Below are 120198 nucleotides of genomic sequence, written 5' to 3' on the forward strand. Positions count from 1 at the left end.
GTCTCAAAGAAGATGCCAAAAAAAATGTATTCTGAAGAGGTTGAGGAGGAGACAGAAGAGGAGATTGTGGATGAGACAGAGGAAAAGATCAAGGAGGTCATGGAGGAGGAGACAGAAGAGGAGATTGTGGATGAGACAGAGCAGAAGATCCAGGAAGTAATTGAAGAGGAGCTCTACAGCTCCAATTTTGAGGAGGTAAGTGTGTATGTAGGTTCACACCCTATACACAAAATATCTGTAATAATAATTATATCTTGTGTAATGTCTAATATTTTAACTATTATAGACTCCCTTTCAGTAATTGAGTGCATTTTTTATAAATCATGAATTATTATAAATGAATAATTAATTTGATTTGGCTACATAAGCATATGAGTATAAAACAACATTTCAATAGGCAGATAAATGAATGAACAACAAACCAATAATTGTTCTATGTTTCACAGTATGAAGAATCAAGTTCTTATGATGGTCAGCACAGAGACCTCCAAAAGGACAAAGCTGCCAAAGCTGCTCTTGAAGAGAAGTTGAGAATAACAAGAGCGGAAACTAAAAGGAAAGAAGCCCTGAGGAGAAAGCGAAAAGAAGATCATGCCCTTTCAAAAGCTTCGAAGAAGGAGCAAGTTGAAAAAGATCAAACAGCTCATCTTATGCGATCAGCGAAAGACCAGGAGCACAAATATGCAGAGCCTCAAAAGCAAAAAAACAAAATGACGGCTGATCTCAAAGAGAAAGATGAGCTGGTCGAGAAATTCAAAGATGAGTTGAAGGGGAATTTGGAGGTTATCGTTCAAGGACAGAAAACAATTAAGGAACTCAAACAGGCATATGAGGATCTTTCTATGATGAAGCGGAAATTTCTTGAACAAGACAATGAAATCAAATCCCTTCACATCAGTATCATAACTCTTCAAAACAGTTCGGAAGCCAAGAGCGATACTATTTCCATGCTTCAAGAGAGAGTTGACCGGGGGGCCTCTGGACTCAAAGAGGAGAAGGCAAAACACTGCAAACTCCAGAGGGTTTATGAGGCTGCCCTCTCCCAGCAGAAGAGGGACAAAGAAGAGCTGATCCATCTGACTTGTAAGAATCAGCAACTGGCTTTGGAGCAAAAGAGGCCACAAGGTGAACCTAAGGATGACCACAAGAGACAGCTTGCTCGAGATAACCAGTTGACTGCGAAACTCAAACAGGAGCAAGGCAAAAACAATAGACTCCAAAAGGATTTGGAAGTTGCCCTCTCCAAGCAGCACAAAGACAAAGAAGAGCTGCTGCTTCTGACGTCTAAAAATCAGAAACTGGCTTTGGAGCTAAAGAGGCTCCAAGGTAAACTTAAGGATGACCACAAGAGACAGCCTGCTCAAGATGACCAGTGGACCTTGAAACTCAAACAGGAGCAAGGCAAAAACAAAAAACTGCAGAAGGATTTGGAAGTTGCCCTCTCACAGCAGCACAAGGACAAAAAAGAGTTGACGCTTCTGACTGGTAAAGATCAGAAACTGGCTTTGGAGCTAAAGAGGCTCAGAGTTGAACTTGAGGATGGCCCCAAGAGAGAGCTTGCTCAAGATAACCATTGGGCCTTGAAACTCAAACAGGAGCAAGGCAGATACAATAAACTCCAGAAGGATTTGGAATTCGCTCTCTCCCAGCAGCAGAAGGACAAAGAAGAGCTGATGCGTCTGACTTGTAAAGATCAGAAACTGGCTTTGGAGCTAAAGAGGCTCAGAGTTGAACTTGAGGATGGCCCCAAGAGAGAGCTTGCTCAAGATAACCATTGGGCCTTGAAACTCAAACAGGAGCAAGGCAGATACAATAAACTCCAGAAGGATTTGGAAGTCGCTCTCACCCAGCAGCAGAAGGACAAAGAAAAGATGATGCTCATGACTTTTACAAGTCAGAAAATGCCGATATTGACGCAAAAGAGGCGCCAAGCTGAACTTGAGAATGCCACCAAGAGAGAGCTTGCTCAAGATAAGCAGTGGGCCTTGAAACTCAAACAGGAGCAAGGCAAATACAATAAACTCCAGACGGATTATGAGGCTGCCCTCTCCCAGCAGCAGAAGGACAAAGAGGAGCTGATGCTTCTGACGTGTAAAAATCACCAACTGGCTGTGGATAAAAATAGGCTGCAAGGTGAACTGGAAGATGTCAAACTCAAGAGAGAGCTTTCTCTAATCCAGCTCAAGAAGGACCGAGACACAACATACTTGAAGAGAAACTGCGGAAGTACAAAACCCGCTTATTAAGAGAAACAAATCAAAACGAGAAGCAAAATAAAGCCTCAACAGCCACAGAGATCAAGATGAACGAGGACATCATGGTTCAATTTGAGGCAGATCTTGGGAGGAAGCATAAAGAAAGTAATTCTAATTTCCATGAGCTGCGTATACCCCCACCAACCTCCAAAACAACCAAGAGCCTTTCAGCTCTGCAAAAGGGAAGCCCCGCCCACCATTCAGTCGGTCTCAGCCGAACCCAGAAAGGACATCACTCAGTTTAACCCTCCCCAAACCTGATCCCTTTGCTAAACCTAAACCCTGCCCTAAAAGCCCAACCCGACTCCAACCCGTCAACATATCATATCACATCATGAGGCATGGCTGGCGTTCCTCAATAACAATACCTGGCAAACTGAGCTGAAGAAGCTGCTGTGCAGAGTTTGAATGCAGTTTCAAAGTATGAAGGAGATTGAGCACTTTCCCCATTCATTTGAACGAGTGAAAATACAAACATCCACTTCCCAACCTCAGAAAATACTTCAAGAATAACAAATGGATGAAACAAGTCCTGAACAAGCTGTTTGTTTGGAAACGGGACTGATTTGTTTTCAATCCATCTCGTGGGGGACGCTGATATCTGCGACACCTTTTTTGGGACATTTCAATATGAACCAAAACCTAATTATGGAACCAGAAGAGACAGTGAAGCCTGGATTTAACCAGTGCCAACCTGCGAGTGAGAAAACAATTACAGGAAATTCATTATTTTCAGTAACCACGGTACTGAATTTACGTAGGTGCACCCGGATATTTCGGTAAATTATAAGTCGACAGGACAAACCTTGCTTAGCTCCACCTTGAGGTTGTACGGATCGCTTCCATAGTGGAACAGAGACTTTTTAAATCTTTCGATGACTCGACGTCTGATGTTGTGGTGCGGAGCTGGTGGAAGCTGGGGATGATATAACCAAATTCAATACCAGAACAAGAGCCCGTTTGCAGGCAGATCACAATGAGATAATCATTTGAATCTCAAGGATTTCTTGGATTTCCTGTGACCAAAAACTGTGGGTTACAATACTTGAGAGATGTAGACAATTTTGTGCAGCTGCCCGAGGAGCCTCTGGCTGGGATCCACAATCTGTCGAAGCTTCTTCTGGGAAACGCAGATCCCTGCTGACACTGTGTTAGGACCCAAGAACAGACACAGAACAGACATTGGTTTATAACTGTCAAACTTTAAAACGTTTGCGTGAACTTCTGTTGTTTAATTTGTGAAGTCTCCTCAAATAGTCAAGACATTGAAAGAGAGGGCCAGGTTTTGGCCTTCGGCTGAAAACGTACCTGGTCTCGCTCTTGTTCTTGCTGCAGCATAATCCTTACTGAGGAGAAAAGGCAGAAAAGTGAGGAAGGAGATGTAAATAAACAATGTGAGAAAAGAAATGTTGGTTTGTCTCTTGATAATTGTGCATCAACAACTGGCCATTATTTAGAAGACACATTTTTACATGCATGGATAAAGTAAACACAATTTTCAGCTTGATCTGACCACAAGATCAAGCAGAAAGAGATAACGTGAGCTTTTTCACTTACCTATGTAGAACTGGGTCGGGTGTAGCACAGGAACTGGGCGTCATTGCTTTCAGTCAAAACCAAAGAAAAAGATAAAATCAGCGGGAATAGAGTTGAGTATCATTTATCAAGTATCAAGGGTTGAACTTATATCTGTTTGGACATTTTTCAGAAACATGAAATAATAACGGATATAACTGTCAGATCTTCATTCAGAAACAAAAAAACACTCAAGTAAGTGTAGGATCAAAAACGTCCTAATCGTGAAATAATACCATGTTTTCCAGTGAACATTAGCTGAATAATAAATTACTCTGATTACTCCAGAGAACTCACCGTAGTGTTTTCCCTCTGGGGAAGTGGTGGAGTTTTTCATGTCAGATGGTTCAGCGTCATCATCTGAGGCCTCTTCTAAACACACATACACATACTTATTAATAACATGGTGTGATGATGAATTTAAAATGCTCCCAGTTGGTTTTTAAAACATCGGCAGAATGAAGCAGGAAACAGATTCACCTGGACAGATTATTTGCGCGCTGTGGTTTGAGCTGCAGCTGGCAGATGAGCAGGGAATCGGATATTCACTTTGCATTGAGGGTGTTTCCTGAAATCAGTGCAGCACAGCTTTAATTAACCTTCAGCAAAAACATCTAATAACATCATAAAAGGATATGAAACGTTCAGGTCCCATCCAAGTTTTCCTCAGCGACATCCTTTCCTTACCTGCGACCGACTCGAGAGGCTACAGCTCCTCCTGCTTTTGTGTCGCTCCAGAAAATACTTGTGTGCTCGTTTCCTGTCTCGCTCCGCTCTTCTCTCCAGAACGTTCTGGGAAGTGTAGAGTCCGTCCATCAGCTTCATGATGAGGTCACAGATCCTGGAGCTGACGGCCACAACGTCTGGCCGCTTGTCTGCATCTGGACTCAGACACCTGATAGATCCATAACAAAACAGATATCCAATTGCTCTTAATTTAGAACAGTGAAAATATAAGTGGGATCAAATTTATGACAACTATGATTTATTAGGATGAATTTATCAGTTTAAGTAGAATCACTCTTTGGGTTTAAATGCCACTCAGTATAGAGCATACCTCCGCCAAGGCCAAACAATCACAGATTCAGCATTTTCTTCCCCCAGATCTACGATTACTATCTGGATCTTATCCAGAATGGTCAATCTCAACAGCATAAATATTTCTGGCCCTTTACAACAGGATCCATTACTGAGAAATTGAAGCAAATGCTGAAAAACGACCCATCTTTTAATGATTCAAAATAAATAATTTAATAAGACATTTTAGGGATTCATGCACAGTTGCTCATTTTTGAAAGCGTTACCTCCTTGGCAGAGGAAATAAGCTTGTAAATCACCAGCGGATCAACATGAGTGTCAGTGAAATATAACATTTAAATTGAATTAGTCATGAAATTTTTTTATAACTAAGACTGAAGTCCTTCTTTTATGAATTCTATAAAACTTGCGGGTTTGTGTAAAACACCCTAGGGCAGGTGCAGTCACAAGTCAGTATTATTAATTTCAAAATAAAAGTCCCACCATCTGATCATGTCTGTCACTCTCTCAGAAAAAGAGCCTTCTTCAACCGGCTCGTAGTCACCTTCCACAATCTGCAAGGAGGGAATAAGAGGAAAAGATCAATAACTGACGATAGATATATTGTCAAGCGTTTGTGTGTGTGTGTATGTGTGTCTTGCCTTGTTGGCCAGCGACAGCATGTTACTGCTGTAGAACGGAGGACGTAAAGTGGCCGTCTGGTAGAGGATACAGCCCAACGCCCAGATATCAGCTTTCTCTCCGTAAGGCTCATTCTTCACCACCTCTGGACTGACACACAAAACATAAACATCTGTGAATTTACACAAAACCATTCCTTATGCAAAGTCCGTTTGTAATTCTACTGACTGAACCACAGGTGGATTAGTTTTAGCTTTTGGCGAGAAAGAAAAACATATGGAATATAAATACTTTAAGAGTGAAACCATGAAAACATCCTTATTTTCCCCCAAAATCTCCTCAGTCTCAACATGAACAATTCAAACTTCATTCAATGAAATATTTACTATAATCTTTAAAGGAGACAAGTTATGCTCATATTCAAGTGGATCATGTTAATTTGTGTTTTTACTTGAAAATCTTTAGAAATCACGTGACTTTCCTCAACCTGTCCTTTGCTGCAGCTCTTCTTTTCAACCTCTGTCTGAAACACATGGTCTTAGGGCCTGTCTCTTTAAGGCCCCCACCCGACGAAATCCAGTGGGCTCTGATTGGTCAAGTGGTTAATTCTGATGTGACTGGTCAAATGCTTACAGGGCGTTTAGAGCAGGGGTTCTCAAACTTTTGCAAGCTGGGCCCCCCCCCCCCCCCCCCCCCCCCCACACAAAGCTGGTTAGGGGTAGTTGGGGCCCCCCCGCCCCAACTAGTGCTGGGGATTTATTTGTTGCAACACGGTGGATGATTGAAGATGTAAAGGTAGGTGTTAAGGAGAAAAGGGCTAGCTGCAGTTGGAAGAAGTTAGCTAGCTAGAAGGCTAGCTCTTGGGGCTATGAGCTTTCTAAAAAAAACTGTGGAGCAAATTACTCCTTAGATTAGGCTCCGAATAGGCCTGCTGCAAGTGCAGGAATGTATTACTAATGAAGGAGTGAGTCTTTAAAAAGACTGTTTATAAAGCAATGAATATCTGAATTATAGAGGAAAGAAGCTCAATCGCACAAACTCTGCCGAGCAGACACGTGCACAGATAGACCCCTTGTGGTGCTCAAGCACTGGCCCTTTTGCCCTGGATTAGAAAAGTGCCCCTTCTGCTGGAGCCCAATTTTTTTCTTCATTCATCAATATTTAAGAATAAAAATTACTCTCTGTCATCAATTCCCCCCAAATGTGTTTTGATATCTGACGGGCATTTATTTTAGTTCTTGTGAGAATTGCGCCCCGACATGCTCCGCGGCACTCACAAGCCCCCACCACGCCCCTCCTCCCTCCTCCCTCCTCCCTCCTCCACTTGGTGCTCATGCTGCTCAGCGCCAAACGGCTGCAGCCACTTCTCCTCTGACCCTCAGCATCAGACAAACAGGTAATGACGGTGATTGTGCAATCCTCCGACGTTGTTTGGTGATAAATTAACCACAACATTAGCGCCGCTGAAAACAGAGAGGGGGAGAGAGAGGCAGACAGGCAGGCAGAAAATTTAAAGGCAGTTTTACTGCTCTACAAATTAGACAAGTTCACTAGTTTTGTTTAATTTAAAATCGTAATTATTGAAATGAAATGTAGGTCTTAAGTTGAGCTACATGCCTGGTGAGGTAAGTTGTGGTACATTATTAGTGTAATGCTGCTTATGCTTCAACTCTGTCAGATGGCCTTGTTTTGTCTGTTTTTGCCTGTTATTCATACATTTTTTTGATATATTTGATAATTTGAGTTTGTTTGTTCATAAACAAATACATAAACAAATGCATAAGTAGAAAATATCCTGCTGTGTTTTTTATTTATTTATTATTATTGTTTTTAATTTCATAAATAATGTTGGTGATGGGTGCCCTTTTTTTTGGTTTGAGCACTTGCCCCCCCAAAATGTCTGTGCACGTGCCTGCTGCAGGGTGTCGTCTCAGTGAGGGTGTGCAGTTACTTTTATATTTGGAAGCATACGTGCAACTCGCATTCAAATGTTAACACTCCTCTTTTAATCGGTGGATCAGGAACGCAACAGTATTTGATTTGTTTGTGTCAGTCCAGGCCCTAGCATTTCACCACTGAGGGAGCTTTCACTAACTAGTGACAGGTCGCCAGGTCTTTTTTTTTTTTTTGGTCTGTGACATTGCGCCCCCCCTTGGAGAGTGGTTCTGTGGGACACTTCTCCCACTTTGAGAACCACTGGTCTAGAGAATGTTGCTTTGCTTGGCTTTTTTTTGTGACTTTTATAAATAATAACCTCTATAGCACACGAGAGCAAAGAAGAACAGATATTGAATTTTCTGACAAGTTTTGAAAACAATAAACCTCTTTGCCATCCTCTTAATTTGAAAGCAGCTGGATGTTCAGAATGCGTTTCCTCACCAGGAATAGAGGATGGTGCCGACCACCGACGTCAGCTTGCTGTTGTCCTGCTTCTGTTTCGCGAGGCCGAAATCGGCTTCAGACACGGGGAAATCACACGGGTGTCATAACGAGACGAGACAGGAAGTGGCGTACATGCAGATGTGTTACATTGGAAACACACACTCACTGATGGTGACTCTGTCCTTCTCCCCCAGCATGATGTTGTTGGGCGTGAGGTCGCGGTGGACTATCCTCTTCTCCTTGTGCAGGTACCTCAGTGCCAGGCACATCTGCCCGTTACCAGTTAGTAATAAATGAGTGAGGAAGAGGAGTCTGTGGTGAGAAGTCTCCACTAGGGCCAATTATTTACATTTATATTTTGGGCTTTTGTTAGATAAAAAAGGATGATTGATTATCATTAAAAGTATGTTTTCTGAATGTCTTATATCTTGACCTCTGACTGATCAGCTCCCAAAGTCGATCATCTAAAAACACCCTCCAGAGATTTATTTCCTAAAGGTCGACTTCGGCATCTCTTACCTGAATGAATATATTCCAAATTCTGTCTTCGGTGAACTGCTGCTGCTTCTCCTTCAGAGAGGTGAAATGTTCGGCCAGCGGCACGCCCTCTATCAGCTCCATCACGATGTACAGCCGCTCACCTGAAATAACGTGACAGCATCATTTCAAGCATTTCCCCGCCAGCGACTGCTTAATGTTATTGTTGTGCATTTGACAAATAAAATCTTGAATCTTGAATCTTGAATCTTGTATATCTTTTATTTTGTTGTGCTCCTTCTCAAAATTTATTAAAAGTAAAAATGATTCTCACCTTCCAAAAATGTCTTGTAATATTTAACAATGTTAGGATGTGTCATCTAGGGAGGAATAACAAAACAACACATAATCATAAGTCAATATGATCTTATTTGTTCGTATAGCTTGTTGCTGAATTGTGTGTCAGTGATTCCAGTTGAAAAACGTGTGCCTGCTCTTTGACGATCGTTAGCTCAGAGATGATTTTCTCCACGTTGCTGTCTCTGGACTTCTTGTCTTTGCCGAACACCGGGTTGTGCAGATTCACCTCTTTCAGCGCCAGGAGGTTCTGGCCACTCTGCTTTCGAACCTGTCAGCGAGAACATTGGCTGAAATCACGCAAGCCGCTGAAAGCACGACTGCTTGAGGTCATAAACGATATATAATGATCACGAGAAAGCTGCTGAGTCAGAGTCTGTCAGTTTAGAGGAGGTTCATCGTACCTTGAACACGCTTCCGAACGCCCCGGTGCCCAGGTGGTCCAGCACAGAGTAACCGTTGATGACCCTGAGGGGGGGGCGATTCTGGTCCACAGCCTCGATGCTCTCTCTCAGATTGTCCAATTCATCATCCTGAAGTAGAAAAACACAAAGCAATCAATCCTCCCAGATGGTTTGAAAAGTTTTATTTATACCCAAAAAAACGCAGTAATATTTATTTTTATTTTACAGCCCCAAAACCAGCTGGACAAACAGAGGATTGAATTCCGGAGCTGTTTTCTTACAGTGTAGATTGAGACCTTGGTTTGCAGCCCTTCATAGGCAGCGAGGTCCCGCACACAGTGGCCAACATCAATAAACATCTCGAAGAGGTCTGTGGGAAAGAGTCTGAAAGAGAAAAGATTACGTAACAGCGAAGGAGAACATTTGATGGAGCTTCTTTCCAAAGCAGATATCCATCAGAATCTCATGTGCTTGCATGTGACATGATATAAAGAATATAATTGTTTTCCTCAGAAATAATCATTTGTTATGAACTTCATCACCTCTTGAACAGATGCCTGTTTCTTTCCACGCGGAAAAGAAATCGGAGGGTCCTGAATGCATAGCACTGCCAACAAGCCAACAGGTTTGCAAGTATGTTATTTAAAATGATAAAATATCTTGATTTAAATCATAATGTAATTTAATACACAAATTGTGTGAAGCCATTTACCTGCAATGATGTGATCTTTGCTCCAGACTTTTGTGGTGATATCAACTTTGCTATAATGTAGATGCCATTTTCCTGAGAAAAGAAAATGAAAAATGCTATGTTTTATATATGGTATATGAAGGTGTACTGTGCACGTCTCAGGGACTTTCCTTTACCTGCATAATGTGGTGAGCAGATGTGTCATCCAGACTGAGCTCGGTCAGAGCTGTACAGCAGGCTGCATTAGACAGGATATGACTACATTTATGAATATATACGTGCAAGTGTCAGACACAGCTGCAACAATAACAACTCTCCCTAAGCTGTTAACTGTAGGAAGAGCTGTACTAAATATGACAAAGTAATAGTAGTTTTATACACAGGTGTTTTATTTTTGTATCTTTTGAAATCCAGAAAAAGAGAATATACAACCACTTACTCCGAAATTCATAAACAAGTCATGTATCAGAGGTCTGGATCGTTCAGGAAAAGCATGTTAATGTTCTCTGCTGCTGATAAGAGTCTTCTGGGGGAAGTGGTTTTCTTCACTGTGCAATGGCTCTGTGCTTCTTCTCCATTTGATGTCATTAAAATAACTATTTTTTTTCACTGGATGAATCATAACTCTAAAGAAACCTATAAATAACTCAACATGTTCTCTTCCAGTTTCTAGCTTAAACTTCTGACCTGACTGCAGAGCCTCGGTATGGTCCACTTCCTGCTGTGGGCTGAGCTCCTCTCTGATGAGCTCTCTCTGGACGCCAGCGGCTGCTACGGGGCCGGAGGGCGTCTCAGTTGAGGAGCGATCAGAGACACATTGTCTGTCACTGTGAGAGTTATTTCACATGTCACCGGGTTGAGAAAATGTAAACCTTTTAGAAAGAGGCAGATGTGAGGCACGAGAAAATTCATGTTGTTGTGTCTGAGAAAAGACTTTAAATTGGGTCATGCTCTAAAATCTCTGGACTACATTACCCTTCAGGCAACCAGCTGCATATTTGCCTTAGACACTCCCTGCTTGATAACATCCATGTTTATCAAGTTCCACACCCCAGTCTGTAATCCAGGTTTTCTAGTATACAGTTTTTCAGAGGCCCAGGCTGATGTCGCTGTGATGACATTAGCAGCTAATGATAGAGAACTGCATTGTGCGAGATGTAGGACACATTGCTTTCATGATTGATCCATTTTACGGAAGAAAAGTGTTGGTTTGATTAGGATTATCTTTTAACCAGTTTCCTGTGAGTCCTCAACTTTGTGGAACTATAGAACCACATCGAGACCTTCAAAGGTCACATATCACTTCAAAATAGACGGGATGGTTAAAATTCCTAAATGTGAACGGTTTCCTTGAGTGGCTGTAAACGAAAGATGTAACATAAAACTCGGTTGAACACTGCTTCAGTTGAGTCTCAAAAACCTGTTCAGCAGCCAGAGCAGCTGCTGCACCCCACCCCAGCTCCGGATCTCCATCCGGGTGGTTTGGTCCTCACAGAGCTGGACCAGGACCCAGGCGAGGCTCCACAGCAGCTTAAGGTTCTGCCCGTGCAGGAGGCTCAGCAGCACGGGCAGAACCTCCAGCTCCCTCACCTGGTCCCTCACCTGCCGCACAGGGGACAGGAGCCTCAGCAGCTCGGCACCCGTCCTGGAGGAAATATCAGTATTAACCAAGTGTTTTGTATGATAAATTGCCATTTGCTGCGATAACATTTTATTTTGAAGACAATACTATGAACAAATAATTGATTTCTAACCTCTTTGAGAGCAGGTCATATTCCTGCAGGATTACAAGTAGATTCTCTACAATCGGTGGCTCCCCAATCTCCTCTTTGCATTCTGGGCTGCAGAAAACAAAATATTTGTCAATACATTAAATCACAGGTGTATTTAATGCAGTAGATGAAATGTGTGTGTTTACCTCTCAGCCAAAGCGGTGAGTGCCAGCAGAGCTCCCAGCAGAACACTACTGTCTGTTGTGGAGAGGAGCTTCACCAGGGTCTGAAAACAGTTAACGCAATAAGAGTTACACAAAGAGAAAATGTCGAGGAATCTGTGATGATACAAACTCAAAGTGCAGAGGCCTTCGCTGACTCTCGTGTTACAGGAATAGATTGATTTATAGTGTCATCCATCTCACAAGATTATTAGATGACTCCATTTTGCCAATATCTGCACACAGGAAGCAATAATGTTCCCTATCGAATATAGAAGTATAGAAGTCAACTATCACATGGAAGTAATTACAGATAATTTCTCTAGTTTATTATATGACCTAGATGTGGTGGATGAACAGGCTGCCAGTAAAATACACTGTGTCCTGTAGTTTATCCCACATATTGAAATGCATTGAAAACAAACAGCACATTCAGACAAATAAACCTTGTCACAACTTGTCATTTACCTTGTGAGCGCCGCTCTTGATGACCCAGGCCCTTTGATCTGCAATGGCGGACAGCTTCTTAAAGATGTCTGTGGAGCAGAGCGTTGATGAGGACGTACACAAGACTCAACTTATGTGTTGTCGTGTGATATTCTTCAGATTACTCACAGGTCAGTGTGACCAGTGTCTGCGTGGAAAATGACTGTTCACCACAGGATATGTAGATGGAAGTGACAGACTCCATGTGCTTAAAAAGAGAAGAGGATAAGGAGGAGGACATGTGACACAGTCTATGTGGATAAATCACAAAATACACCCTGTTAAGGCACGTGGGAAGAAACCCAGGAGAAACTTTACCCTGGCGAGTAAACTGATGCCCTGGAGCTGGTGGAGGATTTTCTAAAGGGGGAAGCATTTAAAAGAGACAGTTACTGGTTTGACTCTTTTGTTGCACGAGTATAAAATATGTGGAAGTGTTTGCACAATACATAATAATGAATATAAAAAACAGCAGCGGTTATACCTGGTGGTGAGGATCTCTGGTTAACAATCTGAGGCAGATGAGGACCCTGAGGACTGATTCAGGTGCTGCATGGTCAATCCATTCACTGCAGAATCAGAAGCTATTGTTAGTACCCTAAGCTCTGTGTGTTTCACTGGCAGACTTGTTATATACGAGGGGATTTTACCTGCAGAGTCGGTTCTCAACCAAAGACACCAGGATGTTGGAAAAGAGTTTCCGCAGTGGGTGGCTACTGAAGCTTCTCTGGTCTCTGTATGTTTTACTGGAAAGTGAATACATCAATGATCAGGAACAAATGGACCTGAATCTAAATACTTTCTAGGATATTTCCAATCTGCTGTTGAGGTTTTGTGTTTGTGTTCTTTGACTTTCAGCTGATATACATGTGGCTCTTAAGATCTGAAGATTATAAATATACTCGTGATTCTCAACCTGAATTTCTCCAGTTCAGAGGCTTCACTGTTGATGTCGCTCTCACTCCGTTGTCTGGTGGCGTCTTTCTGAGGACGCAGGCCTCGTGATCTGCCGGCTCCACCGCCGCATGCTTTACCGTGACTCAACGCTGCCACCTGAAACATGGGGAGTCTCATACTACAGTATATAAACAAACCTGAAGAAATATGAGTATGTCTAGACACACACACTGCCTCAGAATGGCGTCACTTGTTGTTGTTCACCTCTTGTCTGGGGCCGGTTTTGGCAAGCAGGAACTGAAGCCTTCTGAGATCATGAGATGCCCTGGAAACAAGGCTTATCAGGTGATGTGCTTTTGGTCATAAGAGGGAACCTAACTTTAAAATTTTGTTGTGTTACAGACTAGTAACTGGCTTGGAGGGGGAAATGAAGCCTCTTACTTGCTGTGGATTCCTGTGGATTTCAGGTCCAACTTTTCTCCTTTTCTCACTTTTTTAACTGAGTTGGACATTTTCTGCATCCCCCTCTGTTTCCATTAGAAACCTGTGGTTCAAGTTGGGCAGCAGTGGAAGATGCACACAGATACTTTCAATTCTGAAAACAATGTAAAAATAATCGGCTTCAGGATAAAGACCTCCACTCAAAACTGAGCAAATAACACAATGGAACATAGCATTGTAATATATTAGTACCAAAGGTTGCAAAAGGATGTGTATGATCACCTCCACAAAGGAGGTTAAAGCTCTGTATTTTGTTTGATTCATTGTTTATTTGTTTGTATCTCCACCATAGAGGTTATGTTTTCATCCCTGTCCCTTTGTTTGTATGTTTGTTGGTTTGCAAGTGCAGCAATTTGGTGCAGCGCCAAATAAGAATCTGGATTCTGTGAATTTAGATGTGGTTTCAAAGTTATATAAAAGTTGTTACTCTGTTGAGCGCCATCCTACTTTCTTGGATTATAAATAACGATTCAGTAAAAAATGTCAATATAATGTTGCAGCTACTTAAGAAACAAGTAACATAGATGTGGCTATATAAAGTATTGTCTCAATGTATAATAGAAATTAATCATATATATATATATTTATATATATATATATATAAATAAATAAGAAATCAGATAAATGTAATGGGGTAAAAAGCACTGGGTCAAGTGAATTCAAAACATTATACAGTGCATTTAATAACTTGTAATCCGGTGCATTGGACAGTTAGCTTGAATTAGACATGTATTAACCTTTTATAAAGAAGCCAGGCATCTTATTTACCCGTTTAAAAAACAGTTAAACTGAATTTCCTCACATAACAAGACACACATCGCCTCCTACCCTTCCTCCAGCCTCACACACCAGCGGCAGGTTGTTGTTATGGATCCTGAAACATGAATATTTCTTCATTAATTCTCCTTATTCGATGAGACGCTCGACACAACCTTGTTGGCTGACAGACCGACGTCAGCGAATCAGAAAACGTTTTGCTGTGTTTTTAACCAATGAGGGCACGTGGTGTTAAGAGTTCCTGGTTGTCGTGGCTACAACGGACGCTGCTCTCATTCCGTCACACGTAAACACAAAGTGAAAACACAATTTCATAAAAAAAAGACCTAGGACATATTTTAATAATATTATTTAATAAAAGCTCTTTATTATTTACAGTAAAATCTTCATGTTTAAAAAAAAAAAATATATATATAAAAACGTGTGGTTATCGCGAGAATACGCCGGAACGCTGAACAGAACTTGAGGCGGCCTCGCGAGATTTGCCGCATGCGATTCCCGTACGCTTCTACGCCAATTTTCCGTCGTAGCCTCGTTGGGCGCCGCTGACCTTGCGCTCTGCACGTTGCGTAAAGCTTAACCCAGAACCAGCGACGACGAGGAGTAGAAAGAGAAAGGAGGGGGGAATGTCGGCTTGTGGGTGATCGGTACTCGAGGCGGCAGGGAGCGTCAGCGTCATGGGTGAGAGCCGACACACTGTTTCCCGGACCCCGGGCCCGGTTTACCGGGGCCCCGGTGCCCGGTGTCGACGGTAGACCCGCTTCTTCCCGGGCTAAGTGGCTCCGCCGCGGCTGGAGCTTGTGCAGTTGTCCGAGCAACCAACGCCCAGTCGTGCGCCTCCACTCCCGATGCCTGCTAGCTAGCTCGCTAGCCGCTAGCTGCGGTGGTGTCATTTCCTGCCTTCGGCTCGCTCGTTCGTTCGATTCTCTTCTTTTGAGTTTTAACGTGTGTTAAGTGATCGAGCTCCGCGTGAACACCGCTCAGAGCCACATTCCACGACGGGTGTAGCCAACCGGGCGTCGTACGATGGGTTCGAAACCCGCCCGTCGATGCTAACTTGTTTGATTCTAAAAGGGGGAGAGGAATGAGATGTGAGCTTTTTATTACGTGTGTCCTGATAACATCTCACAGTCCAACGTTATACAGAATCTTTAGATCCAAATCCTCTTTAAAGTCAATGTTTCAACGACTCCATCGTGTGTGTGTCTGTTTGTGTGTGTCATACAGCTGCCCCAGTGTGGGATCGATAATTTGATTGAACTGTATTTATTGGGACATGTAGGTCAAACCAGGAAGCTGTCACGGTTCCACCTCAGGAGGAGGAGGCTGCCATTTAATCTGGATTACACTCGATCTAGAACCTCCAAGAGTTTAGACTTTTTAACGTGATTAGCTTCAGGCCTGATGATGATGATGATGAGGATGATTTTTAAATAACACATCTGCAGCCCTGTCCTGCACCTTCCACCACTTCCGTTCGCAGACACGGCCTGACAGGAAACTGACAGCCGCTGTCCAAAAATAAATCTACTCTCTTACTCAAAAAGAGAAAAAGAATGTGATAGTTCACTTGATTTTTTTGGTGCAGTTTCACAGATATTGATTCCCTGGGCTGCAGCTGAGGGTTGAACTCTTCCTCATCCTGTGGGCCAGGCAGCTCACAGTGTCACACTGAAGACATGTGGGCTGCTGCTGGTTGGCAGGAGATGCTGCATCCGGGGAGGCAGAAATCCTCCCCTGCAGCGGTGAAGGGGGGGGGGGGGGGGCTTACCTTACCTTACCTTACCTTACCTTACCTTACCTTACCTTACCTTACCTGACGTTGCCACTGACTCTAAAAGAGCTGCTTTAACGTCTATCTGTGTTTGTTACTGTAGAGAAGATCGTGAATCATTTGCCTGGGGGGGGCTTTTGGAAGCATATTCTGGAGATTGATTCTATTTCTTTTGTTGTTTCTCTGCTCTCTCTCTCTCTCTCTCCTGTGTGACCCTGGATCGTTCGCTCTCTTCCTGCATCTTGGAACTGCCTCCCAAAGATCTACAGAAAATAGCTGTGAGTATTTAACTGAATTGTATACTTTGAGTTTTGTTTACACTCTTGTTCAGTGTCCAGCGCTGCATAATCCAATTAAATTCAACATTCTCCATTTTACTAATTGTGTTATGCCTCATTCAAGCTGGAAATATGTCACGGTGTATTAATTTATTTAATATAATTGGGGCATCTTCAGTTGGGCTAGGTCATTAAATTTGAATCTTCATTGAAACGGTATATTTCAGTTCTAATACTGTGGGAAAAGGGCGATGAAGACTTCTCTTTTGAGTTTTGCAGCCAAACTTGGCGACACAGTCGATTTCCTTATTGGTTTGGATGTTTATTTATTGTCTGTCTTTCAGCAGCAGAAGAATCTGGAGGGATATGTGGGCTTTGCGAGCCTCCCCAACCAAGTGTACAGGAAGTCTGTCAAGAGGGGCTTCGAGTTCACCCTGATGGTCGTGGGTAAGAACACACGCTGCTCCGCTCTCTGGCTGCCTTTTTGTTTTAATTGAATCATTTCATTGTGTTCCTTGCGGTGCTGTGGCGTTTTTTAAGTCGGCCGTTGTGGTTTCTTGTTGTGAGAGAGGGAGAGAGGTTGTCGGTGTGAAGCCACATTCATACACAAAGAACTTGCCCCCAGCTTTATAGTATTTATTACTTAGTCAGACACAAGTTTACCAGTTCTCTTATTTGAATTCATCCTGATGTTATGTGCTCGACATTGCCTCACAGAACAAAAACATTTTGGTTGGATTTATCTAGAGCAGCACTCGGCGAATCAAAAATGCAGACATTCTTTTAAAGTGCTTGGATGTGGTGGTTGACACGCGGCCAAGATCCTCCCCGGCTGATTGGTCTCTGTTTGGAGGGAAATGTTTCTGTGGGTCAAAACCATTTCCTGTCGGGCGCATCTCCAGTTGCGTTCACACCAGCCAGTTCTCTTGCTTATAGAACTACGTTTCTTTTTACTCATTTGAACTGGCTCTTAACAAAGAACTTGGATCTTGCTTGTTCTTGTCCTCTGAAGTGTTCTTGATAAAACCTCCTGGGCGGTGACCAAGTGCTTCTCTGCAGCCGGTGAATGCTCCAAAGTGTCTTGCTTGCAGAAAACATAAAAGATCACTGAGCATCTAGCGTGAGGAAAATTAGAGGACGTCCTGTGGGCTTTTTAGTAGATAAATGGTTGCCTTTGTTTTTATGGTGTCACCCTCCTGCATAGACACACACAGACACACAAACACACACAATATTCAGTTTTTCTTGGCTCTGATTAGCTGTGTGGCCACATGTCCCCGCCGTGCAGCGCAGTGCGTCACCAGTGGTGTGAGAAGAGGAAAAGAGGATGAAAGATGGAGGAAGTGAAGGGGAGCGACGGGACTAGTAATACCACCAGTGACGGGCACGTCTGTCCCTGCCTCATGATGCACACGACCCAACAACATGTTGACTGCACACAATGCAGAGCCGATCTTTTCACTGTCCTGTCCTCACCTTTTATTGCCGTATGCCCATTACAGATGGTTAAATGCCATGTTTAAAATGTTCGCCAAATGCTGCAGTGCAAGCTCCACACTTTACCCTTTGACTGTAGCTGGGGTGTAAATGTTGGCTCGTTAAATATTGACCTGGATCCATCAGCCCCCAGGAAGGCAGTGCCAGTGGTCATTTCCACTAATGATCCTTTTCTTTGGGAACTTTGGAAACAGGGCACACAAAGGCCAATTGTCCGCGTTGTTTCTTTAGCCTTTTAACTGCTACCATAATGGATTAATGTCCTGGTCAAATGTCAGTCTCATCCCCGGCTCTGCACATGCCCTTTGATTCTCTTAAAAATGTCAGCTTTGATTTATGTATAGCTGTAATGCAAGGGGTCGGTTTTTTGTTAAATACCGCCAGATTTTCATTGTTATTCCAGTAATGCAATGATTTATTTTCCTGATTTGTCCTCTCGTGTTCCTCTGTTTCAGGTGAATCTGGTCTTGGGAAATCCACGTTGATCAACTCTCTGTTCTTAACAGACCTGTATTCAGCAGAGTATCCTGGACCCTCACATCGAATTAAAAAGACTGTACAGGTACATTTTATCTTATAAGCAAATAATTGTCTTTAAACAGAGATATTCATGCTGTGCTAAAAAACAATTAAACACACCTGCATTGTTCTCATTGAGCCGGAACAAAAACAAACATACAAGGTTCTGTCTATAGATACAGAAAGTATGTAGACCAAATGTCAGATATGAAACATGGCAGACTTAAAGAGGTTTGGCTGAGATCCAATTTTGACATGTAGATTTTGAAAATGAGGCCACAGAAATAACGATTACACATTCTACACTGTGTCATAGTACATGTGATGCATATGACGTACATACCAAAGTAGTGATCTGTTTGTTTTTTTAAGTATGTTGCTCCCAGTAGATTAAACGACCTTCGAGTCGACTAAGATGGATGCAGTGACATTGCATTCTTGGCTTGATTAACAGCTACAACAGCATTAAGAAGCATAATGTATGATGATGAATGCAGTGACTCCTCAGTTTACCCCCATGGCTTCAATTCGTCAGACTTATTGTCGGCTCCTGTTACAAATGTATTTAATCTTCATCCTTTTTGAGCAGGCAGGGTTGTTTTGAATCTGGACTGCCTCAGGTCCTGTACTTTATCTGTCTGGCTCCTGACTAACAGCATTGCTATCTCCAGATGCTTGTGTGCTTTTCTGGTTTCCCAGCATAGTTCGCTAATGGCACAGTGTGGGACGGCGTGTTGCTACATGCTGCTAGCTTCAAGTGTTTTCTATGTGGAATATACGATACCGTCAGCTGACAGCACTATGATCTATACCCCACCTTTCCTAACTGGGTTTTTATTTTTCATTAAATGGTTTTCTCTCAAAGACAGAAGTAAACATAACATACTCTTCTTCTTCATCCAGGTGGAGCAGTCCAAAGTTTTAATAAAGGAAGGTGGTGTCCAGCTGCTGCTCACAATAGTTGACACCCCAGGGTTCGGAGATGCTGTCGACAACAGCAACTGGTAAGAATCTCACCAGCCTGCAGCCTGGATCATATTCCTTCATTTGTAATCACCAAAATGTCCTTCTGGGTCTTTGTGGAGATTTGTTTCTTACTGGAAGCTGTCATTTGTACTATGTAGCTGGCAGCCAATCATTGATCACATAGACAGCAAGTTCGAAGACTACCTGAACTCAGAATCACGGGTGAATAGAAGACAGATGCCTGACAGCCGAATCCACTGCTGCCTGTATTTTATCGCCCCCTCGGGACACGGGTGAGTCTGGACAACTTCACAAGACAATAATTTTAGCGGATGTTTTAATCCAAGGTACAATATCTTGTATGTAAGCACAATTCTAGTGTTAGTCAATCTCTTAAATGTCACTGGCTTGATCAATGCAGAGGAAGTCGATGGTAAGAATGTCTAGAGAGGACTGAAGAAAGGAAAGGTTGGAAGGGAAAGGTTGAACAGTGGGAGGAAATGAGTAAAAATAGTAGGGTGACCCAGAAGGGAAAAAAGAGGTCAGCCGTGCCCCAGAGGTCAGAGACTGACGTCCAGCTAAGTTTGCTGGTTCAGATTCCTGCGCTGTCTGAAAAGTCCAGGAAAGGTTAGTCACTAAAGCACTTCCTTCCCTTTTTGATTTGATATTATTAGGATCCCCATTCCCCCACTCCTCCTGGGATCCACACACGAAACATGACATGCTTCCTTCCTTAAACTCTCCAGCGAGGTGCTCAAACCTCAGCTGCTTCTGGAACAGCTCAGTGGTCAACAGCATGAGGTAGATGTGGACAGTATGAACGGTATAGAAACGTACACAGGAGTCAATTTGTCATTTGATGTGGATTTTGACTGCACCATGCTGACCAGTGGAGCCCTCGGGGATCAATGATGTAGCTACACCAGTAGGAGGCAGACAAAGTTACTGGTAAAATGCCTAAGAGATCATGATGATTGCCAAATGACTGTGTGGAATTTGAATGTGGATGTTTATTATTCCAAAAGGCATCGGATATACAGCAGCGATAAACAATTCAGTCAAAGAGCAGAAAGAGTGGGAGCAGTGACATAGAAAACTGAGGCTTGAAGTAGTTACTTCCTGCCATGAATGAAGCTTTAACTCCTTATTCAGTGTGTGAAATGGTGTTAATGTGGAAATCTGCTACGAGTCACAACTCGTGACCTTAAAAGGTCTAAAAACCCGGCTGTTTTCAGCTGCAGGGCAGGAACATGTTGTTTATGTCTCTGTCGTGTCAGGCTGCCCCATTTGTGTATACGCAGAAATGCAGCATGTGCTCACAGGCCCTGAAAACTGTTGACCGTGAACTGAAATGAAGAAGCCTCTTGTTTTTTCTTCATCTTATGTCTTTCCGTCTTCTGTGAGACGTTGTGTATGTACAAGCTTGTCCTCTGTACGCACACAAGCAGAGCAGCAGCCTTGAGGATTTGCAGCGTATGTTCCCACAAAGACACAGAGCATCCCCTCATAACACCAGCTGACTCTCTCACTGCAGCACAATGACCTCCGCTGCTCAGAGACACTCTGAATATTTAACTCTTGACTGTTTTTTATCGCCCACGCTCGTCCCTGTTAGGTCATAAATGTGACCTCCCACAATTTGCCTTTTTACACTTTAACTAGAACGGAGGCAGTTACAGAGAGAGGAATTAAAGTAATATCAATTTAAAATGAATCAATCGCTTTATCATTTTGAGCCAGGAGCGTTAAACATTACCTCCCACCAGTCTAACATTTACGAGGATTTCCTTATCTCTCTGACGTGATGTGTGGATTTCACAGTCCAAATAACTTTAGTCTTGTTCATCTGTCGCTTTCCTGTGATAGATTTCAGTGGTTCAAAGGTTAAGCTCACGGTGACCTTGTTATTATTGTAAAGCGATATGTCGGGAACACCTGAAGGAACTGAACCTGCACCGGTTGATGGGGGAAGTAATTCTAGTGTCTGTTTTCTCTGTGATGAGATTTCACATTCCTCATGGTTTAAAATCTATTTTCATTTTGGCCCAATCATCTGTTTCCTCTGTTGTTGCCATGTTTGTTCGGGACAGTCTGGTTTGATAATTTCCGAATAAGAGATGGATCAGGGACATGTTCAGCTGTGACTGATGGTTGATGAATCGCACAGAGGTTAACGTTGTGGTTCCTCTTTCTGGCGACGTTAACAGCACATTCTTCTGGTGAGTTAGTGTCTGGTCAGGCCTAGTTTAGAGTAATTTATACGAAATGTATTAGTTTTGTAGTTGACTTAGATTTTGAGGCACAATTCAACCAGCAAGAGCTGCAACAGTGATGAAGTTTAAACCCAAAAGATCAAAATACTTCCCTTTGTTTCTATGTCTTGTACATTTACAATATATGCACCAAGAATTTAATATACAATAACTCTGTGACTGATATCTCTCTGCAGACTGAAGCCCCTTGACATTGAGTTCATGAAGCGGTTGCATGAGAAAGTCAATGTTATCCCACTGATCGCTAAAGCAGACACCCTCACCCCGGAGGAATGCCAACAGTTCAAAAAGCAGGTCAGTGGTTTCCACAGCTGCACATTGCTGCAGAAAACCAGAACCGCCACAGAGGATTTAACTTTTCTACATGGGTGTGATGACAGTTCTGTGCATCTTGAAGAAAAGTCCTCTGTGATGTGGGCTGCAACTTGATGACCTACATTCTTTGAACTGTGGAAAAAGATGTACTGAAAAGAATACAGACGTAAAATTCAAAAAGGCTGTAGAAAATCTTTAAACTAGATGTTAAGTGTTCATTTTTTATGTTGATGTGGTTAATGTTAAGAAGCAACAAACCCAATAATGCATCTTTTAAAAGCGTGAGAAAAATCAATTGTGGACAAGATGTGGCCACAGATAATTTGATATATTAAAATGATGCTCAGCTCAAACATCTTCTAGATCATGCGGGAAATCCAAGAGCACAAAATTAAGATCTACGAATTCCCCGAGACAGACGACGAAGAGGAGAACAGACTGGTGAAGAAGATCAAGGTTCGTCTCCTCCAGTATCCACACATCAAATTATCTAAATGTACCAGTTTGTTACAAACCCCAGACTCACACACTTTGTGTTATACTTCTAGGACAAGTTGCCGCTGGCTGTTGTAGGAAGCAACACCATCATCGAGGTGAACAGCAAGAGGGTCCGAGGGAGACAGTACCCCTGGGGGGTTGCAGAAGGTACAAGTGTTTTCTTAGTGTAATAATATTGCATTCAAAATACTTGATTAAATGCATTCTTGGTGTCTGAGGTACAAACAGGTTCCTTGTTTTTAACTGATAATTGACTGACTGGTTTTATTTCGCCCTCTAGTTGAAAACGGTGACCACTGCGACTTCACCATCCTCAGGGATATGCTCATCAGGTACTGAGAGATACACAGAGAGGCAGCCAGAATCATTCACACTTAACACTGTCATCCACCAGGTGGTGATGGACGAAGCTGAGTTTTCAGTTTTAATGTTTCTCACAGGAAGTATTTTACATATTTCGAATTCTTTCTCTGCGGTTGCCAGGACACACATGCAGGACCTGAAGGACGTGACAAACAACGTCCACTATGAAAACTACCGCAGCAGGAAGCTGGCAGCCGTCACCTACAACGGAGTGGACAACAACAGGGCTAAAGGACAACTGTGCACCAAGTAAGTCCCGCACAGAACCCATTAGAGACAACGAGGCAGGAGAGAGATGCTCACAAGTAAAGAAGTTAATGACCGCCTTATGTAGGAGACTTAATTCAGATGTAGAAGTTGCTGGATCTGTTGAGAAAATCAACTTGTGTAGTTCCATTTTATGACGCAATGTTGGTGTCGCAAATTCTACGGGTTTGAAGTCGACCGTGTTTTCGGTCAGTTGCATCCGTTGCACTGAGGTAAATATAATTGTGAAAGCAACATGACCGTCATTTCATTCTTCAACCAATTGTCCTTCGTTTGTGATGTTTGACAAACTGTCTGTGGTTTTAGTTCACTCATCACTTAACTGCTCTACTTTGCCTAAAACCATGCCACTGCTGTAGTGAGGCCTCACGCTGCTGATGCTAACTCACAGCTGAACAATAAAAACAAACTCTGCTAATATATTTTTTCACACAAAGCCCACATTGTTATTTTCCCCCACTTTCAGTTTACTTCCTCAGTTTTTTTCACTTGCAGTGAAAACGCAGTTTGAGTCACAGACACACGACTAATAGACGGCAGTTTTATTTAAGTGCATGACCTCATCATTGCATGCCGTGTGTGTGTGTGTGTTTGTGTGTGTTTTTGTATGTGTGTGTGTTTGGTTGTATGTGTTTTTGTTTTTTTTAGAGTTGACACAGTTGACGGAATGTAAGTGGTCATTTTTTCACTTTTTTTGCCCGCCCCTTGTTGATGATCTTCATTTCTCTGTCGTCTTCTTCTTCTCTCCTCCCTCGTGCACTGCATCAAGGTGTTTTCTCTCTTCCCTGTTGACTCGGTTCAGCAGCTTCGCCCCTCCTCTTCCCTCTGTCACTAGATGTTTCCAGGAAAATTGAGGGGGGGGGTGGACTTTGAACTGCCACATATATAAATCGTATAAATCTAGTTTGACGATTATTGAGGGGATGCTTTCATAATTCATTCCACTGTTGTACGTCTTGCTGCTTCCACTTGCTGCTGTTTGGACTAATAACAGAGACCTGGACATGAGGCGTTTAGGGCGGTTACCTGTGTTTGTGACATGCAGGACAACAATGTTGTAAATACGTAAAACCTGCAGTGTTTCCACATAAGACAAAGTTTGCATGCTGCTGCTACTTCAGATCACGATCAGATGAATGATAGTTTTAAAACTTTGCTCTTGTTGTCACTGCTCTTAATAATCACAGGTAACCGCTACACACTTTTCATGACGGGTCTCTGGAAACTCGCACTGCAACAAATTGTCCTGTTAAGCTTCACTTACATTTAACCCACACTAACAACCAGTGTTCCCAGGTCCCCTCCATTAGCCCTCTGGTTCCTCCACTGGTTTCCAGATATGGTTTGGTTTCCTGCTCCTTTCACAGCCTTGTCAGATCCCCAAAACCTTCTCCTCTCTTTTCCCTCCTGTGCTCCACAGTTTGTTTTCCTTTGGGGATTTGGGGGGTAAAGTTATTATCTGAGAACTGTTAGTTATTTTTAAAAAGCTTCTACTGCACAGATTTTAAAGGTAGTTCCTTGTTTTTGCTGGCCGCTGTGTAGAGAGGATAGAAAGGAAGTAAATCAGATTTTGAAATTTAATTCAAAAGCTTTAAAATGTCTAAATCTGATGAGACTGATTTACTTCCATAGGAAAAGGTTGTAGCAGTTTAGTCGACCAGTCCAAATGAGTTGGGACCCAGTTGGCACATTGTCAGGTGTATGAGCCCTGCTGCTTTGTTCCACTGTTAGAAGCCAGAGCAGCTTTTCTCCTGTTTGTTTATAAAACATAATATGGCAATGAATCCTAAGACATCGTTATCAAACCCTCGAGACAAAGAAATGTAGCTGAGGCTTTTATATTCCACAGTTTATTAATAAACGTGTGTTTGTACTCCCGTCTTCCCCGTGCAGGAGTCCTCTCGCCCAGATGGAGGAGGAGAGGCGAGAGCACGTTTCTAAGATGAAGAAGATGGAGATGGAGATGGAGCAAGTGTTCGAGATGAAAGTCAAAGAAAAAGTGCAGAAGCTCAAAGACTCCGAAGCAGAGGTGAAGTTCCTCCTCTATCTGAACATCTTCCTCCGTCATGTGCTCGCGGGTTTCAGTGGTTGATTGTGTAAATGGATGTTCTGCTTGTTAGTTCCTCCTCAAAGCAGATCTCAGATAAGGGCTGTTTGCATGTAGACGTACAAACAGACTTAAACATGTCTGTAGAAATATGTGTTATTCACATGGAGCAGTTCATTTTCAGCAGGAACATGAATATACACTTGTTGACACCACACAGGCTTTTACACAAACTGAAGATTATCTCTTTGTGCTGTCTACTACCGATATGAGAGATTCCTCTTTAAGGATCCATGAAGAGTTTGTGAAAGCAAATCTGATAATATTGTAGATGAATGAAAGATGCATAAATAATGTTGAAATGACTTGTTTTATGTGCATAGAAAAATATATTCGACATGGTAATGTGACACAGAGTTAAAAAAAAAAGCTTACGTCAACATCACACTCATTCTTGCCTGAATTTCACAGGAAGTTATTATGTTGTTTGAAGATTGCAGAAGTATTTTAATATTTCTTTTTCTGTCAAAACTGCTTATAATTTCTCTCCCAGGAGCAGTTAACTGACATTCACCACTTTAATCGGTTTATAATCTTTGAAATATTATTGTTACCTGTGCAAAAAAGCCTGTTTCTCTGTGTTCAGGATACATTTTGAGGGTACAAGTTGTGTACTTCACGTTTTGCAGTCTGCAAACTGTGTTTTCTTTTTTAACTGATTCCCCCCGACTGTGTGTCTCTGCAGCTTCAGAGACGCCATGAACAGATGAAGAGGAACCTGGAGGCGCAGCACAAAGAGCTGGAGGAGAAGAGACGTGTGTTCGAGGACGAGAGAGCGAACTGGGAGGCCCATCAGCGCCAGGAGCAGCAGAAACTCGAGGCCTCCAGGTACAAGTCACTGTCACACGTTCCATGGTCAGGTGTCTACATGCACTCCTGAATCATCAAATCAACACACTGTGGCTTTGCAGGGTTTGTTTAGATCAGATGCTCAAGGCACCACAATTAAAGAGGATTCCTTAAAGGAAATGCAGTGAATTATCCTTATTTACCAATTAACTTCATGCAAACTTCAGATAACAGGTTTCCCTTCAAGGTACTTGGCCTCAGTTCTTCTGTGGATTTAGTCTCTGTGTCTTCTGTCTCCTCATGTGATGCCAGATCCTCGTGGAGATCAGGGCTCTGCAGGGTTCTCACCATCTGTTGCTAGACTCCTTGTTCTCTTTGACTCCAGCTTGTGTTAGGGCTTGTGTTGTCCTGTCACAGGAGGAAATTGGGGCTGATCAGTTACCTCCCTGAAGTTATTATGGGCTGGATAAGAAATCTTAAGTTCCTAAAACAGGTCTGAGCATCAGGGCATTAGTGTTCAGGATTCTCTAAGAGTGGCAGGTCAAAAACAAACCAGGATTGATACACAAGATAAAATCAAAGGAGTCTCTGCTATAAATGACCTTTACTTAGATATACAGGATATAACTGCATCATTCAGAACTGTGTGGGTGTTTATCTATCATCCATATCAGACACGACTTATAAAGTGATGTATTTATTTGTTACCTATAGATCTAACACAGCTGAAATGTTAATTAACATCTTACTGGTTATATCTCTTTCTCTCTCAGAACCCTGGAGAAGAACAAAAAGAAAGGCAAGATCTTTTAAAGTCGGCAGGACCACCCCAACTCGAGTTGTTTTTGTTTGCCAACGTTGCCGGTCAGGTCACCAGTGTGTGGTGCTGACATTACCCTCCTCCTCATCCTCCTCATCCTCCTCTTCATCCTCTTCCTTTCTGCTCTGTCTGCCAGCACAGCTGTGCTCCTGCTCCCACCCACTAGAGGGGGTCACTGGGAGTATATGTAGGTATGTGGGGGGCGCTGGAGACGGGTCTACATGTACAGTCAGAATCGCCATCACAGAAGCCCCTCCCCCCTCGCTGCCTCGGGACTCATCATCATCGAAGAATGAGTTTACCTTAACAGCCAATTAAAATAACCCAACGTTAGAAAGGCCAAACCCACATTATTTTCATTATTATTATTATTATTATTGATGTTATTATTGTTGTTGTTATAACTGAATACTGTCCCCGCGCCCCCCCACCTGCTGCTCTTCTTATCCCCCAACCCCCCAAGGTTGCTTTGAAACGACTGACGTGTAGTTTTAATGGAGGTGAGATGGAGAAGAGACCTGAGTTACGTCTGACTGTTGTACAATCAAGTTCTGGTGAATTCTATTTGTTTACAGGAAAAAGTGACAGTAACATTCAGTGAATATTAACCTGATCGTCGACCGTGTATTAAACCAAGAGGACAAGGCATTAATTAATCCTTCTTTTTCTTTTTGAGTGTACCTGGTGAGCCGTCTCTCCTGTGAGGGCGACATAACCCAGCCAATCATGAAATAGTGTCAACTGAAATGCATGAATTTGAGAAAAACAAGGAAAAAATGAACCTTGGACCTTTTTTTTGATAGTTTTTTTTTTTTTAAATGGCTAAAGCTTATTCTCTTATTTTTATTTTTTTGACATGTAACGCTTCCTTTATCCTGTGTGTCTCCACTAGCCTTGGAACCACCATTTATAATGTCATAAGTGTTATACTTCACTTTAGTTTATTTTTATATATATACCGAGCCAGCTGAAGTCATAACTTCTTTTGTATGTTTAGAAAAAAAAGAATCTCAGAGACTTTTAACAGCAGCGTCCGGCGTTCTGGATGAAACAGTAACACACAAATTCATACACACTTTTACAAATAACATCCTGGACAATATTTCAGTCACTCTGTGGAAAATGAAAAGTGGGAATTGAAGAGTCGACACCGCGATTTGCTTTGGCTATGTACTCCATCTCTGTATTTTTAATTTTATTTTTCATTTGTATTGTACAAAGTCACTTAATAAACCTGTGATGATAACGAGGAGTGAGACGATGTTATTATAAAATGATTTATATATCATAATAATTATGCACCATCCAAATATCACTGTTGTTTAACTGTCAGTGTTTACCACAGTATCCTGCCACTAGATGTCGCTGGTGTCCCCCAGTGTCAAACTACCATTGAGACATTTTCATGAAACAACGACAAACTGAAAACACAAACTTCTTCTTGTTGATCTGAGATGAATCGAAGTAGAGACTCGGATGTTTGCTCCTCAGTAATCCTCGTTCCTCTGTGCACCTCCCATGAAGCCTGCAGGAGTGAGGTCAGCTGTTACCAGGCAGATTTCCTCTGACATGACACTTGTTTTGTTTTCCTTGTGGCAGTTGAATAAAATCATACCTTCATCCTCAAAGCTCCGTTTCCCCATCAGACCCACGAAGGTTTGAAATTTGTGTCCTGGGGATGAAAAACAAGCAACTTCTGTCAAAACTGCTAAAGTGCAACACTCACTGAAAAATCTAAAATAAAGCAAAAATGATTTATTAATTGGCGACTTACGTTTACCTGCTGGCTGCATTTTCCCTGTTTATATAATGAAAATAAATCAGTGATCTGTCTCGTTAGACCGGATAACAGTTAATTTATTTAAATGGAATTAAATATTCCTACCAGAGTATTTCTTCCCCATGATTCCCAGATACTGACGTGGTCCTGGTTTTCTGATCAGTCTCACGAACACATCTTCAATGACTTCAGAGTTCGGCCATTTGTTCTTCAATGAGACAAAGGGGGAAAAAAACAACAACTGAATAATACGGGTATTTCATATTCAAGTCAAAAAGCTAAATAAATGCAAGAGGCTTTGAACAGAAAAGACAATGGTTATAGTTTATTGTGTCTTCACCAAACATCCTGAAATCGGTTGTGAATTCTAATAAATGTGAAGATGTGGGAGTCTCACCTCTTCTCTGGCTCCTCTCCAGTTGTTCACATCTTGACAGAAAACATTTGTCAGCAGCAGAAGAACAATCACAACAAGTTTCACCATCTCCATCATCACAAACCGTGCGTAAAATGACTCTGCATGGAAATACCAAACGCCTTCTCGTTCCCTTAAGCCCGAGTAAGATACAATACATGTGCAGGTAGTTTCCACGTCTCTACTCGGTTCTTTCTTAAACGTCGAGAGAGAGAGAGAGAAGAAGAAGAAGAGGAAGAAGATGAAGAACAGCGCGTCTTCTCTGACGATGCCTCAGCTCGCCACAAGGACCCTTCAACGCTCAGGTTGCGCTTTTACGCACAACTGGAGTGGATGAAGTGGATCGATGCTCGTCTGGGGCGATTATCCAGTGACTCACAGGACTTCAATTATGTTATAATTAGTTTAAGTTCCATGCGTCCTGTTTCTGAAGTACCAGGGTGGACAACGTGACGTTCTACCAGCTTTCTGCCAAGTGTTAATATTGTTTTGTTTGTCAACCTGAGAACAAAACTAAAGCTCTGGCCCTTTAGACGAATAGGAAAAAATGTTCCCCAAAGAGGATAAACTTAAAACATCTGTATGGAATCCAGATGTGGAGGTGGAAGTATCCAGAATCAGATCCCTCAGTAAAAATACGTCATAACAAGTAAAGCCCATGCTTCAAATCACCAGCTTCAAACATTGCCCTTATGAAGCTATTCATTTTATTTTATTGATGCGATTTCTTAATTCTTTGAGTCACTTTATTTAGCAACACATTCTATTTTATTTAAATTCTTGTACTTCTCCGAATGTTTTTGTTTTTATTGAGTTGGTCAACCCTGGTTGTTTAAAATGTGTTACTTATATCAACTTCTATTATTATTATTATCATTATTATTATTATTATTAGTAGTAGTAGTATTAGTAGTGGTGGTAGTAGTAGTAGTAGTAGTCGTAGTAGTAGTAGTATTAGTAGTAGTAGTATTAGTAGTAGTAGTAGTCGTAGTAGTAGTAGTATTAGTAGTATACTATTATAGTAAGTTAACACCTACTTTAGTGGCCGCTAACAACATAATCTGCAACCGACGAAAAATCCCTTTCTTGCTTTAAACCGCTTTTGCTGTCTGTCCCACCGCAGCCGCCGTACTCAGCAGCAGGTCCTGCCCCCGCCTCAGATGAAGCAGAGGAGGATTCAGGAAGTTGTTTAAGAAGCTGCTGAAACATTTGAGATGAAGATGGTTTAAAGATAATCAAACTGTAAAACAAATGCAGGGAGTTCTGTGGTCGTGGTGAGTTCACGGCCCCGCGCTGTGCACGGGATCATGTCCGCGGTGTGTTCAGGCTCCGCTCTGCTGAGCCTCCTCCTTGTTGTGACAGCTCATGTGACCGGGGATCATGCGGGGACACCGAGGCAGAAGATCAGCCTGGCCGGGCCTGAGAACCAGCTCCCGGACCCCAGGGACAACACTATGTCGCTGGGGTGCAGAAACCCCTCCGGCCCGCAGGTCTCCGACGGGCCCGAGCCAGGGGACCTCGCCGCGGCGTTCAGGGTCCCGACTCTGGCCGGAGAGTTCTCCTACCAGCCCGGAGCGGCGCTGGGGAGCCTGGTGATCCACGCCTTCACCAACCGGTCCGGGTTCCTGGAGAGTCTGTGGAGCTCCGAATCCTCCCTGCTCAGCCTGGTGAGGGAGCTGCCGGCCCGGGCTCAGGTCCTGTTCCTGTCCCTGGACGAGTCCTCCGTGTCCGATGCTCTGTGGATGAGGGACCAGCTGCAGCGGGCCGCCGGCGACAGGTGACCCGGGGGAGGAGAGCCGAGCTGGGGGAGAAACAAGCTGCTGCTTCTCATCCTTGTAGACCTCATGGAGTATTTCATATACTATTATAAAGTATACTCCAACACTACAGTGTAAAAATACTGTAGGTTACAGCTGATTCCAAAATGATCAGATGTAACATTAGAAAAGTACAAAATCATGATCAGTATCTAACTCTATATATAATACATTTATATAATCTACACACATATTAACACACATGTGTATATATATATGTATTTATATGTGTATATACAGTATATGTGTGTATAGTTACAGGAGCATATGTTTTTTTTATGGGTGATCTCGTGAAACAAATCCAGATAATTTCATTTCAGTTGATATTTATTATTATCAGGATAAATGTATCAGTTATTTAATTCCTTCAGCTTTATTGACCAGTGGAAGAATTTAAAGATAATATTCTAAGGTATATTGTATTTGTAGGTTACAATTTGTAGGTTTGTAGGTTGGTACCCCAAAGGTTTTAAACTCATTGCTGTGTCGATATGAAACATGAACAGAATCATCTCCTCTCCTCATGTGTCTCCTGCTGGTGTCATCAGTCACAAGGAGGTTATGTCCAGACTTCACTTCTCTCCGGTGCCGGTCTTTGCTCTGGGGAACTGGATCCCTAAGGTGCTGTACTACTGGGGCTGCACGGGAGGCAACTGTGGCCTCTCCCAGGCCGTGTTCACCTCCGAGGGTAAGAACGCCGACTGTAGATTCCTGTTCTCTGACTTGTTGAGCAGAGACAAAGATGGTCGGGCAGATATCTGTACTTTGATCTCACAGGGTGGAACATGCCAATAATCATCAAGCGACTGAATGCCAGGTACGACTGGCTCTCGGCCCGCTGGGGTGAGGGGTCGTATCTGCTGTCGGAGGCAGGAGACGGATGTGATCCCTCCTCGTCTGTGGCCGGTGCTGTGGCCTGGGTGTCCGAGGGCAATTGCTCCTTCTCCACTAAGGTCTGTGACCTGTTTCTGCTTCTTGTACTTACAAGGCTCAGCAAAATAAATTCCAGCCACCACTGTTTACTTGAGTTAGTTTCTTGTGTGCTAATTTATAAAAAAAGATATTTCTATATAATTTTATATACGAATAGAGCAACAAATAATCATTTTTTAATAGTGATTAATCTACAATTGTCTAAATCAACTGTTTTTTCAATAAAATGTTGAAATATGATCTTAGCATTTAAGAAGCTGAAACCAACAAACATATCGACTCTTATGTTTTAAATCACTTTGACTGCACATGAATTCTTCACCATCAGACCTGTGTGGCTGTTTCTCTCTCCAGGTTCAGTCCATGGCCAAATCCAACGCCTCCGGAGTGCTGGTCTACGCCCTCCCAGGAAACCCGATCCAGGACATGAACTGTGTTGAGGATGAATGTAATTCGTCTCTGAACATCCCAGCTTCCATGGTGCACCTGGAGCCGTCGGTGGCTCAGGCGCTCCGGTAAGAGCGGCTCACTGTCGGGATTAAACCCTCCAGATGTTGATGCTCTATGTAGATTAACTGTTCCTTACTAAAAGGTTAAAGTAGAGGTTCTCTCAAGTCTGAGTGAAAACTAGTCTCTTGAGAAACTTTATCTGTTTTATTTTTTTTAAATGATTTTGTTTGTTTGGTAGTTATGAGTCTTAATTTGTCTTGTAGGTTTGGACAGAAGGTCAGTCTGTCCTTCCAGACGACCCCATCTCCAAACTTCTTTATCGGTATTGACCAACAGGGGGCGCTGGCGGAGATGGGCTGGTTTCTTTACCCCTCGTTCAGCTTCATCAACTGGCAGGCGCAGTGGTGAGGAACACAATTTATCAGTGTCTCACATACATTTAAATAAAACTTAACAGTAGACAAGTTAATGTTATTTCTTTATTCAGAAAATATATATTCTTTATTAAAAATAGAATAATGTATTTCAAAAATAAATATTTAGTTGTGCAGTGTTGTAGCTTGTATCATTTGGGTCACGGTGGGTTGTGAAGGACCAAATGAGGAAGACATGATATTCTGGGTTAACTGTGGTTTCCTCAAATTGAAATACTGCAGGAACTTCAGATGCTGGAGGGTTATTTCCTGAGGGGAAAGTCCAGGACCATCAAGATAGGGAACTAGGACGTGTTTACGAAGATCAACATAAAGTTAGAAACTAGACAAAGACTTGTTAGATATAATTTCTTGAAAAAGGTTTAGTTTCCAAATCTTAGAATGTATTTTTAGCAGTTTTTAATTTTAAACACTGACACAAACTGTAACAATAATCCTTAGAAGCTTTAACATTAATTGAACGATGCACAGAACCATCATACAAATTAGTTTTTAAATGTATGTGAAATGTATTTGTTCCCTCCACAGGTTTGACTTCTCTTCAGATCTTCAGGACAAACTGAAAACTCCTTCCGAAGTTGTTTCTGTCTTCAACAAAGTCCAGATGCAGGGAGACAAAGGAGCAGTGGCTTCAGTCGAGCTGCCGCCAGGTGATGTCAGCACGAGTGTGTGTGTGTGTGTCTGTGTGTGTGTGTGTGTGATATGGGTTTTGAGCGTTGTGTTTGGCTGCAGGCTCGTTGGACTTTGACAAACTGGAGCTGGACGCGTCCTTGTCGTGTCCCGGCAGCAGGGACTCGTCCTGCGCTCACTGGGATCACACGGTGCAGCTGTTCGTCTGCTGCGATCACCTCGGTCCGTACTGCAACATGGAGCTGAGCCGGTGGATCACCGCCTTCCGCAGGTTCGATGCCCACTTAGATGTTACACTGAGCTTTTCTGTTTTAAGTCTGTGTTGGGTCAAGCTTGACTCGACTCCGCCCTTATTCCACCCAGTATTAGAAATGACTGGATCCTGTTATTGAATCTGATGTGTATGATTGTGTTTGTGTTGTTTTGACAGAGGAATCGGTCGCTGGCTCACAGATGTGTCTCCGCTCATCCCACTGCTGGACAGCCACACATGCACCTTCACCATGAAGACGGTGCCGTGGGCGATGCCTTGGATCGTTTCCCTCAACCTGAGATTCAGCGTCAGCAATAACACAGGTTCGAATCCCGAGAGCTTTTCATGATGTTTCTGGGTGAACAGGTTGTTCAGTTCATTTATAACGAGTCGCTGAGGAAGCATCTCAGGTCCTTAGTCGTCAAAGCTGAAACTGTGCATCTCAGTTTTGCTTGTTACACACTGGACACCGGAAAGTGGATCTGATGGTTGTCCTGTCGACACTCAGAGGAAACTTCCCGCTGTGATCTGAACTCTTCCTCTGTGAGGCTGAAACAACGACACCTCAGAACATTTTCTGCCCATTTTTCCGTCCCTGGGGGATTTTTCTTTAAAAGCAGGAAGCAGGAACTTCTCTGCAGGAAGGAACAAAAAGTGAATAGTTACTGGAACTCGTCTGGAACAAGGACACTCGGAAACAGATACATAAAAAAAACAAAAAACTGTGAAGTTGATACTTAAACTAGATTTTTTTTTTGTATATATGATTTATTTGTAGAAATTTCAAAACAAGACTTTATGTTCAATAGTCCTCACAGATGAGAAATGAGAGGAACATATCAGACAGCCAAATGATGAGGATACACATTACAGCCCCCCCAACCCCTCTTCCCATTCCCAAAACAAATATACAACTAAAGCAATTTGATACACAAACAGAAAACACAAACAACTGGCTGTTAAATGCTTGCAGTGGCAGATAATATTGTAGAAACATATGCTTATGGTCATTCTTACTATCCCACCTTCTCTGACCTTCAACTCTCTCACTCATACCCACTCACACACATCCACTCACACACACACAAGCACATCCATTGCATTATTGAGCAATGTAAAGACCATAAACTAGATTATTAAAGTAATTATTTATGTTTGTGTGAAACTGTATTATTTCCGTATAGGGCTTTAACTAATGATTATTTTCATTATTGATTGAAAGGTTGATTATTCCCATGACAAATCAATCAATCTAATGGTTGTCAAATATCATATCTTGTCTCTTTGGTGACACAGGGAACCACACGGAGAAGCTCCGCCCCTTCCGAGTGATGTCACTGTACGGCGGCGGGACCTTTGACAAAGACTACAACCAGCGATTCCAGCCAATCAAATTCCCCGTCCCCCCCTCAGCCATGAAGGTAACAGACCCATCAGAGACTGTTGAGCGCCGCCTGTCCTCTGTGGAGCGTCTCAGCAGCCGTGTGTCCCTCTGCTCGCAGGTGGAGCTCTTCACCGTCATCACGGGACACGGCAGCGACGATAACGGCTGCGGGGAATTCTGTGTCACCTCCCACCACTTCCTAATAAACTCCGTATTCAACAACACGCGCATATTTGACTCTGCAGGCGAGTGACAGGTTCTGATCTCAGCTGCTGTTCCATCTCATCACGTGATCGGTTTCTCTAACTGTCATTTATCTCTTGTTTACTTTTTAAATTCATCTTTTAGTCTCTTGAAGCTGGAAAATAGAGATAATTTTCTATCAGAAGTTCTTAGAGCCTGAGTTGATGTCTTTAAATTCAGTGTTTTCCAGCCAATTCTCTAAAACCAAAGATTTTCCATTTACAAACCTGTAAAACAGACATTTTCAGGAAATATTAATCTTTGAGAAGCTGGATCCTGCAAACATTTGATTGATACTTAACCTTAAAGTTCAAATTGAGCTTTTATCATTTGACCTTTTCACTGAATTGCAGGTTAAATGTTCATTTCTCTACACCGACTGTCACTGTTTGACATATTTTGTTATTGTGGTGGAACCACCAGGCTCACCTCTGGGCTGTGCCATGCGGGTGACAGAGGGGGCGGTGCCAAACGAACACGGGACGTGGCTGTACGGCAGAGGAGGCTGGTGTGACGGGCTCCAGGTCAGCCCCTGGAGGGTGGACATCACCGAACAGGTCCGTCCCCACAGCACATGTTGGAAGTCAGACTGAAGTGAGAGTGAAGGAAGACCATTAGATTTAAGGAGCACTTCATCATTCTGACCAGAGAGACTCTTGATGTAATCAGGACGTGTTTCTCTTATGTGCAGCTTAGATCTGGAGACTATAGATAGTGAATCGATGTTTGTGTCTAGAAATATCTAGAAAAGTTGCTTCCGCCATTCTCCTGGAGTTTGTCTTTCATATATGAAGATGCAGCAGGAGATTGTCCAGGTTGGACATTTGCAGCTCCTCAGGAAAGTGTCCGGACTTCAGTGCATGTTTTTACGCCGCTTTAAATAACTATTGGGTGGTTTTCTTTACACTGCAGTAAATCCTGTGTGTGTCTGTCCTCTCTCAGTTGGACTTGAGCGGATCTGAATCCAACACAGTCGTCTACTTCGGGCTGTTCGAGGGGCGGGATCCTAATCCATCTCAGAATCCCGGATACATCATCATGTCGTCTTTTCTCGTCTTCTACAAATGACGCCCGCTTCTTTCTTGTTGTTCGGCCAAAACCAATGTGATACTGAATTCAAGTCCATGATTAAATTTCTATTTTTCTACTGCTTCAGTGAGCGTTTCGATTCCACATGCTCCTGCTTCATGAACGTGCACAGGAGGTAACGTCTGATGCAAAGTATCACCTGACACACTCGCCCTGCACCAGCGGCCATTTGCATTTTCCCTCAAGACGTGGCCCTGAGGGTCAAGGAGAAGATGTCTCCCACCTGAAAAGACCCTCTGAGCTGAAGATGCTGTTCTGAGATCAGCCTCTTCTCACTAATCACACGTCATCATGTCCAACTTGAAACTCAGAGGTGAAGGAGGCGTTTCTGTGACTCATATGCAGTGAGCTCCGCCTCTTTCAAGCCTTCAATTATCAGGAAGTTTAAACAAAACTATAAAAAAAACTTTATTTGCTTTATTTATTTGTCCTTTAATGACATTACACTTTATCAAAAAAATTAAGACATTAGGTAAAAAAAATTTAATCATACAAAATGGTTCCTCTTCCAAATAGAAATGTTAGTAGTTAAAAGAGTTTTGTTTTATTTAACACAACTAGTCAACACATTAACTTGTTCACACTATTAATACAAAAATCCATCTGAGCAACAGGAAAACAAAACAATTTAAAACTGTAAACGTGATCTTTGGCACATTTTGTTTAAAGGAGACATATTCAACTCATATTTAGGTTCATGATCTTCATCAGTGTTATCATTTGATCATGTTGAAATGCTCTAATGTTCAGAAAACATATTTTTCCTCAGACTCATTGCTGCAGCTCCTCTTTTCAGCCTCTGTCTGACGAGCTGTGTTTTCTGTCCCTTTAACATTTAAGACCTGGGCCTTTTTAACTTTACAGATGTTTTACATACACAAAAAAATCTTTACAACACACTAGTGGAACAAAACTGAAACTGTTCGATCTCTATCTTTGTCAAAGTAGCTGCAATAAAAGACACTGAGGCTCCGAAGCTGCAAGGAACTTGGTTCGATTCTCGTCTGAGCGTCAGTGGCTGTGTGGCGTCGTCGGGTTAGACCTTCACGCAGGCTTCTTTGCAGCTCCTCTCATTCTCAAACTGGTTCCTGTTTCCCAGACAACCTCCGAACCAGAACTGGGAACAGGAGTTGCCGTTGGGGTCGTAGTACCACCTGACCACGTAGTCTCGACACGGGCCCGGGTCCAGGACCTGGAGGCATCGCTCGGCTGGAGACGACAGGAAATGGAATGTCAAACTTAGAAATAAGAGTGAGTGAAATCAAGCATCTCCACGCCTCTGTCAGTATTTACCAGGTAAGCCTGTGTCGGAGGTCACCAGCGGGGGAGGCTGTGGTGACGGCGGTGGGGTCTTCTCCTCGGGCGGGGCCTTCACAGTGGGACCAGCTGGCCCGGCGGCTCCGTTCGTCTCCATGTGGGTGGAGGGTTTCTTCGCATCTGTCACCGGTCTGAAAGGCTCCCAGTCGAAGAAGGGAAACCTCTGGGTGTCTGTGGGGGTTCTGGCGTCCGGCTTTGGTCTCTGCGGAGAGACGGCTTCTCTGTCGAGCTGAGAGCCGGGAGCGCCGGGCTGGAACAGAGAAGGGAGGCTTTTAATCTCCTGAAGAGACGAGATGGGATCTATGTCACTTTACTACCCTAAAACAGCAGCTTCAATATTAGTGTGATGGTTGAACGAGTGTGAATATGCTAAAAGTTTCCTCCTTCATTCCCTCTCTTCGATCTCCTGTGAGAAGAACTGACTGAGAATCACAGATTCAGAATCAGCTGCAGCGAGTTGAGGAGTGAAGCTGAACTGTGGATCAGGTAAAAAGACTTTTAAAGTTATTAAAAACAGAGTTTATCTCCAATATTCAGCAGGAAACTTCAAAAATATGAAGAAAACAGAGAAGCCGGCGTTCATGAGTGTTATCCACCATCACCACATGTATCTGTAGAGGGCGCTGTTGTTCAGTTTAAGTTACATAGTGTTACTTTAAGGTATGAAAAGTTATATTAAGTTGTTTTAAAACAAGATTTCTCCTCACCACCATCTGAGCCCTCCTGGAGTCTCCTGTGAAGGTGGGCGTGTCCGTGTCTGTCCTGTACGGGGGCTCCTGGACGTTACCGGACGTCTCAGGGACTCCCGGGGGATTTCCGGAGCTCGGGATGGAGCTGAACAAACGTGTTTCTCCGTGTTCACAGATACGACTCAGCAGTTTCTTCTCAAGAGCTGAAGCACCAGGAGAACGTGATGGTGAACATACAGAAGAATGTGGGTGGTGGTTGAAGCTGATATGATAGTTGCTGTGTGGTTGTGTGTCACCTGAAGCCTCAAACTTAAAAGCTGATTTAGAAAATAAGTTTTCAAGGCCTCAATGTATAAATATGATTAAATTGATTCTCTTTTGAATGGTTAAATAGCTGTAATCATTGGAGTTGTCACCTGGCAGAGTTTTGAATTCTTCGATCAGGTACACGTGGTCGCTGTCGGGGTCGGAGGCCATGAGGTTCAGCTCCTTCCTGAACTCCTCGTACAGAGGGTCGCTCTGGTTCACCACCCCGACCACAAACGTCTCGATGTTGCTCCCCTGAGCTTCGGCCACGGCCGTCTCCAGCTGGACCGAGTCCCTCTTATCGGCCTGACCGTCCGTGATGACGATGGCCACTTTCCTCACGCCTGCCCGCGCCCCCCTGAACACCTGGTTGGCCTGCTGGATGGCGCTGCCGGTGAAGGTGCCCTCGCCCATGTAGGTCATAGAGCGCACGGCGGACTTGACCTGGTCGGGGGTGGCCACCTGCTCCAGGCCGACCACCACAGTGGTGATGTGGCTGTAGAGGACCACGCCGACCCGCGTGGTGTCCCGGCTGACCGAGGCCCGGTCGATCAGAGCGTTCACGAAGTCTTTAATCACGTTGAAGTTGTCAGGGCCGACGCTCTCTGAGCTGTCAATCACAAAGACCAGCTCCAGGGGGGTTTGACGGCAGGTCACTCCACAACCTGAGATCCAGACGCAGTTTATTATAACTTTTTAAAACCGAGAATTTAAGATTTAAATGTGAGAAAACATTTAAATTCAGTAGCAGCATTGATCCTCTTCTGATTGATGACTTACTGCAGATGGATCTCACTATTCTGACGACTTCTTCCCTCTGTGAAAGACAGCAAATGTAATATTTTCAGAGCTGGTTCATCACAGATTTTTATTTTAAGGCTGCAACTTTATTAATATTCTCCAAACTGATAAATAAATCCATAATCCAGGAAACTCAGGTGAGAGATTAATATCTGATTTTAAGTCTGAGTCCAAATTCAATATAAAAAAGTCTAAATAAGTAAATTCTAATATTTAAGAAGTATTTTTACATCAATCGATTGTTTCAACACTCTCTCAGCTTATTGAGGAATGCCTGACACTTACTGTAAGTCCAGCTTCTCCCTTCTGTCCCGCTCGGCCCTGTGATGTAACAGAATCAGTTATTTATGACATATTGACTTTGAAATTCAGAACACGAGTGTGTTAAAGAAGTGGTTTCCTCTCAGACGCCGGCTTAGACGACTGCGCTGTTCATACCTGGTGTTTCACATCCCATTTACAATATATTAAACAATGATAGAAATTTCTCAAAATCCCGTACCACAGGTCCGATGGTTCCTGGTTCTCCGGCTTTCCCTCTGTCTCCCCCTCTGCCCTTCTCTCCTCGGAGGCCTCGGTCCCCCTGAGGAGGGACGAGAACAGAAATCATGTCATCCAACATTTTAAAAGTCTTCCCAATCAGAATCCCTGTAGATCCACACAAACCCAAATAACCAGTTAAGTTTTGGTTCGAGTTGAAAATAATAATAATATTTATCACTTATTAATATTGTTGTTACCTTGCTCCCCTGCACACCGAGTCCAGTAGGACCTCTGGGGCCGGGGACCCCCTGAAATCCAGGCTCCCCCTGGAAACATCGAGCAGAGACCACGTTACAGAGAACTTATAAAACCAGATGAAACCAACAGAGGTCACAGGTCATCTCTTCTGTCTTGTAGAAGGGACAGCCGTACCTTTGGTCCTTGAATGCCCTCTCCAGTTAACCCCTGTGGACCTGTTTGTCCCATTTGACCGACTGAACCCTGCAGGAAAGAAAAAACTCTGAAGACACACAGATGAAGATTTCACAGAATTTGCACGTATGATTTTTTACCGTGTTACATGCATGTCGATGTTTTTTGAGGACACGTTACCTTAGGACCAATCGGACCGATTCCTGGAAGCCCTGCAGGTCCAGAGGGTCCCGGCAGTCCTCTGTCCCCCTGGACATAATGTTAAAACATGTTTGTTCATATCTCGAAAATGATAATATCACCTTGGACAGACGGAAAAATACACAAATACTGTATGTTTTTCTGACCTTTTGTCCTGGTAAACCAACCCCCTCCTGTCCGGCCTCTCCCATCAACCCAGGAGGCCCCGGAAGTCCCTGAGACCCAGTTTAAAAGATGACTTAGTTGTGATGATAAGATTTAAATGATGAAGGAGGCTGTGGGTTGATACTCACTGGAGGACCAGGGAAGCCTTCACTGTTGAATCCAGGGGAACCAGCAGGTCCTGGTGTTCCTCTGTCACCCTGCAGACCACAACACAACACTTACTTTTCACCGTCAGGGAATCTGGGGCCCTGTTCACACCTGAACAAGGCTGGACACTCACCTTAGGTCCAGTCAAACCGATCCCTGGTTCTCCCAAACCTCCGGCTGGGCCCTGTGGACCCGGTTCTCCCTGGCAGAGCAAATAAAGTAGATAAATTAACCAAAACTTGTTGCTGTTTGTCAGTTGAAGTTGTGTTGTCTCTGCTGCACCCACCTTGGCTCCAGCTATCCCTCTCCCTGGAGCTCCAGTTGAACCTGCTCGCCCAATTATTCCTGGTTCCCCCTGGAAAACAATCAAAAATCACCAGACAGGAAAATTATAAAATACAATTCAGTCCCAAACTTAAACATTTTCTTTGATGGATAGTGATAATCATTCTCTGAGTTTTGGACTGAATGATCAATTTGTTTTCTGTTCCTCCTAAAGTACATCACTTCGATCAGAGATGACAGTATTTGTTAATTTTCTCATAACTTCAGTTCCACAGATGCAGCAGCATCACTTCACGTCTTAGATACTGTGTGAAAGGCTTCAAACCTTTGGCCCCATTGGCCCCACCGGCCCGACTGCACCTGACGGACCTCTGCTCCCCCGATCCCCTCGGTCTCCCTGCAAAACAAAAACAAACTCCAGATCTGAAGCAACTACATTGAGTTCAACTTTCACATGATTATTATGTGGAAACTCAAAATAATTGTCTTTGAATATAAATTTTTCTGTCACCTTGTTTCCAGGAGCCCCTTTACCCGGAGCCCCGTCAGGTCCCCTGAGGCCCGGTAACCCGAGGTCCCCCTGCCATCAGTGGAAAATAAGTCAATGGAGGAGCAGACTGGTAAGAAATCTGTATGTACTTATATATTTTATTATTTAAGAGAGAGAAACTGGTTTAAAAGGGTGATGTTACCTTTTGTCCAGGGGTTCCATCCTCTCCTAGTTGACCTGGTATACCTGCCACCCCCTCTGCCCCCGGGTCGCCCTGAGATGATGAAGAATTAAATGAATCTCTGAATGAAACTTCTCAAATGGTCCCTGCAGGATCTCAGTGGAATGTTCTAGAGATTCAGGCTCATTCCAAAACATTTCAGAGACAAAATTAATTACCTTTAATTTTACAAAATAAAAGACGTACTGAGACTTTTTGAGGGTTGAGGGGAACTTTGAGTGTTTTGTGTATTTCCCATGATGCCAAACTATTAATATAAAGTGACGTCCTCTAGTGACCAGTGGTTCTCTGATCTCTTACCTTCGGTCCTGGTTGTCCCACTCCTCTCTCGCCCGGCAGACCAGATTCACCCGTCACTCCCTGAGTCCCCTGAAGACAACGTTCACACAGACACATTCATCTCCTCTTCCTTTCTATATTCTCTTTGACTGAGACTCTGATTCAAACTCGCTGGCGTTTGATTGACAGATCAGCCGAGTTTCACCCTCGTATTTATGCAATAAAATATTCAGAGCAATTTGGAGGCAATCAGACAGAGAATCAGCTGAACGTCAAACACAGAATCTGCTCTCAGACGATAAAAGCTCCAGTTATTAGACACCACCCTCCTCGTGCGTTACCTTAGGTCCTGTTATTCCGATACCTGGAGCTCCTCTGGGTCCTGTGGGTCCAACTGGGCCTTGATCCCCCTGAGAGAAGGAAGATGAAGGTGAAGTTGGATCATTTCGTTTTCTTTTTCGAACCCAATAGAACAGTTCAGTTCGTTACACACTGAGCAGTATGATGAGGTTCATTCAGGTTTTACCTTTTCTCCTTGAGGTCCTGAACCAGAAAGCCCGAGTGGACCCGGAATCCCAGGAGGTCCGCGGCCGCCCTGAGAACAGATTCATAAACGTTTTAAATAATACAACTAGAAGATAAATTCGAAAATGTTGCGGCATCCGAAGCAGGGAATAAAACCATCGACTGTAAATAAAGATGGACCATATGACGGCTAATAAAGGTGAAACCAAATCATCTCTATTGCCTCCTAGTGGCGGGCTGCAGAACAGGTCATAAACCACGCCCCCTCCATGTTAGTGGATCGGACATTGACCAACCTCTGGTTCCTCTCAGGATCACATTGTTTTCTCATCTGGATATTTTAAGATTAACTGAAGCTCCTAACCTGTATCTGCAGGATGCTATGGGTCACAATGCTGCCACCTGATTGGCTCACTGGATGATTACATGAATGAGCAGGTGAACAATACTGGATGAGTATATTTACCATGTCACCTTTGACCCCAGCTCCAGGAAGCCCACGGTTGCCTCTGGGACCCTGATGTCCTCGATCCCCCTTTTAGAGATGACAATTAGGATACAGGTGTTAAAGTTTGTTGTGTCGTCTCATTTTAAATCATATCCTGTGTCACATAAATGTTTATCTAAGACCCGACTCACCTTTGGGCCTGTGAACCCTTCTCCAGGTGGTCCAGGGTTTCCTTGTGCTCCAGATGGTCCTTGAGGACCCTGGGACAAACAGACAGATGTTTTATATCTGTATCTACTGGGTTTTATTTCAAACACACCAGTCACACTCACTGGTAGTCCTGGTTCTCCGATCCCGACACGACCTGTAGGACCTGGCCTTCCATCGTTTCCCTTTTCACCCTGTAAGCATCACATATCCTTTATCCACTATAAACACTTGACAGTTTAACAATTTAACATCTGCCACTTGTTGGTATTTTTTATTATCTTGCTGTAAGAGAAATTGTCAAATATGTCAAAATGAAATTCTGTAATTTTCAAATGATCCAATGAGAAAATGTTTATGGGTCATTTGGATTGAAAATATTAGAAAGCGGACAAATTATTTGACTATAGTTTTTTTTATTTACAGTAAAAAGCTAAAATACTACTACCAGTAAAATAAAAGCGTTACCTTGGATCCAGGGAATCCGATCCCTCTTTCCCCCGGTGCTCCAGGAACTCCCATGAATCCTCTGTCTCCCTGAGACAAATACACAAGTTTAGGTTCTCATAAAACAGGGAAATAAGATCATATGTCAGAGTCATATTTATTCCTCATAAGAGATAAGAGCAGAGTCATCAGCAACTAGTTGACATAACAGCGGTAAATTATTTTGGCCCACATGCTCCTGCCAGATCTGGGCCACAAGAAAATCATAGCAATAGCACATGTCAATCAAAGGTGGCCCTGAGTTTGTTTTGTGTTATTTGAACCATAGTCACCATTTACCACACGGGAAAATTCAGGTTGTTATCCAGTTTACACCTAGAGAACCGCATGTTTGTCAAAGAAAAGACCAAACATTTGTTTTGGGATATTTGGGCCACACTAGTTATTTTACATGATTTATAATAAACAGAGATTTACAGCCACCACCCGAGTCCCATTCATCCACATCATAAAGTAACAGCAGTATAGGTTGACATCTATTCACAAATGTTCCTCATGCAACATCCACATTTCTCCACTGGTTAAATAACCCTCAGTCAAACCAAACATTTGAAAATGCCGACAAAATAAATGTGAAAAACTCAAACTTCATGAAATGATTTTTTAGCCTTTTCAGTCTTTTAGTGACGGCTGATAAAAAACTTTGTCTAAATGGCAGTTTAGCCTTGAATCAACCTTTTAAGCCTTTAAGAAACAAAGATTGTAGCTTTGTTCCTTGATTAATGTGCGATCTTTTTCCTGACAGTGATATAAATCACATTTCATTTCCTCTGTATAAAGGCGTCTTTGTTAAGAAGCAGCGGAGCCGCTCTGTGGAGACGGAGACAATTCAGCATCTTATTGACCTTGGGCACATTTTAAAGGTCGTTTTTATGTTTGGATTAAATTCACAGATGTTGTGTGGGAACGGGTTTGAGAAGAGCTGCATGCGAATGAAGAAAAATGAAGAATTCATGGAGACAAAAACTCAATAACCCCCAAGTAATTCATAATAATATGCTTTTTCTGAATGCTCCGTAAACTGTAGAACATTTCAATTTAAGAAAACCTCCCCCTGCTTTCAGTCTTCATGCTAAGATACTGTGATTATCACAATAACTAATGTTTATTGACTTTATCTCAGTGTAATGAGGTTCTGTGCAGTTTATAATTTAATACCATTTGATATAAAACAGACCTGAAAACCTGAAAAATAAGGGACCAACATGTCCAGCCTTATTTAAATGTTTAAATCTTTTGGGGAAACTTACTTTAGGACCCGCTGGTCCCTCAGGACCTGAGTCTCCTGCTGGTCCCAGTGAACCCTGCAAAACAAAATATAAACTCAATCATAACATTTCTCTATCTGTTGGATATCCAGGACCAACATGTATTATAAAAATCAACAGGTATGAAAAAAATGAAGCTGTACAACTTTTGTCCAAAGCAGCGCACCACAACTGAGTGAAAACTACAACAGGATTAACAGGAACATTCACGTCTTTCATGTTCTTTGATTCTCAGGCTGCATTCTGACACTGAGCCAGTGACACAGAGGAGGAAGAGTTGGGCGGTCCAGGTCGCTGCGCTAATCCCACCACACAAAGTCTGCTCCTGCAAAAGAATAATATCCTGCAAGCCTGGATTCACTGCCTCCAATAGCCACATGAGTATCAGGATTACCCATAATCCAATATTCACATTCCATTAGTGCACAGCTGAATAAGAGACAAATTCCACTTCCATTTTTCATATTGGCCCGTGAACGGACTCTGTGATCTCGACATGTGTCGTATAGAAGCTACACGCTCATGTCTGTGAGGGATGACGGCTGGAAGTTACTAGGAATCAAATATCTGGAATTTAAAACTTCTAATATCACTCAAAATCACAAATGTGAAAGTTGTTAAGATTCATCCTCTGGTACCATGAACATGTACAATTTTAACACCAATCCTGCCAATGGTTATTAACCATATCTCTGCCTGAACCACAGTTTGAATTACTAATAATAATCAAGCTGATTATGAGATATTTAGAGGAAGTTCTGAAACATTGTGTCTTGTTACATGTGAGAGATGTAGATTTTCTATGTTTTTGCTCCTTAAATTTCGTACATGCGTCTCCACTAATTGAAACAATACTCTATTTAGCAGTTAACCCATACAATTATTATAGCAGACGATCATAATCTTAATTGTTACTGTTCAATATATAGAAATATTACACAAAGCCACTCTACCTGTTCTCCATGTGAGCCTCGTGGGCCTGGAAGTCCCTCGGGTCCCTGCAAGATTAAGCTTATTTTATTACGAGGTTAAAAGTCTGTGATATTTATTAATTCATATCTTAGTTACTAACGATCATACAGCGTCACCCTTTATCCCTGGAGTGCCGCAGTCTCCTCTCTCGCCCTGTAACACAAAACGTGATCATAAACACATCTTCTATGCTTTTATCACTTTATTGAAACGCGTCGTTGGAGGCGATTCTCACCTTATTGCCTTTGAACCCTGAACGACCCTGAGGAGGAGAAAACAGTTTTAAAAATCTGGGGCAACGTGAGGCTACATCATCGTATCTGAGCGAAAGAGAAGAAAGAGAGTTTCACCTCTGGTCCGTCACTTCCTGGTCGACCGCTCAGTCCAGGCTCCCCCTGATGAAGAGAGACCGGTTTACAAAAAGCTGCGAACAGAATCCAACACGAAAGCATTTTGTCTCTTTGTGTTAGTTTGCGTGTCGACTCACCCTCGCTCCTTTGATGCCGGACGGCCCCTTGGAGCCGGGGTCTCCTTTTCTGCCCTGGAATTACAAAGACAAGTTCAGGTTGTGTCTCGGTTGGAAGCTGTGACACGAGATGGTTATGTGTGTGTTTGTTATGAATAAAACCACAACAACCCAGATGGAATCAGAATCTTCTAATCTGGGAAATGATTTCTGAATAACTCACCGGACTTCCAGCCGGGCCTGTCTCTCCTCTCTCACACAAACACACCTGGGTTTGTGGACACTGACGCAGAGAAACACAAAGTCAGCACAACAACAATTCACACTCATTCATTAGAGTTCAAGTAAATGTTAAATGTATTAGACTGACTTACTCCTTCTGATGCGACTGTAGCCTGGAAAAACAAAATCACACATTCTCAGATTAACGAAAGATTCAATAAAAGTCATCAAGAGACAGAAAAATACATGTACTGTTTTTAAAATATAGTTTTTTGTGTTGTTGATGTTGTCTTTTGACACATCCAGTCTGTGAGTGAGTGTGCAGCGTCACACATTTCTGGAAAGCAGGATTCTGGAAAGGAATTCCAGTCGCACTGACCCTCTGCAGACATTTGACATTTCGGTGATTGTGGAAAATGCAAAGGAGGCAGGAAAGCCCCCCCCCGAAAAGCCCCCCCGAAAGCAGACCTGACTCTGTGAAAGGGGGATTGACCCCAGTGTGAGGACAGAGAGCTGAGACCCTGAAGGAGACTATGTGAGGGGACGAGGAGAAGTGAACATGGTTTTTAAATCCAAGCAAACAACAGCTGCTGTCGTCAGGGATTTGTCCGATTGTGAAATATTATTATGATTCAAGGCTTAAGACTCTTGAGCATCTTGGACACGTGGTTCAGAATCAATGAAGCAGTTTCTAGATGATGATCTATCATCAACCTTTTTGAGGCTTCATCTGTCTGTGCTACTCAGCGTCTGCTTAAAATGAATAACAAGCAATCACCAAGATATTTGAATTTTTCAGATTTGATAACCTCGGCCAAGGATGTTTTCTTCTGCATTTGTTTGTCTGTCTATTAATCAGCAGGACTACGACAGAACTAAAGGATAGATTTCCATGAAACTTGGTGTGAGGATGTGTTATTGATCAGGGAAGAACCAGATCTGGAGACAGATTTGTTTTATTCTTCTTTCTATTATCTATTATCTACATCTACAATAATTATGTAATTTATTGCAAATAAAAAACTGGATCTAGTGCAGTTAATGTGGTTTCATAGGGGCCTGCACACTGGTATGATATTCTAGTTGGTTTGATTGTCAGCAGGTTTATGCAAAAAATTTTGTAAAGATTTCCATTAAACTTGGAGGAAAGATGGGACGTGGGCCAAGAAAGAAACTATCCAAGTTTATCACAGATTTATAGACAAAGGCTCAGACATAAGGATTATTATCTTTTCCTTTGGAGGATGATCATGAATAAATACGAATTATAATAATATGGAGAAACACACCCTGTCCCTCCACTCACCATCTCCCTGAGCAGCGTCTCCTCCAGCTGAGGATCCAGGAGGCTCTGGAGGAACCTCTGAGCCGGGGCGCTGGCCACGGCCCGGAGCTTGGCGCTGTTCGGACCCTGCTGGGCGATGTCCGACAAGCCCACCGCGAAGAACCTGATGCCGTGACCTTTGGCCTCGGCCGCAGCTGCGATCACGTCAGGGCTGCGGGGATGGTCGACCCCGTCCGTCATCAGCACCGCCACCCGGACGCTGTCCGCCGGCGTCTCCTGCACCAGCAGCTGCGAGGCGTTGGTGATGGCGTACGTGGTGTAGGTGCCGTGGCCGATGTAGCTCATGTTGCTGACCCGGCCGTGGAACGAGTCCAGGTCTGTCCAGGTGGAGAAGCGCTGCTCCACGGACACGGAGCTGCTGTACTGGAGCGCGGCCAGTCGCACCTGCAGCGTCCAGCCGGCCGCCTGCAGCGTGGAGAGCCGCGTGCTGGAGCTCAGCACGAAGTTCTTCTGCTTCTGGAACAGGAAGCCCTTTGCACTCTCAGAGCTGTCCACGATGAAGACCACCTCCAGGGAGCAGGGACCTGAGGGACGAGGACACTTCAGTCAGAGTCTCAGAGTCTCAGTAGTCTCCACAAAGACACAAGTATCTGAAGAAAGGCTATGACCTATGTCTTCTACTGGGTTTCTACCAGTTAGTCCTTACAGACCAGTGCTGCTACCATGTTGGTTTGATATACATCTAATATTTCTTGTCGATATTCAATATTTCAACTTTTTTCTAGCAACATGCTGCAGCATTGAAACAATTAATTGATTTTCTGATTTACAGAAAGTCGAGAACCACGATTTATCAAATTGAATATATTCGACTTAAGTTTTGTTGTTTCTTCGAACTCTAGATAGAGCGATGGACAGTTTTTACTTATGTTCGTTAACTGATTAATAACCATTTGACCAATGGACAATGTGAATAATCATAATTTCATATTTGATATTACCACTGGGGCCAACAAGACTTCATTGAACTCCTTCTCTTCAATCTGATGTCCACAAAACTACAACTTTCATTATTCCAGAAAATAAGAGAGCTGTAATTTGACTGAACTATCTAAACCATAACATCATCAGAACACTACAGATCTATACCTGAGCTTTTCACTATGAAGTTCAATGCTACTTCCCAACTGTTCTGACTCCTTCTAAAGTTCTGAGAAGAAATAAGAAACACAAGCGAGTCCACTTGTACAACTTCTGGTTGTTTGTAGAACGTCTGATCCTCTGACCTGGAGTCTGTTACACCCACAGGATCCAATGACTACCGCCCCCCCCCCCACACACACACACCACCTTCCCACCAGCACATAAATAGAGAATCACCATGTCCTCCCTCGTCATTGTGCAGCTTGTAGTTGCTCCTGCGTCCTGACTTGTGTCTCTGGCTCGTGGCCTCGTGTGCGAGCGTCAGCAGCAGGAGGCAAAGCCCCGCTCCGCTCCTCAGGTTTCCCCTCAGCAACATTTCCAGTTCTAACAGAAACATAATAGTTATGTATAAGCAAAACAATCTGTCAGTATCATTAGATTTAACTGTTTTACTCTATGTGCTGCTGTTACACTTCCTATTAACCACACCCAGACTGCACTTTCACAATGAAAGCATTTCATTTACTCAAATAAAGGTAATGGTAATAAGATATAATGGATTTGATAGGAAAAACTGTAATATTAGGCTGGTAGAATAAAATAAAGCCAGATTAACATTTGGAAATACAAATGAGCAAGTTTAAAAAAAACTTTAAATATCCTGTTATGTAAAGAAATTGAGTTTATGTACAAGCATCTGTGGATGTAAAGAACATTAAAATAGACATAATGACTTGTCTAAGCTGTTATTTGACAAGTTATATTACAGATGTTACTCAAGCAGCACAGAAGAAGAAAATAAAGAGTTCCCACCGTGCAGAGAATGCAAACATAAATCTCATACCTCATTTAGCTGCAGTCAGTGTCTGTGGTCCGTTCAGCTGCGGCTCTTCTGGAGACATTTGACCCAGAACCAGGCCCCTTCACACCGGACTCAGACGAAGTGAGGACCCTCGGACGAGCTGATGTGCTGTGTGTGTGCAGCCGGAGGCTCTGGGGCCGCTCCAACATTTCTGCGCTGCTCCAGCTCAGCTTGATGAATGGCCGAAAGGATTTTATTGTCTCTCTCCTGTTCACAGACAGTGCACAGACCCGGAGGGGAGATTATTGGACTGGTGTCAATAAATTACAGCAGTTAGGAGCTGAAATGTTAAAAAGAAATCATAATCATAAAGCTCATGGATTGAGGACTATGAAAGGAAGCATCATTGTCTCCTGAGCAGATTACCTGTTGTAAGGGGTTAACACAGTTTTCATTCCACCTCCCTGTTTTGTTCTGCTACTGCTCATGGAAACAGTTTTGGATCCTGAACGTTAAAGAAAGTCCCGAATGAGAATATTTTACTGTTCCACTCTCGCCCACTAATGTGAAAACCAGATGAGCTGTAGTGGGATTCCCACGTACAGTACACACACACACACACACACACACACACGTACTGCACACACACGTAATGCACGCGCACACTGACCTTATTTCAATTTGTAGTAACAGTAGAGTGAGTTATGAATAGAGGATCAGATTTACAGATTCAGTGACGTCTTCTAAAACATGTGCTTTTTTAAAATCCTCCTAATTATCCCGGTTCACCATTTTTATTATCGTTGCACATATGTTTTAACTTTTTATTGGTCTTATTTGCATGAGTCTCGAAATGTTTTGATCCTGTTTTGAACATGTAACATGTAACAATAAATACCTACACACATATTCTATTCTATTCTATTTGTGTTATTCTATTTTACTAATATACTAACATTTTATATAATGTAATATAATATAATATAATACAATATAATATTATATAATACAATACAATATAATATAATATAATATAATATAATATAATATAATATAATATAATATAATATAATATAATATAATATAATCTCTGCTCCCCGTGTTATTTTCCTGTGTGGTTACTACCGCCCTCTGGTGGTAAACTGCCTGCAAAGCGCCAGAGGAACCTTGAGGAGCGGGCTCTTGTGACGGCCCGGACGTGTTTTGGTGTAACACACAACAGCAACCTGGCTCTAAGTTGTCGGACATGTGTGAATCCGGTGGAAACTCGTCTCCCTCTCAAACTGTGTGTGTCTGTGTGTAAGTAGCAAACCGTCTCCGTGTCGTGAACCCCCATGCACCCTCTCAGCTTTCAGCTTAGCCGCAGTTAGCTAAACTCTCCCATTCTGTGCCGCCCTTCAACGGTTAGCATTAGCTTCGGCGAGCTAGCATGTCAACAAACTTTCACCTGCACTTCGATTTTGTGGATTAGTGTAAAAAACGACTCGTCTCCGGATTCACGTGATTGTTTATTTATTTCTTAATCAACTTTTCTCACCTGGAAATGTCCAGATTAATGTCAACAGTTTAAGAAGCTTCTGCGAAAATGTCATTTAACATGTTTATATCATTTCTGAGGCTGTGTCGTGTCCACACAGGTAAACACTGTTCTTCTACTAGAGTTAATACAGATGTTTTATATTCATGACGTCCAGCTGGAGCTAATCTACAGCCTGTGTCCTTAAATTAGGGTTTTAAATCTCAATCTAAAACTGACAAGTAGGTAGATCAAACAGACAGATATCATACTCTGTTTTAAATGTGTGATGGACACTATGACATCGAGGAGTATACAGTGAGTATATTACTTCTATTTTACATAAATTACACTCAGGTCCAAATAGCAGCTTCTAATGTCTAATGTTCCACTTTTGTCACTTGGAAATGTTTATGTCTCACTTTTAACCAAATACAGGTTCATCTGCATGTTTTAAATTATATCAAAACCTGTCACATCTGATCATTAAAGATGTGTTGAGGTGTTTTTAATACTTTCTAAACACATATTCTTTCCACATTCTGACCTCAAAGCACATGAACACACCAGGATGGGAACCCAACAACAACTGAGGAGCACACAAGTTCAAAGAGAATCCAAAAATCTAAATCAGAAGTTGTTTATACACTTTAATATAGTCTTTATGGATAAAAACCTGTCACAACAGTAGTTTATAAATAGATATATCTGGTAGTATTTGTGTGGTTAAGTGTCAATCTGCTCTAATCCCAGTTTGCAGAAGGCCGATTCCTGTGAGATCCTTCTAGCCGCTTCTTAAACCATGAGCGGCTCAAAGCCCGACATCCTGTGGTCTCCTCACCACCCTGACCGCTATGTCATCTGCGACTCCGAGCTGGGACTCTACCGCATTGGACCCGTGGGCAGCGCAGAAACCAAGGTGGGCTCGCTCCCTCTCTCCGGGGAAACCGCTGCTACTTTACTCGCCATCAACTCCGACACCCCGTACATGAAATGCGTGGCCTGGTACCCGAAACACGAGCCGGAGTGTTTACTCGCTGTCGGCCAAGCCAACGGCCGAGTGGTGCTCACCAGCTTGGGCCAGAGCCACAACTCCACATGCAAGGAGCTCGTGGGGAAAGAGTTTGTTCCCAAGCACGCCCGCCAGTGTAACACGTTAGCCTGGAACCCCGTGGACAGCAACCTGCTGGCGGCTGGTCTGGACAAGCACAGAGCCGACTTCTCTGTTCTCATCTGGGACATCAGCAGTAAGTTCTCCCCGGAGGCCAGTGTCACAGCTGAGAAGGTTCGCCTCTCGTCTGTGGACTTGGACTCGAGCTCGGTCGTGACCAAGCCGCTCTACGAGCTGGGCCAGAACGATGCTTGTCTCTCCCTCTGCTGGCTGCTCCGGGACCCGAAGCTGCTGTTGGCCGGCATGCATCGGAACCTCGCAATATTTGACCTGAGGAACACGAGCCAGAAAACGTTTGTCAACACCAAGGCCATCCAGGGGGTGACGGTGGATCCTCACTTCCATGATCGCGTGGCGTCCTTCTTCGAGGGCCAGGTGGCGATCTGGGATCTGAGGAAGTTTGAGAAGCCCGTGCTCACGCTCAGTGAGCAGCCGAAGCCGCTCTCTAAGGTAAAACAGGTTTCTTCACTTTTAGAAGATTTAGTAATGTTCTTGTGCGATTCTGAAGTTGACGCTCACATTACATTTGTGACAGAAAGCTGGTCTTTAATTAGATTATTCCGTTTTCAGGTGGCCTGGTGTCCAACGCGAACCGGCCTCCTGGCCACGCTCACCCGCGACAGCAACATCATCCGTCTTTACGACATGCAGCACACTCCCACTCCCATCGGGGACGAGACGGAGCCCACCATCATCGAGCGCAGCGTGCAGCCGTGCGAAAGCCAGATCGGCAGCTTCGCCTGGCACCCGTCCTCCCAGAACCGCATGGTGGTGGTGTCGGCAGCCAACCGGGTCATGACAGACTTCACCGTGTTCGAACGCATCTCGCTGGCGTGGAGCTCCACCACCTCGCTCATGTGGGCGTGCGGCCGACACCTGTACGACTGCGTTGAGGACGGCGTTGACGGACTGGAGAGCTTGATTGAGAGAGACATCGCCACCAAGATGAGGCAGAGGGCTCAGTCCAGGTACGGCCACGACACGGTGCAGGTGTGGAGGAATCACCAGCTGGCCGGAGGGAGCGACCCCCAGCTCAAGTCTTTGTGGTTCGACCTGTCCTATATCCTTCACGCCCAGGAAGTGGTGGAAAAGACAAAGTAAAGCAGTAACTCATTGAATGATACTAACAATATACTGGTTACCGGGCTTCACTAGTGAGCCCTATGCTCACATGTGCTTTAGGACTATTCTGCTGATGTTGCATTTGTAGAAAGATACACTTAAAAAACTTACATTATCTAGTTTTACACAAAAGCTCATATGTTTTCCATATTTCATAGTCATAAATCCTCATTTATTCTAGAAAGAAAATATTGAAATCTTCTTCAAACTGCCCCAGTTATTGTTTTTATGTTAAACTGTCAAAAAAAACAAATGTCTTGATTTGTTAAAGTTCACCTCAGGAAACAGTTTTCTCTTCCTTCAGTTAAAAACTTTGCTGCTTGACCCGCCGTCATCATTGTTCCTTAATTTGTAAGAATCACATATGAAGCAGTGTGCAGAGGACCCGGAGCTGAAGCTGCAGGGGAACAAACAGACGCTTGTTTACTCTGGTATCAAGAACATCGTCAAGAGCAGCTCAGGTAAGAAAGTGACACATTTGAAAACTTGATATGTTGTCCTACATGAATGTACAAGGCAATATATGATGTGCCGTGTGTCTTTCTAGGCACAACGGAGAGCCGCAAGTGCTGGAGCGGCTCGGACCGCCAGACGGACGTGCCGCGCTACCACAGCGAGGAGCGCTCCCTCGCCCTGCGGCTCTGCGGCTGGATCAGCCGCGGCCCCGACATCGACGTGGAGACCTTCCTGCGCACGCTGGAGCTGGAGCGCGAGTGGGAGCGGGCGGCCGCCGTCGCTCTGTTCAACCTGGACATCCGGAGAGCGATCCAGATCCTCAACAAGGGCGCCACCGCTGAGAAGGGTGAGTGAGCAGAGAGGACAGGAAGCAGGTGTGTGTTTGAAGTGCTGACAGGAAAGAGGATTTAACTCATTAGGGTTTATTGTAACCTAATAAGGACTGTGACTAGTGATCTTTTCCTAGATTAATCATTTCTAGGTCAGGAAAACATCACAATATTAGAGAGCCAAAGAACTATAACTGAAATAGCATGAATCTAACTGTCAAAAACCTCAAAATATGCAATTTACTAAGACGCAAGTCCAAGATTATCAATAAATTATCATATTTGACGACATAGAACCAGCAAACGTTTGACCCACTTTGACACAAAAAATGTCCAAGTATAAATTATCAAAACTTGAGCAGATTTATTAACCTTTCTTTGCACTAGTGCTTCGTCTCACATGCTTTGTTTTATTTCCTTTAATAAATTCCTTTTTAAAATGAAGCAGGAAAGATTCAAACCGATTAAATAATCACAAACTTTGAAATGGTCTATTTTCTCTGTGACCGACTCGCCCATTGTTCCACACTCCACAGTGATCTGCTTCCCATGTTGTTCTGGTTCATAATGTCGTGCTGCTTCAAGAGGAAGTTAAATAAGAATTATTTATAGCTCGTGTCAATTCATGGTTCCTGCAGACGTCTGTAGAAACGTATGAAAACCAGTCTCATCATTTTAGGTCATTCAGATCATGAACTGCTCAGAAATATGTTCGTCTGCAACATGAAGTGATTTTAATTCCTTGATCACTTTCTAATATTTTAACATTTGTTGCCGTGAACAAAAACTTTTGTAGAGGAATTTTGTCTGTAACAAGATTAGTCGGCGAAAGTCAAGTTTATTACAAACAAAATCAAATACATTAAAGATTTTGGGGGAATTTAAAAAATGTGCCAGCAGCAGGAGCAGCTTGTTTTTCACACTGAGCGTTAACGCAGCGACGAGTGAAGCCTCCTGTTTACACACGTCGTGACCCAGAAGAATTCCACCAATGTGGGTCAAACATTTTTCAGCTGTGTGTTCTAATGAGGGTTTCCTGAGCTTGAGTGATGGGCTGACTCATTAGATGAGGTGTGTCAGCAAAACTGTCTCAGCAGTTTCAGTGGGGCGGGGGGGGGGGGGGGGGTTCTGTGTTAAACAGCAGCTCTGAGTTCATGAACTGAGGAGTTTGAAATACAGGTTCAATTTCATTTCATATGTCTTGTGGGTGTTTCACCTGTTCTCTGTCTGTTTGAATTAGATGAGAAGCTTAATATCACTGTTATAGAAACTAGACTCTGACAGATATGGACTTATTGGGGACAGATGCTGATACCAATATTAGGGAGAAAAGAAAATTATGATACTGATATATTGGCTGATGTTTTATCGTCTGATGTCTTATCGGTACTTACGTTGAAGTCCCAGCAGATAGTAGATAAACCCGTCTTCTTCTTCTTCTTCTTCTTCTTCACAGGTGACCTGAACCTGAACGTGGTAGCCATGGCTCTGTCGGGCTACACCGACGAGAAGTCTTCCCTGTGGAGGGAGATGTGCAGCTCTCTGAGGCTGCAGCTGAAGAACCCCTACCTCTGCGTCATGTTTGCCTTCCTCACCAGCGAGCCCGGAGCCTACGACGGCGTGCTGGTACTGCAACTCCAAATATCACCAACTGTTTAAAACCCAGTTAGTGAATCGGAATAAACGATATCTGACACTTTCAGTAAAACTCTTCTCTCACTTAACTGTGGCCCTTTTGGTTTTCCTTCATACAACATGTTGTCAACACAGTGATGAACAGGCAGGTGATGCTCTGGTTCTTTCAAATCCTCAGGTGCACAGGAACAGATGTGTTTTACGTTTTCCGCCATCGGCACCGAAAGTCATTAAACACTTCACTGAGCATGAACCGCTGCCCAGAGCGTGTGTTTCCACAATGAGAACATTGAAACACTTTGCGTTTATAGACCCTAGAAGCTGATTGGTTTCCTGCTGAAGTGGGTCACAGTGCAGAGAAACCCTAAATTACAAGCTTCACGTTCTATGTACTGAATATCATAAGTGCATTGTAAATTTAAACGTTTTTAATTCAACTTTAATCCGAAACTGAAATAATGAATTCTGTGTTTCAGCACGAGAGCAGTGTCGCTGTCCGGGACCGAGTCGCCTTCGCCTGCATGTTCCTCAGCGACACACAGGTGACAAACTCCACTTCTAACTCCATTCAAACTTCTAATGTAATGTTTAAATTCTACGTGAGCCACACCCTGTCGCGCCATTTCCTGACACTGAATGTTCTTAGAAGCCTCTGACGTGTTTGATGATCTGAGTCTCTCTGGGGGAATGTGGTTGCAGCTGCCGCGATACATCGACAAACTAACCAATGAGATGAGGGAAGCAGGGAACCTGGAGGGCATCCTGCTGACGGGGCTGAGTAAAGATGGCGTGGATCTCATGGAGAGCTACGTGGACCACACGGGAGATGTGCAGACCGCCAGCTTCTGCATGTTGAAGGTACAAAACACTCATAAGCACCAAAAGGAAATGAATATTACTTATATTTAAGTCACAAACAACAAGAAGAGTGTTTCAATTCAAGTCTGTTTACTAGTTATATATTTTTATCCTGAGATATTTAAAACCATTCCCGTCACCACTCTACTGACGATACCAGAAACCAGCTGCCCCATGAGAGCAGTGCAGAGTGAGAACTTACAATTCACTTGCACAGTCCCCCGCCCCACTGAGCTGCAGGAAGTGACTCAAAACACGAAGGTTGATTGAGTAACTTAAAGGAAATTACTCGAAACGCTCTCGGTTCGCCCTCGTGAGGAACCACTGCTCACACTAAAACATGCGTCTTCATTTCTCAACTGCCCATTCTCCGTTCACAATACAAAGCAAACCTCAAAGAAATAAAGAATTTAAAGCTGTGGAACACGTCTGTAAGTTTTCAACATGCTTTTGAAACGCTTTGTTTTCTGTCCTTCTCTAACCTGCTCCTGAACGTAGTGATGCTGTACACAAGGCAGCCACCAGCTATGTAGCAAAAGCATATAATTTACATTCATATACACGTACATGGACACATTCCACCAGAGGGATGGGTGCAGGAAGGATGAGCTTCATGGAAGCAGGCTCCACTTCACTGTTTTCACTGTGGTATCCACAGATCCTTAAACATGTCTTCAACTATCTTCAACTCAGTTTTACCAATTCATATAAATAAAAGTTGTTTTTTAGGCACGTCACCACCAAAGCTCTGCCAGACCAGATTTATTATTAGTTCTGGTATGTGCTGCATCATTGGTCTGTTTCTGGTTTTCTAAACATCCTGCTTGCTAGATTGCGAACATTTGGAAGTTTGAGTTTAAGGATAAAGTTTGTGGAAATGATGAATATTTAAGCTGGTGCCTGGAAGTTCCTGTAAAGCAAACTTTGGACCAAGGGTCTCAAGGCAGTGGAACAAGAATATTTTAACTTTTGATCACTATCTCCCTAGAAAGTTTGGTCTTAATTTCAAGTTGTATTCAGGTACAAAAGGTCCTGAAACTTCAAATTCAGCTTCCTTACAGCTGTAGACATTGATTTTGTGTAAGTATACGTTTAATCGTCCTGAGCATAAAGAAAACCTCTCTCTCCCTCTGACAGGGTTCCACGGGGGAAGTGTTGAAGGACCCTCGAGTCCAATGCTGGATAGAAAACTACCGCAACCTCCTGGATGCCTGGAGGTTCTGGCACAAACGGGCGGAGTTCGACATCCACAGAGGGAAACTGGACCCCAGCTCCAAACCGTTAGCCCAGGTACAGAAAGTCAGGGGAAGAGTTTTTTAATGTCTATAGTTTTAAAACAATTCTTTTTTTTTTTTGATGAACCAAAGTTTCCCAGGTAATAAATCATGGATCTTGATGGCAAAATAATCTTGCAGATTTAAATGTGGCTTCATAAGGAGACTGTTGGGCCTGGGCGGAGGAATGTGCCATTTCACAACAAGAGTAAACAATTATTAATGAAAACAAGTTGCAGCCATAAAATACTTGTCTTTGATAAACTCAGTAAATATAATTTAAGTTGATGAAATAGTTTTCCATTCCAGGCTCTGATGTCTCATGTATGATATCAATGCCCTTATGGCAAAGTAGAGGGAATTTGTGCTGTTTATTGTAGCTGACGTTTATATCGACCAATCAGAAGAGCCAGCAACCAGCCAAACACGTAGCACGTATAAGCCCTGGTTTTTAATTCTTATCAGTGAAAGCTTGCACTTAGTTCTCTTCTTTACTGCTTCAGACACACAAACTTATCTTCAATATACTTTTATTATAAAGCCGAATATTACAAACAGGTGATACTGAGAACCCTGGCACTGCAACACAACCTGGCACTGCCTGTCATTCCAATAACCACCGTTAAGCGCGCTGGGATTATTGCTTTCTTATCTAATACTTATCTCTCTTCTTCCCCTTAAAAAAAAAATGAAATCCTGACAGCTGGCGAGCATGTGCTTGTTGGTTCTACCTTCATATCCGCCGGCTCCTATCAACCGACCTTTGTGTTTGTTCTCGCGCGGCAGGTGTTTGTGAGCTGCAACTTCTGCGGGAAGTCCATCTCCTACAGCTGCTCGGCGATGCCTCACCAGGGCCGCGGCTTCAGCCAATACGGCGTCAGCGGCTCGCCCACCAAATCCAAAGTGACGAGTTGCCCCGGCTGCAGGAAGCCGCTGCCACGCTGTGCCCTCTGCCTCATGAACATGGGGACGCCTGTGTCCAATTGTCCAGGTAAAGAGCCCAGCGTGTCAACAGATGCTCAGCTGACAGGAAACCTCTCTGAGCAGCTTGAGGGGCCATAACACCTAACTACACACATGCAGGGGAGGATGTCTGGACCTTGATCCACATTCACCTGAGAGTGTCAGTGCAGCAGCCAATCCAGCTGTCTCATCGCTCTGATGTCACTGATACCTGCCAGATTTTTATTGATTGTGAATATTGACTCATGGATGAATATCTATTCTGTTTGCTCAGGAACAGGGAAGTCGGACGAGAAGGTGGACCTGACGAGGGAGAACAAACTGGCCCAGTTCAACAACTGGTTCACCTGGTGTCACAACTGTCGCCACGGCGGCCACGCGGGCCACATGCTCAGCTGGTTCAGGTGCGACTCTCACACGTGTGCATCACTTTGAGACGAATGTGGACGTGGTTAACTGCTGTGGTCTGCGTTCTGATCCTGAAACCAAAACCGCCCCCGCCCCTAAAATGAAGCCTGTAGAAACTACAAGTAGAATTTTGTATATGTTCTCACTTCATATGAGATAAATGTATTCTCCCCCTCAGTAGCATTTTAACATTTGACTATTATCGTCAACAGTTATTCCTGTATTTATTACAGATCCGTGAACACAGGCTGATCTCAAAGCATTTCTCTCTGATATAATTGTGAAGTGATTCTGTCTACGGCTCTTATATATAATACTTTAAAACTCTTCACTAAAATGTTTAAACCCATGTTCTATATTTGTTGACTATGAGTCCAACAATGTGTAAACCCAGAGAAATCCCCCATTTTATTCACGTTCGCCATTAAATTGCATCATATCTGCTTCAGCCAAGGTTTTGCTCATCTCAAACAACCTGATGACGGATGAAAAGCACACAGTCACCCAGTCGGCTGGTTTCCCTTTTATTGCTCGTATTGGTCACTCATAACTGATCATGACTCATAGCTGCGTAACGTGAATAAAACAACTTCATCCAAGAACATGATTTGCGCTTGAGTCACGTCCGATAGATTTTCCTCTGGAATGGCGGTGAAGAACCAAACTCATGATCCATCTCTTGAGATTGTTTTGAAATCAGAGATCCCTGGAGTTTAAACGTTAAAGTGAATATAATGCTGGAAAAGTATGATTTACTGGTGTAAACTGGTTTGCTTGGAGGCGATTGTTGCATCACCTGTGAGAGTAAAGTTAGTCAACTTGTATTTTTCTTTATACAGACAGAGGCAGTGTCAGGTGGAAGGAATATCCTTAGTTCTATTTTGTGGTTTGTTTAACTTTGTGGGCTTATTAAATATAAATACAGACATTTGAGCCATATTCCTACAAACCAACCTTTTAAAAACAGGCTCCTAAATAATAAACCTGAATGACCTCCTGTGATATCTGCAGCTTCCATGTGCTTGTTGTCTACACGTGGCTTCTCTCTGAGCTGACCCCAGTGTGTCTTTCAACAGGGACCACACAGAGTGCCCGGTGTCGGGCTGTACATGTAAATGCATGCAGCTGGACACCACGGGGAACCTGGTGCCTTCAGACTGCAGCTAAACAGGAGGAGCCTGTCGGACTCTGAAGCCAAACACCAGCCCAAGGCCGACCAGCTCGGGTTCACTGCTGCACCCGCCGCACCGACAACTGGGCGAGGGACAAAGGGTGACGGGCAGCCTCCCTCTGCGACACGCGGCTGCTGCTATAGAATAAAATACTGTTACGTATAGTCTAGTGAATGTAACGTGGTAACATAGGCCTGCACGTGAAGAAGGGAGGCAGCGTGTGTGTTACTGATCTGACTAACTGACAAAATCACACAAAGGGAGCAAATGAAAACTCACTGCTTTGCTAATCAAAGTCCCACTCAGGAGAAATACACTTTAACCTGAATCAGGCTTGTTGATTTTTATTATGATCCATCGGGGGAAAAAATATTATGAAAAGTCCACTCACGCATCAGGTTGTAAAGATGTGAACACAGGTGCCAATATGTTTTGAGCTATATTTTGTTTGCTTGTGTTTTAATGCGCTATTTAACGTCTGCGTTGTGTCTTATGAAAGGATCTTCACATACCTCATGAAAGCATTGTTCGGGGTGAGGGATGGTACCCCGGGTGACGGGGCAGCGGGCAGCGCACAATAACAAAACTCTCTTGCTCTCTTCATGTTCCTCTGTGCCACTGTTCATCTGGCATTGTGCGGGAGGGCTTCCAGTGCGAGGGAGGGGGGTTTCGAAGGAAGGGGGGATAGGATGCAGAATATGAGAAGGTCGGGGTGGCGGGTTAGGAGGAGGAGGCGCTGAGGGAGGAGGAGAAGGAGGAGGGGGCGGGAGGGTGCTTCTGTATTCAGCAGCCCACTCCAGGCCTGTGGCTCATGAAAGAAGCTCCCCAGAAAACAGCAGCTGCTCGGCACTCTGACAAGACCCTCCAGATTGTTCCCCTCATAAAGAACCTCAGCTGCCGGAACACTATTGACTCAAAGCGAGGGCGAGAGAACAGACAGCCTGAGCCCCCCCCGCCTCTTACACCCTGTGACATACACAGACTTGCCCTCTCTTTCTTTCTCCATCTCTCTGGTGCCCAAATTGCACCCAAAAGCTATGCATACCACACATCAATCCAAGGATGGGCGCCGTCTGTGGGGGGACCGCCGTGTGTAAGCCGCATTGTAAATGGGTTTTCTCTCTTTCTCCGCCACCCTCCCCGCTCTGTCACTAACCCAGGGAGGCATTGTAAGTGAGAGGCGGCCTGCACCAGAGCTGGCTAAATCACTTAGTCATGGAGTAGGGAGGAGGGCGCAGGACGGGGGGGCGCACAAGAGCTACTGTATGCTGCTTTCACCAAGATCTCTTCCCGGTGTGGGAGGTTTTGTAGGCCTGCCTGCCCTTTTGTGAACTGTTTTGGAGTGGAGCTGACAAATTGGCGAGCCGTGTAGCGTCCCAAAAAACAGAGTGGCTGGAATTTCATCCTTTTCAGTGTTTTCTTGTGTTTGCCTTTTAAATAAATTCCGACTGACTAATTGGAGCGCTGCTGAATGGGGTGTTTTCCATACGTTTGCATGGTTTATTTTTACATTATCATGTTTCACAGACACAGATGGCGCTGGGTTTCTCTACCATGTGCGTACTCGGATCTTCTCATAAACGCATTGAGTCACACATTGCTCTCCCATGGGAAATCCCACATCATCACGGACCATCGACGGAGGCTGGAAGATGACACTGACAAGAACAGCAACACTTTGGTTTCAGATCTCCATGAGCAAATAAAAACCTGCGTATGAACCAAATCTCAAATTTGCATGTCAATCTCACTATGAAGTCCAGTTGTAGCTGTGGAGCTCTCAGTCCTATCAAATGATCTTCCTCTGCTGATTCTTCTTTTCCCATATGTCATGAAGGGAACTTCTAATATGAAAAATATAATATGAAGTCATCCTGCCCAAACAGGTGCTGCAATATTAAGAGGAGAGTGAAGCTGTCAGTGAAAAAACATCAGTCAATCGTATTCATTATTATTTATTTGTATAGCACCTTTCATAAAGGTTATTGCAGCTTGAAGTCCCGACTCGATGATTGTTCAGCTCAACACACAACAGAGAAATGCTGGCAATGAAATACGCTACTGTGAAGTATGTGTTAAATCTATAAATTACTATATTAATAAAGGAGAAAGACCCCAGAAGGGGATAAAAACACAAAACACTACAAATCATTAATATTTTAGATTTGTCCACACACACTTCTAAGAGGAGGTCTAATCAGAGCCTGTGGGGGGATGAAGGTGTACAGAGGCTGGACAACAAGATGGCAGGACGGACGAACTCTTGTATTTTATTCTTTATATCAATGGCAGAGTTTTGTGACAGATGTGCGACCAATCGACTGTTGATTAGAATGATAAAGGAATAACGTTGGCTCTTGAGGCCCCTGGTTAGTGATCAAGTGGAGCTGCTGTGACATAAACCTCCCAAAAAATGTCTCCTTTGAATTTGTATATCTAAAAAATCTTATTTTGTGGATTTTTCCTCAGCGTCTATGTTTAGAATATATATTTATATATAATGTTCTCTGTGTCTTTGTTTGCCTTTTCTGTTTTTAACATCAACCTGCAGATGAAAATTAGTCTCTGGTACATTTATCTGATCCATTGTATTCATATTAATTCATGTACACTCTCCCTGTGTAAATAAATAAAAGTTACAAAGTTAAATAAAAGTTAAACAACATAGCTTTAACTGGACCATGTGTTCAGATCAAATCATTCAATTACTGTCTTTAAACTCTAATATTGATTTTTCACTACTTATTCTAATCAAACTAAGTTTACAAGTTGAGTGTGAGTAGAAACTTTTCCACTAAAACTTTACCCATGTTGACACACCGCGGACCTGATTGGCTGAAAGTACAGTCCGTAGCCACACTCCCACCAATCAACGAAGGCGGTGTGCGACGGCGCTGTCCAATCATGAGCGGAGAAGCGAGCAGCGTGGCCCGCCCCCTCGCATCAGCCAGTAGTGTGGCAGCAGCAGCTGTCATTCAGAGTGAGGACGTGATGGAGGAGACGCAGCAGCCGCTGGAAAACACCAAGTGAAACGTTTCGCGAAAAAAGTGTTGAAAAGTAACTTTTAAACTTTGCTCCGCGACGCTCGAGGCCCCCGGCGGGATGTGTTAGCGTGTGACCGGTGAGTGTGCGGAGCCGCAGCCGCCCGGAGGAGCCCGGTTCTCCGCCGCCGCACGAGTTAGACTTTGTTAGAGAAAAGGAAGCTAACGTTTTTTGTTTTTCTGCTAACAAGCTAATGTTTATTTTACCCTCCTCCTCTTCCTCCTCTCCTCCTCCTCGTCACCTCCTCCTCTTGCTCCAGAGAAGCAGTGACTCCGGCAGCTCGTCTCTCTTCCTGCTCCGGGGAATTACAGCCAGTTTTGGAGGATGTCAGCCCCCAGCAACTCGCTCCAGCAGGCGAGGGTGAGGCGCAGCAATGCGGGCTCTCCGGGCGGCGGAGGAGGTGGAGGCGGCGGCGGCAGCAGCTGCCGTCTGCACCCCCTCCGGGCCACCGTGCCCTACCAGCTCCTGCGTGCGGGTCAGAGCAGCCCGACGCGGCCGCAGAGCCTCCACGGAGGGGCCACGACCAGCCGGGGCTCCAGCACCCCCTCCAGCCCGACGCTCAGTCCAGGAAGCGCAAAGCCAAGACTGTCCCCCGAAAACAGGGACTCCTCCTGTCCCCCTGACTCTCCTGTCTCCAGAGGTAAAACACACTCCCAGCTGTGTCGTAGGCCACGAAATGCAGTGTCACCACGTGCTATTGTTCCCTGTTCACCAGCAGCAGTTATCCATTTACATTAGATTATTACCACGGTGCAGAAAAGGTCATATCAGAGTCAAGGTGGTGGCTTGTGAGGCTGGAACCAGGGTTTGGCCTTTATTTGCAGTAGTTTTGCTGCATTAACTATTCAGCCTATCGTCCATTTACACAATTAGACACTGGTAGAGAGAATAGTGTGCACTGGAGGCTCTGTTGCTTCCTATGGACTTTTGACAGGAGGAGAGAGGGGAGGAGAAAAACGTGCTTTAAGTTGTAAAAGGGGCCACGTCAGTCCCAGTAGGAGCAGGAGCAGGGCCTGAGCGAAGGGTCAGGTGCTGTCGATGGTCTGACTCCACTTTCCACACATGCAGCTTGTACTTGACACATTCAGACCATATGCTGCCTCTCCACGTGTCGCTCTGCACAGCTTCACGTCAGGCTCAGCTGCTCCCTGGAAGTGATTCAGAGACGAACAGAAGGAGGACATGAGAGTCCAGGCAAGCCCTAAGTCCTGATCCTTCCCTGAATCTCATTTATAGGATCATAGTCTGACCAGTAGCTGTAGACCAGGACGTAGGAATACTAAGTTTCTTTCTGTAAACCCTGTGTTCTCCACACAGTCACAACCAAACATGTGTGATGTGCAAAGTGTGTGAAGATAACAAGCATTTCCTGGCGTCTGGAGACAAAGCGTCTCATTTTTGTTCTGTTCAACCTCACGGGGAGTTTCTGAGATTTGGTAATTAGTTGCAATAATGTTCTGTATCAAACAGGATTAGATCGCAAATCGCCACAAGCTAGACATCAACCACATTCCTCCATCGGCCTCATCTAACTGCATCTCCCCCTCACTTTGTACCAAAGCCCTCATTTCGGATATCGTGGAGTTGTGTGTGGAATTTAATGTTTGTGCCGTGCTTCAAATTCCGCAGTTCTTTGAATGAGATGACCTCCAACCTTGACCAGTGTACCATGCAAGGCAGGAAACAAAGTCTTTTCTACAACAACCAAGTAGGCAGCTTCACCAGGCATGATGAATTTCACTGGTGTTTGGCTAGCGGTCCGTATTGATTTCCCACCCCTGCGGCATGCCACGCATACCTCGGTCCCTCTGAAAGAGAAGACCTCTCGCCCCGGCCAGTGTCCCATGTCAGTGGTGGTGATGGAGACTTGACCGTCCGTCATGGCTGTGACCTCACAGTCCAAACACACGTGAGAGGCCCCCAGATGACAACACTCCCATCGAGGGGTTGGTTAGAAAATGCTAATTATCTGTGTCAACAAGTGGTTTGTTGCATTTACACAACTACGTTTTGGTTTAACACACATTGCTACTGGTATGTTTATGCCTGCCGTCCATACTACTCTGGAGTTTTCTATGCTACTTGCCTTGTTTTGGTTTTAAAACTGCACGTATAGGCCATTAATCCCGCTTTCCTCCATGTTAGTGGATGGGACATGGACCCAACTAAATACATCAAAATTCACCTGTAGATAAATATAATATCTCAAAGATGGTGCCGGTCATTTTAAGTAGTTCTTTCACACTGAATGTTCATGACTCTGTCATTTGATCGCACTTCTCTTATTCTGCCTTCAAATGTGAAAGACGGTAATGTTCGCATCTGTGATATTTAAGTTTCATTTCTCGATAGTGGGAGGAAGTTGAGATGCATCATTCATCTTTATATATACTCGATGGTTTACACTGGCATGTCACAGGTTATTAATGGTTTCAAAATACCATTCCAAAACAAAAAAGACGCATTAGCATGGATGTAGCCTTAGTGTGAGGATAATTGATCCTTGTTCATCTTTCATCACCGCAGCCAACCTCGACTAGACTGAAGCAGTAGGCTCTGCACTTTGTAATTTCCCATTCACTGTAGCACTTTGAACCCACTCGCAGACATAATGCTTCCCATTTGGTGGGATATCCAGTCCAAAGTGCCGTAAAGTACCATGAGTGTGTGAGTGCCAGAAAATGTGCATGTGGTAATGGACCAGTGTTCACTTCTTGGCCTGACGATCAAGGACAGGGTAAAGAGCATTTTATTCCACATTATGACCTTTCGGATCCACCATAATGACGTCATTCTCTTACCATAGCGTCCCAACAATGAGTCCCACACTGTGTCAAAGTGCCAGCTGTGCTGAAACAGCAGTGCTTCATTGTCACCCATTCAAACTGCAGAGTAGGACCAAATCTGAAAACGAACGTGTTGTCCAAATCACTTGACTCTGGAACTGTACTGTGTGTCTCCTGTGGTTTTTATCACAGCTTAGCATTGTGACGTGTCCGGGAGGTGAAGGGTAATGTGGTGTGGAGATTGCTCAGTGACAAAAGGGGCCATTGTTAGCACAGTTAGCATACCTTTCTCTCTCATCTAGGTATTTTCAAACCAGTCCACGCTGGCATGCTGTGGAAGGTACCTACTGGACTCGATGAGAGATAATATTAATAGTAACAAGCCGTTTCCTGACCAGCTGAGGGACAGATGCTGGAACTCATAACCTTAAACCTCCCTGCTTAAGATAAATACCATCTCGCATATTGTATGAAAGACGGCTCCACTTGACAATTATCACACATAACTGAAATAACTGATGTATTGTATGGCTTAACTATGACCTGCAGGATGGCCGAGTGTATGACCAATGCTTGGTTCCAAAACACTCACTTATAGATTGTTTCTTGGGTTAAAAAATGCATTATTAAATCCCACATATATCAAGGTTATAAGTTTGGGCTTTCATTTAGAATGAATAGTGATTACCTTCAGACCAATATGCATTTATTTCAGCACAAATTTATAATACCAGAATGCTAAATAATCAACAGGTAGTATCAGTAAAGCCAGATATTGGAGCTATTGTTCATATTTATAAACTTGTGAACAACATTAACCATTTTGTAATTCAATTCTTCATTAATCACCTTTTAGGGGCTGCGAGCAACTGTATTAAATATATCTACTTATTTTTCATTTCATTAAGGACTAAAGCATCAATATAAAGTTCTTGTCATCTAACTGAGCAGCTCTCAGATCCCAAAAGTGCTGAGATTTTGTTGCTCGAGCCCAAGATGAAGCTAAATATTTTGATTTTCCTCTCGACCGGTGTCATGCAGCCTTGAGAGAACCTAAAGGAAACCGTTCTGCTTTGGTTTACTGATTTGGACCACATGTTTGCTTTCACATTTTGCCTCTGCCCCTTCGGTTAATAAACCACCCATTTATCCCTGGAAATGTGGCGATTTCTCCCCCCGCAGCTTGTCAAATGGCCAGTTTTTCTATTTAAATTCAGCCTGAGAAATACTTCTTTAATATCACAGACACCACTTACTTATCCCTGAAATCAGCAGATGGACTGCTTTGATGTCTTGGCTTCTTTCACACTCTTTTCTCATCCGGAGATTATTCTAGTCGGGCAAGTCGAGGGGGAGACGATGGAAAATATCCACAATCCCGGGTTCTGAGAGCACCGGCTTGGCCTGTATCAATATTGATGGAAATTTAGCCTGCTTCCTTTGTCTACAATGCTTCAGGGAATTTTATTGTAGCCCAGTAAGCTTACTTAGGCAATACCTTTGGGTGGGTAGGCCTGTGTATTCTATGAACAAAGAACAAAAATAAATGGTTGTGTAGTTTTGCTCGGAGAGGGGTGCCTCATGTAGATGGTTTAGTCTCTGCGTGTGTGTGTATAATGTTGGAACGGCCTCAGCTTCACCCGACGCAGACGAGGAACAGAGTAAACTCCCTGATCGTCATGATGTTTCCTTTGGTCCGACTGAAACGGACCAAAAGGAAATTCTTCAACTTGAGTTAATCAACCAAATGAACCCTAATGAATTGAATCCACATCTCGCTGCAGCCTCACACTGATCTCATACTAATGTCTTTGTGTTTGTGACTTTGCGTGTTTTGTTTTTCTGTGTCTCTCTCTCTCTTGCTGCGTGTCACTGCAGGAATGTTGAGTGGATACAGGCAGTATTGATGTGCATTGTGGTGTGGTTGTTTATGAGTTCTTATGTGGGTGGTGTGTGCTTAACTGCTCTGGCTCACCACAGCCTGCTCTCATAACATTAGATACTCCTGCTCAGCCATTTACATTTGCTTCGGGCCTCGGCTCTCAGACCCACTCGGCTCGGCACTCGTACTTGTGAGATTGGAAAATCCTGTCCTTGTGTCTTGGAAACAAGAAAACATTGTGAGGAATTTTTTTTTTGTTGGGGGGGGGGGTCGTGATTGAACCCTGTTGCAGTGGTTTACAGATGTGAGGGTGAAGTGTTGATTTCAATGTTTTGTTATTGGGAGATTTTGTCTTAACTTATTTTACTCCCTGGGTCTTCAGTAAATATTTTCATTCTTTCAATATGTGAATATCACGCTACAGTATTTATTGTTTTGCTTTGATTATTTATTGGCTTTTCAGAACCAATTATTGACAGTTTGACAAGTTTTGCCAAAAATTTAAATTATTAAGAGTGGATTAGTTGCTCAGAATATGGCTCCCATTCCGTGTGTACACATTTGCACTGAGAGATTTATTACTCAGTGACATTTTAGCACTGTAAGTTGAACTTTTTCTTATTGACACAACCAGGGAAGTTGGCACATAGAATGTTGAAGATGCCTCAGGGTTCCTGGGATTATTGTTCACCAAGCACTGGTGCCTGCGTGAGTGTGTCTATGTATAGGCCTCATTTTTGTTTCTTTATGTTTTCTCCAATTCACAGCAGAAAGGTCCAAGCTGCAGGTTCGGACTTCCAGTGCCATCCGGCGGACATCTTCCCTGGATGCCATCACAGGGCCTTACCTCACAGGCCAATGGCCTCGGGACTCTCACGGACCGTACGCTTCCTGTATGAAAGACAAAGCCACACAGGTACATACCGTTCAGAGAATCATGTCTGGGCTCTTCGCTTGAAAAGGGGTGTGCTCGCATGTTTTCAATAATCGGCTCTGAAGTGGTAGAAGTGTTCTTGTTCGGTATTCAGATGTCAACATCATTGGAAATAGAACGTTACACACCCCTAGACAAATTTTGTGGTTTAGGTTATGGCATCCCTGGTGGATGGGTCTACTACTCTGTTTTCAATTTAAGAAATTTACTGATTTAATCCAAAATTTAAGAGTAGATTTGTTGAAGCCAAAGATTGTTTCTTTTTAACACTGTGAACTTTAGCTTTTCCCTGGTGCTGCTGAAATGCACGTTGGGAGTTGTAGTTCAACTCTCCCTTCAACTTATTTGTTTTCAGTCTTGTAGCTTCACACTTTCACTCTTGAGCTCACTCAAAATGAGCTCTTTCCTATTTGCAAGACAATTACAGGTTCACATCATGATATAAACACTACAGCGACATGTTAACTTGCACCTATAAATACTGAAAACTTTTTTTAGCAAATGTTTTAGATGTTCCGATACCAGCATCACTAAATAATAAAGAGGGAATTAATCTTATTCAGCTCAGCAAGTTGCAGGGATCGATCATCATATTCATATTTTAGTAATTAATCAGTAAAGCACATTTCAAGGGGTAAAACGAAGTTAGGAAAAGTTGAGTCATTTGCCCATTATGTTCTCCATTGAGTAGAATTTAGTTTAAAGTTTGAAATAAAATATTTAACTGTCAGAAGGCCCGCCCTTAGGTCAGTTTTGTCTGGTAAATCCCTAAATCTACCACTCACTTCCACCTCTCGCTGGCCGCTAGGACTTCCAAATATCTATTGGTTTGTGTCATAGTGCCTGCAAAGGAAACGCTTACAAATCCCGGCCAAAGATTTCGTTATGGTGATGTGGTGCCTGTGGACTCTGCTGCCAATACAGGCCTGTTAGACTTTAGAGTAAATAGTCTAAAACACTCTCACAGCACCACACTTTAAAACATTATTACACTTAATAAGGCCTGTGTATGTTTTTCGCATTGGCCCTGACCAGACCACACTATTCCTGGAGAGCAGCCCCACTCATGGTCACCCACAAATCTCCCAATGTGACCCATGGCTAAATGCTGTTTTTCTCAGAGGGCTTGCTTTTCCTCCTGTTTTTTGGAGGGGGGGTGTTATGAAAGAATATTGAATATGAATGATCATGACGAGGGCTGCTCCCTCCCTGCTTACAGAAGCCTTTCATGTGTCTGAATGAGGACAGCCAAGCCTCATTTACATGGGCTTCATTTCTTTGTGTGTAGGCTGAGGAAGTTCTGAGAGGGCAGAGCAGGGTTTCTTGAAGTGGCTGTATGCTGAATAAACACCTCTAATTACAGGGTTCCTGTTCAGCCCTGGAAAGACAGGACGAGTATGGAAAATCTATTTGATAATTATCTCTTCCTTGGAAAAATGCACAGAAACGTTGGTGCACAAATACACACTTAACTTCTGGTTCTTTGGATAATGGGACATTTGCCTGTGTCATATAGGGACATTAGAAATCCAGCTAAGAGACATGTCTGGGGAAGTTTTTAGATGGAAAACATTTTTCTGTGATGCGTGACGTGGGAGAGTGAACACACTTGACAATCCCTCGGCGATTAAATGCACAAACTCTCCCAAGGATTGTCCGATTTCCTGTTAACAAGCTATGCCTGGGCCCGGCTCCCTTTTATAAGACAACAACAGCAGAAAGCAGCAGACAAAAGGTCCTCGGGTTCTTTTGTTGTGCATTGCAAAAGTTCAAGACAGCCTCTCCTTTCAGCTGTAATGTAGCCCTGCATGGAGGTGAAGTTGTTTGCACCTGTCCCTCCGGCTATGGCTTAGGCAGGGAGAAATCCCACTGCTTACCACCTGGCCCTTGTGGCTGCATGGCCCGCCTGCCTTTTGTGTGGGAGTCGAGGAGCAGAGGGCCCATACATATGCTAATTACTGTTCCGGGATAGTCCCATGGCCATAGGCCTCGTGGTTACAGAACACAGAATGTCTGTATGAAAATCAGGGCCCTGACAAACCAAGCAAACCTCAAAGAACTTACACCGACAAAGACGGACTGATCAAACAGCGTGCGTCACCTCACGTCTTCTGTTTAAAAATTGCACTTGAATGCAACACAAAGGCGCCGGCCGACCGCCAGTTGACCACCACCGTGTGTGTTTGTGTGTGTGTCCGGCTGCCTGAGCTGAAGCATAATATCAGTAGTTTGTATCTGTAAATACAAAATGACAGAAAAGCAGAATAAGCAGACCTGCTGGTTTTCAGGCCACTGAATCTGCTCAGACCGTTTCCTTATTGGCTCATAAATTGTGCTGGTAAAATGTTTGCTTTGCTTTGCTGACAGCTGCTGAACCCCTGGTGCCAAACACATGTGGCACACGAATGCATAATGAAAGTGTGCCATTGACCGACAACAAACTTTAGCTGTGTAAGACAATTAATCCAACTTGAGGGCTGTATTACATGAATGTTATCGCTGTTGATCCAATACCACTTCCCCTCGAGATTTGCCTCGTTTGTTTCACTGTAAACGTGGGTGTATGTTGTAGATTATTGGTTTATATGTATGAAGATTAACGTTGGGCCAACAACAAAATTGACCTTTTAAAGATACCTCTCCACTTCTCTGGAAGGCTTTGAGAGGTTCAGAAATGCTCAAGATGACAGATTAATGAATTCAACTCACTGAATCAAAATGTACATCCTCATATCTTAACCCTCATCAAAAGACAGTCTGCTCGCAGGCCACCTCGTGCAATCTAAACAAACCAGCTCCAATTCCACCAAAATTCTATTGAAGCTCAGTCATTATTTCCTGCTTTGGAACTGAGCTGGATTCTTGAGGATGTTGCCGGCATGCAGCCCCTTTGGGTGGGAATCAGAATGTGAAGAAAGCTGCAGGCTATGGTAGAGGTGCATTATCAGACAAAACACCTGGCGCACAAGTCTACAAAACACACAACGTGGGCCGGAAGTTCAAGAGCTAGCATGATAAAAGGGCCTCTGAGGTAAATAAAGGTGGGTGTTCATGTTAACAGAAGATTTGCTTGGGGGGGGGGGGGACAGTAAATACAGCCTGCAGTATTTCTTAACTGTCTTGTCCTACTGTGGATAACAGGAGGGAAATCTTCACCTTCATTCCAAACTCCCAAAAATGTGACCCCTACCAGGATAGGTGTGGCCCGTTGATAAGAAATTTGCATTCTTTAGATTTAAAACAAACTGATGTGGAAAGTGCCCTTTGTATCTGAAAGACGGAATGTTTGGGGAATAACCCCCCCGACCACATTTGTTTAAGTGTTGGCTAAAATGCAAACAACTCGGTCATTAGCCTTGAGCTAAGTCAGCACAAGTGTCAACATACTGTATTTGCTTTAACTATTATTCTTGATAGTGTCAGAAAGGCACGATCATTGCTGCTTTCACTACTTCTGGTTTGTATAGGGGGAGCTCACAGGGCAGTCCAGAATTAATTAATGTCTATGGAACTGTAGCCTGAAAATGTTTTTGAATATATATTTTCTATGTAGAAACAATTGATTAAGTTACATTAGATTCCCACCTTTTCAATCATTATAAAAATCTGTCTGTAGATATTTGTGATGTTAGCGCACCACAGGACTCTTAAAACCATTAACCATTTAGGTTTCACTGGGGGCCTGTTTTTTGTGTGAGCGTGTAATGTAGTGAATTCCTCCATGACCAGTTGGCAGCTGCTACATTATACACATTCACAGTGATCCCATTGGTCCTCCTTTAGATGGGCATTCAACTTAATTGTCTTCTCAGCGAGTGTCCTGTCGCACTCAGATGTAAATAGTCTAATCCGTGCCGTATTTGCCTGAAATACAATGTGGAAGAGGCAGTTGTAAAGTCTTTGCAGTGTAGCTCCCTTCACTGGTGAATTACAGCCAATTCTGGTACAACGGCAATAATAGGAAACTGGAACTAGATGAGCTCTGTTGCTGGAAATGAAAGTAAAGATCACGGCCTGGTAAATAAGTAAACTAAAGAGAAGTCCAATAACAGCACCAGAAAATTACCCTTCCAATTTGCTCTTTTGATTTTCATGCAAGCGCGGCTCACTGGAAATTCCAAGCGTTTCACATGGAGATACAAGTATTGAGGGTAGCTCGCCTCCTTGACGTCAGAGAACATCTGTGAGAACTTAGTTTTTCCTCAACAGCAAAGTTCACTGCTCCATAAAGGTCGTCGGCACTCTGTATTCTGCACGAGCGGATCGAGCTGCAGCTTCCAGTCCCTCGGTCTTTGGGCGAAGCATCAAACGCTGCAAGCCATTCCATAGGCCATGCACGAAATGTTAATGCTAAAGGCTAGCAACACATCTGCCGTCCACTGAGGCCTAGCACAGTCGTCTCTTTATGAGAGCACAGGCAGCCATTTAACTCGCTGTCCTTTGCTAGGGGGGAACCAGCGCCAGCAAGCCAACGCACACGGCTTCACGGGTGTTCCTCATTATTCAGTGTGATATTCCAAATCATAGGGCCGGGCTTGTGCCCTGGCTGCAGAGTCATAGAGGTTTTCTGTTTGTGCGGGGGTCAGAAATGAGGCAGCGCTAAAACACTGACATTTAGGCTGTTTCATACTCACCAGAGAAACGTCAGATGTTTGGGGATTTGTTTGAGGGACTAGAGGCCCTGTTGATATGCATAATCGGGGGGGGGGGGGGGTTAACAACCCCTATGAAACATCCTCAGTCTTTCGACTTTTGCATATATTTACATAACTTAACCAGTTCCTGGTTTATGCAGCAGAGGTCTAGAAGACATGTTCAGTTGGACAGAACTGCCTCTATGCTCAAACGTTTTGTATATTAGATGTTTTCATACTGGTTTTACAACAACACAAAATGTCCCTGCAGACTCGCATTGTGCAGGACATACTCTGCAAATCACATCAGGATCTACAAGCTGAGTAGTCTCATTCATTTGTTTACTTACACTACTTAAGGTGAAACTAAAACCAGCTGCTAAATAACTTCCTTGTAAATGTCACTTCTTTCCCACAATGATGTCTTCATGTCAGATACACGTAAATATTATTTGATATCCCTGTAATTATATTCTCCGAATGTGTCTGGCTTGTTAAACGATGATAAAAGATGGATTATGAAAATGTAGAAAACTGTTTTGCCTAAAGACGAAAATAGTTTACTGCCCTGTCACAGATGTATTTATCTGAACGCGGCTCACTAATGGAAACAGTCAGACCTGCTGTGACTCTTGTGTTTTTCCTCTTGAACGAGGTTCTTTCCTCAGGGACGGTTTCTCAACGCTGTTTTTCCTCATCTTCATTGATTCCAGATTTTCAGCTACACTTTTGAACACGTTGCACTCATTTACCACTCTCACCCACATCTTTCCCAAACTGCTTATACAAACATTTAGCATTCTGGATGCTCACTGGACGCCCACATCTTGAGTGACTCCAATGAGAGATTGCTGAAGTTATTTAGCCTTTTTTAATCAAAGACATTTCAGGAGTTTGCTTTGAAGATCTTTGTAAAACCCCAGTCCCTCTCCTGCACGCAGTGGATATTTGAGTATAGGTGACTGTGTGTTTATATACAGTTTGTTTATATAAGTGAGTTGTTTGTGTAACTCTCTAGTCATTTACAACTGGGACAGAGCAACACAAACTCGGTGCATCAGGCTCTGACACAATAAACAAAATGCTTGTTGGGTTCGAGTTGAGCTACGTTTGTTATTTTGTGGGTTTGGACAGAAAAGTGCGGCCTCAGTTTCGCTCTAGCAACGACCTTTCTTGTGACCTTTTCGTTATTTGATGCCTAACAATAATCCGCCCTGACACTAAGAACCTGCAGGTTGATTACTTTAGGTTTTAAAGTTGATGTAATCTCTTTACACATATATGCATCTGCAGACAGTTAAACATTGTGTTTGTGCTACTGTGTTTGCGTGTGAAAGGAAATGGTGTGAAGTTGTGTAACACGTGGTCATGTGTCTGTGTGTTTCAGACTCCAGGTCTCTGGAACGATGAAGGAGCAGAGCAGGGAAGTCCTCACCAGCGGTCGGCCTCCTGGGGAAGTGCAGACCACCTCAAAGAGGTACATTCACCTCCATTAACCTCGGCTCACCCGAGTCACAGCTGCGTCTGACAACAGACGCCACAGACAGTTGGATAACCACTGTGTAGTGGTGTCAGCAATCCGTCTACAAGCCCCAAACACCCATGCAGCCAAATCAAAGAGCATGTTATTGCCATTTTTGAGGTTCATTGCATTTACTCAAAAATGTGTTTTATTTGTCAGGGCCTGAGGTCAGCGTAAATAGCATGCTCCTTAAGACTGGTTTCCAGTCCTGTCTATCTGCTGGGCTCGGTGGCCAACCAGCTGACCACACGCAGCTATTAGGGCTCCAGCTCTCCAGACCACGGTCTAATTTTAACTTCCTTCTCTCCACTGTTTTCCACTCAAGTGCACTCTCGCATCTCATTATGGCCTGTTGTTTTTTTTGTGAGACAGTTCATGAGCTCCACTCAAAGGGTGAAACACATTGTTCCCTCCTTAGTGGACCGACTCAGGCTCACTCGTGTTTCTAAAAGAGCCACAGAGATGCTGCTGCAACACAACAGCCACTCACACATTTTTATTTTTTTCACGTAGAAGTAGTTCCCGAAAGATTAATGACACATATGTCTTTGGTTTTCGTGTTTGACCACGAGAAAGCCAACATGTCAAGAGTCATAAAATTCCTTTTGTAATGACTTCATTACGTACTCAATGTACATGAAGTGACATATATGAGTTCAGAGTTATTCAAATGGCTGTTTGAATTAAGACGACATATGGAAGTGCTCAGGTTTTTACTGTGCCGACTCGCTGGCAACCACCATGGGAGGAGTTTGTCCATCTGTCAGTCCCATTCTGGTGAATTTAATATCTCAGGAACATCTTGAAGGTATTTCTTTAAATTTGGCAAAAACATTCACTTGGATTACATCAGCGTTTTGTGGTCAAGGTCACTGTGATGTCACAAAACCTTTTTTAGTTTTTTACTATAGATTTTTATGACAAGATTTAAGACACAGCACAAGAACAACAGTTGTACAACGTTAAGTCAAATTAATGTATTTCTGTCATTGATAACAATTACACTTAATACCTTTTTTATTAAATTACTCCAGTCACTTCACTACATGTATTATGAGTCTGGTCAGACTTCTAAATAACTATATACAGGAAGTGTTCATTAAAGCCTCAAAGAAAACTTCGGCGCCACAGGAGACGTTGTGTGGACCGTGCTTAATAACAGACCGGACTAATCGATTACTAAATTAGCAAACAACTGTTGTAATAATCTATTAAATCAATTTATTGTTGCACCCGAAACAATATGAATTTCTAAAATTAACATTTGTGTAAATGTAGCTGCACGCTCCAAGAATTGTTTTCAACTTCCTGAAAACAAACCCCGGACCTTGGCTGCACAATCCCCAGCACAGCGCAGCCAGGAAAACCTCTGTGTCATCCTCTTGAGATTATACCGGGATTGTCTGGACTTGTCATCATCAACTGCTGCGGTCACTCGATGAACGTAGTGAACTGCATTCTGGCTCTGTAACCTCTGTGTTTCCGTGTGTGGGAGGACATCTATGAAAAGAGCGAGTCTCTTTGTTGACTGTGTTGCCAGGATTACAAGATCAGCACTGAAGACCACACCTTTGTCTGCATAGTACAACTGCGTCTGTTATGCTCACAAAGGGTATCCTGTTTTTAAGCTGATACTCGGCCACATGCAGAAACACCCACTGACCTAACTTTCATCATCAGAGAAATCCGACGCACAGTAGTGCACATTTATGTTGTCAGTCAAAAAGTAGTTTTATTATTTGGTAAAAAGTACAATCTTCCTGATAGTGTAGGTTATTATTGTTAAAAAATTAAGAATAAAACATATTCAACCAATTCCTGCGTTAATTTATAGGCGATTTATCAGCCACTGTGATAATACATTTATTGTTTCAGACCGTTTTTGGGTATTTTCACTTTGTCAAATGGGAGAATTTGCTCCTTTTCTTTTACTAATTTAATTTAGTAAATGGATTTTCATCCAAGTTGCCTGTCAAACAAGATATTTGAAGACATCTGCTTAACCTCTTAAAAGGCATTGGTAATTTCTCACTGTTTTTATACACTTTAAAAACATTTCCAAGAATGAAACGGATTAAATGTCCTTCACTGAAGCAAATATTGCCTAAGGTCTGATGTTTTCATGCATTACAATGATGGTCAAAATTGACAATTGCTCAGTTGACAGAAAAATTGCCCCCATGACCTGATTGTGACCCATGAGCTGAAGTCATGTCATGTCTCTCTTCCTCCAGCAGATTGCTAAACTACGACTGCAGCTGCAGCGCAGCAAGCAGGTCGGCCGGCAGAGTAAAGACCGGGAGCAGAGCTCACTGCAGCTGCCGCAGCAGGCGCTGCACAGCACGGCATGCCAACCTCAGGTGAGTGACTCCTGCTCTGCCAAATGAAATCCCTGAACAGCCCCCTTCAGCCACAGACACCACAAACTCATGATTTAGATCTGACAGCAGTGATATGACAACGTAGCTTAGCAGCCAAGCTAAAAAACATGTGCAACTTAAACAGATGGTGACCAAACCATGTCACAGCTGTGAGAGATAAGAGAACTGAATATGAGCAAACCGGGGTTAAAGTAGGTCACCTTCTACATTACCCAGTTAATGCACAATTGCGCATGAGTTTAATTTGTTATATTGCTTTCAGTTTCATTTTTATGAATCTAAAGTTTGAATCTAATCATTATTTTATAATAATACAACGTCCATAAAATACTTTCTTCATTTGATTGTGTTTATTATTGAATAACATTTAATTCGACATTTGTTGATTTTATACATTATACATCAACTTGTTAGGATTTACACTTTGTAAGACTTTTTTTTTTTTTCAAGTTCATTCTTGTGATGGATAACTTTAGTTTTAACATAGTAAAAAATATACTGAAGTATGTATATATATATTTGATATTTATACATATAAACACTCCATAAATGCATATATGTACACACTGAGACAAATACATGTCTATTGAGGAATCTCCAGTAAAATAATCAACAGTCTCTAAACAAGTGACATAAACATAAGCACTGGTAAAGTAGTAAGTCAGAAGAAGCATAGTGAAACATGGTCACAGTTTGAGGACTTGGTGTTCTTGAAAGATTGTGTTTATTGGATAGTTGTGTGTGGGTGTGTGTTGGTAATATTTAGTTTTAGATGTTGTGTGTTGCACAGACAAGTTCTAGTCAATGAGTCCCTGCTCTAACCAGCAGTGTCAGGAGAGGAGAGGGGGGATAAGTCCGGGCATGTCCCGTCTTCCTCTCCTTGTTTGGAGTTCATTCATTAACAGATGCCAAGCAACTGCACACATGAACCACTGTGGGGGAAATGAACATGGACGGCGACATGCTACACCCCTCGACCCAATCTGTGCTGGATGACAGTCGTTTCTTTGTTTGTGTTCCCACTACAGCAATATGTATTTACACTGAACATCTCCACCCATTAAATATCATGAAACAGGATCAGCCACAGTTTCAGGACTGCGAGCAGATCCCGATGTCGGACTCCGAAACACATGCTCTGTTGTGTATTTGATTGCACAACTGATCTGAATGGGTTGTGGTATTTAATGGAGTGTATCTTGTCTGTCCTTCCAGTACAAGGGACCTTCGTCAGCCTTGTCGTCCACGATCCCGGTGCCAAAATCCTTCACCTGCCGAGCCCCGAGCAGCGTGGGGGGAATCAACCACGAGCTAGAAAATGTATTTATCAGAGACGACTGGGAGCAGAGGATACAGGTAGGGACATGTACACACACAGACACACACATGCTCGCCTAACACAAACAAAATTGTGAGGTCTCTGTGTTCCAAGTTGTGTTAAATGTCAGGTTCACTTCTTATCTGACTGTTACTACAAGCAGTCAAGTTGTAGTTATTTTTTATCTGAACCTGACCCACATTACTAACCCTCAAAGATACGAGTCAACCAATCCTGCCTGACCTGTGAATTATTCTCTGAGCAATAAATTGAAGTAGTAAAAAATTGTTAAAGAGCGTTAAAGAGAATCATGAATCTTCGCCCTGATCTGGATTTACACCAGAATGTTACAGGTTCTTCCCTGACCCATAATGCACTGTTCCACAAACATTTTGTGGTAATAATCCAGCATAATCTAATTTGTGTAATCTTGCATTCTAGTAGACAAACGAACGCAAATTAAACCTCGTTAGTGAAGCTAATTAAAACCAAACCTATCGTAAAATTATCACTTGAACTACCTTTGGTCTATGTCCCATCTGCTAACACGGAGGAGGCAGGATACCTATTCTGCAGGTTTTTAAACTGTGCTTAATATTTATTACCTGCAAGCAACCCTCCTGTAAAGTCCCGACACACTGTACAGTCGGTCAGCCGGACACATACATTCCCACTCGCACTAAATTAAATGTCTACGAGACAAGTGGAGCAGTAAATCTTGCCTGACGTGGGGCAGTAAACCTTGGCAGGTCGGTAAAGCTTCCCTCTTAGAAAGAAACACAGACACACACACACACACACAGTTTAAACATGCGTACAAACATCACACAACTCCAGATTTATGCCCCCGTCCCGTTTGAATCAGCCTTGCCATTGATGCCAACGTAGAACACTCTGCACATCACACTGATCTTCTACTGTCACGTATCACCATCTGGTTCAGTGTGTGTTTCTCCAGATGCCCTTTAAACGGACAACAAACACACCAGTGGCCTTTCCCTCCAGTCGTACTGGGATGGATATATATATGTTTTGTAGTTGAGGCTCTTAACCCAGACTGTCGTCCAGTGCGTGAGCAGCAGGTCACATGTTTTTCGAGGACATTGGAGGATTGAGTGTGACCTTTTGACTTATGAGTCTCTTGAAATGCTCAGCTTCACCTTTTTGATCCGTGCATGTCAACACCGTCTCATCTGAACTCTGACCTCACAGGCCATGGACGCAGTGGACGGCCGTCGGCCCCCTTTCCCTCCGCACCGCTACAGCAGCGGCGGGGACACACGCGACACCGACACACAGGCGCCTTCGAGCGGCGACTCCAGCCCGTCGCCCCGCCCCTTCAGCTCTGAGCACCTCCACTCCCCCGATGGAAGCCCCTGTTCTGCTGAGGACACTGACAAAGGTACGACTTCGCTGTTTGACAGATCCAGCTTCAGTGACTTAAAAGGGAAATCGGTCTGATTTTAACATTAGTGTATTTATAGGGTCTTATTGAGTAAAACTGCATAAAGATATAATTTATAAAAAACAAACCTGTGACTTCAAATTATTGTAGTTAAGAATATTTTCTTGGTCTTTTTCTGCCTATATGTAAAAATATAACGGATATTATTAAAGATGCGTGAATAACAGTTTGCCAAATAAAATCAATTCCAGTGTATTGACATTTATAAACACATATACAGGTTATGTACTGAAAGCTGGCATTACATTTATACCTCGACTCATTGAAATCAGAATTTAACCAGTTTGTTTTCATTAGATAAAAGGGGTTCTAGCTCTTTTTGTCGACTCGTAACTTCCTGTTCCTGTGTTCTCAGACGGTGTTTGCAGTTCTCCTCTCCCCAAGTTCGCCACTTCTCCCAAACCCAACAACAGCTACATGTTCAAACGTGAACCTCCAGAGGGCTGTGAGAAGGTCAAAGTGTTTGACGAGTTTGTGTAAGTCTTCTTTTAATCCTTGTCATTTTGATATCCGTGGATGTTTTAACCCTTATTATGCTGTTTGCCCAGGAAACATGGAAAAGAGTGATGTAGGATAAACAACTTGACTTGTAGGATAAACAACTTGACTTGTATGCAAACAGTCGTATTAACAGATCTTCTGTTGTCTTCAGGTCTGGCAAATCAAAAGGCTTCCCTCTCTTCTCATGCCCGGACAAAAACAAGGTGAACTTCATTCCCAGGGGTTCGGCCTTCTGCCCCGTCAAACTCCTCTGCTCCGGGCTCCTTGTCGGTGAGAACGCCGGGCCGCTGGTGACCCCGACTCTGCCCACCGCACCACTACCTACCTTTCCGGCCTCCACTGACCGGAGCATCGACAAAAGCACAGGCGTAAGCACAGACAACAGCACAGACGGCCCGAGCCCCGACGCGGATGTGGGGAACGACGGCTCAGCACAAGTCCTGCTCACCAGCTAGTCCTCAGGTGTTCCTGACCAAACCTCCCACAGGGAAAACGTCTCACCCAGTTGGGTGGTTTGGTTTAAAAAAACAAACAAAAATTAAACGAAAAAGATGAAAACAAACAAAAAAAATCCTTGCACTCCGGTTATCCTAACATTAGCCAGCAGGGGGTGCCCAAGGTCCTAGAAAAGACACAAACGTACAGATAATGGGACCAACTTCCCGCTGCACAATCGTTTTCTGCTCCGGTCCAACTTGTCTCGGTCGTTGTCTCTCAGACTTTAGAGTGAGTGTTGACCTTGGGCACAGCCTCATCTTGTCCATCACTAACCTAGCCTTGTCCTCTCTACCCCCCCCCCCCCCCGATACCACCCGTAACAAATATAGCTTTGCTTTCTTTTTTGCAAAAAAAATGAATAATAAAATAAAATAGGGATTACTTCTCAAATTATTGTTACATAGCACTGGCAGTTGAAATAAAAACAAATCCACAACTTTGACAAGAGACAACGATGGGATATCACAAACTCAGTCTACTCATGTTATCTAATCAGCTTGTTAGCTGTTAAGTGTTCAGCGAGCTTAGGTTCACATATATAAGCTTTTTGACAGTATGGGATGTTTTTTTTTGATTCATATACAGTATTTAACATATGGGGACGTCTTGCAGTCCCAGTACACTCTCTCCCACTTTAACCACAGTGTTTGCACTTGTTAGGAGCTGGTTCAGAGAGAACCAGAAGTCTCTGCTGCCCGGTGTCACACAAGACTTTGATCTGCGTTAGTCTGATCACTATCAAACCTCGGTTCAATACGACTTCAGCTGTTTATTCACAGACCAAATAACCAGTCACAAAGCACACAACCCCCCCCCCCCCCCTCCTCCTCCCCTCCGTTGCCTTGTTGTATTGCCCCACGCCCCCCCGAACAATAACTCAGGTCATGTGGAATGTACTTGCTTGGACTAAGTTGCCTTTTTCCAAGTGTTTATAACTTTCTCTGACAGGAATATTTTATTTTTCTCTCCCCCCCGGAGAAGGACGTTATTACAGAGACGAGTCCGATGGTCGGACGTCACAGTTTGTGACGCGCGGCTTTGTTGCGTGAACCTGTTCAGGAGTTTCAGGTGCTATGACACATTCCAGAGGGCGCCGTTGCATCGGTCCACAGTCGGGCCTCGTGTAAATGGAACTAGCTAAATAAGCTACACCTTTTCCAAATTGAGAAGTCAACAATTCTATTGTTTTTTTGCCCCTTTTTTGTAAGAAATGTACCAAAGTTCAATTTCAAAAACAACGAAAGTCCCCTCGTTGTGTGTTTGGGTCACGCAAGGCTCAGTTTTGTGCAAGAGACCGAATGTTAGTGTGTTTTTGTTATGTTTTGTTTTATACACACTTCAGCGACTTATAAACACTGGTTGATGTTGTTTGAAACTCAGGCGGTGATAGTGAAACCAAGCCTCTGCACTTACTTTGTGAGTGAGATGATAATCACTACTTTTATTTTGGACCAATTTGTGAGTTAAAACAATCAGAACTTGAGTGTGCAATTGATTATTTTTTTAAGTACTGTAAACATACACTAACATATATTTTGTGTAGCACAGTTTGGCTCAAGATACACACCGTGGCAGATGTTCCCTGATGTTACCTGCACATGTTGTATCACTAGAACATATTTAAATAAAATACCCTTAGTGAGTTAGAGCAGGTTAACCTTGAACATGAGGATTTAACTATAAAAATGTTTCATTCCAAAACCGCTAATCTATATTTTCTCACTCGCACACAGAATCACATATGAACAACATATGCAACACATTCCTCACAGAATAAGTTGAAATTCTCTGTTCTGCTCTCGGCTCCATGAGTTTTGAATCGTACTCAAAAGTATAATTATATTCGCAAGCTCATTGTGCAGCAAAGAGACGGTTGCCACGTCCGGCAACGATAATTCAGTTTTCCTGTGTATTACGCATTTCTATGTAGAAACTTGTGTGTTTTTCAATAAAGAAAACAGAAAAAGTCACAGATTTTGGTTTGTAATCCTTTTATAAGAGTCGGTGGGGGGGGGAGGGAATGTAAGGCAATCAATGCATTTGGTTTGTGTTTAAAAACATGATACAATAAAATAAAGTCACTCTGTTATAATGTTCTGCAGAAGGAATCCAATGATTTATAATGAGCTTCAATACTGTTGAGTAGAGATTTAGATTAAGGCATTTACTGATACACATCAATCTGCAGCGTTGTCACAATCATCACAATTATCAAACCTTCAAGTTAGAAAAGAAAACACTAAAAACTGCAAATGTTAAATAAATACATGCAAAAAATGGATATTTATACTGGAAAACAAAACAACTCCTCATGCAACATGCAACACTAATGTGTATTTATGTGCTGTCGAATTCTGTGGTGACACATGGGATATATGCAACAGCTGTAGCGAGAAGGTTTCAGGGCATTAATCCTAGAAAGGAAAACCTGGATTCATCCACTTCACTCAAATGTGACGAGAAATATGATTTCAGCTTCAGTTTAATCCATCAATGGCAGAAAAATATACTTCTGGATATTTCATTAACTTCCCTTCACCCAGCGTCATGAACTACTTTGCAAACATGAACTTTTGCACTGTGATCTTTGTCATCCACCCCCCCCCCCCCCCCCAATGTTTCTCATTAAGTCCGAGGAGTCTTGTCTGTTTGCGATCTGCAGTAATGAGAATCAGAAATAAATCATGAATGCTACGAGAGACTCAAAAGCTCCAAGGCAGTGAACGTCAAAAGGTTTATTGTTCTGTTCCAGACTCTCTCTCTCTCTCTCTCTCTGAGGTATCCACGCTAAACGTTCAGTGCTTCACCAAGATAAATACACAACAGGCCTGAGAAGGTTGTGTTGTAAATGTTTGTTTTCTTTCACAACGGAAAGGACACGAGAGCTGGTGGAGATTAGTGGGGACACGCTCCAGCAGAATGCTGCTGCAACTAGGAGGAGGAAAATCTGAAAATGTTCCTTGTTAGAACGAGGAATTCGTCTTATTATTCTCAATATCATATATTTGTTATTAAAACAAGCAGCCTTGTTGTTTTTTACTAACGTTTCTGGTTATAACAGCATATTAGTGGGTCTAAGAATAGTTATTGTTACACCAAAGGATATTAATGTTATATAAAAGAATGGTTCAAGTTAGTTCTGCATTTACAGATTCATTTAGATTTTTTATGATTGATTTTTTTTTTGCAAACGGGTCAAAATCGAAGAAAACAGGAAAATCCGTGGACAAAATTTCTACTGGAAGTGCGACTGAAATCATTTATATTATTGTCATAGTTGCTGATTAATAACTTATAGCAGATATTTCTCTGGCCACAGTGGAAGCAGTATGCTGCTGTTCCCACTAGTGAACGTTCCCATTGGAGAAGAGAGGGAACTATGCGGTGTGAAGTTCGTGCACCGAGTCAGTTTTGCCGACAGCATCGGGATTGGAGAGCGGGTCCAAGTCGGCGAACAGGTTGAACCACGCCGACAGGTCTTTGGACGCCGCTGCTTTCTCTGTGAAATGAGTTAAAGGATTAGAACTTAATAAAATAACAAGCCACAAGTTCTAAGACACGTTTAGCTCCGTCCTACCTTTCACCGCAGGCCTGGCAGTGTTCTGACTGGTCCCAGACGAGGGCTCCGGTGTGTGGGTGACAGCCTGTGGAGCGCCGCCGGCCCAATCTGAAGAGGAGACGCAGGTTTGGATTAATCAACAGCCCACACTTAAAATGCCAGATCGTGATCCTGCGTGTAAATCAAATCTCTCTCTCTCAGACATTGTGAAACAGCCTCACGCAAACAAATCAAAAACAATCACTGCAGCAAAATCAAATCAGCCGTTATCACTGGATCTTTACATACAAGCTGAAACGTGCAGTCACTCTCCTGAACTCTGGTTTAAGAGAAGTTTAATTTGTATCTTGATGATAAAACGTGTAGCAACATGTATGATCGGCTGAAATGAACAACAAGCTAAACGTCAAATAAAGTTATACTAAAAGTAGCGTTTTATTATTGTATTTTGTAGAAGAAATAGAATAGAATAAACTAGAAGGGCGTAATTTAATCTAGAGTGAAAAATAGAATCTCCAAAAGCTCACGGGCTCTTCAGGCCTCCAGCCTCCAACTTTCAATACAATCAGTTCCGTAGTTTTGAAGTAATCCTACAAACAGACAAGCGGCAGTGAAAACCTCCATGGCTCTGAGGTAATAAAACATTCACAGTGTCCCATGATGTCGAGGCAAATGTTTTTGGCTCATGGGAATTTGGGGATTTTCTTCATCAATGATTTGTCTGTTTTGTTTCACATTCTCGATCTTTTGCCCTTGATCCTCAGGTACTTGACTCCCTGGACCAGGTTCTCTTATTGATTTACTTGTTTTGGGCTCCGGGCTTTCAGCTGACAGAAGGTCATGAGCTTCCGGTTCTGCCCTCGTCCCTTAATTTTGAATTCAAGCTGTGGAAAACATCAATCAGCTCGAATACGTTTTTAAAAAGGACACTGATCGAATCCGTGTGTGTGCTTCACTGACCACCTGGACTCTGAGTCTCATTTTCAAAAGTCACAGCCATTTTGTTTTCCTCCGAACCCACAGACCAGAGGTTTCTCCTGAACCTATTGAGATGAGTTTTTCTTTCTAACACGTTTTACTATTTTCAAAAATGTGTGATTTTATCACAAGCGCACTTTTCTCTGCCTCTGCCTCAAAGATTGTATTACCACTCAATGATAATCAACTAATTTCTATTTTAATTTCATCCAATGACGTAAATACAACAGGACATAGGTTCACATTTCTAAATGACTTTATAATAATGCAGCCACTCATAATTGCTCCAAGCTGGAAATAGACAAAAACCGAATGGAGCCGAGCCAGACGCGGTGCTCACAGCCAGCGCCCAGGCCCCGGATGAATGGAAAGCAGTTGGCAATTACCTACAGGTCATCAAATCTAACTGCCATGTTGTAATAGCTTCCTTCTATTGCTTTGACAGACGTGGGTTTGATAAATCATTATACGGCCGCTTTTCTCCCTGTGGTGAAAGGATGAGCTACAACCGAGGAATAGCAGTTTATTTTACTCTTTTATTTTTATACTTAATGGTCAATTTCATGGACAATGCAAGTTATTATTTAGTTTTCATTGCCTAATGAAATTGCAGCTGGTTTTGATGTTTTTTACGTGGTTTTAGCAGAGAGAGAGTTTTTCTCCCTAATGGTCGAAACCTCTGCTGATGTCTTTTTGATAGAGAACATACAGGCTGCGGCTCAAATCACTACTCACTATAAAGGATATTTAAACCATATACAGTGCACTCATTGTTTCCAATTATATTTCCCATCATGCTTTGCTCTTGCTATATGACCGGCCGACAGACGAAAGGAGAGAAAGAACTGAATAAAGTGGAATAAATAAAAAGCCTCAGATGTGACTCGATAGAAGTAGAGACAAACAGAAAGAACTAACTGAAAAGAGGCCTGTAACCTTTGGTTCACACAAACACACAAACACACAAACACACAAACACACACACACAACGTCCACTCGTCCTGACCTGAGAGGGACGAGTGCAGATTGTTCAAGCTCTGGTCGAGCAGATGAGACGGTAGAAAGAAGTCGTCCTCCTCTGGCCGGGCGTCTGCTGGGCGCCTGGATGCCGCTGCGCTCGTCCCGTCCTCGCTGTCCCCGAACACCTCGGTCCACTCCCGGGAGAAGTCCCCCTCGTCCACAGACAGACCGCCCAGGATCTCTTTGAGAAGGGCCAAGCTGTCCTCCTCGCCCTCCAGCTCTGGACACGATGAGAGAGGACCCTCGTTTCCTGTGGAGGTTGTGAATGAGAAACAATCGAGAGAGATTCAGCACTAACACAACTTATATAATAACACCACAGTGATGTAACTAATGTTTTACCACAGAAGATAACACTTTTCTACCTTCCTCCGTCTTGTCACTGGTGTTTTCACTCTCTAGTGAGACGAGTCTATAAATATAAAAAACACAACTTTATAAAACTCCATGTGTACATAAGGCGACAGGTGAAGAAAGACTGTTTCACAAGCACACGTCCTGTCTTCACTGTGTTTGGTCTACCTCCATGAGCAAAGATCACCAGGAGATAAACCTTTTACAACTCACTGCTCATCTGTCCTCTCAGTTTTCTTTCCGTCCTCAGCCTCCACTTTACTCTTCTTCTTCCCTTTCTTTCTCACCAGCTTGTCCTTGGGGTCTTTCAAAGTCTGCAGGGAAAAAAAACAAGTTAATTCTAATTCTCCAGGTTTAAATCTACTCAACCAATATTTGGATTTGAACCTCGTTAAGAGGCAAAAGTCTGAATAAGAAACTCATGAAAAGAGCAATTTCTAATGACCTTAAACCTGACTGAGGAGAAGACAGATTATTTCAAGTGTAGTCATCACAAAATGTGGAAATATATACATCGTAATCACAGTATAACTTCCTTTTGGAGTTTTCTCTAAGCTGATTATTAGTAAAACGTCGGCAGGATGACGTACTGAGCACAAACAGATGAGAAGATATATGATGATATGAGAATATTCTCTTAGCAGCTCATGTAAACTAGTAATATTCAGAGTAAAGTCAATAGTTGTAATCTTGCTGTGCATGTAAACATTAGATCAGTTCAGGTCGAGTCGACCTCTGACCTCTGACCTTCAGTGTGGAGAACTCATAATGCTGGCTGCCCTTGAAGCTCTCGTGAATGGCTGCCATGGTGCGGGACGTCTTCTCCCAGAAGTGCAGGAGTGTCGTCTGAAACACAGAAACCAGCCGAGAGCAGCACATCAGCTGAGGACACTTTGAAGACGAGTGAGTGTCCTGTGAAGTGTCCTCTGCTGTGATGGTTAACCCTGTGCAGTGACCTCCACTGTCCCCTGTGTGTCTGTCCTCCTTCCTGTCCCCAGCGGATGCACTGGAGCCACTGACCACAGCCTGTGTCCGATGAAGGGAGTGAAGCAAACAGCCAGATGTGCCGTGTGTACCTGGTACGTGGTCAGGACGTGGGACAGGAGGTTGCAGCGGCTGGCTCCCAGCAGGTCCACCTTCTGACACACGTCGTTCTTCAGCTTGTCAAAGCCGCTTTTGTTGGATCGCACCTGGGCCTGGACCTGAGGGACAACATGAGAATCACCAGTGTCATCCAGGTGGGAGCAGTGAACTCAGAGGGGAGCTGGGTGCTTGATGGTTACGGTTTGAACAGTGGGATCTAACGGTGTGTTGCGCCATCTAGTGGCTTCTTTCATTGTTTTTCCTCCCTTGTGCCCTTTGTGTGGTCTTTTCAGCAGATTGGAGATGAAATGATGAGTCATTATATTTAAGTTCCCAAGGCTAAAGTCTTTTTCTTTGTTGGCTGTGAGGTTTTTTTTATTTGTCTGCAGGATTACTCAAAAACTACTGGAACAGATTCACTGAAACCTGGTGGAAGATTCAGGAGACTGATCTCATCGATCTACTTTGTGTGGATCCAAATTAAAATCTGGATCTAGTGGATTTAAAGGTGGCTTCTTAACAGGCCTTTTGGGGCTTGATGGAGGAAAGTGATCTACGGATTCTACTTTGATATTTGACTTTCCCATTCAAGGGAATAGTCGAGATATCGCTGACATTTTGGGCCTCACTCAATATTATAATTTGTAATTACTGGTATAACAGACCTTTTTCATAAGGTCAATAAAAGCTGCTATGCTATGTTGCTAATAACACAAACAAGGCTCCATTAGGTCCATTCCACTGTCCCAGCGATCCTGGTCATCAGAACTACATGAATTACAGCCGTTACTAATGTTTAGAGTTATTTCTGTTATTGTGTGTGTTAAAGACGTCGGAGACAAACCTTGCGGAACTTCTCCATCTGCTTGTGCGTGTCTGGGTCCAGCTCCTGGGACACGTCCTTCATCCACAGCAGCGCCCCGCGGTACTCGGTCCTCGACTGCTCCATGCGATTCACAGTCAGCCAGGTGTCTGAGATGGCTCGATAGCGGAAGGTCTCCACCTCCTGGTAGAGCCGGCACAGAGGGTTCCTCAGAGCCACTCTGCAGGACGTGGACGTTAAAGTCACTGTTAAGATGCTGTTACTGGTTTACAGACAGAAGTTAGTACACTCCACTGAATAATGTGAAGGTAGTAAACACAATGGTATTTGTCACATTTGTGTACCACACCTTCATTCCCCATTATTATCAGGGAACTACGATAACAGAGCTATGGAATTAGTGTAGTGAACCCCTTTGTATTATCAGTTATTAAGTGTTGTTATTTTTAGCAAACACAGGTTTAGATACAGAACCAATTAATCATCTTTTAGAGTTGAACCTGGAGCTGCTGGGTAGGAAACTGGTCCTTTAACTGGGATTATTTGCTTCCTTTGGGTTAAAGTTTCCTGGAAGTGTCCTGACTCCGCTCTGGGACTAACAAGACGCTCTGTCCTGTTCCCTTTGAGGGATCAGAGGTAGTCAAATTAAACAAGCTCACATTTGTCTATGGTTACGGAGACAGTGATGGTATTTGTGTGTGATTCCTTCCTGTTTCCTTACCTCTGCTGGGAGGAGAAGCACAGGGCTTTCCCTGTGGCCTGCATGATCTTTCCAGCCCTGGTTTTATCCTGCGAGCCCTGGGAGCGCAGGAAGCGACCCAGCTCGTTCTCTTCCTGGGAAAGAACTGCAAGAGGAATGAAGCCGTCAGATTCAATCAGTGCAACCTCGAGAACATGGACGTGCAGTTTGATCAGATGACGCAAGAAGTTCCAGTGTTCAGTACGCGAAGGAAGAGGGAAACAGCCAATGAGACGATGGGGTTTTGGTCGATGAGCTCAGATGTCCTTTGGGATTCTGAACCACTGATGGATGGATATTAGATTAGATTAGATTCAACTTTATTGTCATTGCAAAGTACAAGTACTTGTACAACGAAATGCAGTTTAGCGTCTAACCAGAAGTGCAAAAAAAGGAGTTAAAGTGCAGAGTATTGTGTGTATTTAAAATGGAATGTAAATAAATAAGATATGTACAGGAGCAAATATATATGGAATAGTACAGTATTAAGGTATTGTATGATATAAGAACTATGAGCAGCAAGTAATATATCTGAAGTAGTACAGTATTAACAGGTATTGTATGATATAATAACTTTAAGCCAGATAAATATATTACAAATATATAAATATGAATATACTATAGGCAGGATAACACAGTAGTAAAAAAAGTAACCGTGTAGTGCAAGTGTTCAAATGTTCAGTGGTTGGAGGAGGGTGTGTGTTAAAAAAAGTAAAATGTTTTATTATGTTTATAGACTTAAATAAAAATGCTCTAAGTTTTAAGAGCATTTAAAATAGGAACATGAACTTGCATCTGCACATAAAAGGTTTTTTAGGTAGTTTTACTCTTGTTGAGGGTTAAGAACAGAGAAAGTTGCACCTTATTGAGCCCTTGTGAATATGGGCTGTACAGATTAAATGTGATAGGTTAACGTACAGCAGATCCTCCTCTGGTACTGCTCGATGACCTTCAGCAGCTCCATGCACGTCCTCTGGATGGAGTGGAAGACCTGCAGGGCACAAGAGCACCAGCTTGAAGTCAACGAAGCAGCCGAACTTTGAAGTGAAGCTTGTGTTTAGTCACCTGAAACCTGGGCAAACTGAAAAGACTTGATTGATATCAAACACTGAAGCTTTTAAAAGGCTTTTTTAAAAGTGTCACAGCTTTAAAACATGATCCATTATGTAGATATCAAGTTCTGAGTGGTTTATCGCCTTATTTATCGAGGGCCTGATCTAAATCACGGTTGGACGTCCAGGCTTTTATGAAGTATCGATTTCAGCCGGTTAAATTCCCCCTCACTCCTGGAAGAGAGGCGCAGATGATGGAGGTGGGGGGGGGGGGGAACTAATGTGAGATCCAGGCCTGGAGCTGATTCTGGCATCGTGCAAATCAAAAAGCCATTTTTAGTCAATTGAAGAATCCACCTGAGGCGGAAGGATCTCCCGTGTTTCTTAATGACTCTGTGATGTGACTAAAGGCAACTGGAAGCGAACATGGCAGCCGGCGAGGACGCTGTAACCCCCCCCGACAGACACGCTCTTATTTCCTCCTCACCTCCAGCTTGCCGTCCAGATCGGCGTCCGATGCCACCACATGCTCGTCCTCCTTCTTGCCGGTGACCTTGATGAGCGTCTGCTTGGTTTTCCAGTACCTCTGCTGGAACTTGTTCACCACAGACGAGTCCTGGCTCTGGATGAAGCGGTCCAGGTAGTCGCGGGAGTAGCCACTGCAACAGAATGATCAAACATCGGTCCTGTGCACTTTAAATTAACAACATGAACTGAGCATTATACAGAGGTTTACTCACAAATGTCCTCCGTCCATGTTTCAGGATTATCTGTGGAGAAAGAAGAACAACTTGGAGTCTCATGTTTATCCAGCAAAGGGGTTAAACTAACACTGGATCACAGATAGAGCCTGAGTAACAGTAGCAGGGGTTGGGATGCTTGTTTTTGACATTTTCACAAATTAAAGTCAGCAGATCCCCTTTATTTCTAATATGCATTAAGGTACATTGTGAAACTCATAATCTAGATATTTGTGGGGCTGGAGCGAGCAGGGATTACATGCAGCAAAGAGGGCGGGGCGGAATCGAACCTGCGGCTGCTGCAGGAGGACTCGAGCACCTGTGTTTGCTCAGCTGCAGGTTTTTATCTGGAACAAAGAAACTAGATCATGTTTCACTGATCCTGGCGACATGTTTAGCTTTTTAATTCTGAGTTAATTTTAGTTAAGTTTGTTTACACGGTTTTAACAGTTTGAATGATCCAGTGGCGCCTTTTATTATAATAATTCATCTCTACTTCAGACACATATCTCCTGATGTGTCAAACTAAAGCTTGAATCCCAGCTTCTGTCCATGTCTCTTCCACTTGCACGGAATCATTCACAGTTTGGTGACACTGTAATAGTACAACTAGTACAATACTATCAAGTACATGGTCACTGCACAATGCTACAGCTCCAGGGAAACAAAGGGAACTCCTCCTGACCCTGGTCTGTAGAAGCCTGATTCATGAGTCACAAGGTGGGACTGAGGCGGAGCTGCTAATGAGCAGAGAACAAACATATAGTACCATGTTCATGTACCTGTACTTCAGCTTGTAGTATTTCCATTTGTGTTCTGCTCTAAAAAAGACCTATTAGAGTACTCAAATACAAACTCACTGTCATTTTAGGACAATGAGAACATTATTGTCTTCATCAGAGAATCTAAAGGAATCGAACTGATTCTCCAATCTGATGTTGATCATTCTGGACGAAAGGAGGTTTTGATCCCTCTGTGTTTAAACACTGACTATAAACCTGATCATAGGGACATAATAATAACGGATCCAAACACAGAAACCCTCACCAGCTGTTTCCCAGATGTGCATCATCACCTGCTGTCCGTCAACAAACCATCACATCCACCATCAACCACTGGTTTCTACCCAGAACTCGCGCGTCACGTCGCATCGAAACATCCTCATCGATGATGTGGAGGAAATAAACCATCAACCAGAAGAACGCAGCGACAGAGATTCACTGGTTCTGGATTTAACATGGACACGTCTGTGAATCTGAGGGAATCGAACCGCAGCAGCACCGACACAAAGCCTGAGTCACTGAGCGGAAACAGCAGCGGCTTCCTGCATCTCCTCCTCCGACAGGGAACCACAGAGAACCACAGGGAACCAAAGGGAACCACAGAGGGAACATCTGATCATCTCAGAGGAGAAGATCCATCTGAAGAACAACACAATTACCTCAGAGAGACGATGTCCAGCAGGAGAAACCCGTTATTCTGCGATCATCGCTGCACGAGGCTGAGTCTGGATGACAGGCCACTAACACAAACACACATGTACACACATGTACACGCGATACACACGCACGCATGCACGCACGCACACAGCTGACCGTCGCTGCATCATCCGCCCGCTGACGTCACTGTCCGGTTCCTAATTGGCCAGATCTGGCGCGCGCATCACGTTCAAAGGTTTTTTTTTTTCTCTCTCTCTCTCATGCAAATACAAGCCGGCGTGCACGCGTGTGGTGCTCGTGCGAGGTGCTGTGATGGAGGCAGAGCATCAGGTAACACAAAAGTGTAGAAGACACAAAATGAAGGGATTCGATCCTAATCAAGGATTTTGTCAAACACTGAAGATTTTTTAATTTTTTTCTGATTTACAAGAAATGATTTTAAGGATCTTGATGAAAGAAATCAGGCAAATTGAGGAAACTGATTTCTATTGTGTTTCTCTTGGTTGAATCTAAAGGGACTGTTGTGTCTCAGTAGAGAAGTGTGCTCCTATTATATTTAGAATAATCATGATTATTAAATATCATTATTTTCAGCATTAACTGTTGCTACTATCCTTGTTTACATTAGTACATTGATAACTACCACTCTTGTTGTTTTCATTCTAACAACCAGTCTGACTAAGAAGAAAACAACATATACACACCAGTACCTCCTGCCCACCGCCCACCATCACTCACACCATCACTCCCACCATCACTCCCACCATCACCTCCCACTACCATCAGTTCTGTGTTTGTCCAAACGGGGGCAGTGTAACACAGAGGACGGGTCTTGTCTTTAATGGTCTCCTCTGCTGTGTGGGCCCCCGAGCTTTCATGTGCTGGCTCCAGTTTATTCCATCACACCACACCGCAGCTGATCTATAATGGCATGTACATTTTGTTGTCACCTAAAGGGAATTTTTCTTGTCATGCTTCAAATTGATGAACCTGCTCGTGGCCCTGGACAGTATCTGGGAGAGTCTCACACAGCTCAGGCAGCTTCCCTGCACAAGCCCACTGAGCTGCGTTGACATTATGGATTCATATCTGGGGAGCGTGTAGTTTTTTGTTTTGTTTACATAAAATTTGATTAGCAGCAAGCGAGCGTAAAGTTTTTTGATCCTTGAACACCCTGAGGTCAGCTTCGGTTTTCATCCTCCACCGGAACGAGCTCGTTATTGTTTGTTGGGTTGTTTTGCATCTTTATTGTCGTGATACCTTCTGATTTCCCCCGAGGACGTCCTCCAGCGTCCCTCGGCATCCTTCCAAACCCTGACCCCTGACCTCCGCCTCTGATGGCAGCAGATAGACTGACGCGTCTCTCTCTTAAAGAAGGATATGATCTCCATAAATGCTGGTGTCCTTCGCCCCCGTCTGATCCTGCCCCTGCTCGTACCCTCCTTATCTTCAGCTCCGCGATGGTATCGAGTTGAATTCACTTAAATAAGACAAGGAAACAATCAGAGCCTTAATTTAAGTGACGCTGTCGGGGTTTTAATTCAATCAGGACGCAGTCAGAGAAATTCCCTTTTCCAATATCGCCCACAGATCTGTGTCACCATTGATTTCCTTTGACATTTCCCGACTCCAGCTCGTTCCATTCAGGAGATTCTCTTTGTGTGTCTGTTTGTTTCATTCTCTCTCCACAGTCAACCAGTTGCCAGAATACCCGACGCATCGAGAACCATTTTCTGAGACGCGTTCCGAACCCGACTTGAGCGTCTCCCTCGTCGGGGGGGGGGGGGTTCTGCGTCCCCTCCGACCTGACCCCAAAAACGTCTCGATTGACTTTTTCCATCTGCAGTTATGTGTGGTGATGGGGAACCATGACATTTACATTCGCACCACTCCAATATGATCCCTTGCTCGGTGCGAGTAGCCCGACACAGACTATAGCTCAAAACAGGTCACAGGATCAAAAGTGTCTCTTGCCTGAAGGAGCCACCGAGTCAATCTTTCCCATTTTCTTTTTTCTCTCTCTCCCCCTCTCTCTCTCTCTCTCTCTCCACCCCTCTCCCTCTCACCAGTAACTTGCCGGAACACATTTAGATCCTGAGTAGAACTCCTCGGTGCCCACTCATCACTCTGCGTGGTGTTTGAAGATTACTACGCTCAGAGACATCCTCGCTGGGCATCCAGGCAGCTTAGAGGCCAAAATCCATAATCCCTTACCCTTCATGGGAATTCTCCATGCACTTCAACACGCTGAAATACAGCCGCGCTGCAGCAGCCTCTCACGGCCGAGGAGCCAGTGCAGCCGCGGGCCGAGATAGATGGATGACATGTCTCCACGCAATGTGGGAGAAGTGGAGGAAGTTAGATTTAAAAATAAGTTATATACCGCAGGTTAGTCTCTGCCCGGAAATCCAAACCAGAGAGATGTTTTCTTGCACGGTACTTCTACTTGGTAACGTACGGGTTCCTCGGCCGGACCCCACGCAGCGTATACTGTTTTATGTTCGCCGTATACCATAACAGCCCGGAAGACATTATTTACTGAGAATCTGGGTCTCAGCAGCTGTGCAGCCTTTTCCACCAGTCATCTCAATAAAATAATTTCCTCCGAGGCTTTACTGCCTTATTAAAACGCATAAATAAGTGCAGTCCCTTGATTTAGTAATCTGAACGAACAAGTAATAAGTAAAGTTCAGCCGCTGCAGCTGAAGGACCAGTGGGGCTTAATTTTTCCCTTCTCCAGGCTAGACTCTAATGCTTTGTTCATCTACTGGGCTAAAACCCCTGTAATAGCTTTGGGGGTTGTCTTGCACCAAACAAGGAATAATTAAAGTAATCTCATATTCACATATATGTGTTTTCTCATTATGAAGGTGTTTCTTGACCCTAAGCCTTTTACCCCCCCCCCCCACCCCTTGAAATAAAAGATAAAGAACAAGGACGGAGAGAGAGAAAAGGTCAGAGTAGATTTCACTCAGGATCACATGCACTGAACTACACTCAATAAATCAATCTCATTTTATTTGTATTGACCATATTTATTATTTGCCTCATAGGGGTGTGCAAGGTGCGACATCCTCCAGCTTCACTGATGAAAGAGTCAGACATTCTACATAAGCAATCTAGTTGTAGTCATACGATAAGATAAGATAAAACTTTATTGATCCCACACCACCCAGAATGAGGAATAAATAAATACAGAATATGTAATATATAGACCTTTCACTACAGGAACATATTGTTTGTATTTATCAGTAAAGTGCAGTGGTTTAGTCAATTGAACGAGAATGTAAAACTGTATTTGTGTGATATTAAGATAGGAATAATATAATATGTGATGATATGATGCTACACATGTGATGTGCAGAGGATACTAATGTGCAAAAATACATTCTTAGTTTAAAATAGTGCATGATCATAATCCACTATCATGATCCAGCATGTGGCTGCAGCCGCGATGCTGTAAACGATAAAGAACAACGACTCCAGGAAGACGTCAGGTCAGAAAACATTACTGAGCAGTTACAGGAGAGATTTGAACCGTCCTGCATCACATTTCACACAATCAAAGATCCTGAATGAACCTCTCTGCGTTTTCCATCACGATCCATGAATCACTTCCTGCGGAAAAGGGAAAATCGGCAAATAAAATTGCTTCTCAATGCTGAAGAAAGTGAAATATAATTTCCTGGATCTGCAGCCAAATCGTCTGAGTTCTTTCCCGACTGATAAAACATCCTTCAACCGAGTTTGGTAGAAATCCGTTCTGTGGTGTTTTTGTAATCTCGCTCACAAACAAACACACAAACACTGGGTTTCCTTTATTCTCAACCATCTGTAACAAATGTTTTCTGATTTGCACTAAATCAAAATTGGTCGACAGGGATCATTTTTTATTTGGTGTCGACTTCTCCAAGGACGTCTCGGTTCCTCTGCCTCCAAAATGTTTTGTCCTGTGACACGTTGACCTGGACAAAATGTCGGCTCCTCACCGGTGCCGCAGATCCCCCCCCCCCCCCCCCTGCTGCTTGGCATGCTCCGTGGCACCGAGCGCTGAGGGCAGAGCGTGTCACCGGGGCTGGCACCGGCCTGAACTCCCCCCCCCCCCCTCCAAGGTTACTCTTTGATTTAATGGTGATGCATTTTTTAAAAGCTGCATCATCGCTCTCTCTCTCTGCCACCGCGCCCGGTCCATCTCTGTCACGAGCGCTGGCCGTGCGTCTCACCTTTAGCAGCCGAAGAACCACGAGAGGTTGTTTGAGACATAAATCACCTGCAAATGAAGCGTCGGTGATTGTTTGAGCTGCTGCTGCCTTAGTTTAAATCCAGGACAGAGAAGGGAAAGGGTTTCTGTTTGTTTGACTATGACACAGTAAAACTCACGTCGACAGGCAGCTCACTCGGACTGGATGGTTGGATGTGTAACAACACATCACTGGTTCTCTCTCTCTGAACTGGTAAACGATGGAGGACAAGCATCGGCTTGTTCTCGGTCTCGTACAAACAGCTTCACCTGCAAACCATCTGCATGCACTGACGTCTCTGACAAGGTGAAATGTGCTAATCACCACCTCGGCCTGCTGTTGTTTCAGTAAACCCACGGTGAATCACAGAAATAGATCATCAACCAGTTGCTCTGAATGTGTTCACACGCAGAAACACACACAGACACACACACACAAACACGCAGAAATACGCAGAAACACACACACACACACACATTTACGTTCAGCTGATCAGATCATTATTATCTTTTTGGTGGCACTTTATTTTACAGTGCATTAATAAGAACGAACTTTATATCAAATTAGACCATCCAGAAATAATATGTATTTTATTATAATGCTTCCATTAGACAATAAACAAACACAGTTGTATCCTGATTTTACTTTTATTTCCTCTCTTTCATCCTACAACACACAACAACACAACTACACTGCAAAATAAATGTGAGTCCTGCAACAACTTTGTTAGATTTACAATGAAGAACATTTAGTCTTTTAGTTTTGTCAAGTTTGATATAAACTATATTGCTGTTACGTCTTATCTGTGCAGTTCCTGAACTGAAATCAGATCTGAGCAGCATGAGAACGTCAGTGTTTGTGGAATCAGACGTAGAATCACAGGATAGAAATGGTTCATATTCATGATTCATGAAATCCTATTATATCTCTTGACAATAAACCATCTTCGACACCAATAAGCTGTTTCTGGTTTGATGAAGCTGCTTCTTCACAAACTGGGAAGTTTGTGCTCAGGTACAATACATGTACTTCCTGTATGAACTGAAATCCGCTGCAGTTCCACGATCTTGTAAAAAAAAAAAAAAAAAACATCTTCTACGTTTTTTAATTTCATCATTACAGGACTGGAACTAATTGTTTATTGTTATTTTTATCAGCAATTAATCCCTTAATTGGGTTTGTTTATTATTTCCCTTCATTGTTTAATCTAAAAAACAACAGAAGATAATTGAACAACACCCCTCACATCTTTTCAAAGCGTGTTCAGGTGAAACGTACATTCGAGACATCGGTGCTCGATAAACAACTTTTACTTACACGTGTGTATTTACTGCATTTGTGTCCGTCTGTTGTGCAGCTGATCTCCCTGCAGGGTTTTACTCTGATGACATGTGAGTTACACTAATACGACTATTACTGAAAAATATAGGTTGACTTGAAGTGTTGAAACATTTAATTACTACAATTTGAATAGATGTTTGATATAAATCAGTTGATTTAACTAAAATCATTTGTCGACTGTCAGTTATTGTTTTATTCTGAAATATGATAAATCTTTACTTCTACTTGTTTAATATAAATTGAATATATTTGCATTCTGATGATCAATATTTTCTCTGATCTTCTTTAAATTGAGTCTTATAGGTCCAGCGCTGGATTCAGAGTATATAGACAGATGTGTAACTAAACATCAATTACAAATGTACTCATGTAAAAGTTTGGATTGTCAAGCAATACCAACACATTGGGTTGTTTTCACATTCATAAATATGAGGGCTAGAAATGCAACAGACAGAAAACAGGGAGAATTCAAATATCCATGAAAAAGACGTGTTGTTCACAAAGAAGACAAAGACGAGAACTTAGAAAGACTAAAACTCAACACAATGTGTAGACTATATATCTCAGACTATATATCTCAGACTATATATCACAGATTATATACAGACTTTTAATTTGTTTGTAATTTGGAGTCTTTCGATGTTCAGCATCTGTAACATCAGCAATCTCAGAATTTAACTTCAGAGTTCAAGAATTATGTTTCAAATGAATTACTACAACAAAAAATTACATCTTGGTTCTAATTATCTATCTCTATCTCCACTTCTTGTTATATATAGACTATATATAGACTATTTATCAAGGTGTAAAATGGATTATGTCCTCAAATGTTCCTCTTTTATCAACAACATGAGCATTTAACTTCAGAATGAAATAAAATCTGATAATCTAGGATTACTGTGACTCTCACTCCTCCTACATCCACTGTATGTTTATGAAATCCGTCCTGATATGAGTGTGAGACCCGTCACATTAAAAGCAGAGCTGTTAGCAGGTTGCGTGATGAGGTGACGAGTGGAGACCTGCCGCTGAAAGAGACGTCCAGCTGACAGAAATTTAAAAGCAGCCTAATTTCTTTCAGATTCCCGGCGAGCGGGGGAGCATTAGATCATAGATGAGCAAACAGCCGAGCGGGACAATGAGTCGCTGCCGTCAGCCATTACCTAGCACGCTGAGAACTGACAGCGTTATGATGCCAACATCCATTAGAGCAATTAGCCGCCGCACACAGGTGCCCTGCGTTTCAGAGCTTTTATTAAAAGCCTCGCAAAATATTCTTAATTTTCTCCACCTTCCAAAAAGGAAAAACCTGTTTACCAAATGTAATATAAGCAGCGGGACGGAATTAAATAGAGCGTAAACTTAATTTCATGTTGCCACAATTCATTCGATTCATACAGTCTTAATAGCATTGTTCATTTTCCTGCATGTTTAGGGGTGAACTGCTCGTACCTGGTTATGTCCGGGGGGCATTAAGTCTGACTAATGAAATGACTCTATCCTCCGTGGCGTTTTAATCTATTCATTGGGAAAGTAATTGACAAGCCCAGAGTTTGTGCATTAGGATACCAAAGGACAGCTGTCACTAAAGCAATTAAAATGACAAAGGTTAATTAATTCTCTCCACTCTTTTACCTGATATGAGACGTTCACAATGAGTGAGTTCTCATTTCCCGAGGAGGAGTGGTGTTTTTTCCAGGAGAGTAATTTATTTGTGATTTTATTTTTTGGGGAGGGAGAGCAGCCATTGTGTGAAAGAGGCTTTAATACGTCAATAGCTCAGACCAGCACTGAGCCGCAGGACGACTTCAACCTGCTCTTCAAATCCAATCTGCCCCGGGACACGAGCTGAAAAGACGAGTGGTGGTTTGTCCTCTTTTTTAAATGTAAGGTTTTTCTTCAGTAGGAGCTCAAATGAAATGTGGTCGGTGAATAAACCAGGGCTGGGAGGAACGTTTCACACTTTAATATGAACAGATGTGTGTGAGAGGAAACACACTGCTCCCACATCTTTCCCCTGCAAGTGTGGGGGTGTAGGGGGGGTGGGGGGGTCAAGGGAGAGAAACCCAAGATGCAAATAATTACTATGCCAACCACCTCTGACACCACGAGAGCAGAACCCAAGAACTTTCTAATCCACCTAAATGTCAGAGCGCCGCTCGCAGCCCCCCCCCCCCTCCGTGTGGATCTCCACAGGCTGCCAAAAGGCCACTGGTTAGTCATCTGTTTACTCTTGCAGCTGCTGGGTGTCATTGGGACTCTGAAGGAGAAATCCCATGATTCTCTCTGCCATTTCTGACAGCTCCCGCCCAGACCACATTAATCAGGGATCGAGGGCGCGGCGGCGAGGGGCGGGGGGGGGGGGTAGATGGCAGGCATGGACGGCTCCGGCCCAGGACGAGTGAAGCGAGGGAGCGGATCTGGTGTTTTAGAAGTTGTACTGCCGCCGGTTTCATTCACAAGACGATTCCACAAGAACAAAAAACTATATTTTTTCTAGTTGCTTCTTGAGATGAAGCCTCGGAAACAACATCATCAAAAAAACGTTTGCTTCAAGGAGTTAAACGAACCCATCGTCTCCTAGTTGTGCAAATCGTTCTCCCAGAAACAGAGATTTGCCGGATTGAGGTTATTATTATTATCACATATTTGAAATGAGTTGGAATGAAGCTTTTTGTGAGAGCTTCCCTCTGTTTTAATTATTAAAGCTCCAACATCCTCTCAGTGTTAATAATTTCACCGAGTTCTGCCGGAGGAACGATCAGTGATCCAAAGGTTAACAAAAGATTAGCTGCAGAAGCCAAAAGTTCAGCAAGAAGAATGAGAACTGGGACCAAAACAGAAAAGAAGAAGCAGCTCAATGTTTTTAACAACAATTAGATTTGAAACAAAATGCAGATTTGTTCATTAAACTCTTAAACTCCTGTTTCAGCTGGTTTGTTTGGGGACTAAGAGGCAGTGAAATAATGTAAATAACATGTTTTCTTCTCTTAAGACTTTATTTGGAGTCTGGTTTCTGGTCAAGTGGCAAATTAAAGACCATTATTATATTAATATATTTATATATTCACTCTTCTCTCTACCAACTCTATTATATCTGTATATTTACCCGATTTTTCCTCATTTATCATTCATCGATTTATTTTGTTATAAAAAGGCACTGAAAAAATATTTTATTTGGTTTATGAGTTTGTTTTGTTTTAACTATTCCCTCTTTTATCAACTCTTGAGTGAGAACAATCTCAATTTTTGCTTTACACAAAACTGACGAGACTGAAGTTGTGGGGCATAAAAAAATGTTTCTACAAAGTAATAAATAGTCTTAAAGAAAGTCTTACAATTTGCAAGAATCACAATATTACATATGACGGCGTAAATACCTTAAACTAGGTCTTATTATGCTAACATTCCTTTAATGCACTCTTCCATTGCACTTCGAAATACGTTTTCTCTCAGATTATTCTTTACCTGCCTACTTCAGCTTAACCTCTATCAGGAGGAAGAGAAAGAAACTCTGGGACTCAATGATCTGAAAGACGCTAAAACAACACAGACTCCTCTTTGCTCGTTTCACTTCACAATCATTTGATTCAGTGATCATGTTAAAGATATTGATTTAAGCAGCTTTGTGTCAGATCTGTGAGAACACGGCTGTATTATTATGATCCTGTATCATCAGGAGACTCAGTGTTTACCCTCCGAACGGCTCCAGCTCCAAACACTCCGGTGCCAGACTGTTGACACTGGTGAGATGATGTGCATAATGAGGCCGCATTGTCTCGGAGAAGTGCTGCTTTAATTCTCCGGGGCTGAACAAACTGTCCCTGGCACATTCCGGGGCAGGAGAGATTTCAAAGTCACTTCATTGAGATGAAAGCGGCGGCGGCGGCGGCGGCGGCCCCGGCAGCACCGGAGACATTAGTCACTTCTTCTCCTCTGTGACAGAAACATGTTCTCAATTTACGAGTCAAGTGCTTCCAGTAATTTCTGCCAGCCTTGTTCCTCCACATCATAAATTCCTGCTCTCCGGGCCCGCCCTGTCAGGACTACGCCGCCCTGCTGGCAGGTTGGAGGAGTGTCCATTGACAGTGGCTGTGTCGGTGAGAACTTCACGTGCACTATGAAAGAGCAGTGAATTTCAATAGACAGCAGTGATTGTGCCCCCGGGTGCACGTTTGTACTTTTTACAGGTTTTATCTGTCGGCACTTTAATTCATTCTTTGGATGGTGTTGACTCTGCGGAGCTCCCTCTTACACTGTGTTCATTTCCACTAAATGCTTCACACGTAGCCACTGGCTCCCAATTTATGTAATGAAGGTTTAATAGCCAATTGGAACATCCAATATCATTAAAAGCCCGTGTTTGTCTCATCCTGGATTTTTCTTCCTCGGATGCGGAGAGGTGCAAAACGTGAGGTCGGGGACGGGGGGGGGGGGGGGGGGGGGGGGGGGGGGGGACGTGTGATTTGCACCTGCTGTTAGAAGTATGTCCTGACTCCTTTGGAGCGAGACGCCACATTTCAGCAGCTCCAACACTTCAGCACTTTGTTCGCTCCTCTTCAACCGGCGTCAAATGAACATCGGGGAAATCAGCATCTCGATGTGTTTTTCTGCCTTCGGCTCCTGAAGCGTGGAAACACTTCTGACCTTGTTCTTTGTTCTTTTCATCTCAAAGACCGGAGGAGGTTCACCTCCACCAAGTGATAGGTTTCTGTTTGTTTGTCTGATTGTTGGCAGGATGACTCAAAAACTATCTCACAGATTAACATTGTTTTACAAGTTTCTTTAACATAGCGAGATTGATTTCAAATTGATTTTTGATTTTTCTCCTTTATTACATTGGGCTTGTTGTAAATTCACAAAAACAGGAATCAAAATGTTTAAAATAAAAAAATCAGGAATGAGAAAACTGTGGAATTAGAGCAGAGTCATGTTTGATTTTATAAATTATCTTCTCATGATGGGAATGAGCTATAATAACATTCAGTCGTGTGATTGAACTGCACCCAAAACTGTCTTGAACTGTAAATTCACAAAAATGAGAGACTAAATGTCTAAATCTAAGCAGGATGGAGAAAACAACAGAATTAGATTGTTTGTTTTTTAAATGCAGTGCAGAGAAATGATCGTCTGTATCTTTTAAATCTTTATTTTCTTGCTCGTGTTGGACTGGAACCCTCCGCTGGTTTCATTAACTCGGCTCCTCCCTCGGCCTCACGAGCGTTGACACATAACACAGAATTAAAACAGAAGTCTCTCTCTCTCTTTTCTCTTTTTTGTTGTTGTCTTGTTCTTGTTCTCCGGTGACGTCTGAGGCTCGATGAAGGTTTGTTTGTGACAGATGGATTGTCTCTCAGCTGTTTACCACATTCTGATCATGCACGTACGTGGACGACTCCAACAACAACACCAGAGAGGTATATTCACTCTAACAATCACCGGGCAGAGAACAACACCACTCCAGAAATGTTTGCTTTTTTCCATTACGCCCTCTAATGCATACTGACAGATTCTTCGTATTTGCATTGACATTTACGTGTTTGCAGTGATTACCAGAGACTGATTGGAAAAGACGGAGAAGCACGATTGAGACGGGAAACACACCATCAACGTAATAAACACAGAGAGGAGCAGGAGAAAACATTAATAAAACTGTTCTCAGGTCTTTGTGTGGAATCCACGATATATTTACATAAAGACAATCAGCATATTTTTTACAGGTTGGCTTGAGAATTTCCTTTCGATGTATAAGCAGCTGTGTGTGTGTGTGTAGTGTTGAGTGTTGTGAGTCTGTGAAGTCTCCCACCGTGACCCCGGGGCAGGTGTGGTCACTGGAGCTGGATCAGTCTCAGACGAGGACGTGTTAGCTGTAATCAAACCTGTCAACGCTTCAACTTGGAAGAGTCCCGACTCCACTTCTGTTCAAATAATCTGACCGCCTGTCTCTACGGGGGGGAGGGGGGGGGGGGTCTTCTCCTCCTCCGCTCACACCATCAGCCGGTGGGGAGGTAGGGGGTGTCGCTGTGGTAGTTGTAGTCCGGACACACCTTCTGCACCAGCTTGTAGTCGGTGCTGTAGAAGTTGATGAAGATGCAGATGACCTTGAAGGGCTTGGAGCACAGCCAGGACACGTGGCTCTGGGTCTGCTCCTGAGGGCAGCTCTGCGAGGGGTCGTGGGCGCACAGCGAGTTCCTGGTGCCCTTCTCCACCTTCTCGTACTCCACCCGGCAGTTGAACAGCTTGGTCTCCAGGGCCGTCTGCTGCTGCTGCTGCTGCTGCTGGTTGTGGTTCTGCTGGTTGTGGTTCTGCTGGTTGTGGTTCTGCTGGTTGTGGTTCTGCTGGTACTGCTGATGCTGCTGCACCTGGAACTCCACAGCTCTGGTGGGAGGAACCAGTCCCACGGAGACGTTGCCCAGACCGGTGGAGTTGTGGCGGAAGTAGACGCTGAACGTCCCGTTGCCGTGATCCACGATCTTGCCGGTGATGAGCAGGTTGAGCTTCACCGTCTTGATGTTGGAGTGGAAGTCGCCCCAGCCGAACATCTTCTTGAACTTGCCGGTCTTGACGATGGGCCTCCTCTTCGTCCTGGATCGAGGGTCCCGGGGGTTCGAGGCGTTGTCGAGCCAGTTCCACTGCTCCTGTTTGGAGAAGGAGTCCCCGTAGTTCAGGTCCAGGGAGGTGAAGTTCTCCTTGTCGTAGAGCGTCTGGGAGAGCAGGCGGCTGATGGAGACGGCCTTGCTGCTTTCGCTCCAGTACGTCTTCGCTTTGGATTTCGAGCTGCCTCTTAAGTTCGAGCTTCCTGAACTCGGTGACCCGGCGCCGGTGACCTGAAGGAGCAGAGAAACAAAGAACCCAGTGAAACGAGGGGAAACTTAAACTCTCTAAACACGTGTTGACAGACAGTCACACAGGTTGGACCCAATTTGAGGAGCATTGGCACATTTGAAAGCATCGTCTGAGGATCTCTTATTATCAAGATCCCTGGGAAATAAATTACATTTTTTTAAAAAAACCTCGCACTATTAAAGGAAGTGAAAAAAACAACAACCCTGGTCCCTAAAGTCAACAACATATTTCCACCAAGGTTCATGGAAACCCGTTCAGTCATGGTTGTGTAACCTCTTTAACAAACACACAAACAACAGAGAAACAATCCTCCTGGATGGAGACAATTATTCCAACGAGAGACACAAACCTAATACCTCCTTTAAACTAAAACTAGATTGTAAAATTCCTCTAAACATATCCTTTTGTTGAGCTCAAACTATCGCCCTTGGTTGTATTTTGTTTATTTACCCGAACAATGAATTTTCTCAAACCTCAATTTAAGTTGCAAGGTTTTTTGTAGAAAATGAACAAAACTTTTCAGAGAACATAAACTATGTTTGTGCAGAAGTGGACAAAGTCAGTGCAGGTGGACGTCCCCGCCTCGTGTCTCCTCTGTTGTCGTCCTTCTGACTAATAAACTCCAGTGTCTCCTTGGTGTCAAGGAGACAAAGCCGACCAGTGCAGATGATTTATCCGTCCCCCGGCGTGTCAGCACCTGTAAGAGACGCTGCTAATGCTGTAACTAAGTCTCGCAGTGTGTGAACCGTCCTGTGCAGCGCGTCCTAATCAAGATGAAAGGTTTTCCTGCCACTCGTCCAGATGAATGAGGCGCAGCTCGGGCGTAGACGTGATGCCACAGCCGACTATTACCTGCTGAATGTGCCCTGAATGGATGATTGATGATTCATTCAGCGTCTCTCCTCTAACAATCACACAGATGAGGGAGCGAGGACTCGCCGTGCCCCCCCGCAGAGCCCCCCCGTGACAGTGATGTCCGAACCCCGGCCGCGCGACGTGACAGCAGATCTATCTGGTCGAAGGGTTTTATGTTTTCTACCTTCACCCTGCGATCGATACCCTGAAAATAAGGTCCTCTCTCATTCAGAAAGTTCCCTGGGTGACATTGTGATACTTCAGGGTGTGAGTGGGAGAGCGGCGGGGGTTGTGATCTTCCTCCTGGAGCGCACGTTCGCGTCGTGCACTCCACAGAGGAGGAGGCCGGGAGGAGGAACGGCCTCCGGCTGTTTGGAAGAGGCCTCGATGATGAACGACCCGGTGTGAAGGAGCCGTCAGTGGCTTCGTGGAGACGTCGGATCCGTCCTCCTCTCGGCCGAGCCTCCTTTTAAACTCCACACGCAGGCTGAAGCCTTTTCAACAGCGACAAGACGTTTTGAGCACAGCTGAATCTTTTTAAAAAAAAAGAAAACTGCGAGACCTTCACAGAGAAATGTTTGTGGTGACAAGGTGAGGAGAAATGTGAATCCTCCCCGTGCAGTCGTTTGAGTGTATTAATGAACAGCTCCCTTTGTCTCCCTGCTGGAAACCAAAGCCTGTCATGTCGCCCGCGTGCTGATGTATCGTAAAAAGATAAAGTGGGCGTGAGGACGAGGGCGGCTTCCTGTCCACGATTTATCGGCTCCATTACCGTCAAACATAAAGCTCCTTAGGATGTAAAAGTTCAGTGAAATAGTGTCTACAGGCCGTCAGCCAATCAGCTACAAGGCTGAGGCGATACCGCGGCTCCCAGTCATCATGGTTCAGAGGATTTCTGTTCATTTCAAAAGTGATGATGGGAGAAAATACTGGATCTTTGCAGAGAAACACAGGAGCTGAGTTCACTTTAACGGTTAAACCTTGTTTAGCATTTAAAACCAGTATGTATACGTCGTTATATATATATTTGTTTGTTTATCAATATTTATCATGTTGTTTTTTGCATATATTTAGTTGTTTATTGTTATTTATTACAGACTTTATGGTGAATTGTTAAAATATCAATTAGCCTCAATAACATTTCTTTGTCATTAGACTTTGATAAGAACATATTTAAATATAAATTGGCAAATATAACTGTATAACAAGATCTATATCACTGTTATTATAAATAAAAATAATTAATTTAATTAACATATTATAAATATAAATAATTGACATATGCATTGATAAGAAGTTTCCTTGAAGCATATTCAAGCTACACTATGAAGTCTTTGTTCTACTCTGCATGCAAACTAGTGAAACCTACTGATTCATCAGATTTTCTTTTAATGACTCAAGGTTAAAAAATGTGTGAAAGAAAAAGTGCACAATTTGGTTAAAGGGATTTTTTTTAAACCAGATCCTTTGATTGACATTGAATGTGAATTCACTTCCACGTGTTTTCAGCAGTTATCAAAGAACAGAGTCTCCTGAAATGACCTTTGACCCACGATGCAAACTATAAGCGGCCATTTAAATTTGTCATGATTTGTTTCCAGTCGAAGTCGTTGAACGTCTCCAGCGAGCGAAGGAAACATCGTTCAGCTGCTGCAGTAATTACTGAGGTTCCAGTTCCAGTCTCAACGGGATCCTGAAACCAGATGAAGGCTTTGAGGAAACTGCTCTGAGCTGGTTTAAGCGTGTGTGTGTGTGTGTGTGTGTGTGTGTGTCTTTGTGTGTGCAGCGATTTAATGTGTAAAGGTGAAGAACGTTGTCGTTGTCAACCGGTAAATTAGGATCAACGCTGAGTTTTGAAAAGCAACAAAGTTTCCTGCAGCTTTAACTGATGAATAATCTTTGTGTCACTGGGATCAGATTTCTTTATTATTTCCAAACCGAGACGTGACGTCCCCGCTCGGCGTCCGACCGGCTCCTCGTCGTGGAACCTCTGTTGTCACCGGCGTTTGTGTTCCGTCCCCAAACTGTGACACGCAATTAGCTTTCATCCAAAGCACCTGCCAGTCCCTGGATTAGAGACTCACACACAGACCCCCCCCCCCCACACACACACTTCACGGATTAGAACCCAACCTGTAATCCAGCCCGGGGAGATTAGGCAGATCAGAGGCAGTCCCGACTAAAGCAGCGTTCAGAGCTGACTGCACCGACGCTCGGGGGGGCCGAGGTTTACCTTGGGCTGGCGTCAGTAACGTGAGCGAAGCACAAACAAGGAGTGAGAGAGCGAGTGAGAGAGGAAGAGGAGAAGAAGAGACAGAGGAGACAGAAGAGAGAGGAAGAAGAGACAGAGGAGACAGAAGAGAGAGAAGAGACAGAAGAGACAGAAGAGACAGAAGAGACAGAAGAGACAGGAGAAACAGAAGAGACAGAGGAGACAGAAGAGACAGAGGAGACAGAAGAGACAGAGGAGACAGAAGAGAGAGGAAGAAGAGACAGAAGAGACAGAAGATAGAGAAGAAACAGAAGAGACAGAAGAGACAGAAGAGACAGAGGAGACAGAGGAGAGAGAAGATAGAGAAGAGAGAGAAGAGACAGAAGAGGCAGAAGAGACAGAAGAGAGAGAAGAGACAGACGAGACAGAAGAGACAGAAGAGAGAGAAGAGAGAGAAGAGACAGAAGAGGATGAAAAGACAGAAGAGGACGAGTCCCTGGATGAAGAACCAACATGGCGGTGTAAAGGTCGACAGTGTGATGATAAGTTTGGGTTTAACAGATTTGAGTCTCTCGGCGGTGGATCATATTAAATCAGGGAAAAGAACGTTGTCGACGGTTAAAGGTGAAATTTAATTTGCACTTAATTTGAATTTATTTAATCACGACGTGAAGTTTGATTTGATTTCACTGGTTTGCTGGTTTGGAAACGTCCTGAAAATAAAGAGTTAACGACTTGGACCATTATCCAGAATTTACCAACTAAACTTTTTCAATTATACTTTCATTAAAATACTTTGTAATAAAGAAAACACAAAAGTAATGTATCACTCATCATTTATGATGCGTTAATAACTGTTGAGACCCCCCCCCCCCCCCCCCCCCAGGGCAAACACCACCTGAAGGAGTCATATCAGCTCGTTAACAATCAATTATCAATAGTTGGTAAGATTATATTATTTAAATATGATCAGATCAGAAATATTCTGATCTGATGCTTTAATTAGTGAAGACGATTTGTCACGCATCTTTCCTTCATCTTCATCTTCGTCTTCTTCATCATCTTCTTCATCTCCGTTTTCTTTGTTGTCTTCTTTTCCTTCCTCATCTTTTTTTTCAAATTTCAATTTTTTCTCGCTCACTCTCTCAATCACTCACTCTCTCATACATACACACACACACACACACACACACACACACACACAAACACACACACACACACACACACACACACACACACACACACACAAACACACACACACACACACACACACACACACAGCTGGCAGACAGGAGATTCTCTCTGACTTTGACTGAAAGTCTATTGATTAGAGTCTGAACCTTTGACGACCCCTGATCTTCACTGTCGGCAAAATGTAAATAATTTAAATAAGCAACAATGAGCAAGACAATGAGTTTATAAAAAGTTTACGTTTATACATGTTTCTTTATTTCTTTTTAACTGTTTCTATTCATGTCTTTACGCGTAGAAACTCTTAAAGTCTGGTCAAATTCTTTATTTTCATTTTGTCGTCTGTTCAAGAGCCGAACTCAGATTTATCTGATTCTTCCGCTCAGAATACCGTTTAAAAGCCACACACACAACTCCTTTGGTGAAGAGATAAGTATCAAGTTATGGAATATAAAAGCAAAAATATACGATTCTTATTTTAGGATCTAAAACGTGCAGATGTGCAGGTTTATTCAAGAAGAAGCAGCTGATCTTTGTGTCATTTCATTAGTTTGACCTTGAAATCTTATTTTCTTAATCTAAATCGTTCATGAATCCACTGTTTTCCATCACATCACATGTTTGTGTTTTTCCTTGTGATGTTTTCAAAGATTCATTTCTTTTTTCTCTCACACACACGATGAAGCAGATGAGTTTCCAGTGTTTACAATAAATCTACATGTAAGGATGATTTTTGTGTATTTTTATTCCCAGTAAATATTTAATGTTTTCGAAAGATGAACGACTTTCAATTTAAAACCTTTAACGACATAACATTAAAAGTAAAAGACTTGGTAGTCATCAGCAGCTTTTAATGAGGACTCGGGTGATTCAGTATCACACTAAAGTTCAGAGATCCTCGTTTTCAAAAATCCTCTTTTTGTTCGAACTGAACTTCCTGTTTCCAGTTTGTGCCAAAAGTAAAATCTCGTCTAAAACTTTCGGTTTATGAACATTAAGACTCTAACCCCCCCCCCTCCCCTGCAGTTTGCTCCCCCCACTCCACCTCATGGAACTGTGTTCATATTGTTCCCAGGCTCGGTTCATGAGGCACAATCCCCTCGGAGAGATAACACAAACAGCCTCGCTCTGCACAAGTCCTTCAGGAAGCCACTCTCTGATTGCCAGATGCAAACACACACGCAGGCGGTGGGACAAACCTAAATGCTATCTGCTCGTCGGCTACACCGCGATAAGAAGCAGGCGTCCGCTCTTTGAAACAGGAAGATAAACAACCCCCCCTACACCCCCACCCGAGGATATTCTATGGGCCTGGAACCTGCCGACAACCAAACACATTCCACCTCTAATAGAACCAGCGGAGGAGCCGGCGTGGCTCGGCGGTGAGGGAAGAATGAAAGTCGGTTTTCATTTGGCTGGATGCTGCTGCCGTGTGGGCAGGATGTGTGAACGCGACACTTGTGGTACAACGGAGCGAGGACAGAAAGGGACCGAGTGGAAGGCAGGGCAGGGGGCCATAGCAGGTTGGGTTGGGGGGGGGGGGTAGCCACTTTATTGAACAGCATTGATTGAATGCTTCAGCTGCAGCGACGAGGAATCAACAATGCAAAGTGTTTTTTTAAAAAGTAGTTGTTGTGTGGATTTATTTGGTTTTTAAATTGAAGGTGTTGAACTGATGCTCTGAGCCCCGGAGAGGCTCAGAGTCAGAGGAGCTGGGATCCAGAGCCATGTGGGCTGACGGGGGAACGAACCTGTGACCTTTGGGCTTCGTGCTTATGTTAAATATAATTTGTGATTTCAAACGGGTTCGTGAAACACCGACTTCGGTTTCCCTGCGTTGGAGGGGCTTGCTCCTCCAGACAGAAAGACGAAGGCTGCTCGGTGTTGATGGCGTCTTTAGAGTCGAGGCTCTGGGGAGACGATCATCGTCTTCGTCGTTTACAGTGAATTTATCTTGTCTCGCCTCGTGAGCTCCCCCGGTCGCTGAGCTGATGGATCAACTACGGGGCGTTTGACACCCACTAAGAGCCGGGGCCTGTATTCTCGCAGTGATATCAAAGTGGCACCTGAGGGGGGTCAGAGATGATGACAAATCAAAAAGTGTGTCAAGACATCACAGGAAGCTGCGGATGGAGCCGAGTGCTATCACCGCCGCGGCGCTTTGAGCGGCCGGGGCACGATTATCCCCGTGACTTCTGAGGAGGATAAATAGTGAGCGTGGACAGACTGCGGGATATCAGAGAGTGGGGCAGTTTGAAGACGAGGAAGAAGGAGGAGGAGGAAGAGGAGAGGGGGGAGGAAAAAAAATATATTGGCCACCAGTTCTTACCCAGAGGAGAAACGCATAATCATATTATTTCACACACGACTTGGTTCAAAGGCGGCCAAAATAAGTTTGTGAGGTTCCCATGGGTCTGTCAATCTGTTGAAGGAGCTGCAGGCGAAAGCTTAGGATGCACCGAGTACGAAACAATTATGATCATCCCATTAAAGCATAGCGAAGCAATTTGGCAGCCCGGTCTGGAAAAACACACATACACACACATACAGAGACACACACACAGACACACACACCCATCAAGTAATGCTGTGAGATCGGCTCAATCCGCCATGATGCTCGCAGACGACTCACACACAGTTTAATGACGGTCTCTATTCGGAGGCAACAGGAGAATCCATGTTTGTTAATGTTATTGCTCGTGGAATCGAAGAATCCTTGTTTCCCTTCAGAGCCGGAAGACGCTTCGTTTAAAAATAATAATAAAGGAAAAGGAAAGGTGGTGGTGGTGGTGGTGGTGGTGGTGGTGGTGGTGGGAGGGGGAGGGGGGTGAAATGATTAGTGTGCTTAGTCAGCTGTGAAATTGAGTTTATGGTTTTCAAGACATTGAATTCAATTCGATAATGGGTATTAAGTTGTAGAGAATAATTAATAGTAATTGACTTCTTTCCATCACTATGCAAATTAAACACAGATAACAGCCCCGGGAGCTTTTTAAGGGCAGTCGAGTTTGGGGGATTAAGTTTATGGAATTTATTTTTTGTGTTCGGGGCGAGAAGGAGTGTCTCCTGTTCGCCTTTGATTGCTTTGTTGACAGATTTATCTTTGGGTGAGGGGGGTGATGGGGGGTGAGGGGGGGGGGGGGGGTAACTGTCTCTGCAGGGATTAAAAGAATTGTGTTGTCACAAGAGTGTCGAGGAGCCGAGTGGATGCTCAGGATGCTCTGTCAGGGACGCTGGGTTTGATATGCAGGAGGTACATGGGGGGGGGGGGGGGGGGGTCCAGCAGGTCTGTGTGAGGACGGGTTTCATTTGTCAATTCACAAAGATTTGAATGAGTTGTCGGTATCTGTTAAAAACACACAACTCTGACTCGACTGTCACGTGTGAATCTACCTGGAGACTCAGAGAAAACTGCAAACACAACATTACACTTTGAATTCTTTAGGATTACACATCATCAAACTACTGCTGACGTGATCTTTGATTCTCATTTTTCACACTGTGCGACAGCAAACACACAAATCTGGACACACGAGAAGATACGAGAGGACACACAAAACCCAAAAGGTCAAAATCAAAATGACATTTAACTCACCAGAGAGATGATTGACAGCAGCAGAGCAGCCGCCCACAGGCACGTGGGGCTCATGCCTCCTCGTGGAGAATCTGCCCTCATGTCCAACTGTCCTCGATCGTCTCAGCTGCAAAATACAACAAGAAGAAAAAAAAAGAGAGAGAAAAATCTCCTCCTGACTCTGAGCCGAGAGCGAGAGAACGACTTGAGGGGAGGTGAAGAGCGAGCGAGGGAGTCCTGGGGCGAGGGAGCTCCTTCAGGACGGTCAGGTGTTCGGAGACGCAGCGACGAGGACGGAGGAGTGTGTAGATGTGAGAGTCAGTGGAGGGGGGGGAACGTTTTATATGAGAGGGAGAGAGAGAGAGAGAGAGGAGGGGAAGAGAGGGAGAAGGGGGGGGGGGAGATATAGTGGGGGGAAGAGAGAGATAGGGGGGGATGAGGAGAAGTAGAGAAAAATGAAGTGAGGGAGACAGGGGAGAGAAGGAGGGAGGGACGAAGAGAGATAGAGAGAGAGGAGGGGGAGAGAGGGACAGAGTAAGAAAGAGAGGGGGGAGAGAACAAGTGAGGGATGTATAGAGAAAGATGGAGTGAGGGTGAGAAGAAGGGAGGGATGAAGAGAGAGATAGAGAGAGGGAGAGAAAGAGAGAGAGGGAGTGATAAAGAGAGAGATGGAGAGAGTGAGAAGGGGAGAGAGAGAGAGAGAATCAGAAAGAGTGGGGAAGAGAGAGGGAGAGTTAGAGAGACGAGGGAGGGATGAAGAGAAGAAGAGAAAAATGAAGTGAGGGAGACAGGGAAGAGATGGGGTGAGGGAGAGAGGGAAAGAAGGAGGGATGATGAGGGTGAGTGAGAGAAGGAGGGAGGGATGAAAAGAGAAATAGAATGAGGGAGAGAACAAGGGAGGGATGAAGACAGAGATGGAGTGAGTAAAACAGGAAGAGAAGGAGGGATGGAGGAAGAGAGAGAGGGAGGGGGAGGGAAGGAGGGATGAAGGGATGAAGGGAGAGAGGGAGAGAAGGAGGGATGAAGTGAGGGATGAAGAGAGAGAGGAAGAGGAGCAGCTTCACGTTATAGACTTTGAGGCAACTTTTCTCTGGGCATCGTCGGAGGGTGACCTCTAGTGGTCGTCTGCTGCACTGACTCTTCACATCACAGCTCGTAAACAATGACTGGAAACTAATATTGTTTTATCTCCTCCTACAAAACAAACATATTTATGATGTTAATATTATTCCCATTCTTACCACACAAACAAAATGGGATTATTATAAAGATGAATCAAACTATATTGTGTCAGTGTGCTTAAAGGTCAAAGGTCACGGAAGAGGAAGTAATTAAACTTAGTGTCAAACGAACATATGATCAACGTATGAAACTCAACAAACTCGACTTGAGACTAGAGAACTTTTCACCCGGGTCCCGTTTTATTCTCAGTAATTCTTCCCACACATATAAACAACCTGTACAAAACCTCTTCTTCACCACTGGTCTCCATCTTGTTCCCTTTTTTCACAACACACAACTTGCATCATGATGAACAACAATCAGAAATATCATACACCCACTTTGCAACAGTCAAACTGAACGTTTTCCTGTGTGATACAAAATAAAATGTACACATACTCAGAAATTTCCCCTGCACCCCCCCCCCCAGAACATTAAAAAAAATTGCTGTTATTTACAAATCTCACAAGAAAAAAAAGGAAACATTCTTCACACCAGCTTTTTTTTTTTTTAAACATAGAACTCAGTTCTCTTATTATTCATATATTTTATATATTTGTACAGATCTTTTTTTAATTCATTTTTCACCTCATGTAGGACGGCTGAAAAAATTGCTATTGCATGAAAAGTTTTAAAAATCATACTTTCCCTTTAAAAAGAAAAAGCAAATTTCTTTTAACTTAATATGTCTCTATGTGCTGCGGTTTATGATTTATGATGTTTATGACGGTTAGTACTCAGGTGTTTTCAGTAAGGCAGAAATGACATTTGCACGAATGTTTTTTTTAAAATATTTATTCATAATTTCGTTCTACTTTAGAAACGTTTCCACGTCGCACTTAAATCATTTGAATCTGATCTGAATCCTTAGAGGTAAAAAATAACTTTGAAAGCAGGTGATTCGTTAAAAAACAAGTCGCCTGCTGAAGTTTAAATCTTTTTTTCAATTTGCATCTTGAGCAGAAAAACAGTGAAAAACACACACCGGACGAAAACCTCACGAACCACAAAAGGTACTTTACAACAACCAAAAGAATCCGTGGTGACAAATCAAATGTGTACATGTGTTCACTGGAGGTTCACATCGAAACGTCTTCGTCCGTTTGCCGTTGTTTTTGTTTTTTTTCTTTCCTCTGAATGTTCCGGCGGTTCTATGGCAATAAACGGTAGAAGTCACGTGTGCATATCATGCTGCACTAATATAGTGCAAAGTAGTGCCTGAAACAAAGCGAAGGGTGGAGGAAGGGGGGGGGGGGGGGGGGGGGGGGGGGTGGCAGGCTTCTCCTCCATCAGCATCTTTTCGGCCTCTTCGCATCAGAATCAAGCGAAAAACAGAAAAAATAAAACCAAACGCTTCCTTTTGTCCGACAGCAGAAGAGATTTGAGTGAAAACCCCAGATGAGGATTTGCAAAAGAGAGGAATCCAAACCTATTCATGGAGATTTGTCCTCCCCCCTCTCTCTCTCTCCCTCCCCCCCCCCCGGTGACTTTTGGCAACGTACAAACCGTCAGTGCATCCTAAGCCTCCAGCGACTCAGCGTTTTAGGGACAAGCAGAAAAGCACTGGGGGGGGGGGAGGAAAGAGATGGAGGTTGTGCTGCTGCCGCGTTCAGAGCCGCGTGCAGCAGGAAGCCGGGTTCCGTCTCCAGCACCTGGCCAATCCGTTTTACCACCGAGACGTGCAAGGGGGGGGGGGGGGGGGTGCAGAAAAAGGCATTTGACTGAACTCATGAAGGCTCTTGAGAAAGGACGACAAGTCAAGAAGAACACCAGACAGAAGAGGAGGGGGGGGGGGGGGGGGGCTTCCAGTTGAAGTGGTTACACTCACTAGTGTCTCAGTTAAGAGGATTTGTGTAAGATCTCCGTTTGTGTGACGGGTCTGTTCCAGTTGCAAACGTCCACGTCCCCAGGGTGATGGAGGGATGAAGGTCGAGGACAGGGGGTGGGGGGGGGGGCTTTGTGGAGCGTCTCCCGGGGTGGGGGGGGTTGGGGGGGGCAGCTACATGTCCGTGTCCCCGTCGTAGGCGAGAGTCAGAGGTTTTAGTCGGTTGTTTTGTTGCCTCTGTCTCTGAGGCCTCTTTGGCTTTTTGCTGAGTGAACAGAACAAAACAGAGTCAGGAAGGAAACATTCTCATTTCAAAAGCAAACTGTAAATGATCACGTGATGATTATTATGGGATGTAAATGTGGATGAAATGATGACATCACAAGTGACAGATCTGCAGCACCTTGAAAAACTGGGAAGAGAGAAGAGCAAAGAGATTTCTGAAGATTAATATCTGGCTCCTCAATCAAATATTTGTATTTTCCATTATTGACTCGATCTTAAAATTTAGTTTTGACTGAAACTTCATATTTATTTATGTAAAAAGTTAATGTGAGATTTCCCAGCAGCCCCCCCTCCCCCTCAGAGAACAAAGACCCCCACAAAGAAAATCACCAAATTCTGTATTTTTGTCCTTTTTGGTCAATAAAATTTCTCACGAAAAGCCGAAAACGAACCATTGACTTTGTCTTTAAACACTTGAACAACTTCTCAACTCTCTGACATCGTTTGAACGATTGAAGTTAAGACGAACATTCCCAAAAGAAATTTCCTTTTCTCATTTATTAATGCATTTTGACGATTACCCAACAAACGGAGCTCTGCAACTGTTTGTTTTTTAGCAGATGAACTCAAACAGGAGTAAATGTGGGATTTTCAGGTGTTTAGCTTTTAGGGTGAAAGTGTGTATATGAATTATTGAACTCTAGGTTGATGGGTTGAACACAAACAAGGACACGTCTCCTTCTAAAAGCATTGAAAGGCTTTAGTGAGTTAATTAAGATGCACAGACTTGTTCCTCTTCCTCCAGGAGAGAGAAGCACGTTATGAGGTGAATGATGTGTAGAGTTTTGATATCCTCTCGAGAGTAACTGAGAAAGTAAAGCTGATATTTAGCTGTGGCTTCTTTCTCGTTTCATCCAATCACAGTTCTCGGTCACTGAGCCAACAGGCCGTTCTAATTACTTCTTCCAAACATGAGAAAATGTCCCCCCCCCACCACCCCCCAAACTTCATCCCAAAGGCCGAGAACAGAGACGTGCGACTCTCCGGAGAACCGAGACGTCTAAACAGGAATATTCTGGAGAGCCGGTGGAGATCGGATCAGAGGAACCTCGGGGGAGTTTCCTCTGGATAGTGTGTGTGATGAGCTGCTGACAGAGTCTCATCAGAATCTCAACAGAGTCTCAACAGAGTCTCAACAGAGTCTCATGAAACGTCAGCGAACGCTCCAAGAAGAAAGATCTGCTGCCACCAGAAACTCTGAGTCTTTCATCCACGGTTTGGAGAAGTTACTCATGTTCACGAATCCTGACGGGAATATGACTGAAGCCTCGTTAGCAATGAATCTGCTGATTTATCTCTCGAGACTTCAATTCTTTGTTTTGTCTGTAAAGTTTCACAGAGCTGAAAGTGACGTGTTGAATTAAACTCATTGTTTTGTCCAATTAACAGTGAAAAAAAACTACAAATGATAAGTTTTAATATCTGAAAAGTCTCAGAAAAACAGCAAATTCTCACATTTTACAGAAAAAACCGCAAATTTTTCCTGTTTTCTGTTGTTTTTAGTTCAATTTTTTTACTTTTAACATGTTAAAGCTCCTTGTTACTGTGTTTTTAAAGTAAAGTAAAATAGAAGCTGTTTTTTGCTAATGGCTGAAAGCAGATAAATGAGAAGATGATAATGAGCTTTAATGAAAGGACATATGGAGGGAGGGGAGAGTGGGGGTTCAGCGAATGACTTCCTCTTTTGGCCACAAGAGGGCAGTGTGAGATCAGGAAAGCACCAGAGCCAGAAGGTTGAAATTTGAGGAACAGAGTCAAAATCCCTGCAGTGAAGTTCACACGTGTGTTGTCACGATAACAACACAACTATCACGTTTATATTGACACATGCACCAGCACAACGTGGGAACTAGTATTTAAACCAACACACTAAGGGAGGCTATGCTACGCTACTATGCTAATTCACTGTTTACACCTTCTTGTGAAAGGGACCAATCCCAGACCTTTTTGCTCACGTGTGACACAAATGAACAGCCTGAGAATATTAATGTTTCTTGAGCTGCGACTAATCACTATTTTCAGGATTGATCAATAATTAATTATTCTCTAAATAAAACAGAGAAAAGTTTTGATAAACATCTTCTGATCATATTTGATACAGAAAGAACTCAAAACATATTTTTGTTTATTGTGCGACGATGAGTCACTTTAACTTTGGTCTGAACTCATCTGTTACTCACGCAGAGGACTCACTCTATATAAAGGGTACTTGTAGTTTTTTTAAATACTTTGAATATTTTGAATGCAGGACTTTTACTTCTAGTGGAGAACTTTGCCTTTAAAGTTCTTCATTTGGGGAATTGTACGTCTCAAAGATTTAAATAAAAACACAAATGTTAGTTTAGCTTTAAAACAGGAAACAGGGGTTTATAGGTAGGTGCACTTTAGGTGTTCATATTTCATGCATTCACATTAGAGAGATGTTAAACTTTCGGCAAAAAAGGCAAATAAACTTCCTTATATTTCATATGTGGATTTCCTTTGAGTAAAGGTTGTGTGTCCTCCCTGTTACACACTTTTAATTCAATACTGACTGTTATAACTAGGTATTTAGGTCTGATGATGAGTTGTCTGTGTTGTTTTATTAAACGTGGATCCAGCTGTTGTGTCGTGAGCATAAGAATCAGACACTGGTCACTTTCAAAAGACGCTACAAACAGGGAACTGAAAGGTCCAGATCCTCTCTGGTGTTCCCGGCTGGTTCGTCCTCACCTGCACCTTCACTCAGCGAGTCAGGCAGGACATGTGACACCCTTCGGAGAGGTCAAAGGTCAGGGGCTGCAGGATGTGGGGGGGGGGGACTGCAGGAACCCTCCACATCCTCACGAGCTGCTGCTGCTCGGTGCCGGCTCTTGGCAATCGGGACAGGTGTAAATCATCTCATGTGCATTGTGGCCCACCCACACCGCCGTCCCGTTGGCGTTTGACTCCTGGGCCTTAAGAGAGCGATGCACCGTGGCACAGTAGCTGCTGCTCTCACACGG

General features: G+C 43.4%; 10 protein-coding genes across 13 annotated transcripts in view; 4 read left to right on the top strand and 6 right to left on the bottom strand.

The window, feature by feature from the left end:
• Positions 1 to 8775: 8775 nt before the first annotated feature.
• Positions 8776 to 10071, bottom strand: nek10 (NIMA-related kinase 10). The gene is made up of 6 exons (XM_062399684.1): positions 9977 to 10071; positions 9822 to 9893; positions 9652 to 9716; positions 9391 to 9493; positions 9110 to 9238; positions 8776 to 8976 (listed from the first exon to the last, which is right to left on the bottom strand). Exons 1-6 carry the CDS (start codon positions 9980 to 9982, stop codon positions 8776 to 8778), a joined length of 576 nt encoding a protein of 191 aa, XP_062255668.1. The 5' UTR covers positions 9983 to 10071.
• Positions 10072 to 14969: 4898 nt separating this feature from the next.
• Positions 14970 to 28106, top strand: septin7b (septin 7b). 3 transcript variants are annotated; one of them, XM_062399681.1, is made up of 15 exons: positions 14970 to 15075; positions 16430 to 16446; positions 16794 to 16893; positions 18399 to 18505; positions 19366 to 19466; positions 19587 to 19721; positions 21878 to 21995; positions 22380 to 22472; positions 22565 to 22661; positions 22795 to 22846; positions 22998 to 23126; positions 23793 to 23813; positions 25038 to 25173; positions 25937 to 26079; positions 26814 to 28106. In XM_062399681.1, the coding sequence occupies exons 1-15, from the start codon at positions 15072 to 15074 to the stop codon at positions 26851 to 26853; spliced, it is 1293 nt and encodes a 430-aa protein (XP_062255665.1). In that variant the 5' UTR covers positions 14970 to 15071; the 3' UTR covers positions 26854 to 28106. The 3 variants fall into 3 exon arrangements, with proteins under 3 accessions (XP_062255665.1, XP_062255664.1, XP_062255666.1); XM_062399680.1 differs by having other exon boundaries at positions 14982 to 15075; positions 16791 to 16893; XM_062399682.1 differs by lacking the exon at positions 23793 to 23813 and having other exon boundaries at positions 14982 to 15075; positions 16791 to 16893.
• A 142-nt stretch (positions 28107 to 28248) lies between these two features.
• Positions 28249 to 29854, bottom strand: LOC133965234 (protachykinin). Its single transcript, XM_062399686.1, has 5 exons — positions 29038 to 29854; positions 28746 to 28848; positions 28635 to 28658; positions 28476 to 28532; positions 28249 to 28385 (listed from the first exon to the last, which is right to left on the bottom strand). The coding sequence occupies exons 1-5, from the start codon at positions 29131 to 29133 to the stop codon at positions 28348 to 28350; spliced, it is 318 nt and encodes a 105-aa protein (XP_062255670.1). The 5' UTR covers positions 29134 to 29854; the 3' UTR covers positions 28249 to 28347.
• Positions 29855 to 30193: 339 nt separating this feature from the next.
• si:dkey-256h2.1 (uncharacterized protein LOC337520 homolog) lies at positions 30194 to 36354 on the top strand. Its single transcript, XM_062399688.1, has 12 exons — positions 30194 to 30832; positions 31421 to 31560; positions 31650 to 31825; positions 32160 to 32320; positions 32519 to 32659; positions 33218 to 33339; positions 33422 to 33590; positions 33750 to 33895; positions 34869 to 34993; positions 35075 to 35201; positions 35623 to 35756; positions 36142 to 36354. Exons 1-12 carry the CDS (start codon positions 30363 to 30365, stop codon positions 36265 to 36267), a joined length of 2037 nt encoding a protein of 678 aa, XP_062255672.1. The 5' UTR covers positions 30194 to 30362; the 3' UTR covers positions 36268 to 36354.
• Positions 36355 to 36696: 342 nt separating this feature from the next.
• Positions 36697 to 50177, bottom strand: col28a1b (collagen, type XXVIII, alpha 1b). Its single transcript, XM_062399687.1, has 35 exons — positions 50012 to 50177; positions 49405 to 49551; positions 48046 to 48608; positions 46892 to 46912; positions 46741 to 46800; positions 46539 to 46592; positions 46402 to 46446; positions 46287 to 46313; positions 46160 to 46204; positions 46033 to 46077; positions 45062 to 45115; positions 43773 to 43841; positions 43430 to 43498; positions 43289 to 43357; positions 43116 to 43184; positions 42651 to 42719; positions 42466 to 42534; positions 42146 to 42214; positions 41807 to 41878; positions 41626 to 41694; positions 41440 to 41511; positions 41116 to 41184; positions 40963 to 41031; positions 40811 to 40879; positions 40664 to 40732; positions 40497 to 40565; positions 40317 to 40385; positions 40142 to 40210; positions 39904 to 39984; positions 39687 to 39722; positions 39381 to 39417; positions 38711 to 39265; positions 38313 to 38497; positions 37582 to 37855; positions 36697 to 37497 (listed from the first exon to the last, which is right to left on the bottom strand). Exons 2-35 carry the CDS (start codon positions 49541 to 49543, stop codon positions 37325 to 37327), a joined length of 3573 nt encoding a protein of 1190 aa, XP_062255671.1. The 5' UTR covers positions 49544 to 49551; positions 50012 to 50177; the 3' UTR covers positions 36697 to 37324.
• A 998-nt stretch (positions 50178 to 51175) lies between these two features.
• mios (missing oocyte, meiosis regulator, homolog (Drosophila)) lies at positions 51176 to 61533 on the top strand. Its single transcript, XM_062398558.1, has 12 exons — positions 51176 to 51268; positions 52239 to 53106; positions 53227 to 53716; positions 54141 to 54239; positions 54326 to 54580; positions 56020 to 56189; positions 56675 to 56740; positions 56898 to 57056; positions 58194 to 58346; positions 59117 to 59321; positions 59568 to 59697; positions 60778 to 61533. The coding sequence occupies exons 2-12, from the start codon at positions 52288 to 52290 to the stop codon at positions 60866 to 60868; spliced, it is 2637 nt and encodes an 878-aa protein (XP_062254542.1). The 5' UTR covers positions 51176 to 51268; positions 52239 to 52287; the 3' UTR covers positions 60869 to 61533.
• Positions 61534 to 63837: 2304 nt separating this feature from the next.
• Positions 63838 to 83806, top strand: LOC133964468 (glucocorticoid-induced transcript 1 protein). 2 transcript variants are annotated; one of them, XM_062398560.1, is made up of 9 exons: positions 63838 to 63994; positions 64175 to 64555; positions 69351 to 69499; positions 75539 to 75628; positions 77908 to 78033; positions 79270 to 79410; positions 80585 to 80774; positions 81193 to 81313; positions 81490 to 83806. In XM_062398560.1, the coding sequence occupies exons 2-9, from the start codon at positions 64240 to 64242 to the stop codon at positions 81791 to 81793; spliced, it is 1437 nt and encodes a 478-aa protein (XP_062254544.1). In that variant the 5' UTR covers positions 63838 to 63994; positions 64175 to 64239; the 3' UTR covers positions 81794 to 83806. The 2 variants fall into 2 exon arrangements, with proteins under 2 accessions (XP_062254544.1, XP_062254545.1); XM_062398561.1 differs by having other exon boundaries at positions 77911 to 78033.
• A 306-nt stretch (positions 83807 to 84112) lies between these two features.
• Positions 84113 to 93742, bottom strand: ica1 (islet cell autoantigen 1). The gene is made up of 13 exons (XM_062398562.1): positions 93626 to 93742; positions 92185 to 92214; positions 91932 to 92103; positions 91311 to 91383; positions 90375 to 90498; positions 89675 to 89873; positions 88824 to 88949; positions 88495 to 88593; positions 87961 to 88061; positions 87759 to 87805; positions 87380 to 87643; positions 85414 to 85503; positions 84113 to 85335 (listed from the first exon to the last, which is right to left on the bottom strand). The coding sequence occupies exons 2-13, from the start codon at positions 92199 to 92201 to the stop codon at positions 85214 to 85216; spliced, it is 1434 nt and encodes a 477-aa protein (XP_062254546.1). The 5' UTR covers positions 92202 to 92214; positions 93626 to 93742; the 3' UTR covers positions 84113 to 85213.
• Positions 93743 to 104071: 10329 nt separating this feature from the next.
• LOC133965025 (neurexophilin-1) lies at positions 104072 to 114151 on the bottom strand. Its single transcript, XM_062399398.1, has 2 exons — positions 113905 to 114151; positions 104072 to 106032 (listed from the first exon to the last, which is right to left on the bottom strand). Exons 1-2 carry the CDS (start codon positions 113983 to 113985, stop codon positions 105199 to 105201), a joined length of 915 nt encoding a protein of 304 aa, XP_062255382.1. The 5' UTR covers positions 113986 to 114151; the 3' UTR covers positions 104072 to 105198.
• Positions 114152 to 117085: 2934 nt separating this feature from the next.
• Positions 117086 to 120198, bottom strand: part of thsd7ab (thrombospondin, type I, domain containing 7Ab) — a gene marked incomplete in the record, with an annotated part of 110136 nt that continues 107023 nt past the window's right edge. The window contains 2 exon segments of the mRNA XM_062400282.1: positions 117086 to 117194; positions 119927 to 120184. Coding sequence (XP_062256266.1) covers positions 120037 to 120184 — 148 coding nt within the window.

This window comes from Platichthys flesus, chromosome 11 (genome assembly GCF_949316205.1).
Source record: "Platichthys flesus chromosome 11, fPlaFle2.1, whole genome shotgun sequence".
Taxonomy (NCBI): Eukaryota; Metazoa; Chordata; class Actinopteri; order Pleuronectiformes; family Pleuronectidae; genus Platichthys; species Platichthys flesus.

Bases quoted from the DNA above. Each gene is read 5' to 3' on its own strand.
- nek10 (XM_062399684.1), bottom strand. The intron at 9,494-9,651 runs GTGATGAAGTTC...TTTCTCTTTCAG, and splicing joins AACAGGCATCTGTTCAAGAG to ACTCTTTCCCACAGACCTCT. The intron at 9,239-9,390 runs GTAAGAAAACAG...TTTCTACTTCAG, and splicing joins CCAAGGTCTCAATCTACACT to GATGATGAATTGGACAATCT.
- septin7b (XM_062399680.1), top strand. The intron at 18,506-19,365 runs GTACATTTTATC...TTCTTCATCCAG, and splicing joins GAATTAAAAAGACTGTACAG to GTGGAGCAGTCCAAAGTTTT. The intron at 25,174-25,936 runs GTGAAGTTCCTC...GTGTCTCTGCAG, and splicing joins TCAAAGACTCCGAAGCAGAG to CTTCAGAGACGCCATGAACA.
- LOC133965234 (XM_062399686.1), bottom strand. From the start codon at position 29,133: ATGATGGAGATGGTGAAACTTGTTGTGATTGTTCTTCTGCTGCTGACA. The intron at 28,659-28,745 runs GTAGGAATATTT...TTATATAAACAG, and splicing joins CATGGGGAAGAAATACTCTG to GGAAAATGCAGCCAGCAGGT. The intron at 28,533-28,634 runs GTAAGTCGCCAA...TTTCATCCCCAG, and splicing joins AATGCAGCCAGCAGGTAAAC to GACACAAATTTCAAACCTTC.
- si:dkey-256h2.1 (XM_062399688.1), top strand. From the start codon at position 30,363: ATGTCCGCGGTGTGTTCAGGCTCCGCTCTGCTGAGCCTCCTCCTTGTT. The intron at 30,833-31,420 runs GTGACCCGGGGG...TGGTGTCATCAG, and splicing joins CAGCGGGCCGCCGGCGACAG to TCACAAGGAGGTTATGTCCA. The intron at 35,202-35,622 runs GCGAGTGACAGG...TGGAACCACCAG, and splicing joins GCGCATATTTGACTCTGCAG to GCTCACCTCTGGGCTGTGCC.
- col28a1b (XM_062399687.1), bottom strand. From the start codon at position 49,543: ATGTTGCTGAGGGGAAACCTGAGGAGCGGAGCGGGGCTTTGCCTCCTG. The intron at 43,358-43,429 runs GTGAGTGTGACT...TGTTTGTCCCAG, and splicing joins TCGGAGAACCAGGACTACCA to GGTCCTCAAGGACCATCTGG. The intron at 39,723-39,903 runs GTACGGGATTTT...GTTACATCACAG, and splicing joins CAGGAACCATCGGACCTGTG to GGCCGAGCGGGACAGAAGGG.
- mios (XM_062398558.1), top strand. From the start codon at position 52,288: ATGAGCGGCTCAAAGCCCGACATCCTGTGGTCTCCTCACCACCCTGAC. The intron at 58,347-59,116 runs GTACAGAAAGTC...CTCGCGCGGCAG, and splicing joins GCTCCAAACCGTTAGCCCAG to GTGTTTGTGAGCTGCAACTT. The intron at 59,698-60,777 runs GTGCGACTCTCA...GTCTTTCAACAG, and splicing joins CACATGCTCAGCTGGTTCAG to GGACCACACAGAGTGCCCGG.
- LOC133964468 (XM_062398560.1), top strand. From the start codon at position 64,240: ATGTCAGCCCCCAGCAACTCGCTCCAGCAGGCGAGGGTGAGGCGCAGC. The intron at 78,034-79,269 runs GTGAGTGACTCC...CTGTCCTTCCAG, and splicing joins GCACGGCATGCCAACCTCAG to TACAAGGGACCTTCGTCAGC. The intron at 80,775-81,192 runs GTACGACTTCGC...CTGTGTTCTCAG, and splicing joins TGCTGAGGACACTGACAAAG to ACGGTGTTTGCAGTTCTCCT.
- ica1 (XM_062398562.1), bottom strand. The intron at 87,644-87,758 runs GTAGAAAAGTGT...CAACCTCCACAG, and splicing joins CAGTGACAAGACGGAGGAAG to GAAACGAGGGTCCTCTCTCA. The intron at 85,336-85,413 runs GTAGGACGGAGC...CTCATTTCACAG, and splicing joins TGCCAGGCCTGCGGTGAAAG to AGAAAGCAGCGGCGTCCAAA.
- LOC133965025 (XM_062399398.1), bottom strand. From the start codon at position 113,985: ATGAGGGCAGATTCTCCACGAGGAGGCATGAGCCCCACGTGCCTGTGG. The intron at 106,033-113,904 runs GTGAGTTAAATG...CTGCTCCTTCAG, and splicing joins TGCTGTCAATCATCTCTCTG to GTCACCGGCGCCGGGTCACC.